This window comes from Gymnodraco acuticeps, unplaced genomic scaffold (genome assembly GCF_902827175.1).
Source record: "Gymnodraco acuticeps unplaced genomic scaffold, fGymAcu1.1, whole genome shotgun sequence".
NCBI lineage: Eukaryota > Metazoa > Chordata > Actinopteri > Perciformes > Bathydraconidae > Gymnodraco > Gymnodraco acuticeps.
The window spans coordinates 1,927,207-2,071,385 of NW_022990558.1; the positions used below are offsets into that span (position 1 = coordinate 1,927,207).

General features: G+C 41.8%; 3 protein-coding genes and 2 non-coding genes across 16 annotated transcripts; 3 read left to right on the forward strand and 2 right to left on the reverse strand.

Annotated features, from left to right (window-relative positions):
• The first annotated feature begins 19,154 nt into the window (after positions 1–19,154).
• trnam-cau lies at positions 19,155–19,226 on the forward strand. The gene has a single exon. It is a non-coding gene; the product is annotated as a tRNA-Met (tRNA).
• Positions 19,227–19,956: 730 nt separating this feature from the next.
• Positions 19,957–21,596, reverse strand: mrpl58 (mitochondrial ribosomal protein L58). Its single transcript, XM_034227548.1, has 6 exons — positions 21,184–21,596; positions 20,996–21,020; positions 20,851–20,910; positions 20,641–20,723; positions 20,229–20,398; positions 19,957–20,139 (listed from the first exon to the last, which is right to left on the reverse strand). Exons 1-6 carry the CDS (start codon positions 21,346–21,348, stop codon positions 20,055–20,057), a joined length of 588 nt encoding a protein of 195 aa, XP_034083439.1. The 5' UTR covers positions 21,349–21,596; the 3' UTR covers positions 19,957–20,054.
• trnaq-cug lies at positions 21,566–21,637 on the reverse strand. The gene has a single exon. It is a non-coding gene; the product is annotated as a tRNA-Gln (tRNA).
• A 442-nt stretch (positions 21,638–22,079) lies between these two features.
• On the forward strand, positions 22,080–34,695 carry daglb (diacylglycerol lipase, beta). Its single transcript, XM_034227547.1, has 15 exons — positions 22,080–23,057; positions 23,155–23,306; positions 23,797–23,971; positions 24,819–25,086; positions 26,431–26,553; positions 26,669–26,796; positions 27,626–27,752; positions 27,877–27,960; positions 28,694–28,771; positions 29,827–29,907; positions 30,089–30,216; positions 30,585–30,653; positions 31,240–31,312; positions 31,398–31,651; positions 33,587–34,695. Exons 1-15 carry the CDS (start codon positions 22,963–22,965, stop codon positions 33,780–33,782), a joined length of 2,031 nt encoding a protein of 676 aa, XP_034083438.1. The 5' UTR covers positions 22,080–22,962; the 3' UTR covers positions 33,783–34,695.
• A 772-nt stretch (positions 34,696–35,467) lies between these two features.
• spag9b (sperm associated antigen 9b) lies at positions 35,468–84,587 on the forward strand. Of its 12 annotated transcripts, none has more exons than XM_034227489.1 (30): positions 35,470–36,250; positions 44,889–45,009; positions 47,627–47,697; positions 50,583–50,677; positions 57,323–57,470; positions 61,210–61,597; positions 61,702–61,795; positions 62,797–62,921; positions 63,403–63,460; positions 68,096–68,248; positions 68,334–68,391; positions 68,659–68,792; positions 69,818–69,874; positions 69,998–70,000; positions 71,869–72,048; positions 72,917–73,046; positions 73,153–73,242; positions 74,120–74,281; positions 75,298–75,469; positions 75,604–75,813; positions 78,003–78,162; positions 78,827–78,955; positions 80,055–80,135; positions 80,232–80,299; positions 80,382–80,530; positions 81,133–81,304; positions 81,400–81,513; positions 81,939–82,109; positions 82,714–82,845; positions 82,934–84,587. In XM_034227489.1, exons 1-30 carry the CDS (start codon positions 35,951–35,953, stop codon positions 83,050–83,052), a joined length of 4,044 nt encoding a protein of 1,347 aa, XP_034083380.1. In that variant the 5' UTR covers positions 35,470–35,950; the 3' UTR covers positions 83,053–84,587. The 12 variants fall into 12 exon arrangements, with proteins under 12 accessions (XP_034083387.1, XP_034083380.1, XP_034083377.1 ...); XM_034227486.1 differs by having other exon boundaries at positions 35,471–36,250; positions 81,936–82,109; XM_034227492.1 differs by having other exon boundaries at positions 35,471–36,250; positions 71,875–72,048; positions 81,936–82,109.
• The last annotated feature ends 59,592 nt before the right edge of the window (positions 84,588–144,179 follow it).

Consider the following 144,179-nt stretch of genomic DNA (forward strand, 5'->3'; position numbering starts at 1 on the left):
ATATGAAAATTGTGAGATTCGCTACAACACCGTAGCCATGGCAACAGATCCCTCGACGTAAAACACGATATTGCTATATCTCCTAAGAAAATGATCAAAGAGTGCTCAAACTTCCCATGTGTGCTAACGGTCTAGCCCTGAAGACATCTACGTGTCAGATTTGAGATTTTGCCAAATGCCGTTGCCAGGGCAACGCATCCCTCGCCATAAAACATGTCGCTGTAACTCCAATGGACACGGTCCGATCCTCCCCCAAACTTCACTTGTATATCATCGATCCATGCCTCAACAGCTCTACGTCAAATCTGAGGTCTATGGATACGCATCCCTCGCCCTGCACAGTACTACAAAGTTACCTCTGGACCTTACAATTTGCACAGATTTCGAATACGACACCCTCTGTCCGTGGACCCTCAGATCGGACAAGGAAAAACTTCCAAATAAACCCCACATTTGATGGGGGAAAAATTGAAGAAACCTTGGGGAGAAAAACAGAGGAGGGATCCCTCTCCCAGGACAGACAGACGTGCAATGGATGTCGTGTGTAAATTGGAAAAAATAATACATTTACAACATAGGTAGGCCAAACGCTAAAAAAACATGTGTCTATTTAGAAAAATATGAAGATCGATCCAGGTGGATGTCAACAATCCTCTGGCTTCCATCAAATAAGTAGTTGTCACAAGTTAGACACTTCTATTATTGTTTGTTTGGTGGCTCATCTAAACTCTCCTGTCATTTCAGATCCTGCCTTCCTCCAGACCCTTGTAATCAGCTCTGGTCTCCCCAGCCCTTCCCCTCACCTGTTACTCATTCCCTCATCACTCCACAGTATTTATACCACCTCACTATCACTGGTCCTTTGCCAGATTGTCTTGTCATTTCCGCCAAGCTCTCCAGTGAGTGTTGTTCTCTAGCCTAGATTTTTGTCCTGCCCGGTTTTTGATCCCTGCCTGCCTGTTTACGGATCTCGAGTTCCTGCCTGCTCCCTGTCTGGTTTTGGTTGCCTGTCTGACGGATTTCCTGGTTTTGACCTTGCCTGTCCCTGACCTGAATAAACTGAACATTGCAATACACTGGTTGTATCTGAGTCGTGCTATTGGGTCCTGATCTGTACCTGTGATCGTGACAGTAGTAAGGTGAGCATCAGGTAGGACCACAGCAACAGGGACAGCCACGATTCAGGATGAAGGTGAACTGCCAAGTGATAGACACAAACAAAATCCAAGGGTGCTGGGTTAGTATCATACACATCTGGGACATTAGGCAGCCCTAACTATAAGCTTTATCAAAAAGGAAGATCTTAAGCACACTCATAAAAATGGACAGCGTGTCTAGCGCCCGAACACAAACTGGAAGCCGATTCCACAGAAGAGGAGATTGATAGCTAAATGCTCTGGCTCCCATTATACCTTCAGAGACTCTGGGAACAACCAATAACCCTGCATTCATGGTACACATGGCCTTAGTGGGACAGTAGGGTTGTAGCTGTTTAAGATAGGATGCTGCCTGCCCGTTAAAGGTCACCTATTATACAAAATCCACTTTTTCCTGTCTTTTATACATCAACATGTGTCCCCCTCTGTGTAAAGAGATTCTGAACGTTTCAGGAAAAAAGATTCTCACACTTTTTGTCCTGATCCATTTATATAAAAATCTGTCTGAAAATGAGCTGATCAGATGAGCTGATCAGATTTTGGCCACTTTATGATCTCAGAACGATTTTTTTGGCTTGTTTAACCATTAGCCAATAACCAACCACGGTAAAAACTAGTCACAGAGATCTGCTATTTTAAAGTAATATTATACATATTGATCCTAAATATAGTCTATATTACAGTTTTTTCCCGTTGCTAACACACACAAATATCACATAAAGCATAATTATTTAAACTCACACTCAAAGAGCAAAACCTCTAAATCTCCAAAACTCTAAACACATTTTCAGCTCTGTGCCCAATTTGCAATTCAACTCGGCACTATTTGAAAAACACTGCACACGGTTCTATGTAAGACACAGAAATCTGACATATTCACTTGTTTGGCATTTGCAAAACACTGCCATTAAAAATGCTACACACATGAACCAATAAACAAATGCACGTGCCAAATTAACATAAACACGGAAGTGCTTTATTGTTGACTCATCAATCAGGATGTAAGCACTAGAACAAGGCCCCACATAATACCTTTTTACAACAACAATGGATATATGGATAGCAGCAAGAGGACTAGGTATGGCAAGCCGATTGAGCTTTTATTCATTTCTGGAGGATATCAAAATATCAATTCTTACTAGTAAGAATTCGAATTCTTGATATCAAAAATGCAATACTAGTAACAATGTTTATTTCTGATATCAAAAATAGAATTTTAACTAGATAGAATGCAAATTCTTGATATCAGAAATTCAATTGTAACTAGTTGTAATGTGTATTCTTGATATCAGAAATGCGATTTTAACTAGGTAGATTTGCATCGTTTTTCTCATTCATTTCAATGGGAGTTGGAATTTGAACTAGTTCAATTGCCAATTTCTGATATCAGTAATTAAATTGTTGATATCAGAAATACATTGAACTATTTCAAAATCCTTTTTTGATATCAGGAATTCAATTGTAACAACATAATTGAATTATAACTAGTAACAATTTAATTCCTGATATCAAAAAAGGATTTTGAAATAGTTCAATGTATTTCTGATATCAACAATTTAATTACTGATATCAGAAATTGGCATTTGAACTAGTTCAATAAGCTTTTTTCTTATTCAAAATAAGACCTTAACCTAAAGTACTCTTTAATGTTTAAATTAAGCCTTATTAGTTTGTCTGTTTTGCACATCCTCCTATTAATATCTAATAATAAAATAATACAATTCAATAACGTGCTTGACCATCAGGTGTCCCTTTCTATCAGCTCTGCACGGTTATGGCTTAAATACAGCCTATCTACCAATTGGATGAAATATAAAAGTCAGCCGAATTAGTGTTGATACTGCAAGGAGACGTATTGTGTGAAAAGAAATGTAAGATGTTGTTTAATTGCTTATATATTTATGATCCACGTCACATCTTCAGTTTTGGCGGCAGTTCTCCTGTTTGTCCAGAAGTCTTCTCAGCACGGCTCTATAAATAGAGAATTACGGCAGATATGTCATACTTAATGCAGCCCAACCGTGTATTACAATGCCGTTATGTGATGACTTTCAAAGAGTAAAGCAAGCACACTCGGAATAAAGTATTATTGTATTTTTAAAAAACGTTTTCAGATTTCACATCACATAAACACCAAATCCCAGCATGCATTGCGGATAACCATCCAATCATCGAGCTGAGGATCTTGCCTACGTCTGTTTCCGGTTTCGTTTAATGACCGATGTATTTTGTTATACACACATTCCTTCACATTTACATTTGAATGTGCATTAAAGTATTTTGTGAGGCCTTCTAACATGTTTTTAAATATAACTACGGTTGTAGTTGAATAGTTTGTAAATTAACATGAACCGAAGCTGTTGCTTGGCAACTCAATCGCACAACGTCACGTCCGTTAATTCCACATCCACACGCACGGATTAACATCGATTTAATACATTAATGTAGCCTTTGTTTCTGCTAAAAGAGGTGTCGACCAGCTGGGGCAACAAGAAAATCACTGCAATCGAGTGTGACTATTACAAAATAAATCATTACGTCGGGGTAGCATTTGCTTGGTATTTCCGGTTATTTCTCCACTGGTTAACATGGGTTAACAATACCGTGTAGCTGTCACGTTTGAAGGGGACGAAATCGTGACATCTTCACGTCTCCCAGCATGGTAAATCGTCACATGTTCACGTCTTGCCGTGATACCGGGTTGTTTTTTCCATGACTAAAACGAGACGATGACGAGACGGCACCGACGGCAGTAAACAATAACTGTAACGAAATCATCATGCAATATCGTTGACGAAAAGTGACGAGACGAAAATGTAGTTCACTAAATAAAAACTATGCCAAAATCTCTCTTTACTTTTGTTGACGAAAAATGAGGAGACGAAATATTATCAAAGATAACGTTACATTTCTGATAGTCAGTTTTTCTCCCAGCAGTTCCACTTCCGGTGCTGCGGCAGGTGGTGCGCGCGGCGGTAGATTTGAATTACACCGGGCAGCGGCAAAATATGAACTGTCAGGAAGACTCTGGTCTAACTCGTGGTCTGACTAACCTTATTCAACAGAAAATAAAATGGCAACAACAGGGCTTGGGAGCAGTGGTCGCACTCGCGTTAACCAAATACCCCCCCGTCAGCGCGAGAGAGTGATAAATTGTGCACTCGACGGGTAATCAGTGGCGTTTTCTCCCGGAGGTCAAGGGAAGCCAGGCTTCCCCTGTTTTTTCGGATTGTAGTTATAATTTAAATAAATAAATAAAAACACTTTGTTTTGTTTCGATAATTCTCCTTTGCTGTGTGTTGCTGCCGGCCAGTTTTAATACTGTAACTGTCATCACCGCCGTTAGAAATTATCAAGAAAATGAAGCATTATGGAGGGTGGAGATTTGGCGTACTTAATCAAACATAACTTTACTAAACTTCCGCTACAGCAGCAACTAAAAATTAAATCAGATGACAGGCCAATGCCCGCACTCGAGCTGTGTACACAGAGGAAAAAGGGAGAGAATCGGACGTTCAATGAGGACAATTATGTCCGCACGGAGTGGCTAACTGGAAGCGCTAAACTTCAGCGTCTATTTTGCTGACCATGTCTTCTTTTTGACAAGGATTCGTGCTCCCTGAACAATCCTTGGGCAACTTCAGGATTCATCGACCTTGCCAACCTGTCACGGGCAATTGAGAGGCACGGTAAATCCAAAAATCATATAGATTGTGTGATTGTCTGCATACATTAATAAGTAAAATGCTTAAATTAATAAGGAGAGAGTTTCAGCTGGAGAGTGCGTGCGGACCTTTCAGTTAGATAACAGGCGTGTGCAAGTCCTGCATCTGTGTGATACAAATGTGTGTAAAATGATACCGGGCGCTGTAATCACTCATCTGGTTACGTTATTGACCACCCCCCCGACCCAAAAAATGGGCTTCCCCTACATTTTCCCCCACGCCACGCTACTTCGGGTAATAATGGATTATGACGGAAATGTTACGATCCTGTCCGTCAAAATGACTGACAACGAAAAAGTCTAAAGCCACCACTGCTTGGGAGCAGTGGCGGCGCCAGAGATTTTCTCTAGGGGATGCTGTGGGGTAGCTTGACGTTTCATAGAGGGTGCTCACACATTTAGGGTTTCCCATTAATGCACCAGCGCTACAGTTGAATTTTCTACTGCAACACTCCCCACGCGCGCACACACACAGTGCACCCGCGACTGTTACAATGAAGGCTCGATAATCAGCTCACGGCATATAGGCAGGGGCAGGGGCGGACTGGCCATCTGTAGAATCTGGAGAACCACAGAACGGCCGGTCGTCAAGCGGCGTTGACGGCCGGCACTTTAAAAAATAAAAGGTTTAACGTCATCATTTAAATTGCGCTGACAGCCGACAGAGGGCGACAGCGGCCGCTAATGCAGTTGTGTGGTTTTTATGTCAAATAATCACACACGAAGAAGAAAAAAGACCGGCCACACGAAGAGAAGGGATTAGACGCCACGGCAGACAGGGAGAATGAAAAAACATGGTTAAAAATCAAAGAAAACGAAAAGAAAAAGGTGGGGCCGAGAAGGCAAGAGAAAAAAAGATGAAGTCACTCGCAGGTGAAGCATATAAATGTGGCAAATTGACAGACCTTTTTGGCAGCAGCGCTGCGACAAGCACTATCAGCAGCAGCAGCTTAGAACAAGTGCAAGATGATGAAGAGAATGATGAGGGCGCGAGTTCAGATATACAGCCAGCCTCCTGCGTTCATGATGAGGGACAGAGTTGAGCTGCTGGAAGAACCATCTCAACTGGCACGTATACAAATGCAGGGCAAGAGCAAGAGGTGGGTGAGAATTATCCCTTGAACTCAGTGGCGTTTTCTCCTGGAGGCCAAGGGATGCCAGGCTTCCCCTGTTTTTTTGTATTGTAGTTATAATATTAATAAATACATAAAAACACTTCGTTTAGTTTCGGTAATTATTCTGCCGGCCAATCTCTCCCCCATTCTCATTGAGTATTTTACAAAGAGTGAAACAGCGCCCCTCTAGATGTTATGGTGAAACAGTAGATTGCACTCTCTGTTGCGAGAGGAGGCCAGCCGAAATTGGCTTCCCTTGGTGAAAAAAAATGGAGGGATTGACCAATCAGATGAGGCTCACGTCATGCCTCACAATCCAACCAAATCGTATCAACTTCAGTTCGTACTGTAACTGTCATCACTGCCCTTAAAAAGTAGCAAGCAACTGAAGCAAGTGCAATTATGGAGGGTGGAGTATTTCATCAAAAATAATTTTACTAAACTTCCGCTACAGCAGCAACTAAAAATGAAATCTGATGACAGGCCAATGCCCAAACTGGAGCTGTGTACTGAGATGAAAAAAGGAGCGAATCGGACGTAAAACTTTAAATAATAAACAGCGGATTTCTAACATTTGACATTTCATGTGGCCGGACTGGGTCAGTTTCCAGGGCTGAATTTGAGTCCCAGTCCGCCCCTGGGCAGGGGTAAAGTGCTATTTTTACAAGTGGGGAGCGGACCTCACCTCCTCTAGGAGGGTCCTCACCTCCTCTAGGGGGGTCCGGGGGCTAGCTCCCCCGGGAAGATTTTTTGTTACATATTTAAGTTAAAAGCATCAATCTGGTGCACTTTGAGAGCAACATTAAGAGATCTATGGATACATCTCAACACCCATACGAAACAGAACTGTCAACAGATTTTCTATTTCTTTATAGATATTTTACAAATCACTCCCCTTTTAAAACAAACCGTTTGAGACCCACTGAGATAACTAGACTAAAGTAAAGTTAACTATCTAAACACTGAGAGAGTCCTTTACTTCACCTGAGTTGAGGTTACCTGAGACTCTCCGTCTGACAGGAGAGAGTTCTCCCTCCACCTTGTTGTTGAAAAAGCTCCTTATATCCATTAGCTTGGCTAGCGAGCACCAGATGCTAACCACAACGATCTCCGGTAGATACCCACTGGTGCGCGAGGAGAGCTCGCTCGCGCACGCACGCACACAAAATGGCTCGTGCCACACACACACACACACACACACACACACACAGAGCAGGGCTTGAATGAAACACAGAGACCCAGAAGTAAGCTACTTGTACTCACGAGGCCTATTATGTGCAGAATCCCTCTCGCTTTCAGTTGGTTTTGATTGAGTGTCCACACGTGGTCGTTTAAGGACTAAAAAACGATCAATTTTTCACTTTGCTGTTAGCAAATCATTTGGCGCTCTAGCTAACAGGAAGTCAATCAAGTGTCACAAAGTAATTTAGCCTATGGGTAGGTCAAAAATCGAATGGGTGCTGACCATTGGCCTAATCATATCACTTGTGTTGGCTTTATGTTTTTGGTCAAAAATGTGTTTGTTTCACATATGCATTGATGTAATCATTAATATTTCTAATTTAATTTAATAAAAATAATAATAATAATTTTCGAAAAAAAAAAAAAACACATATTTCTTGGGGGTGCTTAGGGGGTGCTTTGGCAATCCTGGGGGGTGCTTCAGCACCCCCTAGCTCCCCCTGGCGCCGCCCCTGCTTGGGAGAAAGAAACTATGTGATATTTGGGCCCATTTTCGCTACAATGAGGCGGAGAAAAAAAGCGAATGCATTGTTTTATCAGAAGGGAAGCAATGTGGCCATAACACAGGTAAAAACACCACAAACCTGAGCAGATACTCTCTGCAAAGCTGCATTCTTAATCATTCAACCTGTGTTTTTCATCAAATAAGGACAAGATATAATCTTATTGTGAAATACGTTTGACTAAAATGACAAATTATTGTTTTTGGCTAGACTAGTTTGACTGAAATGTTCTATATCATCTGATGACTAAAAAAGACTCAACAGTTTTGATTGACAATAAGTAGACTAAAATAATTAGTTTTCTTTGACTAAAATAAGACTAAAATGCTCAGACTTTTAGTCGACTAAAATAAGACTAAATAAAAACAGGATGAAGGTGACTAAATATGACTAAAAATAAAAAGGAAATTTAACACAGGACTAAGACTAAATAAAAAAATAGCTGACGAAATTAACACTACAAGCACCTGCAAAGGCAACATGCTAACGAAGTAGCTAAAGACCCCCGAACCCAGAGTGCCGAACAATATAATTTTCACCGGTAACTAAAGCAGAGATGGACAGGCTTATAGCCGCCTTTATCACCCTCTTTCCGAGATATACTGAGCAAAATACAGATAGCAGGAGACAGACAACAGCCATGGTCAGATAGGAAAACATTCAGGAGCTATCTGGATCAGTATTACACTGAAGAGAACGTTTGAAAGTTTAGAGTTTGTGTCTACCACTGCTGACATTTAAAGAGCAAAAAAGACAGACTTGTGTTATGTCTTCCTTATTGCAATAATAATTGTTATAAGTGTGCACATGTAGGCCTACGTTTTAAGTTTTGGCTATAGGCTGTTGCTGAGTAACGCAAAAGTAATGTAACGAGTTTATGTAGAGAGTAAAGAAGTAAAGTAATACATTACTTTTTTTGAGTAACGAACCCATCACTGATAATAGGGGACCTTTAAGGGATTTGTAGGCGAGACGTTGTGTGTGTGTGTGTGTGTGTGTGTGTGTGTGTGTGTGTGTGTGTGTGTGTGTGTGTGTGTGTGTGTGTGTGTGTGTGTGTGTGTGTGTGTGTGTGTGTGTGTGTGTGTCCTTTAAGTTAGAAGCAGCGAAACAGCAGGTTGCAGAGAAAACCATTAAAGATGTACATCCCATAGTTAAGTGTATCCGAGTGTTTTCTGTTAGATACCCAAAGTACAAATAGTCCAAACGCTAGTAAACATCATGTGTCTATTCAGGAGAAGAGGAAGATCAATCCAGGTGGATGTCAACAATCCTCTGGCTGCCATCAAAGGAGTAAGGTGAGCGTCAGGCAGGACCACAGCAACAGGGACAGCCTCGACTCAAGATGCAGGCGACGCTTCAATGCTGACATTCTGCAGAGAAACAGAAATTCCAGGGAAGCTGGGTTAGCCAAGGAAGGAGGACTTTTAATACAGATCATTCATTTCAGATGGTTTGACAATGAAACTAAAAAGGGCACGAAAAGGGCAACCAAGAACAAATCTGCATATTCTATTATAAGCTGTGTTGAGTGGAGCAAGATCTGATTTATGTGCATTTTGGTAGACAACATCACAATAGTCCATAATCTGAAGAATAAGTTGAGAAGCAATTCTCTTACGGACTCTGAGCGTAAAACAATTGCGAGAGCAGTGTAAGACAACGATTCCGTAATTTACTTTTTGTAATACATGATCTAATTGTAATTTAAATGAAAGTTCAGAGTCTAGCCATACACCAAGATATTTAAAGCTTTTAACTTTATGCAGAGAAGTGCCATCCTTACATTTTATTACAACATTAGCTTTAGAATAATATTGATGTACACTATTTCGTTTCATTATAATAAACAACATGCATTAAACATTTCACCCTGCTAATACAGTTAGAGAATGACACCTTCATTTAATGTGAGGGCGTGTGACAAAGGTAACTCTGTGGGCTGATGGCTTCCGGCCTTGCATATGTGCACATTTGTATACAATTTATACTATTTATTGATGTAGTGTTTATTGTATTTTATTTTGAAATGTGTTCCCCTTTCCCCATGTCTGTTGCCGTTGATTGTGTGCACCTGGTGCCCTGTGTTGTCTCCTCCCCCCTCACCTGTGTCCTGTTGGGTTGTGCATTTAGGCTCTGGGGTTTTCTGTTTGGGAGAGTGTGTGTGAGATCCTGGTGGCTGCAGGCTGTGCTCAGGGAAACAACAGCAGGATTGAGGCTGTGTGTCATTGTGTTGATCATTTAATAAATGCCCACACCGGGTTACAGGGGCGGACTGGCCATTGGGAATACTGAGAGTTTTCCCGGTGGGCTGGTGCCGTGCGTGGGCCGGAGGGCCAACAAATATATTTGGGACGTTCTGCCTCTGCCTCCTTGCTTGGTCGGGCCGCTCAATTGTCGGCCTCACAGGGCGTCACAGGTGTTTGCATTTGTTGTTGTTTGTTAGGAGCAAAGAGGAGAGGAGGAGGAGGAGGAGGAGGAGGAGGAGGAGGAGGAGGAGGAGGAGGAGGAGGAGGAGGAGGGAAATTAAGAGTGACCTCTCACAAAGAAAAGGTCAAAATCAAGTTATCCAATATTATTTCTAGATTTCAAAGTTTTGTTCATCTGTTCACATGTTATTTGAAGGTTTTAACTTTGATTCTCTTTTGTTTTTAGAGAGAGGAGGAGAGGAGAGGAGGAGAGAGGAGAGGAGAGGAGAGGAGAGGAGGTGGGAGGGTAAGAATAAACAAGACCTCACTAAAAAAGGTAAACACCAAATGATCTAATACAATTATAAGATTTAACGATGTAAACATGATCTGTTGTCATATTATTCCAAGAATGTAACTAATGTTTCATTTTGTTTTTAGAGAGGAGAAGAAAGGAGGAGAGGAGGTGGAAAGAGAGGAGAGGAGGTGGAAGGAGAGGAGAGGAGGTGGAAGGAGAGGAGGAGGAGGTGGAAGGAGAGGAGAGGAGGTGGGAGGACATCATTAAGTGTGACTTCTCGTGCTAAAAGGGTAACAAACTCATTATCTAATGTTATTACTAGATTTCTTGAAGTTCAGTTCACCGGTTTACATCTTTTTGTTTTAAATGTTTAACTATTAATTACCTTTTTGATAGTGAAGAAAAGGTGGGAGGAGAGGAGAGGAGAGGAGGAGAGGAGAGGAGAGGAGAGGAGAGGAGAGGAGAGGAGAGGAGAGGAGAGGAGAGGAGAGGAGAGGAGAGGAGAGGAGAGGAGAGGAGGGAGGAGAGGAGAGAGGAGAGGAGGTGGAAGGAGAGGAGGTGGGAGGACAGGAGAGGAGGTGGGAAGGAGAGGAGAGGAGGCGGAAGGAGAGGAAGGAGGTGGGAGGAGAGGAGAGGAGGTGGGAGGAGAGGAGAGGAGGAGAGGAGGTGGAAGGAGAGGAGGGGAGGAGAGGAGGAGAGGAGGGAAGGAGAGGAGAGGAGGTGGGAGGAGAGGAGGAGAGGAGGTGGGAGGAGAGGAGAGGAGGAGAGGAGGTGGAAGGAGAGGAGAGGAGGTGGGAGGAGAGGAGGTGGAAGGAGAGGAGAGGAGGTGGGAGGAGAGGAGGAGAGGAGGTGGGAGGAGAGGAGGTGGAAGGAGAGGAGAGGAGGTGGGAGGAGAGGAGGAGAGGAGGTGGAAGGAGAGGAGAGGAGGTGGAAGGGAGAAATGAAGCGTGGCCTCTCAAATGTAAAAGGTAAATATCAATGTATTTAATCAGAAAGGATGTACATAATAATAACTCATCTGTTTAATCTTACTCTCTGAAGATTTGAACATTATGATGTTATTATGACAGAATGAAGGAGAGGAGAAGAAAGGATTAAAGAACAGAGAGGTGAAGAGACGAGGAAAGAGAAAGTGTTTTTCAGAAAAAGTCCAAACTAGAGGAGATGTCTCCGTTTGGTTTCTAAGATTGATGCACATTTGATCATATTGTTTTACTATGAGGTTTAGAGAAGTCTATTTTACACAATGCTCACGATGAAAACCTTTCACTGATTTCCAAATGCTTCAGTGATTGAATATGAATGAAGGTTAATGATAACAATACAATATTATTAATGATAAAAAGTACAATGTTGGCTTCCAAAATGTAGTGGAGTAGAAGTATAAAGTAGCATAACATGGTTCTATTCAAGTAAAGAACCCCAAAGTCGTACTTAAGTACACTACTTGAGTAAATGTACTTCAATACATGACACCGTCTGGTACTTGTTCCCTAACTCATATCAGCAGGAAGTGTCACACAGGAGGTAAACATTACCTCCATGGTCAAGAACCAAAAGCTCATGTCTCCCTCTAGTGGCTGCACACGGATCTGAACGAAAAGATAAGAAGGTACGATTTGGATGAGTTTCAAACATCCCACTAATATTAGACATAGAGACCTATTTCCATTATTATAAATTAAGCAACACATCAGTTTGGAGTAGTAGTAGTAGTAGTAGTAGTAGTCATCTAGCTCAGTGTTTATTAACTGCAACATTCAAATGAAGAACACGCAGAAAGTTTATTTTGAAGGGTTTCTCTTTACACGAAGATGCAGTGGGGAGTTCAAGTGGCTTTTTACATGGGGCCCTATTTTTACATGTGTCACCTATTTGATTTTTGAGTATAATTACACTGACAGGATACTGCAGAAAGAATATATATTTTAAATGTTATCACTTACTCTTTCTGTATCTCAAACTGTACCAATGGAGGAAACATGGAGGATGCCAAGATGCTGTCAATATACGAACACTTGGGCATTAAGGTGAGTTAATTTACCCAGATACATTTCTAATATACTATTTTAAATGATCTAAGACAGGGTTTTGCCATAAGTGGATCATTTATTCGTGACATGGTCGCATTTCTCATACTTTTCCAACTTTGCACGTGTGCACATCAACACAATATTCAGCTCTTATCTGTCACAAGACTCTGATTCAAATGTAGTTTTAGGAGCATTATTATTTTTATGTCGTACTTACATGCTGGATATTTAGTTTGAGCTGGCCTCACGAGAGCTCTGCGCGAGACTTGAGGGTTCCATGGTTGCTATGCAGGCTCTCCATGTTTATGCTCTTAGTTTGAAAAAACACAAACTTGCTGACGGTCAGAAACTCAACACTTCTGCTCTCACTCGACAATTTCTCTGAAAACCCAAAAAAACCTGAGACTTTTTGCTTCCGGACCTCTCCCTAAACCCTACTGTCAAAACTTACAGGACGTTTTCGGGTTAGATGTGACACATTTATTCACTTGTTCACCCATGTTGTTTTCAATGCATTTTATCATTGACGCTCTCCAAACCCCTCAAAAATCACCGATATAACTGACAATATTACCAATTTATTATATTTTCAGTGATAATAAATCATATTAGGGTGAAATAATCCTGTTGAGACCAAATACTGACTACCCGTTTCACCTATTGAAAAAGTTAGCATGCTAACATATCCTTTTTTTTTTTTACTTTGTAGCCTAGTGCTACATAGGCTACCATAGTGAAACCATAAAGTGAAACAAGCAGTGACAACATTATTATATCCTTTTTATTTAAAAATGAAACTTAAACTAACACATATTTGGGTCATTAATGAGTATTTTACACACAACTAGTTAAAAGTTCAGTTGGCAGCGTGTTTTGATCAATACACAGCAGAGTAAGTGGAACTTCAAAAAAAGAGATTTATATTTGAAAAATGTTGTCAATCAGCAGGAGAGCTTAAATTAACATACTGTTGGAGACCTTGTGGCATAATTGTACCTCTGTAAAAGTTATATAGGCCCGCTTTATGTAAACTCACTGTCAAAAAGCTTCCAGACATAGCAGTACAAACTAGGATTAGAAATAACATTTTGTGAACAAAAAGTTATATTTTAATAAATCCATCATTGTTGAGACAAAAGTTGGTGCATTCTTGAGTCCTTTTTCCGGCCTAAAGCATTGATATGTCTCACAGTTATGCCTTGTACCAGCGAAATATGGCCACATTTGTAAGACAATAAGAAAGGTTGAACGAAATGTATTCATTCTGGACTTTGCTATTATTTCATACTGCAAACAATCATGCTCGTGATTAGTTTTCGTGCATGTTTTTACGTTTTGGCTTTGCAATATTGGTCCTTTGTGGAAGTCATCATGGTATAACACTCCATGGTATATTAACCTGATGTGATGTGATTATTACATTCAGTTGGTCCGAGCACTCAAGTGGACATCTGTCCTCCTCCCAAACCCCAGCCTGCCCAGCAGCCACCCCCCATCTTTCACAGGATCCCAGCAGCACTTGGTCCCTCACCTGGCTCCGCTTCATCCAGTCCACTGACATCCACGGTAAGAAGGGCGAACACTTTCCAGAAGCTAAACATCACAAAATGTACCCAATGACTATATGGATGTATTGTCCTTGACAAAAGTAAAGGCAAGACATTTTTTTAAAGGTTTGCACATTACAGCCATGGCTGTTTCTTGCAAGTTTCCTTTTTCTTTTGCTCATATTGCAGTAAAATGTGTGTTTACTTTATGCAGCGTTTGTTGAACAATGTATTATTGTATTGTCCTCCTTTGAATTCAGTGATGAGAGAGTGATTATTGTGTAACCCTCGCTGGTGTGTCGTCATGACGTGGAGCAGTGGTCTGATTGTTGTTTTTATTTCTACCTTCAGATGGACCGGCGCTACAAGTGGACAGCTGTTCTCCTGCCAGACCCCAGTGGACCCCGCCTCATCCTGCGCAGGACCCCAGCCCCGCCCTCCCAGAGCAGCCCCTCACCTGGCTCCCTAGGTACAGCTGCCTCTGGATCTAACACTTCTTCTTGCTCCCCCTTCAGGGCCGTCTGCAGCTCCTCCCCCGGCTCCTCCCCCGGCCCCCCAGCTTTCCCCGCCCCTGAGCCGAAGTGGAAGAAGAACCTGAGGCTTCTGATGAAGAGGAGGGACCAGGCTGGCAGTGGCAGCATCAGGAGAGGCGCTGAAGCTGCAGGTAAGTCTGACCCTGGCTCCTTCTCTCGCTCCTCCTCTCGCTCTTCCTCGAGCTCCTCCTCTTCCTCCTCCTCTAGCTCTTCCTCCTCCTCTAGCTCCTCCTCCTCTTCCTCCTCCTCTTCCTCCACCCCTACCTCCTCCCCTACCTCCTCCTCTCGCTCTTCTTCTTGCTCTTGCTTCTCTTGCTCCTCCTCCCCTGTCCTCTCCTGCAGACCCCCCCCACCTGTTCCCGAGGAGGGCTGGTCTCTGGTGCCGTGTGCTCATCCCACCAGGATCGTCTTCCGGGGGCCGCAGCGGTCTGGCTCCTCCCCCCGACCTCAGCCTCTGCCGGTGAGGAGGGTCCTGGAGCAGCAGTGGAGGAAGAGCGTCCGGCTCCTGGTGAAGAAGAGGAGCCAGGTGGGCAGCAGGTGGCGCAAGAGAGGAGCCGAGGCTACAGGTAACGAAGCTAAGCGCTTCTGTCCTTCCACTTAATTTCAGCAGGTTTTTATTTTATTGAATTGGGCTAACTTGAGTTACATTTGTTAGAACTGAAATGCCTTGATTTGTTGTGAATTTGTTGTATTTGAATTGTATGTATTTAAATTTAATTGAACTACATTTATCTAAATGTGAACTATACAAATGTATTCATTTGACTTAAAGCGCCTTTAAATGTGAACAGGTAAGTCTTTTTCTATGTAACTGAGCTAAATTCAGTCAAAATTATTTGAATCAAATTGCTATGAACTTAATTCAAACTATTTAAATGTTTTTGAATTCATATTTTTGTAATTGCTATTTTTCTCATGTAATTGCTTTAAATTTAATTGGATTTATTGAAATGGCTTTGAAATGTATTTAAATTAAAGTGGACCTATCATGCTATATTTGAAACATATATTGTAGGGCCATACCTATATAAAACATGTCTGTGAAGTTTTTTTTTCAAAATACCAAACAGACCCTGCATTTTAGCCATGCCTCGTTTCGCTCTATTTGCTCTTTTCCAGCCCTGTTTTTGCAGGGGCTGATTCTGTGACGTAGCTTTAATGCAAACGAGCTGCAGCTGACCACGCCCCCCTGCAGGAGAGGGGAGCGTGCTCTGATCAGCTGCTGGGCCCAGAAGAGGGGGAGTAAAAGAGAGGCTCAGCCCTCCGTGTTTTATTCTTATATGATTATATAGTCATTATTCATTTGTTTTAAAGCTCTAAATAACAAAGAAGACCTTTGACCGGCACTTTTCTAATTTTGTCCAGAAGATTTCAACTTTAACGGACATGTTGACTGGCGAAAAAAAATCTAACAAACTCTGCTGCACGGTTCCCTCGTCCCTTGGAAGAGGCGGAGAGGTGGGTGTTTTTCATCTGCTGGTGGACTAACCGGAGAGCAGCAGGAGCAAACGCTTGCCTCGGGGAGGTAGAAAAAGAGCCAAAGCGTCCACAGCGGAGAATAAACAGAAGGGCAACCATGGCAACCATGCGTGGGAAGTCTTCTTCGCTGCTTTTGTGGCAGACTACAGCGCCACTTACAGGCCTGGCATATGTACTACAGCGTCTCCAGCGCTTTCGAGCAGCAATGGCCGGCCGTGGCCCAACCCCACATTCTCCTGATAGGTGGAGAGTTGCCCATATAGGCGGAGCACCCCTTTTCTGACGTCAGAAAAATTCAAATCTGTATCAAATCCGTTGCAGCCCCGTTTTTAGAGATTTGGGTACGGAAGAAAAGAGAGAGGGTTGTGTTTTCTGACACTTGGTGAGTTCCCTGACACACCGGGGACACATATTCATGTATGAAAGACGTACAAAAGTGCATTTTGCATGATAGGTCCCCTTTAATTTAACTACATTTATCTGAATTTGAATTTTTCATATCGACTAATTTCAGTCAATTTGACTTAAATTACATTTAAATTTGAATGGGTAAGTATTTGTCTCATTAAATTGAGTAAAATGTATCTGAATGAAATAGCTTTAAACTAAATGTAAAAGATTAGAATGTATTATTTGCACCGCTTTGACTGAAAGAGTCTTGAATGTGAACGGTCAGTATTGGACTGAAGGAAATGAAAGTGTATCAGATGTAAAGACCTGCTCCATGACTCAGGCAGGGTGTCTGCACAGGGTGGGGCGGAGGGGGGGGGCAGTGTGAACCTCCAGCGTGTTACGACCCCCCAGTGAAGCCCCCCTGTGCAGAGAAGGAAAAGGATGGAGACACACCATATCATGGGGGTCCATACGTCTGTCGACGCCCACCCCAACCAAGAAGAGTCTGCAGAGACAGGGGCCTCAGAGCAGGGGCCTCAGAGCAGGGGCCTCAGAGCAGGGCCGTGTGAACCCTTTCATTATTAAAGGTAAATATCATTTGAACATTTTCAATAAGCTGTACTTGTTTTTAACCAGTGTTTGCATTTGTTGTTGTTTTTCAGAGAGGAGGAGGAGGAGGCACAATGAAGTGTTGCCTCTCAAAAAAGGTATAAATCCCATTATTTAATAGTTTTACCACATTTCATCAAATTCTGTATATCTGTATGGATTTTAAGTTTTTAACTATTACTTACTTATCTGGATTGTCTTTTGTTTTTAGAGAGGGAGAGGGGAGGGGGGGACAACATTAAGCATGACCTCATGCAAAAAGGTAAAAAAACAAATGATCTAATATTGTTGCTAGATTTCAAAGTTCAGTTCATCTGTTCACATGGGTTTGAAGGTTTTAACTTTGATTCCCTTTTGTTTTTGGAGAGGAGGGGAGGAGAGGAGAGGAGAGGAGAGGAGAGGAGGATGGTGGGAGGAGAGGAGAGGAGAGGAGAGGAGAGGAGAGGAGAGGAGAGGAGAGGAGGTGGGAGGAGAGGAGAGGAGGTGGAAGGAGAGGAGGTGGGAGGAGAGGAGGTGGAAGGAGAGGAGAGGAGGTGGGAGGAGAGGAGGTGGGAGGCGGAGGAGTGGAAGGAGAGGAGAGGAGGTGGGAGGAGAGGATGGTGGAAGGAGGAGGAGAGGAAGGTGGGAGGAGAGGAGGAGAGGAGGTGGAAGGAGAGGAGGTGGGAGGAGAGGAGGTGGAAGGAGAGGAGAGGAGGTGGAAGGAGAGGAGGTGGAAGGAGAGGAGGTGGGAGGAGAGGAGGTGGAAGGAGAGGAGAGGAGGTGGGAGGAGAGGAGAGGAGGTGGGAGGGAGAAATGAAGCGTGGCCTCTCAAATGTAAAAGGTAAATATCAATGTATTTAATCAGAAAGGATGTACATAATAATAACTCATCTGTTTAATCTTACTCTCTGAAGATTTGAACATTATGATGTTATTATGACAGAATGAAGGAGAGGAGAAGAAAGGATTAAAGAACAGAGAGGTGAAGAGACGAGGAAAGAGAAAGTGTTTTTCAGAAAAAGTCCAAACTAGAGGAGATGTCTCCGTTTGGTTTCTAAGATTGATGTTTGCAGTTGATTTTGTATTTTGGGAAATCAAAAAGCACATTTGATCATATTGTTTTACTATGAGGTTTAGAGAAGTCTATTTTACACAATGCTCACGATGAAAACCTTTCACTGATTTCCAAATGCTTCAGTTCAATGATTGCATTTGAATGAAGGTTAATGATAACAGTACAACAAAAAAACATATTTTGGAAAAAAGGGTGACAGTATTTTCTTATTATTCTTATAAGTTCTGGGTCCCATGAAGGACCAGCTCGGTGATATCCTTTACTGTACTGAACACAGGCCTGTTTCTATCAAACATGTTCATATTTGTAAACGTATATCATTTAGGTAATGCAGTCTGTTTATCTCCGTCTAAATACAGAGTGTAGTTGATATCATCCTAAACTGTTAGAATAGCATTCCATCTTTTCTCTTTGGTGAAAAACATTTGACTAAAATCCACACTGCTTTGAACAACTTTTTTCACACATCTGAAAATGCCACAAGGCTTTTCCACCAAATCCTCTGACAGCTCACAGAGATCCATTAATAAATCAACTTATGCTATGAAATAAAACAAATAAATACATATGTAAATGTAACTTGTAATCACATTTAACAAAATGTATTATATGACATTGCACTCAAAGGAGTACTACAACTGTAACTGTAGTGCATGTAAACTCAGTAGATATAACACACTGCTGCCACAGGGGGGCGATATTACAATGAAACACTTCCTAAAAACTAAACCATGCCTTGTAGCGTAATTACTCAAAGGGCTGCAACTAAATACGGGAAATAGGGAATAGGGATTAATTTTACGATTATTTCGCTATTAAGATGTTGGTCTATGAATTGTCAGAAAGTACACGATTAAAGAATCAATGCATGTAAGGCTACTTGATTTTTTTATAATGTTTATGAAATGTCCAAGGCATGTATTTAAATATCTTGTTTTGCAGTTCCAAACCAAAATACTTTCACTAAATAGAAATATCGTCACAAGAATACATACATTAAAGAAATGTGATACTATATATTGTGAGTATTTATAGTTATGATTGTATAATAGGTGCTGTGTAAGCAGAGTGGCGCAGCGGAAGCGTGCTGGGCCCATAACCCAGAGGTCGATGGATCGAAACCATCCTCTGCTAGCTTTTTCGTAGATTGTGAACAATGTATACTGCATACCGCTACCCAGTGTAGATTCTAACCATTTTTCGTCCCAACAACAAAAGAGGATTGCTGGCTAATCTAAAAAAACCTCTATTCCAGAAAATCTATCACACATCTGAAATAGTGTATCAGTTGAAAAGTCCCAGTTACAAACTTAATTTCTGAGTTCGGCGTCACAAGGTCTACGGGAATACATTCGACGTTCGTTTGAAGGTAGCCTTTCTGTGTATGTAAGTGGTAATGTAAAGAAAACAATAAAACGAAATAAAAAGCACAGGAAGGAACTGAACGTCTATACATGCACTGCCACAAGATGGCACCATTGGACCACAATAAAGTCAACTACCAGCTCTGAATTATCAGAGGGATAATGATTATCTGAAGGAAATAGCAAACAAACGAGGTATAGCTATATAACCACATGTAGGATAGCATGACTTCAACCTGTGGATCCAATCAGTACCAAATTATGGACAATATCCTGGCCAACCTTACAGACTTAACAAGAGTAAAAAAAACAGCTATCAATATAATGTGTGCTATATGTCTGTGCCTTTAAATTGTATGTTTTTCCCAAGATGTTTGGTTGAAATAATATAAAAACATTAAGAAATGTAAATGTAAAACAGAGACACAAAGTCTAATCATTTATTTCAAAGTGTTGTTTGTGTTCTAGTCTTACTCTGCCCAGGAACTACACAAATCGGGGACATTAATTCTTCATTCATTTAATACGAAAAATGTAGCAACCTTATTGTATTACAAGACATATCATTATTTACAATAGCGAGGTAGAAATATAACAGTTAGTCAAAATCCACTCGTCTGCTCTTCTTGGTAGCTGATTGGATCTTCTTCTCTTTGAGTCGCTCCTTGTCCCGTCTCGCTAACCTGCACAACATATTTTACATTGAATACATACACTACACACTGATAAGCAAAGTGGATCAACATTGATTTCCCCTACTGCTGGGTAATACCTGGCTGCCCTGAGAGCTACGTCCTCTGCTGTTGGTTCATGTGGCTTCTCGCTGGCCTCAGCTATGATGGCAGAAATCTTCTGTATGCAATCAGAGAGGTTTCTGTTCTGACTCCTGCTCAGCTCTGAGTTCACCAGCAGCTCCCCAGCCTTATTGATGCGGTTTTTGTTCTGTACCACGACGCAGAAAATGTGTTCAGTTGGTTTAGGGTGAAATCAGAGTTTCAGAGGTCATTCAAATATTATTGTTCTGTTTTTGGTTGATAATGTAATGATCCCTTGGGATAAAATACTTCCACTTAGGTATAAATGTAATATGCAGAACATGTGGTTTATTTGTGAACTACAGTAATAGAACAGATTGCAAAACTGTCAAATTGCGATCAACAACTCCACAGCCTTTTAAAACAAACCGTTTCAAAGATTTTCCGTCGAACATCCTCTGGGATCCAGTCTGCTGTTAGCACATGGAATCGGACCTCAGCCTTTGTGCTGACTGTGGATTGAGATTTGAACACACAAAGGAATATACTGTGAATGATAGGAAAGATTCAAGGCCTTGTACTAAGTGGCTGGAGTCACTTGTCATATATATTTTAATAATTAAGTAGAACTTTGAGTACCTTTATTTACATTCTGACCACCAGGCCCACTGCTTCTGCTGTAGGATACTTTCAGGCGGTCTGAGAAGAAATATATTGTTGAAAAATACAAAAAGAAAAAAACACTTTCTTATTCTGCTGAGTGAAAATATATTAGTATATTTACCCACTGGAATATGCACTTGGGAATCCTGCCAAAGTAAACATAAAATAAATGTATTGCTTTGGTGTACATTCAGGACACAATTACAGTGAACTATTAAAGACTTCATAAGGCTATCATGCAGTAGCCTACATGAACAGATTCATGAATTGGGAGGTCATTCCTCATACTTACAGTGTTATTAAACTAACCTCTGTGGTGTCTGCTCCTCGAGTCCCGTAAGCAACACGCAAATGTAAAGTGTTGTTGATGTCTCTTAATACGACATCCCTCAGTTTTATATGTTGTGGAATCCTGTTAACTGCTGTACTACGACAGAGAAAATAACAACAACGTCGTACTATGTGCGCCGCCATGTTGGACTGACTTCATAACAGCAAGTGAACTGGTATTCGTCAATGTAGCCATGCATGTACTTGGATGAGCTAGCTGCTGCTAAAGTGCAGTTTTATATGTAGGTACTGCATGCTGCCGAGTAGAAAACTATATGTATAGATTTATAAAACTAGAAACACACAGTAGTTTCCATCACCTTTGAGGAGTATGTTCATAACAGTAAATAATCATAAAGTTAGGTTCTACCGAGATTTGAACTCGGATCGCTGGATTCAGAGTCCAGAGTGCTAACCATTACACCATAGAACCACATGAGACCGATTTTCACAGCTGTAACTAAAAATACTGGTATTTATTAATTACTAATTACTAATTGTACAAAAACATATACGTAAGTAGACTATTTTTGAGCGATACCTTGAGGACAGTTGTTTGAGGCAAACTAGTCAGTGTATGTTAATCACAGTATTTAGAATAAAAAGCTTAAGTGCAAAGCTAATGTGAAAAGACTGTTACTGGTACCGTCATTATTAGAACTATCACGATATTTTCGGTGTTCTGCTATTCAGTTATTAGTTATTAGGAAAACATTTTTTACTTGGAATATTTTCATTCATTGATATGATGAATTGGAAATGGGGGACCCTGATGTAAACAAGACGAAAGTCTTTCTCTGGTCTGCATCCCCTTGACAATTGTATGTTTTGAGCTGTACTGTACTGTACCCAATATACAAGCTGTTAATACACTTTTCAATCATTCAATCAATCAATCAACACCTATAGCTGACAAATGTCAAACGTTTACAGTTCTGGTTCTGACTGCTTTAGGGAGATATATGAAATATGCCGAGCTGTCGAAATCAATTTAGTAACTTGGAAAAAAAACAAAAAAGTGTTCTACCACATCGGTCAAAAAGTGTCTCTCCTGCTTTAAATATTGAGAGGAAAAAATCCCGGAACTATTGTGCGGCGAACTCTGTTGCAATAGGGTAACACCAGCGGACGGACATGGCTTGTATTCCTTTTTCAAAACAAACCATCTTTCTATATTTAGATGCGTTTTACTTACCGTTATGTGGTTAGTTGCGAACGTTAGTTATAAGGCATTATCTTGATATATAACTTGCTAAATAATGGTAGTGGTTGCCATTCGGGATTAACGCTAGCTATCATTTTCTAGTAATAGCTTTAGATAGAGTATTTTTAGCTAATGCACGATAGCTAACGTCACGCAACGATAACGATCCTACTAGCTGTCGGTAACCGCATTAGTAGCATTATCTAATGTCATTCGGCTATATGTTGTAAGGTTGCCAAACACAGCACAGTATCCGACGTCAACATTTTACAGTGGACGACGTTAATTTAGGATACAATTGTTAACGTTAGCGGACATCTGCTCAAATACTCATCTTAACGTTAGCTTGTAGCGAGCGTTTGACGGATATCTCTCCCTTTGGCTGGTTAAGCAACATGGGAAAGTGACGTTATGATGTGACAACAAAGGGCAACGCTTGATGATCAGCGTGTGTCATGCATGACTTGGATTGCTCAAGAGATTCATACCCACATAAAGAGTGGTGAGAAGGTCAGTTAACATCACAGGGATATTTAGCCTTGTATAGCTGCAAAATGCCTGGAATGGTGGTGTTTGGTCGGCGGTGGGGGATCGCCAGCGATGACCTGGTTTTCCCCGGATCCTTTGAGCTGTTCGTCCGTGTACTTTGGTAAGTTGTCTCCTCCTGACGTCTAAGTAGTCAGACATAATAATAACATGCATTGACCCTGAATATCTGTCATTCTCTGCTGCTATTCTCTCCTTAGGTGGATTGGCACCATGATCCTGTTCACCTATCACAAGGGTAACTTTGATTGTAACGGTGGAGGAGTTCTCCACACCTTTCTGGTTGGACTCATGGTTGTGCTGGCGCTCATCATCCTGTCACTTTGTGCTACTGTTTATGTCAGTGCCCAAGGTAAATCAATTTGTGTTTATTTTCCTCCTTAAAATTAAACGAGCGTTACCTATATAGATCAGAAACTAGATCCACATTATTGTAGTGGCAGACATCACAGGAACTCAATGCTTTCACATCGTTTTGCATTCAGTAGGATGTTATTTTTTTCCGGCACACAGTTTCTGGGCTACACAACGAAAAGTATAGGAATCAGATGGGAAAGAATGTAAAAGTGTCATTCCTTTTAGTCCACACATAAGTGCCATCATTGATATTAAACTGATATAGACTTGCAAAAGGCGTAACTGTCAGAAAGTACAACTGTTGAAATAGCGGAAGGAGCCACCTCTGCCTCCTGTTGAAACCTTAATGGGACAGATGATTGGTTTACTGTCACCCTTTGCAACATCACAATCTCTCTGTGTTGCAGATCAGTACAAGTGACATGTTCAAAGTCCAGATACATCTCCTTTTGTTGACAACACAGATATCTATGATTGTTCCCCAGGTACCATTACAAACCCTGGCCCACGGCGCTCCATCCCTGCTCTGATTTACCTGCGAGCGATCCTGTACATCCCTGAGCTGGTGTGGGCCTGTCTGGGAGCCATGTGGGTGTCTGAAGACAGCAAAGGCTGCGATCCAGCCACAGTGGGGGCTGTCATCTCAGCAGTGATAGCCAGGTAGGTGGTTTAGGGTTACGATTTCAAAGAGTCATTGTTTTATAGTTCGCAGAGGGGTTTTGATTCAGCCTCTTTCAGGGTTCTTTAAACTTGATAAAGCGGTGATTTGTCCTCATATTAAAAACCAACGAAACAAACTTTGAAAACAATATAAAAGTACAATACAAATGGCATTCGTGCCCCACAGTAAAAAACATTTGCCTGTTCGGTGCCCAAATCCCCACTCCACCTGTCTGCAATAAATACCGCTATCACCCCACCCAAATCAGCTGAAGATATCTTCAAAACAAAAGCATCAAACTACATATGTAACATATATAATGACACTAAATAATGATGCAATTGCTCTATACAAAACAGCAAGAACATAAATGGTAATAATACAAAACAATTATTATCTCAAACAGTATTTTATTTGAACCTTTATGATTTAGAATATGCTTAACTCAGAATATACTCCTTGAACATGTTCAACATAATCTGGTGTTTCATCTTTTAATATTTCAAATAAAACCTGTTTTTTCCTTGCACCTCACACCAGACATGGAGCGGGTTGGAGCTAGCTAGACTTTAAATAATCGGGGGGGGAGTGTGTGGTAGAGAAACCCCCAATGGGAACTTTGGTATTTGATCCTTTGCACACCATTTTTGAATAGTAGGAAAAAGTTACAACATACATTGACGGCTGTGTGTACATTTATTATGTTACCTTAATTTTTCTCCGCCACATTTAAAGTTGCAAAATAGATGTGATGATAAGGGATTTGGTTAAGGTATCTTGAAAGTGCTTGAAATGTTCTTACCTATACTTTAATAAGCTGTATGAACTTTATTTCCTGTGTCACAGCTGGATCATCCTGCTGTTCACCGGGTTGGGCGTTGTGTTTGTGTTTGACCCGCTGGGAAACCCCCGTCCTCAGCACTCTGCCATGGAGCCTCTGGGAGTCAGAGACCAGCAGAGCACCGAGGGCACGCAGTTCCTGTCCACCGCTCGCTCCCTGGCCGTCAAGGTGTGGGAGAGCCGGCTGAGGCTGCTCTGCTGCTGCCTGCCACAGGACGAGAGCCACCGGGCGGCCTTCTCCAGCATCGCACAGCTCGTCGGGGGGTTCTTCTCCGTAAGACACAGCTTCTCCCTCTTGTCTGTCCTTGTCCTTGTTCTTGTCTTCAAATCTGGGTTCACATGTACAAACATATTGAGTGTACTCTAAGAGAGATCCTAACTTAGTCCAACAGGAGTGGCTTAGGAGTGATTGAGGAAATTCTCACAGCAACTCTGAGGGAAGAAAGGACAAACTCTTGTATCTTAGTGAGGAGGTGTGGCTGACCCCTTTGCTAGGTATGAACACATTATTTTATAAAACGGATTGATTCATAAAAAAAAGCCCTATTAGTGATTGGAATAGAATGAAAACTGAAATTGATAGGCGTATTTATAGAATTTGGTTTCTTTTTTAGAAATTATTTTGAATACGTCATGGCCATACTGAAAAAGTATAAAATCTGTTTTTCTTTAGGAACACAGTAACTTATTAAAATGCTGACATTTATATCTTTCCTGTGTTTGTGACCAATCTATAGCTAGCTGCATTGGTCGGCATGCACATCTCCCATAAACCAGCAAACAAGTCCTTTCTCTTCAGCCTCTTCAAAGCCCTCCTCCCTAGTCCTAATAGTTCTTAACCTTAGGATCTCTCTTAAGATGCTTTGTGAATACCTTAACCAGGATGTTGTCTTAACTCAAAGGGAAAATCCTTAGAAAACCTGGTATTATTAAATGTCATTTGTTATACGCTTTTATCCAAAGCAACTTACATACATTCCGTACTGTGGGCAATCCCCACAGGAGCAATTTGGGGTGAAGTGTCTCAGGGACACAGCGACATGCTGACTGCAGTGGGACTCGAACTTGCTATCCCCTGATTTGAAGTCCAGCACACTACGCACTGAGCCACAGCCTCCCTCCCTAATACTAATCATTTTCTTAACATATAATAATTTGGAGCAACTCTTTTTACTAGGAGCTTTATGAATGTGGCCCCTGTAAGTTAGAGGGTTTGAGGCAAACTGCATCAAGTCTGATGACATATTAGAACACCTCAAGAAAGACTACAGCTGGCTATGATACACTTGTGTGTGTGTGTGTGTGTGTGTGTGTGTGTGTGTGTGTGTGTGTGTGTGTGTGTGTGTGTGTGTGTGTGTGTGTGTGTGTGTGTGTGTGTGTGTGTGTGGTGTGTGTGTGTGTGTGTGTGTGTGTGTGTGTGTGTGTGTGTGTGTGTGTGTGTGTGTGTGTGTGTGTGTGTGTGTGTGTGTGTGTGTGTGTGTGTGTGTGTGTGTGTGTGTGTGTGTGTGTGTGTGTGTGTGTGTGTGTGTGTGTGTGTGTGTGTGTGTGTGTGTGTGTGTGTGTGTGTGTGTGTGTGTGTGTGTGTGTGTGTGTGTGTGTGTGTGTGTGTGTGTGGTAGGACACAGACCTGGTCCCCAGTGACATCGCAGCTGGTCTGGCTCTGCTGCACCAGGAGCAGGATAAGATGGAGCAGAGCAGAGACCCAGACATCATGGTGGATCACAGCCCCTCGTCTCCCATCGTAAGTCTGACCCTCGTGTAGTCACAGCAGCACAAGGAGCAGGACACACTACTTGTTTCAGTCATGCAAGTCTTTTAAAATAATGTTCTTATTGACGATCGTTTATTCTTCATAGGGAGAAGATTTGGAGACAGAGCTGGAGAAAGCAGCTCACTGTATGCAGTTTGCTGCAGCTGCCTATGGCTGGCCCATGTACATTTACTCCAATCCCCTCACCGGGCCCTGCAAACTCAGTGGAGACTGGTAAGATTGAGACTTTACTTATCGGAGTCAGTGGGACCTGTCAGAGAAGTCACACGGGTAGCCAGGTTAGGTTAAAGGACAAGTGTGTAGCTGTCAGGCCTTCAGACTCAGTGTGTGTGTTCCTCTCTGGGCTACTGTACTCACATGCTGGTGCAAAAGGAAGAAGTAGATTCAAAGGAATGATTGTAATGCTGTGTTCACATGGCTTCAGGCAGACAGAAGACAGACAACACTTCCTGCCAGCACAGAAAGAAAACATCCAATCAGTGTGATGCTATGGCAAGACAGCAGAACACGTGTTAATATCATTTGCCATGGTGATGTTTCATTGTTTAAAAATAATGGATATATCAAAGAAAATGTGATTACTCTTTATAGCATATAGCTTCTTGTAATATCATGGAAGGATTCCAAGCACTGATCTTTGGGGTATTGCACACAAATGAAAAAGCTTCCTGTTCCCCCTTGTTTTTCCCTCAGCTTAGTGGGCTACCTAACTTCAGGTTGTAAATTCCATTGCAGAGTACGGCGGGAAGTTTAAATATTTAACATTTTGAACGACAGTCTTATCTATATTTAACGATGCTGGTATTCTATGACTGCCTCACCTCATTGCTGCTTTCCTTCATTAAAGCAGAAGCTATACATCAATGAAAATATAGTTCTAAAGTCCTTTCACTATTCTGATTATAGAGAAAAAAGATGAACTGAAATCTAAAGCCCAATATTCTCCTAGGTGTAGACATCTAGATTTCAGAGTCAGAGAAAAAAGCTATATTGTTTGACCACATTGAGATTAAAAGTGTGATGTGTGTGTGTGTGTTATCAGCTGTAGAAGCCGTGAGGCTGAGTATGACATCGTTGGAGGAGACCACCTCGGCTGCCACTTCTCCTCCATCCTGCAGAGCACAGGTCTACAGTACAGAGACTTCATCTACGTCAGCTTCCACAACCAGGTACAGATCTCACATGTTCCCCTGTCAGACATACTCCTGTGTGTTCATAGTTTCCCTCAGATGGATTGTTTTAGGTCATCAACAGTCTCGCGATGTAACGTCATCTGAATCGTCTTTGTTGCAGATCTATGAGATCCCGTTTTATGTAGCCCTGGATCACAAGAGAGAGGCTGTTCTGGTGGCTGTCAGAGGAACTCTGTCTCTGAAGGTGAGTTTGGACTCCCTAACCCTACATATGTTGGTCAATTATAGACAAAGAAAAATCATTATTGGTTCAGCTGCTTGCTAATATATTAGATTGTTATTTCTCCCGGTTCATTCTTGTGTTTCCTGTTACACACATAGTGTTGGTCCTGGTTGGTTTTCATTTTCTCCTTTTCAATTTATTATTTAAAATGTGCAAATAATATAATCTACTACATTAAATATGACATGACCCTAACCCTAACCCAATGAACTAGTTTCTGTCCATGTGTGCACATGAATAAAGTTGTGCGATTTTGGTTTTGTTTTTTACCCTCCCATTTCCCGTTACTGTACAGAATGACTTCCCCATTTGTACCCCCGATGGTGTTGTAGGTGATAGAGGAGTGTTAAAGGCCACAGCTACATATAGGTGATAGTTGGTCTATTTTTGATGGCATGTAATAGTTCCTCTAAAAAATAAAACCCGATGACACACTTGTATGAGAGTGTTAACACATGTCTACACACCTTCACATTGGAAGTCAGAGACAGAATTATTGTGATGATTTGGTTGGGGAATATTATAGTCTCTCTGCTTGTGTTCGTCCACAAGACTTAAACATTCATTCTTAATCAAGCTTTAAATCAACCTTCAAACATTTCATTCCTTTCCCAGAGTCTTCAACATTGAATGATGCCTTTAACATGGGGTCTGAGACCAATATCTTGCTCATTTCACTCCGTCTGTCCTGCAGGATGTGCTGACAGACCTGTCTGCTGAATGTGAGAACCTGCCTATAGAGGGAGTGCTGGGATCCTGCTACGCTCACAAGGTGAACGACATTTAAACACGCCACCTTTCAAAAGCTTTTAATGTGTTTTAAACACAAACTGACAGAGTTGAGATTACCCACTTTTAGTACTGTTCTGATAATAGATTTTAAATGAAAAATAAATTAAGAAATGATAATTGGTTTTAGCAGTACATCCTCTGTTCCCTTTAATTATGAGCGAGAATATTTTTAAAGTATTGGGCACTATTGTTGAAAGCAAACTGAGATGCAACGCTATCACCAATGCTAGGTTTGCCAAGGCTCAACCACGTGCTTTAGGGAAACTTAGAAGCCTTAATGTGGACAGAACTGTGCTAGCATTATTTATAAGAACTCCATCCAGGGTATAAATGCAGACTAAAAGGGACCTCAAGATCTTTGTCCCACACAGTATTCAGCATTTAGCTCTGATGTTAAACTTGCACTTGGGTCTTCATTGATTTCCCAAATGATGCTAGTATGCTGTAGTATAATACGTTGTCATGTTATTACTGTTATTTTGATATAATTGTATGCTCTTTTTGAAAATCGAATTCTCCTAAAAGCACTAAAGGTTTCAAGGGACGGGTGGCGCAGTGGTCTGTGCATCTGATCATCAGATCAAGGGGGGTGCTGGGGAACTCCAGTTTGAAACCCGCTCCTGCCGCCACTGCGTCAGGCCGTTGTGTCCTTGGGCAAGACACTTCACCCGGATTTGCTCCTGTGGGTATTGTCCACAGTACATGTATGATACTAATGTGTACATGTAAAAGCGCCTCGATGACTTTGAGGCGTGAAGATGGACGGTGTGGCGCAGTGCGCTGTGCAATGATCATCAGATCAAGGGGTCAAACCCGCCGCTGCTGCGTCTGTAAAGCCGTTGTGTCCTTGGGCAAGACACTTCACCTGAACTTGCTCCTGTGGGTATTGTCCACAGTGGTGACCATTGCATGATGACCATAATGTGTATTTGTAAAGCGCTTTGAGCATCTGGAAAAGCGCTATAATAAATGTAAGGAACTATTATTATTATGTATTCAGTTCAGTAGAGATGAATGCTGCTGTGTTCCCTGCAGGGCATGTGTCAAGCGGCAGGCTACATCTACAAGAAGCTGGTCAACGATGGCATCCTAAACCAGGCTTTCTCCATAGCACCGGTAAGAAGGAGATTTCAGTTTGGGAACTACATTTCAGCCACAGAATGCATCATTACTTTCCCTTCTGCCAATCGTATCTGGAGGGAATGAGATTTCATTTTTAGGAAAAACAGCATTGATTTCTACACAGCTCTCCATTCCATTTATTGTAATCCTATAAGTGTTTCCTTTCTCCTTGTAGGAGTACAAGCTGGTCATCACAGGTCACAGTCTGGGTGCTGGCACAGCGTCTCTGCTGGCTATCCTCTTGCGCAATTCCTTCCCCACCCTGCAGTGCTACTCATTCTCTCCACCAGGGGGCCTGCTGAGGTAAGGAAAACTATTCAGTAACCATGGCAGCAACAGTTTGGCAAACAGATGACAGCCCATAAAACTGGGATGGTCCCCTGGCTTTGAAGGGTTACTCAATTCTAAGTCATTAGTTACATATTTCTTATAAAAGGAGATTATGATGTCTTTTTTTCCCTTGACGTGTATTATATAGATAAAAGAATGATCACATGATTGATGTGAAAAGTTTTAACTTTTAAACTATCAGTGAAGTTTCAGTCCTTGTTGTTTGACTTTGGTTGTATTGGTCTGACTTAGATATGGCTGTTTGTCACATAGAGAACACTCAGTTGTTAAAAATGTTACTAATGTAATGCGTTTTCTGTTCTGTGTTTCTATGTATGCAGCAAAGCCTTAGCTGATTACTCCAAGGACTTTGTGGTGTCCGTTGTGCTGGGAAAGGATCTGGTTCCCAGGTAACTAATGGCTATTATTTACTTCTTAGCCTTAAGAACATATTGTTTAATCAAAGTTTCAATTTATAACATATAACACATATATTTTGATACTGGTTAGATCGTTGTAGCTGTTTGGTTTAGACATTATTTCCAGTGGATCCCTGAAGATAAATATATGTTTGTGTGTCAGCAGCACTGGAGACACTTGTTTTCCAAAAGCCAATGTGAAAGTGTGGTGATGACTATTATAGAGCACTGTGTCACAGAGTGGCTCTGCCCTGTTGTTAGAGGCACAGAGCAACTTACACGCTACTTATTTAAAATAAATGTTCTATGTTTGTCTGTTCTTCTGGACCATTCTCAGAAACGCCTGGATGGAATACATTTTATTTTGGCACAAAATCCACTTGTACATAACGATAAAGTGATTAGATAGATCTTGTCAAAAGTCAATATCTCTTTGGCCATAACAACAAACACATTCTCAGCCATAACTCAATCATTGATGTGATCATTGAGGCATAAGGCGGTAGTTCTAGTTGTTGATACTGTTTGTCCTTTGTAATATTCCCATTCTTTTTTAATCATTGTTCTTTTTGTACAGATTGAGCCTTCCCAATATGGAGGATCTGAAGAGAAAGATTCTTAAAGTAGTTTCAAACTGCAATAAGCCCAAGGTAAGAACCATTCAAAGCCATGAATTGAGTGTTAAATGTCTCGTAGGTCAGGTCAGTCTTTTAACATCTTTTCTGTGTGTTTCAGTACCGCATCCTGCTGCAGGGGTGTTGGTACGAGGTCTTCGGAGGAGACCCTGATGACTTCCCCACTGAGATGGACAACAGGAGGGAGGAGGAGCTTAGCCAGCCTCTGTTGGGGGAGGAGTCACTGATGTTTCGCCACTCATCATCCTATCAGAGCCTGGCGTCGGACGAGTCCCCTGCTCATACTGCTACCCACTTACCTCTCTTCCTGCCTGGACGCATTCTGCGCATCACAGAAGATGGGCCGTCACGGAGGTTTGTCTACAAGTATTTGTAATCTCTGACTTCCCCAGATCTAACGCAGAGTGGTGCAGGGATGACGTCTTTGTGTAGGCCAACCCCTAAAGTTAGCATCAAACTGGTTCCCTTTAGAAGGAGCGCATAGGATTTTGGAATGACGTTGAAAATAAGTTCTGTGGCAAACACACATTTATGATCGTCAGGCGCTTTGTTCAGATAGATGATCTTTACAATTTAACGCAACTTTTATGGTGACAAGTTAGGTTTTAAACAAACTGCATTGACTACAATTAACTTCATGTCACAACCACTGTCACAAAGGCAGAATTGAGCTGTTTCTTGGAAATCGCCCCTTTTTAAGTCATGTTTAACTTTAATAACGACTGGGGGTACTGAGGAATATCGTAGAACAAACTGTTAAGATCTCTTAGGTTTGTGTAAAGCAGTGTGTTATTCAACAGATTTTAGTTTTTGCAGGAGCAAAACCATCATTTTTAAGATAACAAAATGGCTTGTTGGAGCTCCTGCTCCCCCCCCCCCCCCTCCCTATGAGCCCACTGTGCTCTGATTGGTCAGCTCGCCCACTCTGTTCTGATGAGTCCACCACCGTTACAGCGGAACATCAGTGATTATGTGTGTTACGTTCCCTACTGGGCTAGGGGAACCAACACAACCAGAGTGGATTGGTAATAACTATAAGTGGCTGACATCGTCGTGGATTCATCTTCTTATTACAGACACATGCATTTCCTAACATTCGGTCTATATGCTGTCAAATGTATTATCTCTTCGATTTACACACGGCATCTATTGCACGTCTGTCCGTCCTGGGAGAGGGATCCCTCCTCTGTTGCTCTCCCTGAGGTTTCTCCCATGTTCCCCTCAAACTGTGGGTTATCTCTGGAAGTTTTTCCTTGTACGATGTGAGGGTCTAAGGACAGAGGGTCTGAGGACAGAGGGTCTGAGGACAGAGGGTCTAAGGACAGAGGGTCTGAGGACAGAGGGTCTGAGGACAGAGGGTGTCGTTTTTTCTCATACTGATATTCTGAACAATCTGTGCTGTTGTATTTGCTGTAAAGTGTCTCTACTGTAGGCTAATTTTATTATATGTACAGCACTTTGGCTCCACCAAAAATCGTTTATAAATGTCCTATATAAATAAAACTTGATTTGATTTGATTTATTATAACCCAGTGTAAAACATAATGGCAGACAAACAGCCTGAAACAAACAAAAGGGCCAAGCTTAACTATAGAACAAACAAAGGAGGACTTCAAAAGGGATTGGATGACGTCAATCCAATCACCTCTTCGGATGTTGCGAGGGCGGGACGTCGAGGAAACCTGACAGCTCATTTGCATACACACACACATGCACAACAGAATTAATAGCACCAGGAAAACAGCAGCCGTAACAATGTGTTACAATGGCGTTTGTTAGCAACCAGAAAATGACACCAGTAATGACAAACAGAGGAGAATGCTGCGTGGGGTCTGGGTGCCGTGTTGGCGTGACGTTGCGGGGCTCGCTGCTCCGCCCTTTGAGGCTCGAGGAGCGGACAGTGTGAGGTGGATTACTGGTGTCGTTTCCTGGTTGCTGCGTGGGGTCAGCGAGACAGCGAGACAGCGAGACACTGCGGAACTCAGCCTGAGCACACACACACACACACTCACAGCTACACACACTCCTTTTTAACTGCATTCATTTTTCTTCTGCTGACTCTGCATATTTCAGTTCTTAAAAATAAGTTGATGCTAATGAATTGTTTATGTATTTTAGCAACTTTGCTGGCGCTCAAATGGACAATACAACCACTCTATATCAACATATTGCACTACCTCACCACCAGATTTGTATCAGTGTTGGGTGGAACGTTGCCCAAGACTCTTTGCAATGCAAATTGTGAGATGGATTTGCCTCTAAAATTCTTGTTTCTCTCTTTTCCCTCAGATCCTGTTTTTCCCAGGTCCGGTACCGCGCAGACTGGTCCAATGAAATGTCATTCAGGAGTGTTTTGATCAGTCCCAGGATGCTGGCAGATCACATGCCCGACGCCATGCTCCGAGCACTCACCAGTCTGACCAGGGACCGGCCCTTCTCCCTCTGCCCGTCGTCTTCAAACAACACCAATCACAACACTGTCTGAAACGTGTCAAAGAGACTGAGCTCCCAGACTTTACAGTACTTTAAGCACACTTCAGTTTTTTACGTTTTCCTCCATGCTTCAAATACTTTCTTGCTATTCAATTGCATCTTGTCTTCAGGTTTAATCCTGAAGACCCTTTTCTCTAAAATACATTTGAAAAATTGATTGTAATGGTAACGGAATACTTAAACCATCGAGATGTACCTGCTGTGAGCTTCATGAATGAACAAGTACCTTGCTAAATTGCACTTTTAATGATTTATTTCCATTTGTTTTATTTCAAATCCCTGAGTTACTGCGCGAGCTACTTTATGCCATGATCTTTGAATGTGCGTTGTGTACCATATTTGCCAGTGCTGCAGTTTTAATGTAATGTCTGTTCTACATTTGATGTTTTTGTTCATGGTAGACACAGGCCCCCATGGCCACTGTAAGTGTCACATGCTGTCTTCCTGATCTTTGGAGAGCAGTCTGATCCAGGATGTGAAGATACAAGGGTGTCTTATACCCTGGACTAAAGCATTACCTCCTCATTGTATAGTAACTGTGCTTGGTATGTGTTGTGTTTAATGTCTCGAAACATCAGGGTGATCAGTGCCTATGCATCACAGAAAAATAAGTCAACAGAATTGCTTTACAAAAAAAAAGACAGAGGTGAGTGTTTACAATAAGTTCTGTTCTGCGTTCACTATAATGCAGTTTCAATAGTGCATGATGTACGGCAGAACATATTTAATGCAACAGGTAGAGCGATTGTACATTACTTGAGAACCTGTTTACTTGCTGTGAATACTTCATATTTTTTTCACGTAATATATAATAAAGTTGAATCAACTGATGCTTGCATAACAATTTCATATTCACAGTAAATTGAATTGGAATTCTTGATATAAATTAAAACACTTGTAAAGCACACTGCATCCTTTAATTTTTGTGTACACTAGAAAAGGTGAAATACAATCATGTACTATTCTCAGCACTGGCAACTGTTGTTGAACTGAAAGCAAGTCAGCCATATGAGTCAGTGAGAGTGGGTGTAATTCATTCTGAAATGTCTCCAATGATTAACACTAACAATTAGCTTCAGTTTTGACTATCCTTCATCAGCTCTCTTTAGCATGTGACGTAAGGCGACGTCCCGTCAACAACTCATGACCTCTTCAAGTGATGCTCGGAAATTCCCATTTCTGAACTGGGACGCGGTCAATTGCAGTGCTGACCGAATGTAAAGTATCAAAGTTAGCTCAACATATTTCTACTTTTGTCTTTAAATGTATGTAAGAAAAAAAAATGGCACAGCTACATAACTAGGCTCCTATGTAAGCCCTGCAACTTTAAAATAAAAGGGGAATGTCCAGTCATCCAGGGAAATTAATTTGTGTTTGAAATAAATCTGACAAAAGGGGAACATTACATTATTAAGAAAACATCACCTGATGTTATCCTTACCTCAGTAAATAAACATATAGTAACAAATAAGCCGTTTAGATGTTATAATCAGGGTTGGATAAGGTTTGTTCTCCGCCCCTTAGACGTCACACAATATCAACTATATAACAGGACACATGAAATTATTATTGTATCTTCAACAACAATGTCTACAATCTGGTAGTGTACATGTATGTCTTGCCACTTACTACGTTGTATTATTGTAGTTGTTCAACACTTTTACAACATTGGAGTGCTTTTGCTGTTTTTGGTGCACTTTTGGTTTTGGCGTTTTGCCAAATTGGACATCCAGATTAGTGTTTATCTGGTCAAAACGGAGACAAATTAGAATCTGACATTGTATTTGCAGTGGGCATATTTATTAATTTCATATGTCGCTTAAATTCGTCCATCTCAATTTTTCCGACAGCACTTGAAGGCAGCATCAGGAGCTCATCTGTTGGACAGGGAAACTAATCAGGAGCCAAGTGAAGACTTTTCAGTGGCGCTGCTAGCTCCCAGGCTAGCAAGCTATCAGAGTCAGCCGTCCAGTCGAATAAGGAGGAGTACAGACTTTGTTTCTAAAGTACAGTGTCTCTTCTGTACAGTACACAACACTCAAACTATGTTTTAGAAACACCGTTTTGTTGCGCTAAAGTAGCAAGGCAGACAGCCTCTGGCCAGCTGAAGCTTGCGGCTAGCTCATTAACGTTAGCTGGGAAAGAAGTGGAGGCAAGAAAATGGAGCTGGACGACGTAGTCCTGTATCAGGATGACTCGGGAAACTCCACCATGATGTCCGAGCGTGTCTCAGGTCTGGCCAGTTCAATATACCGAGAGTTTGAACGGCTTATCGAGAGATACGGGGAGGATGTAGTGAAGGAGCTGATGCCGCTGGTGGTCGCCGTGCTGGAGAACTTGGACTCGGTGTTCGCTGTCAACCAGGAGCAAGAAGTGGAGCTGGAGCTGCTGAAGGAGGACAACGAGCAGCTCGTCACCCAGTACGAGCGAGAGAAGGCGCTGAGAAAACACACAGAGGAGGTGGGTTTCACCAAAACACTGCCCAACTACTTTATAACCAGGATTACAGATGAAAGGCTCGTATTATGCTACAACAAGATTACAAACCCAATTTATAAATCTGGCAATTCACTGTCGCGGTGTTTATCAACTATATATATCCCATTAATCACAAATAAGTACTCTATGAAATATAAACGCTCATTTTCTGTTTGACATACCCACACACTTCATTTCTCAAAGGAGAACTACACTTCCTCACGTGGTTGCTGAGACTAACTGGGGCATTTAATGTAGGACAATTGAGGGAATAGAAACTTCAAACTTTTCTAAATAATTACAGTTTAATGGTGTAAATGCATTTCCTGAACGGCGGGTCCATCCAGTTATAAAGACCGCCATGTATGTGATCCAGATCTTACAATTGAAGCGCAAACATGACATGTGAAGCACACACTGTACTTTAGCTGCACGTCCATGCCTCTATGGACACCCTATGAGGAGGATACCGTGTCACACTTGGGATTGCAGTCAATGCGCGCCAGATTGAAAGCATCCACATGGATTCAAGTCAAGCCTCAGATATGCAAACTAGTTAGTGATATGCTTGCAGGATGGTTGCAATGAACGCACATGTATTACAAGCTATTGCCACGCTGTACATTACTCCACCTCTACAGTGCAGTCTCATTTTGGACGGTGACACATTCACGTCGACACTAGCACACTGGGTCTGATTTTAAGATGTGTGTGTTTTCATTATAAGTCAATGGTGTTTTTAGTTCTACTGGAAGAAGAAGGCATGCTTAATAAATCCCTGAGGGAACTTCAGGGAAGATTAATTTCTCACTCTGTTGTTAACCTACAGTTACAGCTAAAACACATGCATACATGCACAAGTAGAACGGAGACACACTAGGCCTGAAATACACACATGCACAAAGTATGCGTTGATGGAGAGGTGTCTAGCCCCTACTGACCTTCACTGCACTGTATGAACGTGTTGGTGATACTGTATAAACACAGCTATTGTTCCACAGTGGGCGTCTAGAGTTAAATGTTGAATGCACAGACTTTAAAGTTAAGTTAAGTACGACAGGCACACATAACTCTCAGCTTTGCTCCTGTACACACATCAGTGGGTACCGTTTGTGATGAGTTATTTTCTCAACTAAAGTTACAGGCTGCCCCCAGTCAGTGTGCTTTAGGATGATACAGGTGATGGTGAGATTGGTTGCAAGACAAATAGGATGCAAATGCGCCACTTTAAGTGTGCACATGTTTTTGCCACTCCTTAATGTTTCCAGAGTCGTTGACATTTGACTTAACAGCTAAATGTTGAATGACAAGCGCAACAGGTCACAGAGCGGTGTGTGTGAATAATTGATGTCATGTCGTAGCATGTTGCGAAAGCTTTCAGATGGACCGGTGCACATGAGATGTTCCATTGGTATGTTATGGGGCTTGCATTGCTCTTGCTTCCTCTCCCTGCTGTGTGTGAAATACCCATAGACTGTATACCTCGTCTCCTACACAACTAGCTCTTCCTCTGCCAGGCCGCCTGCGCCCTCATGGCTGTGTTCTGTGGTATTCTTATGCTGGCATGATGTCATAGGTTGCAACTGTACACCCTCTCTAAAGCAGAGATCAGCTCCTGAACAACTCATATAGGAACTTGAATGAACAATTACATTTCAGGATGTGGCATTAATGTGTGTTGCTACCGATCAGGACTGCTCGCTTATGGCAGGAATCATAGTCACTGTCATTATCGGTCAATCTTGAGATCATTTTGTAAATGTTTCAAGTGAAATGCATCTGGTGGGCTCTGACTGTGCTCTTGTACACAATCAAGTCATGAACACATGGGCTGTATACATATGAATGGTGATGACATGATAAAACAGCCACACCCACAAAGCATGGTAAATATGGCTGTTACCCATAGCTGTTACCTACAAATGAAGATAAGGAAAAGATCTGGTCAACAAATAAATAAACAATGTTAGAAGATATGACCAGGCGTTTGATGCTCAGGGTAAGGGGAATGTTTGCTTTTGTTGTAATAATGCTTTACATAGCTATTTCATTGGAGTAAAACTTTTACAAAGACATTTTTCGCAAAGCTTGTGTATGTAAAATGAGAGACGAATGATGAATAACTTTTTCGTTTTACAGCTATGTGGTGATGCGTTCAGCAATATATGTAGGCTACATTTGTATTCATGATAGAAGTTAGTGAAAAAATAACAATGCAAATCAAATAAATATGCTTTGCTGTCGTATTCAGTCAATCTCAAGAGTGCATCATTCCAAAGAAGTTACAGTTCTCACTGTCTGGGCAAAATGAAACCAATGCACCTTTCTAAGCTTTCCATACTTTGCAGTTCATATTCAGGTTCTTTTATTGAGTTTGTGTACACAGCGATTGGTTGAAAAGTTAAACAGACACGTACGCCCTCCACATCCCCCTCATCTATAATCCGTCGGTTACAAATAACTGTGACTAAGTTGCATTGTACGTGGGTAAACTGACACAATAGTATACATTCATGAAACTCACACTGTTTATATGCAAAATGTCCTCACACCAAAGCCACTACCTACTCAATGGAGTGAATAGCTGGGCACAGCTCGGTTCCTAAGCTGCTCATTTGGGTGACAAGACGCTCATTAATCCCGCCAAACAAACACATTGTACGAGCCAAGTTTGGCTTTTAGCTGCACCGAGCCCAGAGGAATACCCCTCTTAGTCGCTCGTCTCGGCAGAGCAGAGGAAAAGGCAAGGCAGGAAGTTCTTGGGGGAAAACAGCCCTTCCCTCAGTTCTTTTGTCCACTCAGGGTTGTCTGCTGACCTTCCATCAGTTCGGTCCGTAATGAAATCTCTCACTAACTACTGATTTACATTCCAATGCAAATGTGTACAGGCATTCGTGGTTTCCTAGAGGATACATCTTACTGACTTTGGTTATACGATCAACATGATTACTCTTTGACTTCGCAAAGCATGCATTTACACAGATAACTTTGTCGATTTTGTGTGCATCAATCTGGTGCACTATGAGAGCAAAATTAGGAGGGTAGATCTATGAAAAACGTTGTGCTCATGTAAACAATGTTGTGCTCTAGAAATGATAAACACATTGGTTGTGAACATTTGAATGGTGAGGACATGGCAACACTTTCAGACCCACAAAACATGGCAAACAGGGTTAATACTCAAATCAAAAAACCACTGGTTGGAGAATAGGGATTCATACAAGAGGATGAATCTTACTGACTTCCCTGATCCGTCCTTGAGTTATATCCAGCGCTAATAAGCGAATGTAACAAAGATGGACCTTGTTTTAACATCAACATTTTAGCATCGTCCTTTTGCAATGTATCCTCATAGTTTTGATTGAGTGATGAGTTGCCTTTCGAGTCCTTGTAATAAGTACTTTGTTACGTAACACAACCACTTGTTACGGTTTAGAAAATATCGCCTTAGTTACTTGAAGTATCGAACACGCGTAACAAATAGATCCGCATTGCTTCTGGACCCAGCTATCCACCGCAGCCTCCTTCCTTCATGGACTTTGCGGCTCTTTATACTATGTATAATCTCATGGCTAACAATTACATGGGTTCCATACCAATTGATTACGTGGGGTATTTACGTATGACTTTTCGTAGGTATAACTACAAACAGTGTATGCCAACTGCATTCATTATGTGCATGTTGTTATGTTAGCATATAGCATATAGCAACACTGTGCCTAAGTCACACAAAGCTGCCGGCATGTCTGTAGAATACTTCTTTTTCTAATTCAACTGCATCCGTCAGTGGGTCTATCAGCAGCTGCGTGTGTCTGGAGAATATGCCCAGCCTATGGCTATGCACATATTCTAAGTCACTTGATTGGCTCAAGCTTTCATTTACCACAAAGGGCTGCATGTGTTGTTACCTCAATATTATTAACTGTGTGATTATGATGTAATGATCCTATTTGAAACAGTTCATTAGTGCTTCAGTTCATTTCATCTGATGGCCAAGACAACACACAGCCACAAACACTGAGAGGACTTGATTCCACTCAATGCTAATTGAGTGCCAATACAGTGGAGCCCTGTCTGTGTGGGTCTGCACGCACTTGTGCCGGAGCCACATGTGTTGTGTGTGTGTTGTTGGCACTCGGCGACAAAGAGAGCATTATACAAGCAGCGTAGGGGAAGAGTGCACGCTAAAGCGCTGGAACACTCATTCTCTGGAGCGCTGTCATATGCACAAGCCTTCTTCCTGGGTCATATGATGAGCAGCAGTTTAAGAGAGGAAGATGTTGGGAGTTCTAAATGATTGATAGAATAGAAGTGTATCGTCTGCATGTGTCATCCACACAGTAGGCTACTCTCAACAGTGATAGTTTGTGTAAATCCAACGAGGAGAAACCTGTTCTCCTCGAATTCAGCAGTTTATAATGATCACAAATGAAGGCTTGTAACCGTTTAGCTACCCTTCGTGTTGTTACGTGCAATCCCACATGAAGGGGCACACCCCACTATGAAACCTACCGTCTGTAGTCTAGCCCAGTGCTATGTTAATGCTCTTAGTAGATTTACATGTGAAATAGTAGATTACTACACACACTTCAGAACTTAAGATGTTCCCTTGGTGTTCCAGACATTACATGACATGTCACTTGTTAGACGCTTTTATCCAAAGCGACTAACATTCTCAACACTGTGGGCAATCCCCACGGGAGCACTTGAAGTGGACACAACGACATGCTGACTGCAGTGGGGTTTGAACCCTGATCCCAACACCAACGCTCAACCCGCTGCACCACACGCCTCCCAGACCCAACTGGGCCCTGTAGGTCTCTTTCCCTCAAGCCCCACAGTACATCCTCACCCCTTGTGGAAGAGAGAAAGAAGGTCACTACTTATAGAATAAGGACATTCTATTTCCAGGTAATTCATTGCAAATAAAGTTCTCTACACTGAAAGAGCTTTGAGAAGCAAACGGCAGAGAAAAACATCTTAGCCCGTCAATGACTGAATTGTGTTTTTTTTATTAATAAAAAAAAAGGCTCGAGGTTCAGAGAGTTCACAAGAGCATCTAGAAACACCTTTGTTTTGCACCTCCACTCTCAATGTGCTGTGCGTGTAAAGAAGAGGCTGTTTGTAATGGGGAGCTCAGGTGATCCTCAGATGATATCCATCCTTCCCGCCCAGAGCCCGACCACAGGGCCCCTCCTCCACAGCACCCACATCACAAGACTGGACAGTCTTTTTCTGTCACCAAACACCTGACTCAGCAATCAGCTGAGGCATCAATAGAAGGAACAAAACCAACCTTCTACAAAAGCAACAACAAGAGAATCATTCTTATTCTTCGATGTGTTGGTTATAAAGTGTTTCAGGAGCGAGTCATTAACCCGATAATTGGTTAGAAATGTTAACTTCTGGTTCTCTCGTCTCAAGTCAATGACATTTTGAACGGGCGTTTGGTTAGATCCCTGAAGTAGCGTCTGTTGTTAACACAAGCTTAAGAGATGGTTATTCTACAAAATCAAATACTTCAGTTACTCATGAAGTTTAAAGCTTTTATGGCTTTAAAAAAGTCAATGGATATATGAGACTGAAATGAGACATTCCTCCTTTAGTAGTCACAACAAAAGGAGTTGATCTGTGGGATAATTGTAATGATGAGCTGAAATACTGTGCAACTTTATCTAAACTAAAACGCTTATTTAGAAACCAAATCCTGAATGGTTATGAGCAGGACCTGTGCATTTCTTGTTGTTGTAAAAGTTATTTATTTTTGGTTGTTTTGTACAAACAATTATTTGTTCAAAACAATGAATCCAATATCACGGATGCTGATGACCTAATCTTTTATTTTCATGAACAATGTACTCTAGAGGGGGTCGGACCAGAACAATGTACTCTAGAGGGGGTCGGACCAGAACAATGTGTACGCTTCTTCTTGCCCCTTTTGAACACGACAGAAACTATTTGAGAATTATATTTGTATTTGTTTATACCTTGAACGTTTTTTGTTTTGCTTCTCTTTGTTATAATAATAATAATAATTAGTAGCAATGTGAAATAATGCGATCATGCCGTTAAAAAGCTAACCTAACGGTAGCTTTTGAATTCTGGCAAATGCATTTAAACTTTAAAAATCACAAAACTGGTGTTCATTTTAAATGATTATCGTTGAAGAGAACTTGACGGCATAATTCATGTTTTTTCTTCTTCCAAAAGAGCTTGTTTTATTGCAATAATTACAATACAACAAAATCAGATTTTCCTGCACAAGGGCGATGATAACTTCTGGGCCGGCGTACAAAACAATGTCATCAATTCATATTTCATTTCAATGTTAAAGAGGAAATATTCTGCTTGTTTTCAGGTTTTTATATTTGTGACACGTCTCCATGCTTTAATGTTCAAAAAGCTCTTTCTTTTTCTCATACTGCCTGTGCTGCAGCACCTCTTTTCACCCTCTGTCTGAAACCAGAGCCCAGTCTGCTCTGATTGGTTAACGCTTACCCCCAGTTTCCACCGGGTCCGTCTGCGCCGCGGCGGTCGTAAGGATCGCGGCCACTCTAGTCAATGGGTGCTATTCCACCACACGCGCCGTGTTACGGCTCAGTCACGGCCCAGAAGCGGCTCGGCGCAGCGCTTCTCTAAAATTAGGATGAATCCTATTTTTGCCGCGGCGCAGCCGTAACATAAGGTCGGGCAGGCAGCCCCCCCTCGCAGGAAGTGGAAAGGTGAGCATCCGGGCCAGGCCCATCCCCCACATATACTAATTTAGCAGACCCCCCTCCTTCATCACAACACCTCCACTACGATACGCACAATGGACGGCGAGGTTTTCATCATGGAAGTGGAAAAACACACTATTTTATATGATGTAACCAATGCTTACTACAAGGACAACATCAGAAAGGACAAGGCCTGGTTTTTAGTCGCTGCAGTTTGTGGAGTGGAAGGTAACTACATAATAATGTTTTAAAGTTAATTAATACTTGTAGGTATAGTACAGAGCCATTCAATAAACACAATTTAAACAGACACACAAATAAAACATTTAACTACGTAGCCTACTTACTTTCTTGTAGAAGTACAAATGTCCAGGATGCCCGAATCAATAACAAAACTGCGAGCCTGCACGCACGACGCTACGCTTCTGAAACGCTTCTGGGACGCGTCCGGTGGCTTATGGCGCTAGAGGAGGTCGGACCAAAACCGCGGCGCAGACGGACCCAGTGGAAACTGGGGGTTAGAGATGCCCCAGCCCTTTTATCACGTACCATTTTTGGGGGCGCGAGTGTTGCATAGTGATGTTACACAAGTAAACAAAGAAGTCCAATGGAGGAGTTTCAGCAGGGGCGGTGGTGTGTGGGAGAGGAACTCTCTGGAGGGAAACTGTTTTCGGGTTATCTGCTTTAACTTTGTTCTAGTTTTCTAAAATCTTGTCAGAGCTCATCAAAACTTCATCCAGATTAATCCATTCACAAACAAAGTGTAAATTGCCATCAGGGATTAACGGTTTACTCACATAATTAGTTTTATGAAATCTTCTTAGAGGACCGGTTGGGAAGCTGGATCGAAGTAATACGTATAGAAACGTTGTGTTCCTGATGATTTATCTTGCATGTTGGTGTTTCTGCACCCAATGATCTCTGTGATCCACTTTCTCATGAAATAAAAACGGTCATAGTCCCTGATCCCCCCGGAGAAGGACTGAGGTTACTAACAGCTGCTGTGAAGATTGGAAAACAACCATGACACTGAAATCAACTGTTACTAACTCGCCCAGTAAACTGTGCCTGTACACACACAAAAACACACACAAAGGCTGTTAGATGTGTTTGAGAAGCCGGCGCTGTGCACCTGTTGCTCTGAGAGGTTAGATGACATTCACAATGCAAAGAAGACGGATACGGTTGTTCCCAATGTTCCACTGGTGTCAACACTGTGAGCATGAGAAGGTCTGAATCAAGCACGAGATTTAAAATCAATGAATCAAGCTTATTTTATATTGAACTTTATACACAATATGTAAAACAAAAAATGGACCACCACTTGAGACTTGTGGTGTCCTGGGAAGCTGTTCTACAATTGTGGGCCGTAATTATAAAAAGACACATTACCTAGGGCATTTGTTTTACATTAAGCATTATAAAAAGCAAACGGCCCTGAGGGATATACAGAGTTCATGGGTTAAAAGCAAATCTGATAAATAGCTAGGAACAAGACCATTAAAAGCTTAATAAATCAAATAAAATGGGTGTGATTGGTGTGAAATGGTGCTCTATCTGGTCCTCGTTAATAGTCTTTCAACTAACCCTAGGTTCTAAACTTGGTACATGGTTTGAAATGAGTTTTTCAAGTTTTAAACCCAGTTTCTCTCTTTGAGCTTCAGAACCTTTAATCAGGAGCCCCAACTCTATTTCCTGCACACTGAAAGTGTCTAATGTAATAGACGGTGATGATTAAAAGGTCATTCATGTCTCAGCAGGCATGTGTGATATTCCTGTCACTGCCAGAAACCAATCATCTGACCATTACTGAACCAGGAGTTCACAGTACTCATTAGAATGTCAGGGCTTTGATAATAATTCCTTTTTGGTTCTTTCCCTGTATGTTCTGTGTTTATCTGCAGAGGTACATCGTCTTAGAAGACTCCCAGGACGGCGAGAAGAAAGATCTGCAGAGTCGACTGGTGATGCTGGAGGCACACTCCCGTCAGCTGGAGCGCAAAACTAAAAACTATGCCGATCAGAGTAAGTTCACACACACAGGTTTTACTGTTCTGCCTCTATTCTAGGGTAGACACACACACACACACACACACACACACACACACACACACGACCCTGTGAGCAGCATTGACATTTTGCAGGTCTTGTGACTGTGTGTTAGCCTGATGTGCCAGAGGGCAGATGGACTCCCATGTCCCAGCTAATTAAGGTAACTAACACAGGTTAACATGACTAGCCTGCCAACTGCCATGTCTGCTAAATGAGCTGTAATATAATAATCAGCACGTATAAAGAAAGGCTCAGTTTGAAGTACAGGAAGAGTCAAGGCTGTTAACCTGCTTGTTTTTCATCTAGAAAACCCTTCTTTTTCCTATCGTTCCATGATTTTGGATAATGATTATGGATAATGATTTGCCTAAATCACTCATGTAAACAGTGAGTGATCTAATGCTTTTTTCTGAGATATTAAAATATATTCAAGTACAAGTCTTCCCTTAAGTCTTAAGGACTGTTTTTAGATCATGAAAATAAAGCCCTCATGATGAGTGCATGACTGCACTGTTGACAGTGTGTGTGACCGCTTGTTAGTTTCAGCGCAGGGCCGTAAAATACGCCTCATTCATGCCGAGGGAACACTAGTGTGGGTTTGATGTCAGTGGATCACTCAAACATACTCTAAATACAATATTAACCAAAGGAAACTATGATGAATTCAACTAAATAATACAAATGAAAGATAGACACACCTCTGGGCATTTGTTTAGAGGTACTAGACGGGAAACTAGAAAAAGTCAACAGAAAAATTGTTGGCAATTTTCTGGTATAATCAATACATTATTTCAGTCATTTATCGACTGAAAATATTGTAAACATTAAAAAATGCTTAACATTTCATACACCTAGCTATTATCGATTTAAAGAAGGTAAAATAAAAAAAGGGAACATTAGCACATTATTTAATAATGACAGTAATGATGTATACACTCTAGCTCAGTAGAATGTATTAGGTACCGAATTGTTGTTCTCTTATTGCTAAATTGTATCAAAGGAAATTTGAAAACAAACAAAACTTGGATAAACGACAACAAACACTCAAAATTATTATCGCTTTATTTACTTTTTGTATTTGATATACTTATTTCACTTTGACATGAATGAGAACATAATGTGGGGCTTTCCTTAGCATCACTTCCATTTACTCACACCTCTGTATTTAACCAGGTTATTTCTGCTCCACTCCTAGTTCCTCTTTCTGTTTACATCCCTCTATGCAGCTGCTCACTGCGGAACTGTTCTTCATTGATTACGTAGGTGTTTTTTCTATATCAAGTACATGAGCCTTGTTAAACACCTGAACAAAAGGATATTTCCGACATGTGCTGCAAAGCATGAAGCATGACAGGTCGTGCAAATAAGTTGTGACAGCTCACAGCCGGCTCTTCATGGCCACTTGTACAGAGGGTAAGGGACTTTGAAGTGCCACTGTCAGCTTTTTGTTAGAGGGCATTTGACATCTGGCAATGCAGGAAGACTGTGTGGCTGTTGTGACTACAAACTGATCTCACCTTAAGGCCACAGATGGATTACCACTGAGGGTGATTGTTACTATTAAGATAAGTGTGTCTATTGTTAATTACCTTTATTGCACTTTAGTTTAAATTGTAAACAGGAAATGTGTAGTTTAATAAAAAACAACTATTCACCAATATTTCCAGTGATTACCTTAAGGTTACTTTGAATGTTATTATTTCAAACTGGGGCTGCACATTCATCTAAACTTAAAGAGGCTATATTATGCAAAATGCATGGCTCATATTTGTATGTTGTGCTTCTACTGTGACATGTTTACATGCTTTAATGTTTAAAAAGGTCTTTATTTTTGATTGGTCGTCCGTTATGAGATGTGTGGGAAATGTTTCCGCACATGATACGCCCCTTGGCATACCACGTACAATGTGTTGGAGCGTTAGCCAATAGAGTGTTTCATAGGGCCTCTTTAAGTAGTAATGGCAATATAGGCTATTCATTAGTGTAATATTCAAATTGCAGGAGGCGCAATATGTGTTGCAAGCTAAATATGTGTACATTTTATTCTAAATTAAGGAATTACTTTTGCAACAGAGAATTGCTGGCCCTACAAATCGTATTCTATGGACTTCTGAAAGATATCTTTGTTTAATGCCCTCCAATATTGTGAATCAATTGTAATATCAGTCGAAATAGGTGAAATTAGTTTTTTATCTTGAAACCCTACTACAAACCATATCCATTAATATAAAACTTTTGACACCATTGAAATCAAAACCCAAGGAGCTGCTAGGTCATTTTAAGATTGAAAGTCCCTGCTTCAGAGGGCTGAGATAACCTGTCTCCTTGTGGTTCAGAGGGGCTTGTTGATGCGTGGTGGCCCTCCTCTGGCTATGAGAGGTTATTGCACTCTAGCACCGAACGGTACCCCAGAATCCAATGAAAGACATTGTGTATACTTGGTTTCCCACTGGACACATTTAGTCAGTGTGGCAGTTTGATCCATACTTGTTATTTATTGAACTATTGCTGTTGTTATTAAGATCTTTGTTGTTAACTTATGGTGTTTTTCATGATATGCACTTTAAGTACATTTCTTTTTTCCATGCAGTTATCAGATGTGACGAGAGAGAAGCAGACCTCAAGAAGGAGTACAACACGCTTCATCAGAGACACACTGAGGTATGTCTGCCTGGGATAATGACGTGTGTTTGGTTATGTCACATATGTCACCCAGATACACACAGTGTTGTATCTGTATTTCACATAACTAATGATACACGGTGCAGAGAAAAGGTCGCAATTTGGAGCCTCCACCTAATTAATGACATCACTGTTTAATAGTGAACACAAGATCATTTTACAAACAGCTTGAGTCTAATATTGATGTCAAACTTCAGGAACAACATAAAAACATCAATAAAATATCACTTGTCAATATAAAAGTGAATGTGTATATATGAAAAAGCAGTAGATAAATGATCTTTCAGGCATTTTTTTCGAAGCATTATATAGAGGGAATAATTCAGTTTATATACAAATTAGCTTCTCAAAAACACATCAAAAAGAAGAAATTAATTATTGAATTATTCCACATCAATACATTCCAATATCAGTGTAATTATATGCACCTCTGGTTCAACAAAAAGTTGTGAAAATTAAAAGAAAAGATGATTAAAACATGAAGTATCCAAACATGAATAATGTTTTTGTTGAGTCATTAATCAGCCTAGTTCTCTTAATAAATGATGCATCGCTAACAGATGCTCTAAAACAGGGGGGTCAAACTCAATTTCATCGCGGGCCACATTGGAATTATGGTGGCACTCAAAGGGCCGGTTGTAACTTTAAGACTATATAGATATTTAATATATATAACATTACATTATTGCCTCTGCATTGGATTATTATCAGATAGGGTAATAACTTCATAATTAGCTACGTCTGAAAGCAGAAGTCTACGGCAAATTAATTGCAAGTCTCTTCAGTGAGAATGTCACAAAATGATTTAAAAAGAAAAGCAACATTTTGAAAAAAAAGCAAAGTTTTGAAAAAAAAAATCGAATTCTAAGAAAAAAAAGCATATTTTGTAGAAAAAAAAGTCAAATTCGAGATGCATTGTGGGACATGTAGTTTATGGGCAACGTGCTTCTGTAAATCGGCATGTAACCGTATAATAAACATATTATATTCTTTGCAAGCTCTTGTGGGCAGTGGCGACTGGTTATTAGGGGCACAGCCCCACCTAGTGTCAGCAGAAAGTATTACAAATAATGATTACAAAAAAATGCAAAAAATATATTAAATATATTTTAAGATCATGTTTAATCATCTGATTCGTCTGTACATTGTTGTAAAACAATTGTCTGTGTTCTTCTAATTAGTGTCTACACAGTGTGTGCCTATTGAGCTGTTAAGAGCCATGTGGGACAAAACCCGATCCTGCCCCTCCCTCTCTCTGTCTAAGTGAACGGTGACTGTAAAAACTACACTGCGCATGCTCAGAATATTTTCCTATTTAATGTGTGTGGCAAAAAAATAATGACCATAGGGGCATAGAGCTGCCATCCCCACCATACGTCATCTCACATCATTCAGAGCTGATTGGCTGTAAGTACGTGTGCCGCGAAAAGTGTGGTGTGTGAAGAGGAGACGAGAGAGCTGCAGTGACGCATCCTAAAACCCGGAAGTAAGCTGCGCATGGCTTCCCTCCACAAAAAAGCAATGAGGTTTCTCCATAGGATTTTAGAAAATAGCTCAAAATAAGATCTGTGGGAAACAAACCTGTTAGATAAATACACGTTTTGTTCAGCCGGATAATATCCACATGTCTACCCTACTTTTATAATTTTATAATCATAAATCTATTGATTAGATTAGATTTATGATAGACTTTTGAAACTACAAGAACATAAGGAGGACTTTTACAAAAAAGTTATGGAGATTTTTGTCCAGAAGGATAGCATGGACTTCATCTTCAAGTCAAGGTAAGACTGGGAAAATGGGATCTTACTAAGAGAGAACAATTCAATATTTAAATGATAAAATTAATTTTTTTTGGGTATCCTTCTGTTGAACTGTCTGTTTAAAATTAATTGAAGCATCAGACAAAAAAACCTTTTGAAAATAATATTATATTTTGATTTATGTCTGTAAACCTGAAGAGTCAGTGCCAGTGCCTCACCAGCCATGAACCTCACTGCAGAAGCTTATAGACATCTAAGTTTTTTGTGCCCCACCACTTTTGTACATATAAAAACGCCACTGCTTGTGGGCCATAGAAAATGAAGTCACGGGCCGGATTTGGCCCCCGGGCCTGGAGTTTGACACCCCTGCTCTAAAACCTCTCAGCCAACTGCTGATCTGAATAATGCTGAATAGAAAAGGTGAAGGTCCGATAAAAGCTGTCACCTGCATGCTGCAAATCTACATCCTGTCACAGCTGAGTCTGGAGACGTATTCTTCATGTGTGAGTGACCATGAATGTTTCAAATGGTATAATCACGTATGCTGTAGTTTGGTAGCAAGCAACAGTCATTTCATCATCCTCGTTTTGCACAGGTTTTTGGGATTTTAATATAGCATAACACATGTTAACATTTAAAAATAAACGGCACACAACCTGTGCTGCTCTTACTTTGAAATGCAGAAACCACGGCCATCGCATATGTCTGAAAACTCTGTGTATGTTTGGTGCAAAACATAGAGTTAAAATCCATAAATGCTTTTTTGATCCCCAAACATAACTTGATTCACAAAGTTATGAAAGATATCAACAAATGTTTTTCATTTACTTAAATAAATGTAAGTAAATCAATTGAATGTATCCACAGATTTGTTTTAATTTGCAGATCAATTTTATATGTGCAAAGTAATTTCAGAGTTTACAAATCTTATTTTGCATATGTGGAACAAATGCAACATATACATACAATACATATATATACATATAATTATTATTGACACTTTAAACAATTTGAGTTACAATATTGCCATATTGAGACGAAACTACCTCCAAATGAAATTGAAGCTTATTCCACGACTCTGTTTTGCCATATCCCTTCCAGATGATCCACAGCTACATGGAGCACCTGGAGCGAACGAAACACCAGCATGCAGTCGCACATGAGCCCTCAGATACAGGGACATCAGCCAGAACACGGTGAGACAACCTCACCATACTCATTACATACTGTTAGTTCCTTCTTAAAGAGGCCTTATTATGCTTTTTCGATATTCCCCTTTCCTGTAGTGCGTTATACAGGGTTCCGGCGGGGTCTTAAAAAGTCTTACATTTGATAATCTGGTTATATAAAGGTTTTCATTCGTGTTAATGGTCTGCAAAGGCTACATCCCAAAGTTTCCACCAGAGGAAGTTTCTCTCCCACCCTGCGAGATTACTTCCATTACATAATGACATCACTGTAATACTCAAACTTCAATTGGCTAGTGCTCCAACACATTGTACGTGATACGTACCGTTAAGGGATGGAAAATCTCTTAGCAGTTGACCAATCACAACAGAGCTGGCCAGCTAACCAATCAGAGCAGCTCTGGTTTCAGACAGAGGGTGAGAAGAGGTGCTCCAGCACAGGCAGAATGAGAAAAAGAAAGTGATTTTTGAATATTAAAGCATGGAGACATGTCACAGCAGAGGCACAACATACATATATGAACCTGAAAATGGGCACAATACAATAAATGAGAACATTTGATTTTAAGACTTGACAAGGTGTGTTTTATGTCCATTCAATTGCTTTGGACAGTAACCCTGTTTTGGAACAGACTTTATGGAAGATAGACCTTCATTATAAACTTCTGAAATAAATGAAACTGGAGTTGAGTGGGACAGCTAGAGCAGTGAGTCTCAAACCTTTTTCAATCATGTACCCCCTTTGAAAGAAAATGCAGCCAAGTACCCCCTGATCAGCGCAAAAACTATTTGTTAGGGGAAACATGCCTATATAAAGAGGTACAGCACAGCGCTGCACCATCAGTGTCTGATTTATTAAAACAACAACCTTGTAACTGAGAAACACTTAAATGCTACATTTCAAACGTTTACAATCCATCACTAAATTCATGGCAAACCAATTTTAACATCAATAACACTAAGACGACATTAGTTACATTGAACTGATCTTTTTAATAAGTTGTACTTACAATGTAGTGAGAAACATGGGCTTGTGCTTCACTGAGGACCTTAGTCATGCTGACAGGGAGGCAAACTGCAGTTATTACACTTTGCGGTTTGAAATATGTGTAACTCTGTTAATATAAAACCCACACTGCTCAAACTTCCTTACGTTTCCTAAAATTGGTATATTTGTAATATATATTGGATTCACTCAGTGTGGCAGGAAACACTACCACTTCGTCAGAACCTTCTAATAAATACAGAGGCAGCTTTGTACAAAATATAGGACAATCTTTCTTTTAACCACCAGTTCATTGGTAAGAGGAGAGAACAAGAGGAAGCGAGTCCACGGGGCACCAGAAACCCCCACTAGACTGTGGAGTCCACTTTTAAATACACTTCAGCAGGGCTAGTTTTACTAGCGTTTAACGCGGCACACCACACCAAGAACACGGCATGCAAACACCCTCTGCCGGAGGCACACAACTAGGCTAATTATGAACACACACAGCACACACACACTGCAATGACCCAACCAACAATTTAGGGCGAGAGCTCCAATTCGTCGTAGCCTCTCCCCTTCTGCTCTCCTTCCATACACTGTAAAATACTTCTAAAATCTGACATACAACAATATAAAATAATATACGTAACTCGCCAGTTGGCGAGACCCTCCCCCGGGGTCTACGCTTGGGACGCCATCCAACTCCCCGGGGATCAGCTTCGCTGGACGACGTGAACTGAGTCACAGCTGGTGTCCGTGTTGCTTTGGCACCGCCGTGCGTAAGGAAGGATCGCGGCTCGCACTCACTAAAACCCCGGCCCTGACTATCTATAGGAGGTAACAGGCCTCCCGATCCTGACACTCGAACGTCTCTCCTGTCTGGCTGTCTTCGTCGCCGGCAGCTCTATCCGCTGCGAACGACACCCTCCCACCCAAAAGAGTGCTGAGTCACATGTAGCGTTCTCCAACCCCCATTCACAGTTCTCCACTGCCTTTTCTCTCTCAGCTGTCAGTCCCCCAGCTGTGAGTCCCTCTGCTGATTAACACACCTGTTTCAGTTCAGTTAATCAGTGCCCATGCAGGCGCATTCACATCAAACATTTATCAATTTATTTATTTTTTTCATTACAAAAATAAATCTCAAGTACCCCCTGCAGTACTCCAACGTACCCCTAGGGGTCCGCGTACCCCCATTTGAGAACCACTGAACTAGAGGATGCTGTGGATCAGAGCTGTCAGTCATCTCCAGTAATCCTACGATGGCCTGATGAGCTCTGTGGCTGATTGCTCACTTGTGGAGCAGATTATGCCTACTGCCGATGCAGGTCAGCAGACCCACCATCAGTTATTATGAACATATCAATTTAAAAAAAGGCTATTTGTAATTAGTATTTTGTGTGGATATACTGGTTCAGCCCTTTGTGTCAGCAAGTATTCACTCCGTTTCTGTTTACACATTGGTCTCCCACCCTAGCCATCGGATGGTTTGTTGATGATTCTTCAATGTACTGCCACCAAATCTGACCTATATTCACATCCACCTTTTTTTCACATATGCACGAATTGCAATACGTTTGGTCATTGATTGACTTTCCCTCTTGCACCATCATCAGGTCAACATATATAAAGTAATACCAGCCAAACTAAAGACACTAGGTCGACTAATGGACTAATGACTTTGCATTTAGTGCCGAACAGTAAATACTAGCATAAACCATAATACCTGCTAATCATAGTGGTGCAGTGACGAGTCCTAAATCCCGAAAGTGAGTTAGCATTTTACCACTACCGGTTCCCTCGTCTCAGAGCCAATGGGATCTCTCAATAGGATTTTGGAAAATATCTGGAAATAAGGTCTGTGGTCGACACACATTTAAGAGACGGATCACGTTTTGTTCTACGACATTAAATCCATCAGCAGTGACCCCACTGGTGATTTCTGAAGAGTTTACGTGTCTGAAAAACGATGGTTGTTACCAAGTGGCTGAATAGGACTACAGAAGTTGTCGAGGTCATTACGCCGAACACGTAAATACTCCTAAGTTTGTTTGCCCTGTTCTGCTTGAAAGCAAGTTCCTGCCTCCTGCAGACTGTTCAAAGAAACGCTTCAACTTGTTCCATTTAGAATCTGTATGTTTGAATATGGATCTGAAGTCGGCGTGACGTTGAAGCAGCGACCCTGCTGTAGCTCCTTTATAGCATAACGTTAGCATTTTGCTTCTGGCAATTAGATTTATGATTATAAAATGATAAAAGTAGGGTAGACATGTGGATATTATCCGGCTGAACAAAACGTGCATTCATCTAACAGGTTTGTTTTCCACAGACCTTATTTGGAGCTATTTTCCAAAACCCTGTGGAGAAATCCCGTTGCTCTTTCTGTCGAGGGAACCAGCAGCTTACTTCCAGGGAAATACGTCATCCCTGCACCGCTCTATTAACATGTAAACGTTGGAGTTTAGTTCAAGCACAGCCCCACAGAGCTGTGAGCAGACAGAAAAGAGTACAATAATAGTGTTGTATGATAACCATTTAACTTATAAAGCTACTGATATAAATAGTTGCAAACTTTCTTTCATTGTGCCATTTCTGTTAGTTTGTACTCATAAGATTCCCTGTAATTTACTGCTTTAATTCTTCTTTAAAACATAAAACAGAGGTGTGAATAGTGGTTAACACTGTAGTGTGTATTTAGAGAGCCCCCATTAAATCCTCCAGTTGACACACACACACACACACACACTCAATTTTAGATCAGACTCCCTGTTTGGCAGCCAATAAGCTGCAGCCTGATAAGAGGCATACGAAACAAGCTGCCTCAGCACCCAAAAGAGAGAGTTAGACAGGGAGGGAGGGAGGGGTGGGGGGTGCCACAGAGTTGAGGGTGGGACAGCGTCAGAGTGTTCCAGACTGCACAGCGGCAGCTGTGTCGTATCTCAGCAGAGGATAGGAAGAGGGAAGGAGGAAGGAGACCCTGCTAGAGGAGGACAGTGGAGGATAGGAGCTGCTGCTGCCTGCCTCTCCCTGCTCTCTGTGGATGATTTACTCTGCGCTGTGTGTTCCTGCTCTCACTGCTGCTGAAACCTCAAGGATTACTGTTGTTGTGACTGCTGCTCACAGTTGTGCTGCAGTGTACGGAGCCAACAGCTCTGCTGCAAACTCCCAGCCAGAAGGATACAGCATATTTGACCTCCACTGTAGATGTACTCAGTGGCCAATGTCCAACCTCCCAGGCTGAATTTGGTGCTTCAGTGACCCACCTCATTTGCCATCATCGTCTGAACCTCCTGGTCCCTGTTGAGGCACTGGGCCATGATCTGGGGGGGCCATGAGCCCCGGGCGTATGCTGCTGTTTGTTTTTGGCTTTGTAGGCGGAGCGGTGGTTATCAACTCTGCTGTGCTGGTGTCCCTGTCAGTGCTGCTGCTGGTTCACTACTCTGTCTCTACCGGCGGCTTACCTGCCCTGCCTTCTTTACCCTCCTTACCCAGAGTCAGCAGGTACAACCTCTATGTGTGTATCTTATCTTTATATGCTTAATGAATGTATCTTCTCTGTCGTCTCTGTAAACTGTCAGTTTGTAGCCACCCCTGCCATGTGGTTGGGTTATAACTGACGGCATGAGACTGCACTCTAAAAGTAGCCATATCTGAAAGACTATATCGCTATATCTAATTCGCTAGAGTTTATAACTGGTAATGATTATTCTCATAAGTAAATTAGCATCTTTTTCAAGATAAAATGGTAGTGGATGATTTTCTTTTTCATCCCGGTTGAAATAACAAAAGGCCACATTGGTCACCACCAGTGGCCTGCATGTGACCTCTTGCTCTCAATATGGTGGCGTGTCCATTGTTTTTGGACCTCTTTTCAATGGCAGCCTTTGTTCTGCTCCACTGTACAATATTCACTTGATACCAAGCCGCTGGAGTGAGAATAACTGCTGGTGTTTACCTGGTGTGATGCAGTGGAGGGTACTCAATAATGCATTAAGTAAATATAGAGTATTATTGGACTCTCAGTGCTCAGAGTTGTTGTGATTAGAGTATCATCCCCTCCATGCAAGAGTGTGCTGTAGTGATACGTTTTATTATAAGAGATGGAGATGGTAACAGATACAGTATGTGTTCATGCTGATATATCTCTCTGCTGACATCCTTTAATAACACTCATGCTGCTACAAATCCCATCATAGAGACAGATACAACTGGATTCATGTTATTGCCTGAGCTAATAGATGGGAGGTAGTGGAGTTTATGAGCAGCTTTATTTCTATTCCAATCACTTCAGTGCCAAACTGTCCCAGTCTTTGAAGCAACACTTCTCTGTGAAGTCTCCACTCTGACTCGTCACACAATTAATATTGTTTTGTCCGAGTCATTACATGAAACATGCTGACATTTTAACTACTTGCCCGTTTATTTAAGCAAAAGAAAATAAGTGTTACTTCAAGCTCTTAAAGTAGCGTTGGCAACTTTATTTATCACTTCACCCAGCACTTTTCTACCAAGGGTCACTTTCTCTGCAGGAATCTCATCACAACATGAAGAGAGAGGGTGACAACATTCTAATGAGAAACTGTCCAACCGGCTTTATATATTATAAAATATATCTCATATCAGGCACTTCTTATTGCACAATATAAATCACTTCATACGTGTAATGTTCTTGCACCCTGCTGCTGTTGGGACTGCTTTTCTTGGTTAAGGTCTCCCTAACTCTTCTTTATGGTACACTTTGGTCTAAACAGAAATATGTCTACTGTTTTTGGATAGATTGCAACAGAATTAAGCAAAACATCCATTGTACACAGAGGATGAATCCTAAGGACATTTCTAACACTTTGCAAGATCAAGTGGCTTGTGCAGATATTCATGGTTCCCAAACGATGTATCGTACTGCATTTGTAATCCTGTCTATTCCACTAGCGATGTCATTACGTTGGCATTTGTGATTTTAGGAAAGAACTTCTGACCACTATTTTTGTGGATTGCTTGGACATTTGTTATATACACTCTTGAGGATCAAATGCTATAACTTTTGCGAACTCCTAACTTTTCGATTTCAGTCTATTTTAACAGTCAACATTTTGTATTTGTCCACTATATGGATTGAGGATTAGCAAATATATTTTCAGGTACAATTTTGGTTTCCTACAATTATGAAAACTATATCAAACAAGTTCCTTTATATTGTATCAAGGATGCTGTTATTCCCAAATATGATAGGGTTTTTACAATGATCAAGCAGCCTTTGTCCAATTACGTTGGTTTATGACTAAATCCCAGCCAAATTCATTGTGTACTTCACCCATCAGTTGCTGCTATACTTTGTGATTAGTGCTTATTAGCTAAATGTAACATCCTTACAAGCTAAATAAGATGGTTACCATTATGAGCTTGTTAGCATGGTGACATTAGCATTCAGCACTGCTCTTCCAAGTATAGCCTCATAGAGATGCATAAGAGGCTAAGTAAGCGCTTTGAGCACCAGGAAAAGCGCTTTATAAATGTAATGTATTATTATTATTAAGTCCTGTTTTCTTTTTATTCTAATAATGTGAGAAAGACATCACCAACCGGCCAGTCTTTCAGACATTTGTATATTCCTTTCTTTCGAAATTGCGGTGTTACATTTTGATCAATCCTTCTATTGTCTTTATATCCAGAAAGGAGCGTCCCATCTCCATGGGCATATTCCAACTTCCCGTAACTGATGGTGTGACCCCTGAGCTCCACAAGGAACCCGTTGAAACCCCTTCAGAACCATGGAGATTCAACAACCTTAGCCATCCATGCTCTAACACCAGTCTCCAGGTATGACGTACACACACACACACACACACACACACACACACACAGGGATTTATTTGACCGGTTTCAAAGTGTTAGTTACTGTCAGATGTTGGCTCATACAGCTTCCCACGGATGGGACTAGTGACATCATCCCCAGTTCATTTAAATAAGGTTGTGGAAACCAAAATGCAAGCCCTCAATGCCAAAGAGAGAGTACATTTCTATGGAGGGAGAAAGGATTGTTGAGTGTGTCCAGAATGTTTAGCAGCCGCTTGTGTGTGTAACGGGGTGGCTTGAAGCCCAGCAAGCAGAGGAAGTGGTACCATTCTGGGGCCTGTCTTTAACCTCAGGGGAGGGTGGAGAGGACAGAGTGTCTTCACATTGTTGCTGTTGGAGACCATGTTGCAGGCAAGGCCATCATGAATATTAATGACTGCCTAATAGGTATTCATTGGCTGTTATTACACTAGTAGTATAGGGTCAGAGATAAATTGTAAGTTTAGAGTTCAGGACTTGTTTTATAACAGGCATCAGAAGTGGTTGATAATTACTCTTATCAGCACCTAAACCTAAATCCAGTACAATTGAGGTGTAGCAGCACATCTTTCTCCCACAACTGCAACACACACAAACACACCACCAGGTACTCTGGTTAACATATACAGCAGTACCTTTGGAAAATGCCACAAAGATTTACAGTTAATAATCCATTCCCTCTCATTCAGACCCGGTGCCAGAACAAATCTAAAGGGAGGGCATATGATTTTCATGGGAGGTCACACAAAACCATCACGTGCTGCGGGCCTGCGGCACAATATATATCAAACAGCAAGGCCAACAGCATTGCGCAAAGACGCACACTTATCACAAATACATACACAAATAAAGGGCAACATAGAAACCACTTTTGAAACATTGTGTGCGTGGCAGCACACACACTGGTAAATCACGAGCAAGGCACACTGGTTAAGGATGGCAGCTTCCTCATCGTTGCACTCGGAGAGAAATAGTAGAGACGGAGACGATGAACTGTTTAGCCCGCCTTGGGCATGGTTTATTTTCCTATGCACTGCAGGTGCATCCTTTCGCTCAGCCGAGCTAACCTAGAACATTATTTTGGCCAACTCTGCATCTTTGTACTGCAGCGTATACTCAAACAGCGATAGGAAGAGCCCACTGCCTGACTCGGACATGCTGTGGAGTGAATCGTGGTCACCTCTGAGTGGGAGTTGGTTGACAGCTAAAAAAGCTAAATATCAACGACAGCTGACACGTAATAACGGCTCCGTGCCAGCTGATCTGCACCAAAGTTCATTTCCTTATTTGTTTCTTTGCGTATCTGTCTCTCTCTCCACGAACTCTCACATGAAATGTGTTCTTTTGATGCGGCATGCCTTAGCAGTCCTTTATCAGTCTGTAATGCGTGTTTCCAGTCGCAAAAACCTTTGACAGTAAAAGCCGCATCAGATGAAGACGTATTTACTTTAAACTGTCCACAGGGGAAACAAAAGGCTGCGTCTGCTTTAAACGAATCTTCAAGCCATGGTCTGTTGTACCATGCAGCGGCACAAGTGCGCTTCTTTCCTGAAAACAATCTCCCTGATAACGATCCAGTTTCACCTGGTTGGGTTTATTAACCCCAAGATCATCTGGGGCTGTTGGTCTTTGAGCGGTTGCTGGCCCAATAGTACCTGTTGATGTTCTGAAAGGTAGCGTCTGCAGTGGAGGCACCGGCACGGAGGAGGAAGAGGAGCTGCGGGTGTGGTACAGGGTGTGGCAATGCAGGTGGTGGTGGTAGGGGCACAAGGAGCTGTGCCTCGGAGGACAGCGTTGGTGGCGGCCGCCTTGATGAGTCAAGGCTTGGGCTCGCTAACTCAGCCCCGGGGTTTGCTGAGGTCAAGCTTGTGACATTAAGCCGTGCTGCTGCAACGGCAGGTGCAGGGTCGCCAGCAGCCATACTGGCCAACCCTCCCGATTTTCGCGGGAGACTCCCGATTTCATTGCCCTCTCCCGGTTTCCTCCCGGGGTCATATTTCTCCCGATTAGAAGCCATTATCCGCAGAGGAGGCTGCTCAGTGCAGCTGTAGTAACAATAGAGTAAAAGCAGCATGCAGACATGAAATGAAATACTGCCATAAGTCTGCAGTGAGATGAACTGGACACAAGAAAAGGGATAAACTAATGTAGAGAATCTATCTCATTCAATATCTGCTTGTGTTATTAAAGTCTGCTCAAGGTGACCGAGGGATCTGCTGCCTTGTTGTTGTCCTGATTGATTAATTTCCCTCATGCCCTGTTCTATTTGTAGCACTCAAGCCAATGGCATTAACAGATCAAAACAATACAGGGTTAGAAATTCTGCGTGCCACATAGAGCTGCTGAGAGCTGCTGAAACCTCAGTGATTATTAGGTACTGTACATCAAGGTCATTTTCATTCATACAGCATTTGCCAACCTAGTCACTTTGTGTAGCTATAAATATATGGCTCGAAACACTGTTCGCTCGTGTAGTTCAGTTTAATCAAATCAAATCAAATCCTGCAACGTCCTGTTATTTCTGTATGTTTGTACATTACATATCACCTTTTTTCACATGAAGTCATTTTGTGGAATTAATGTTGAAAAATATTAATGACCCAGGTGTTTTAATATCCCTCATTTTGAGGAACAGTTCTCCCCAATCAAAGAGGAAGGTGAAAGTTCAAAGGAGACATTTCCCAGTCAGGATGCTGAAAAGGACCAGGTAGACCTGTGTGTGACTCAGAGAAACTCTAACCCTGGCGTCTACCAAACATATCAAGTTTAGTCATTAACACAATTGGCTTTGGTGTGATTAAATACAATGATGCTAACATACTGGCTTCACTTCATATGTCATTGACACTGCATGATGCTGACCTGTTCCCTTATTTATTTTTAGCCGGTCTCAACATTTAAAAGCAATATATTTTTAGTTTTGGTATTTTCTGTTAATTGGTAACATTAAAATGATTGCTATCCATTAAGGTAAACCACTAGCGTATTGGGAGAGTTGATGACACTGAGCCATGGCTTATCTGAGATTGATCAGTAGCCATTACTTATACTCACTGAGCATTTGGATCCATATCTTAAGGCTGTTTTCACACTCAACCACAGTTTGGTTTCTGGTTGTTCATTGCCAGAAACGATATGATTTGTCAAACATAGAATGTCCTGGTTGCATGTGGTGGTTTGGTTAGTGATTGGTTTGTGTTCAGCTGCATGTCAAGGTGCACTGGTGCACACTGTTGGTTGTAACATCTACTACTCTTGGCTTGATTTTATTTAAATAGAAGGAATGTAGATGTACGTGCTATTGTAGTTCCTCAAATGTTGAAGAATCATAACTCGTGGTTCACTTACCAGCTTTTTTCATAGCTTATGATTACATTATCTCTGTCTTCATGTGGCCGAAGTATGCCTCTGGTAAAAAGTTAGTTAGTAGACCATGAGTTAAAAAAATGTTGTCAAGCTAATGTTTTCAAAATCAATGTCAACTTTGATGCTCGTTATTCAAAGTGTTTATCTATTTAAATCAAGTTTGGAAATGCAGTGAGTTTTGAACATATTTTCACCTTGATCCCACTTTTGTTTTATTGTGTTCGGATCAATATGTTATGCAAAGTAGCTGCATTTATTGCCATAGCCATGAAGAAAATAGATGTACCTTTTTGATTTGAATGATATCCCCTCACTCTCTTCTTCTCCACTCCTCCTCTCCCTCCTCTTCTATCTTAAGGATGAATTGGCCGGTTCCAGCTCCAAGTCCGGTACTCCAACTAACCAGGGAAGGGTCTCCAAAACGGGAACTACTTTACAAAGTGAAGGGTCCCAGGGTGGTGCCTCTAAATCAAACACATCTTCACACAGTGCTAACTCTCAGTCAACCACACAACAGTCTCCTCAGGACGGAGTGTCTACCGGAATGAGTCCATTGACATCTGGATCACCCCTGTCCCCTGCTGCTTCCAATGTTTCCATGGAGTCAGAGGAAGTTTCTAACGGGCTCAACAAGAACCTGGACAGGAGCAGAGGAAAACCAGAGAGCAGTAAGAACATTGCAGCCGTGCAGGAAGGACAGCAGGGTCAGCCTGGACATGACGCCTCTACACCCCTCAAAGCTGATGGTACGTACTGCAGTAAAAAAGTAACACTTTAACATTAAGCTCCCCTCAGTTTGAGAGTACTGGCTACTCATCCCGCTGTGTTGTATCCCTGCTGGTTGTATTAGATGGAGCGGAGAATGTGGAGAAATCTGAGGTGCAGGCCATCATAGAGTCCACTCCAGAGCTGGACATGGGCCTCGAAGGCTGCATAGGAACGAGGTACAGGACTTATTATTGGATGTTGTATCATCATTACCCTAAAGTTAGAAAGATTTCAACCCTTTTCCCTCACTGGGGATTTATTTTTATTTGTTTTAATTGTCTCTACGTTAATGCATATAGCATACATTTTGGGAACATGTTTTTTGTTTTTGTCAACTAATAGAATTATTTAAATAAACCGGCATTACATTTAAATTAAGAAAAAAATAATATTGGGTGGTTTTCATCGGAACTGAAGTTGGTTAAAACAATGTGACTTAGTTAAAGTGAAAAATATTAAAACTATAATTTAATGTACGTTTTTGATGCAGACATTTTGTCTCTAATGACATTAGTGCACAACGGTTAAATGATGTTACTGGCATAGGTCTATATATTATTTTTCCTCAACAAATTCAAGTAGACAACCAATGTCTCCCATTTTAAACATGCCGAAGACATCCCCTATGACTGCCGTATAAATGTATTTTAATAGTTTTTGGAAAGCAATGGATCTCTGTCACAGAAAAATAAATACAGTACATCAATATAGTGAAATACAAATCATTTCGGTCATTAAATGGTATATGTTAATAAACAGTAAAACATAGATTCACAATGCACAAAGTGTTAAAAATACTGGTCAAAGGAAAAGTTATGTTATATCAATGTTTATTTCCTCACAAAAACGATGACTTTTTGCCGTGACAAAGACAAGGCCATCATGAAATATTGTTAACGAGACAAAACTGTGGTTTAAAATATAAAAACTTGAATACAATATCTCTTTAATCAACTAACAACAAAACACGGTTAGGTTGACTCAATATAATTAACTAACAATGTAATACAGGACTTTAAAGAAAATATAAACAGCTGACTAACACGAATACAGATGTATAAGACTGGCGTTATTATGCAAAAGAAATCTTGCGACACGATGCCTCTTTCACTTTTATAATCATTATTTTCTCTCTTTCTTGTTTCATATTTCCTCCCCTTCTCATCTGTACATCCAGCACACCAACTAAAGGTGGGATAGAGAATCTGGCATTTGACCGTAACACAGACTCTCTGTTTGAGGAGCTGTCATCTGCAGGGAACGACATGATAGCAGACATGGATGAAGGAGCCGACATGCTGGGTAAGAAGCCTCCTGACTGGATGTTATCATTTCATCATCTCCTTTACTCATCATTTCATCACTTCATTTCTCAATTGTCTTTCCTTGGCTGTCGGGCTTCATCCTCATTACAGATGAGTTTTCTGGTGTGTTTTAAAGGAATTCCCCAAATATTTCTTTACCAGCTTCTTATACTAAATGTATGTCCTTGAGTCGGTTTTAGTTACCTTGTGGCATAGAGGTGCAGAATTGTGAATAGTGTTACAGTGTTGTGTTGGGCAGTAACTATAGTATAGTTTAATAGTTTCAGTTTCAATGAGAACTTGTTTAAAAATCTCTTACTTTGCTGCATCATCTTTTCCATGACTTTCAGACTACACCTTTCTGGGTAAGACTGAGAGAATCCTAGTTTGTAGGGTAGACACAAGGATCAATTATTTCCTGATGGAACAAATTACTAAATAAAACACTGTGTATTCACATTATGGCTGATCATTTTCAGGTATGGGTCGGGAAGTGGAACATCTTATCCATGAGAACACCCAGCTGCTGGAGACCAAGTTAGTACTTATTATCAACTCTATCTTCCACAAGTGTTTATGTAAGCAGCCAGAGAGAAAAATACAAGCATTTAATGAAAAAATGACTTTTAATGTCAAAGTATCTATATCACGATTGCAGATAATGCTACATTAGTACGTCATGTTAAGTTACATGCCAAATAAATCCATTATTTTTGCCTTTTTTTTTTACAAAATGCTTGTTGTTATTGTTTCTTCTTCATGCATAAGATTCCAGACGGTTATTCTGACAAATCAATTTCAGGCTTCTACAGATGCATCCACAGTGTGGATACAAAAAAAGCAAAAGCTGTTTATTGCCATTCAATCTACTATGACCCAACTGCAGTGTTTGTAACCGAAGTTTGCAAGAAGTGCTGCTATCTTTTCTCTTAACAAACATACTTCATTCTAAATATTAATTTAGATAACTAGAGAATGCAATTCCTGAAAAAATTGCTAGTGGGAATGCTTTATGCTGAAAAGCTGACGCTAAACTGCTATGCTGAAATGTAATGTGTAAGAAGAAAGTGAAGAATTTAGATTGAAATGATACATGAACACTGGGGGCTTGAATGTGTGATGAGAGAAGAAAAGAAAGTAAAAGGCTTGGAAAAGCAGCAGAATATTTGAACTGCAAACTTCTGAACTAAATTGATGGCGAATGATCTGTCGCCATGGCAACGGCATTTGATGATACCCCATAATATGCTTAGATGCGTTGATGGCTGCATCGTTACCAAACCTGTGAAGTTTTGGGCCGTTTGGAGCATTTTCACTGAAGTTATGAGAAAACCGTGTTTCATGGCGAGCATTGTGTTGCCATGGCAACGGCATTTGAAGAAATCTCAAAACTGTCCCGTAGATGTCTTCACGGCTGGACTGTTAGCACATATGTGAAGTTTGAGCACTTTTTGAACATTTTCATAGGAGTTATACATTACATTAGGACAGGGGTGGGGAAACTTTTTCCTCTCAAGGGCCATTTCATTTTTTTCAACATCCTCCGAGGGCCGTACAAATTATTGACCTCTGCTAAAAATACTAAAATCACAGCCCATTCATTTGGCCTTTCTTTCATGCTGTACAAAGAAAAAGCAACCTCTTAATCCAGATATTTTACCATGACTCGCGCATGCATGCACGTACACGGTGTGGCATGACCACCAAAACAGAAAGATTTGGACACAAGATGTGTGCAAATGTATTTATTTAGTTTCCTATCATGTGAACATGATTTAAGTGGGGGGGGGGGGACCTAACCTCCTCTAGGGGGGTCCGGGGGCATGCTCCCCCGGGAAGATTTGTTTTTTTAAATGTTGAAGTTAAAAGCATCAATCTGGTGCACTTTGAGAGCAACATTAGGAGATCTATGGATACATCTCTCAACACCCAGATGAAACAGAACTGTAAGCAGATTTCTTTTTCGTTATGGATATTTTAAAAATCACTCTCCTTTCAAACTGTATTCTTGTGTATTAATAACAACTTTTTTTACTGTCATATAGTATTTTATACCCGTTTACTTTATTCTCTTATTTGTTTTATAACTATAATGATTATAAAGATGTGCCTCTACCTCACTGGTTGGAGAAAAAGCTTATTATATTTGTTAGCATAGCTAGCTAACCAGATGCTAATAACAACACAGTTATTGACTGTATGATCAGTATGACAGATGAACAGATCGCCACTGGGCTTTCAACTAAAGACACAGCCACGCTAAAACTGCAGCATGAGTACGGCTCCTTATGGGTACTGCAATTTTTGGAAGTGACGGAGAGACGATCTGGGGCCTCATTTATAAAGCCGTGCATAGGATTCACGTGGGAAGGTTGCTTACGTAGTAGAACTCCAAAAAATAGGTACAGAAATGTTCCGACATTTTCCGATTCACCAAACATTGCGTACCGGCGAGGAAAGTGCGTACAGCACTTCCTACGCCGGTTTCCCTTTATAAATCACAATCGACTCGAAATGCGGTGCCGCTTTTGCGGGCTTCACGTAACGCCCATATTTGCTTATAAATAGTCAAAGAAACGCCCATTCATTCATTCTGACTGACTTTATGAAGAAGATCGCAGGAAATGACGACAGAACAGCTAAAAAAGACATCTCACACCGTGTCAGATTTTGGTTATTTTGGGGAGGTGGAGATAAATCATATTGTTTGGTGGATGCCGTTTGAACCAGAGTAGCAGCATGGAGGTCGGATCGTAACCAAAATAAATAAATAAGTGGTCCGAAAAAGGTTCATGACAAAATAAATACACATAGCCTAGCCTTCCTCAGGCAGTGTGTTTGTACCGGGGACAGGAGACCCCCCCCTTGATGAGAAACTGTAAGAAGTGATCGGGGAATCGCTCCGGAGTGGAGTCATGACGACTGGATCTGAATTATGTTTTTGTATTTGGTGGTTTGTGTTCCAGCTGTCGATCAGCTGTGCTCAGTGTCTCCACTGCAGCCTGTGCGTCTCAACCCCCCCCCCCCCTCCCCCCGCAGCAACTCTATATCCACCAGTTAGAGGAAATACAACTAATGTGTTGTGTTATATTAGCTGTAAAATTGACCACATATGGTGTTCTTAGTTTCCATACCTCCTGTGTTTTACGAGAGACTTATCAAGTCTAGGCAAACGGCTAAAACCATGCTCGTATCTACAACCTATAGAAATGCAACACGGCGTCAGTTTAGACGTAATTCTGTCCTCCTGCTTACCGCATCATTTATGAGAAAACATTTCATAACATTAACACAACATATTCAAGGTGGTTTTAAATAACATATTTATTTATTTATTTATTTATTTCTCCAAGTTATGTGTTTGTGTGCACTGAGGAGTCTCAAACAGGCGTTTGTTCAATCATTTTAAGATTGGCTTTAATCAATGTTTGAAAATGAATTCTTCATATATGATAAATGAGAGGTAACATTTTATTTATGGTATTATTTCCACATATTTCTCTCCATTCTTCCTTCTGCCAACGGTGTCGCAGTTTCTCGTCTCTCCCGTTGTTGTGCTTAGTGCGTACGCATGGGTTAGAGTTTGCGTGGAGGACCGCACGTTTTCCCGTCAAGTTAGTATTTAATAAAACGCAAACATTGCGTAGAAACTTGCGTACGCCATTTTTTTAGCGTATATCCCTTTATAAATAAGGCCCCTAGTGCTCTCCGTCAGAACTGCACCCCTATCAGACGAGACATGACACGTTCGTGTTGTGTTCAAGGACCCTGAAAAAAACAGGCACTCACTTGTTTAATTTTTTTGCGGTCTAGATTTCTTAAATGTTTTTATTTTTTGCGTGTGTTTATAAATTACCTCGAGGGCCGTACCAAATGGTCTCGCAGGCCGTATACGGCCCGGGGGCCGGAGGTTCCCCACCCCTGCATTAGGAGGTTACATTACTCTCTCTCTTCTCTTGATCGCCCTCTCTCTTCTCTCTCTCTTCTCTCTCTCTTCGGCATATGATGACACCCCATAGTTGACGTAGAGCTGTTGAGGGCAGGACCATGAACCTTTATCTGAAGTCTGCTGCTCTGAGCATGTCAGTTGGAGCGATGACATCATCGTGTCCCATGACACAGGTGTTTATAGTTGAACTAATGAGGTGTCCAGAGATCACAGGTTTCCATTGTTCTGAATGAGAGATAAACCTCTTACATGTGAACGTTTTGTGGAAGAACCGTAACAGATATCTGTGAAATTTCAAAACGTGAAGCATGGAAGTTGAGTATCTGAAGTGTAATGTTTGTGTACTTTTGGGTTAATAATGTGGCCTTTTTGGCAGTTTAACTAAAGGTGTGCGGCTGCTGCTGTGAGGAAATATCTGCCTGAAATTACAATGGGGTTTAATGGAGACATGTTGAACGTTTTTGTCACTTCATGCCCTCAAGAGGCACTTTGTTTAATTATTTTTTGCTTAATTATTTGTCATTTTTCCAGCTACGAGATGTTTTCCTACGTTTGTCATGATAAATTATGTCTCAGGAATGTAGGGTTTGGGAATTATGGCAGTTTTAAAAAGAAATATGAAGGGGAATTTCAAGATTTCCTACCCTCTAGCTGTGACATCACGCACTCTAGTTAAAATCTGAACAAAACCTTTTTACCAAGGTCTGAACAATGTTTAATATCTCTAAAAGTAAGAATCAGATTGTTTTACACGAATAATGTCAGAAAGATGTGTAACATTTTAAAGTTGGAATGAGGTTTCTGAGTGAAAGTATGAATGAACAGTTAGCAGTTGAAGTCGCATGAAGATTTGTTGAAGTCTGAAGATTTCCTCCATTGACTTCAATGTTAAAAATGTGATGTATTATGGGATATATCTCTGGAATTATGAAAGTTATGAATGAGAAAAGCAATAGCCATTGATTCCCGACTGAGCTGAACGTTTTGATGTTTGAACGGAGTTCAATGCGGGAGGAGAAGAGGTGCAAAATTCCGGCGGAATAATAATAAACCTTTTGTCCGTAGAATAACATTTAGTGGGAATGCTGTATCAGCATTCCCACTAAATTATGCAAACTCATTCATGAACACATGCAAACAAAATCTGCTCTGTAGCATAGTTGAAAAACAGGACAGTGCTGCCACCTTGTGGGTAATGTATGTTGATATGTGTTTGTTTACAGAAATGCTCTGAACGTGGTGAAAAATGACCTCATAGCACAGATGGAGGATCTGACCTGTGAGAAGGAGGTTCTGCGGGTGGAGCTGGAGGCCGTCACTCAGGCCAAGACCAAACTGGAGGACAAGAACAAAGAATTAGAAGAGGAAATCAAGAAGTAAGTACCAGCCCGTCGGTCTACATACCACATTTTAGCATAAAAGTGGCTGCTGAAGAGTTATTTCTTGTGTACTTACTTGCAGGATTCGGGCAGAGCTTGAGGAGTCCAAACAGAAGGTCAAGAACGACAATGAGGAGGACGTAAGCTCTTGATATATTTTGTGATGGATTGATAACAGCAGTAGAGGTTCTTTGGGAATTCTACACAAACCTTGAAACTGATTTAATTAGTAAAATGTACCTTTTCACTTAATACCTTTTCCACAGCTTTTAGTGTTGCCCCTTAAAAAGCTTCATAAGAATTTGGATTGATCATGCGAGAATAAATAAAAGGTCAATGTGCCAATATTTATAATCTGTATATATATTGAATAGTGGTTGAATGGTCTCCTGCTCATGCTTTCTCAGCAGAGCGATGTGCCTACAGCCCAGAGGAAGCGCTTCACCAGGGTGGAGATGGCCAGGGTCCTGATGGAGAGGAACCAGTACAAGGAGAGGCTGATGGAGCTGCAGGAGGCGGTCAGGTGGACCGAGATGATCCGGTAAAACCATATGAAGTACTGTAGAGCTGGAAAAATGGAAGAATCAATCAATTTGTGAAATGAAATAGTAGTTATTTTCTGCATTTGTGCTCTATATGCTATACAATTTGATATAATTGACTCATGCATGATCACAAATGTGTTGTTGTTTCTACATCAATACTGTAGGTCACTTTATCAGTGTGTAAAGTAAATGTAACTTCTTCCATTTAGCTGATATTTATTAAATAATTACATATGTGGTATACTGCCTACTACTAAATGATATTCATATCATTATGACGTTCAAGCGTGTAGTTATGCAACATCTGTATGCTGAAGATGGCCAGTAATTGTAGTAATAGTAAGGTGCTGGTAAGTTCTTTTTTTAATATTTAAATGAAAAGATCTTTCATGTTAAGTTGTCATCTAGTTCCTGCTTTAGATTCAGAGTTTTAGGGCAATAAACCTAAAAATGTGGTCTAAATGTAATTGGTAGTTTATGATTACTCTATTGTTCAGCTGATTTCAGGAGATCACCAACAGAAGTTGGTTTATGCAGTAGAAGACTGTTCATATGTTTTGGTATTTAATGAACAGTGTAAAGAAATAGGCTACAAATCCCTTTTTAACAAAACCAATCTGTGTCCAATTGTAAGCAGTACAGATGCCAGCATGCATAAAACACAACATTAACCAGACAAAGGGAACATTTGAGTTTTGTTACCAGAAAATGGCACCAAAATTCCTAATCCCTTATATAAAGTGATGACATTGACTTTAGTCCTGATTGGACATTATGTGACTCATTTGTTGAAATGACTAAAACAGAGCTATGATATTTGATCATGATGGACTGTTGCAATTAAATCAAATTCATCATTTTCTTTGCCTATCTGAGCGTTAATCCACACACACTCTACAAAGGGGACATTCAAAGAGATACTACAAAAACAAAACACGCTGAATATGAAGTAGAAATAAGGGAACTGATGTAACACCCAGTCTAAAGCATTCAGTTTGATGAATTCAACTCTCTCTCTCAGGGCTTCAAAGGACAACCCCGCTCTTCCAGAGAAGAAGAAATCCAGCCTCTGGCAGTTGTAAGATCCTCTTTTCTTCTCACTTCAGCTCTCAAACACCAACCACAGCGTGACTACAGTAATATTTCTCTGTTTAATTTTGATTTTCTTTTGTATTCCATGTTGTATGGTTGTTTTCTCCAGGATGTAGGTACATCTTTGACATGTTCATTGACTGGTGTTCTGTTTTCATCTTGACAACAAAGTCTTAACAGAGGAGAGCCAGGAAGGAAACGGCAGCTCTGATATCAGATCTGAGCCACTTTACTTTGTCTTTTTCTCTTTATTAAATTAAAGAAAGTTGTAAATATCAATCCTGACGGAAGCTTTTGAGAGCTCTGAGGTTGGAAGAATGCACTTGTTTGTTCTTAGAAGAACTACATCTGAAAAACTGCATTTCTGTGATCTTATCCCGGCTCTCCTCTGTTGAGTTTCATAAGGAATGAGTTTGGATTGGTTGCTTTTGAAAGGGGATGTTATTTGGGGCAGGTTTTTGGTGACAGGATAAGGGCAGGGGTGTGTTTTAAAGAGAAGCATTATCTGACAAATCCACCGTCTGTCCTGCCCTGTTTCTGTGTGTCCCTCTATATCCTGCTGATGTTGTGTCTGTGTGCAGGGGGTGAGTTGGGAAGGTTGCTACAGAGATGGGGCGGGGGGGGAGAATATAGGACCATGGGTGGAGTAAAGTTAAAAATGAAGTGAACAGATGAGAGCAGCGCTAGGTGACTGACTGGCATCATGAGAGCCCCGCTCCTTTTCCGGTGAAATGAAAGAGTCTGCGCCAAGCAGGAACAAGTATTTCCATCATGCCTAAAAGCTGCTGTGTCGTGTATTGCACGTCAGACAACAGAACATATCCAAAATAGATTTTCTTTACTTTAACTTCAGTCAGTCAATACCTGTACGTCCGAAAGGAACGCAGACATTTAAAAAGGCAAAATAATGTGACATAATGACGGGGGAAAAAAGTGACTAATGTCAAACAGTGGTGGCACACCTACATAATCAAAGCTACTTATAGATGTTAGGATATGACACCTCCTGCCATTGAGTGGGATCATTAGTCCTCATGTCCACCTATTGCTTTTCATTTTACAAAATATATCAGCGACTATCATCGATCTTCAATATAATCATGTAAAAGTTTGCCTGACTAGCGCAACACATTGTATGTGATAGGTTGAGGGGCGAGACATCTCTAAGTGGTTGACCAATCAGAGCAGACTGGGCTCTGGTTTTAGACAGAGGGTGAAAAGAGGTGCTGCAGCACAGGCAGTATGAGAAAAAGAAAGAGCTTTTTGAACAATAAAGAATGGAGACATGTCACAGTAGTAGAGGCACAAAAAACTAATATGCAACTCTAAATTAGCATAATAGGGCCCTTTTAATAAAATGGATTGTATTTTATTAATTTGTTTCTCTCTCTGCTTTGCAAAGAACTTGTATTTACTGCCAGTGAAATGACAGCAGATATTTTCACCCAAAAAGGGGCGGGGTCATGAAGTACCTAGATTGGTCGCTCTCATGTACACGCTAATAAAGATTGACTCATCATAGACTTTATCTTATTTAAGAAGCTACAGGATTATAGTATTTGGTATTATTTGAAACATTGGAGGTGTATTTAAGTGTCAGATATAGTGATAAGTATTGTATGCTGTCATTGTACAGTTAGGGGTGTTTTTATCCAGTTTTGCTCTGTGTTGTTGACTAACGTCCTCATCGGTGCACAATATTAACCCCGCGCTCCAGCATTCTGGGATGAAAGCTGCTCTGGTGCTTTGCTGTTTAGGACAAAGGTCAATGGGGAAGTGCATATCAATGTGTGATTGCTCCCTGTGTGAAAGCTTGCATTGTGTGTTGGCATGGGGAAACGGAACCTTTTTGTGTGTACCTTTTAAATGTTGAACCTTACTTCTGCCACTGGAGCTACCGCTTGTGTCCACCCCTCTATACGTTTGTCTGTGTGCTTTTTCTCCCCGTTCCCTCCTACTTCCCCACCCTTACACTTGCAGTTTCAGCCGTTTGTTCAGCTCATCGGGCCCAGCGGCCAAGAGGCCGGCGTCCGAGTCCCCGGTGAACGTCAAGTACAACGCACCCACCTCCCAGATTCAGCCGTCAGTGAAGAAGAGGAGCACCACCTTGCAGCAGCTCCCCAGTGACAAGAGCAAAGCCTTTGATTTCCTCAATGAGGAGTAAGTCGCTCACAGGAAATGAGATGAAAACATGATGGGATGCTGTTACCTGTGTATGCTGAGGCACTAGTGACTCAAAACCCTTTTTTCATCACTCATACAGATATGATTTACCCAGAGAAATTAAAAGTGAAATTGCTTGTAGTTCTTTCAACTAATCCACCATCAAGCCAAAATGAATCCAAGATTTTGCAGCTGGAGTTTTATTAGCTCCGATTTCCCTAATATTGCCCACACTAAGAAATGGATTGCTTAAATTGGCTCCATTAACAATCAAAACTGAACATCAAATATTTTGCGTTCCTCTCTAGAGATCTCTCTATATTGGATGTACCAAGTCCTTCCTAACACTTATGCTTCCGCAGTTTAGTGTGGGGATTTGTCCTGATCCTGAAAGTTGAGTGATTCCCCTGTAAAAAACGTGCTAAACATAGTGACCTCAATGTAAATCCTTCATAATATGCTACAAAATGTTTTAATCCAATTGTTCTACTTGTCCCTGTTTCTTTAAATTATGAAAGCATTGGTGGAAGAAGTATTCAGAGGATTCATTTGAGTAAAAGTACCAATACAGTAATGTTAAAATACTCCATTACAAGTGAAAGTATTGCATTCAAAATCTTACTTTAGCAAAAGTACAAAAGTATTTATTTCTTTGCAATTTGTTATTTAAAAGATGGTGGAGAACATTTCACCAGTTACGATCAAACAGGCTTGCAGTTAGAGGAAGTTATAGATTTGCAATAAGGAAGCAGTTTGAATTATAACCCTCGAAAGTACAAAAGTATAATAAGTAACATGTTGTTAAAGTATAAAAAGTAAAAGTAGGAAAGCCATGTGTGTCAGTGAGCTGTTTCCCTGTCCGCAGAGTGGCAGCGGACAACGTGGTGTCCCGGCGGGAGCAGAAGCGGGCTCAGTACCAGCAGGTGAAGGCTCACGTCCAGAAGGAGGACGGCAGAGTGCAGGCCTACGGCTGGAGTCTGCCCAAGAAGTACAAAGTAAGGAGAACTACAGAATGTCTGGTCCTCTTCAGGTCATAGTAGAACTGCTGTGATGTGAGCTACAACAGAACAAAAACTATAACGCATGTTTGTCTTTCTCCAGGCGAACGGTGGTCAGGTGGAGAGTAAGATGAAGAATCTCCCTGTTCCTGTCTTCCTCAGACCAGTGGATGAGAAAGATGCTTCTATGAAGGTATGTCCTTCAGCTTTTTAATGTAATATAACTGCATCAACCTTTTTTGTTTGATCCGCAGTATTAAAGGGACAGTTCAGCTCAAATTCAGAAATGCATATTTTCTTACCCCTTGTGCTTTAAATTGATCTAGATAATTGTGGGTGTGTCTTCAAAACTCGGGAACTCAAACCATATAGATGTCTGCCTTCTCTCAGATACATTGTAACATTTGAAAACATCAGTCATTTCAACTTTACAACAGTAATGTCTTTATTCAGAACCAATATCCTCATCACTCAATATAATCCACAGATCTTGTTGAAGGCAGTTGAATACAGGAACTGTTTTCTCTCACGGCACAGAAGTAAGCTTGCACCGACTAAAGGACGAGATGTTTATGCTATATGTATTCAATGTTGGCATCCTCCTCGCATGAGCTGAACAGATTAGTTCAGGAGAGCTTACATGAATACTGCTCACAGAAAGTCTTTGGATTATCTTGAGTAAAAGTGTCATGGTTCTGAAAAGAGACATTGTTGTAGAGTGTTTCAATTTGTATGTGTATAAGTGCGGTCTAGTTCCATCATATGGGAGAGAAGGCAGCTGTCTCCGATGTGTTATTGAGTGAACTATCCCTTCTTAGACAGGAAAAATATTGTTAATCATAATGTTGATATGTTGTGACTGAAACCGCTGAAAGCCCGTTATTCTCCAGATACTGCTGAAAGCCGTTCTTGTAACTGCATTACAAGCAATTATTTTTTTTATTTTTTTTTATTAGCTGTGACTCAAACTTAATATCTGAAAGCTCTCAAAAGATATGCAATACAGTAAACCTGTGTGATAACGATGCATGTGTCATGGTATTCACTGTATCTATGTGTCCGTGCTCCAGCTGTGGTGTGCTGCCGGTGTGAACCTCTCCGGAGGTAAAACCAGAGACGGAGGCTCCATCGTAGGAGCCAGCGTTTTCTACAGCGACATGCCTGGACCAGAGAGCCCTAAAAGGAGGATAGGGTCTCAGAGCAGCCTGGATAAACTGGACCAAGAACTCATGGTAAAACACACAGACACACAGGTTTCAGTGACGATGACAATCATGTAAAGCAAGGGTGTCCAAACTACGGTCCGGGGGACAAATGCAGCCCGCAGCCCATTTGAAACAGCCCTCAGCTAATTCAAAGTATAATGGAGTATGGCCCACAAATGAAACTTGTGCTGGTCATATATTGTACTTAAATATATATGTACAAATATATTACACAGTATGCATGTGTTAATAAGCCCACTTTTTTTTACAAAAACAAAACCCCTGGAGAGCTGTGATGTAGGCTTTTGTGTTTCTTAAAGGTCCCATGTCATGCTTTTCCGGTTATTACCCGTCCCCTTGTGTGTTATGAAGGTTTTTATGCATGTAAACGGTCAAAACCCTCAAAGTACACCCTGTAGCGAGTAAAACTCTAACACAGAAAATACCTCCCCAAAACGCCTCGTTGGAGATACGTCACTGTCCATTTGATTCTTCCGGGTACGCATGATGTCATCCGTACCCGGAACGAAATGGACCAATCCGTGGAGCCGTTACGTTACGTCCGCGTAGCCGATACGTTAAGTCCCCGCTGATTGGTCCAAATTGACCAATCCACGGACTTCCTCACACACACACTCAGTGCAGGCAGCTCTGCTGATTTCTCCTCCCTGGCTGCAGGCTGATAACAGACAGTTGGGATCGCAGCGAAATTCTCTCTGCAGACCCATTCTCTCTGCAGACCCATTCTCTCTGCAGACCCATTCTCTCTGCAGACCCATTCTCTCTGCAGACCCATTCTCTCTGCAGACCCATTCTCACAGCGTTTATCAACCTTTTTCTTACTCAATAACAAGCCACACTTATTGTTTTTACTTCGGCTGTGACTTTGTGTGTGCTCAGCTGTGTTTCACTGTGTATCGCTAAACAAGGAAATCACACCTCCACGGAGCTCAGCGCAATTCACAACGTCCCGACTGGTGAAAAAAGTTTGGTTACCCCTGATGTAAAGGATTACAAATCACACTTTTTGTTTTGTTCTGCAGGATCAGCAGAAGGAGTTGCGGCAGCACGATGAGATGTCGTCGCTGGTCTGGATCTGTACCAGCACGGAGTCCTCCACCAAAGTCGTTGTCATTGATGCCAACCAGGCCGGAAACATCCTGGAGAGCTTCTTCGTGTGTGACTCCCACGTCCTCTGCATCGCCAGCGTTCCAGGTCAGTGGGTGGATTAATGTGCATCTGATTGCTGAAGAAAAGGATAAACTGTGTGCAAATGATACACAAATAAACTGCACCAAATACAAGGATGCCCATCTTTAAACCATTATTATGTGTGTATCTTTATTAAGGTGCGAGAGAGACAGACTACCCAGCCGGTGAGGAAGTAGTTCCAAACTCTGAGACAGAACCAGTGGCAAACGTCTGCTCACAATCAACAGAGAGCAACTCAACTGGGGGAGAAGACGTGCTCGGAGGCATCACTGTGGTGGGCTGTGAGGTGGAGGGGGCAACAGCTGTTCCTCAGAGAGCAGGCAGTCCAGGAGAGGACGGAGAGACCGGTCAGAGACATTTACTCTTACATCCCTTTCCTGCATGCACATCTCGGTGATCAGAGCCAGCTTCGGAGATGTACTTTTAAAATAATAATAAGGAAAGAAACAACATTTTAAAGAAGAAAAAACATTTCCACTCCTTACCCCTCCATAGTTAAAACTTTATTATTCTTTATGTACTTTATAAATTAAACTGTCAAATATTCTACAACAATATGTATATTATATTTATTGTACTATCTACAAAATCGACACATTTAAACATACATATTAATTAAATAATAACCCGCAATTAACATGAATGCAGCTTGTTTTTCCAAGATATTGTGCTGAGAGGAGAGAAATGTAATAAACTAGAAAATGCATTTCCTGCTGAAAATGCGTGTGAATGCTGTAAACTGAACGTTTGTTGCAGAAAAAGCTGAATATGTTATTAGCTGAATGGTAGCTGCTTTTAGCTACAGAGACCAAGTCAGTGTGTTGCTGAACTTAGCGGAGAAATGCAGAAAAATGAAAGATTTGAATCAAAATTGTTACAGCTCAAATGCATTGCAATGACTTTGTTGAAAACTTGAAAGTGAAATATTAAATTGGAAGAGTAGGAAAAATAGTGAAGAAGCTTAATATTTAAAAGAAAAGGTTTTAAAAAAGATATAAACAACAAAATGTATAACCTCAATGTCCTGAAATAGCTGAATAATGTAATAGTTGAATGGTTTCTGTAGCTGAAAGTAGGCTGAAGGAGTTGGATATAAAATGTAAGTAGTAGTGAATGAATGTGTATTAAGAAGACAAAGGACAGGAAAAATGCTTTGAAAAGCAGCAGAATATTTTAACTGCAAACTTACGTCACCAATAATGTATAAAATGTGGACCATGTTGAAGTCAGTATGAAGTCTCCATCAGACAGAACAGAATAGGCTCAGACAGTCTGTTTCTTTCTGTGCTGAGCGCCTAATCATAACACCTGTGTGTGAGCCCAGAGATCAAAGGTGTCCATGGTGATGACGTTATCAAACATCTATGTGCAGGGATCAGAGGTTTCCATGGTGATGTGCAGTGATCTGTGAGAGGAGAGCCTTTCCATTTATCTGAATAAGAGATAAACCTTTTACATTTGAACGTTTTGTTGAAGAACTGTAACAGCTTTCGGTAAAATGTCAACGCGTGAAGCATGTCAGGACCGTGAGGAGTCTCTGCTTTTTGTGCACTTTCGGGTCAATAATGTGGCATTTTTGGCAGATTTACTAAAGGTGTGCAGCTGCTGCTGTGAGGAAAGATCAGGCTCAATTTAAAATGGGCCTTAATAATGGAAACATGTTGGAAGTGTTTGCACCTTCATGTCCTCAAGAGGCATGTTGTTTAATTTTTTTGCTTGATTTTTATTTTATTTATTAGAGGTTTTTTTCATGAACAATTTTGTCCCAGGAGTGTAGGGTTTGGGAGTTATGTGGGCGAATTTCAAGCGGTCCTCCACTCTGTTTTGAGATCAAAGCACTCTAGACTTAACGAGCTGCTCAATACACACTAATGTTAAAATCTGAAGAAAGCCTCTCTACCAAGCTCCAAACTAAGTTCAATATCTCAAAAAGTGTAGAAGATGTGAAAAATCTGAAGAACAAGTGTTATAGCTGAATGTCTTGTGATCATTTTAAAGTTGGAATGAAGTCTCTAGCTGAAAGTATGTGGAAGGAGTAGCATTTGGCACAAGGTGTAGGTAATAGAGGATTTGAAGGTTCCTCCCATTGAGTTCCATGTTAAAAAAATTGTTTAAAAAGCTGAATATTTCAAAAAGTATAAAATATTTTGAAAAAGTTGAAAGTTTCCCATCATGTGCTGAAAAGGCTGAATATGTTTGAATGGTTTCTGTAGTTGAAAGTATTGTGAAGTTATTGAGAGCCAAACTATTTGGTGAAATAAGAAGAAGGAGAAGAAGACGCGAGAATAAAGAAAAGAAGAACTATAGTGGAATGCTGTAAACAGCACTTGCACTAATTAACGTAGTTCTGAGAGGCTGTAAAGCATCCAAAGTTGAATTAATTAGCCCGGACGATTGTAAAGTCCTCACTGTTTCAAAACATTTTCCTGTTTCATTTTCTACCTCTCTGGTGTAGTAATAAGGCGACAATGACACCATAAATATTACTCCGATATTTGATTCCGTCATCTTTACTGAGAGATGCTCCTCTCTACAGAATCCAGAGCAGCAGAGGAAGCCACCGAGGCGACGGAGGCCAGTGCAGGACCTGCGGACCAGACAGCCAGCCTGCGGGGGGGGGCGTACACAGAACACGTGTTCACCGACCCTCTGGGAGTCCAGCACACAGCAGAGGCTCCAGCCAACTACACTCAGAGGTAATGTAGAGGTACACTCAGAGGTACACAATGTTACCATTCAGTCTGTCAAATAAAACCATTTTATCAGTATAACCTTAAACAAACTTACTAAGCAACAACATCCAATTAAAAACACTATATAACTATAAAATACTATGTAACAGAAGCAGATATACATCCAGTGCCACCAATAAACTGACGCCCTTTTTATTGATTGTGTAGAGTGGGGGAGTGATGACGTTTGTCTGGCTGTATTATATACTACAACAAGCTTTGTTTTCCATTGTAGTTTTTGGAATATTACAGAAAATAAAATCTGTGGCAAATACACTTTTATTATACTTACACTTTTTGTTCAGCAGGATAACCTCCACATATTACCACTGCCTATAATTGTTAAAGCATAAGTGCAATTGCAAGAAATACAAAGCTAACATTAGGCTATAAACACACTACATCAATATTGCATAACACATATTTAAAGAAACATTGACTTTGAGAGTGCTAATTCTAACTCATTCCCAAATGTAAAGACTCATTCCTGCATCACTCTATAGTGGCGACAGTTGGAGAATTACTCACAACTAGATGTGTAGCCGCTACACATTTGGCACATGCACCTAAATGTTAAAATAATGTAATCACAACCTCTCTAACTCTCAATGCTGTCTGTGATGATCAGGGAGAGTGATCTGCTGAAGGACGGCGTCAGTTCAAACCCCAACGCGGAGGAGCAGGACCTGATGAGAGAGGAGGCTCAGAAGATGAGCAGCGTTCTGCCCACTATGTGGCTTGGGGCTCAGAATGGATGGTGAGTGTTACAGTTCAGCTGCCCATCACAATTATTCATTTGTGTAACGGTTCACAGAAGTCCCGGTTCGGTTCGCACCTCGGTTTGGGGGTCACGGTTCGGTACGGGTTCGGTACAACGAGGAAAAGCAAAAAAAAGTCCCAAATGCATAATTTGTTTGCTGTTATTTATTTGTAACAGTAGTGCAAGTTTTGGTATGAGAATAAGGAACTCTAACATTTTGAATCATTAACTGTATTACAGTTAAAAACAAACCACAAACAGTAACACACACACACTCAGATGGCCATATTATTTATAATGGCTGATGTCAAACAAAAAGGTTAAATAAGCTGTACAACTAAAAAGAATGTCTTGAACATATTAAAATAAGTAATAAGAAAATAAAATCTGTACCTTTAGGAGCAATGTCTAACATGTGTAATTAACTTGTGAGTGTGTGAGGCCATTATGCCTAAATAAAGCTTTACTCTATTTTCAAGTTGTTCTTCAAAAAGATGAGTTTGTCTACGTTGTCAGTAGTGAGGGCAGATCTGTTGGCGGTAACTATGTCACCTGCCGTCGAGAAAACCCTCTCGCTGCGGACTGAGTCAGACTCGGATGTGATTGAGCATGTTTGACGTGTTACCACTAGCATACCGCACCGCTGTCGAACAACGCCGACACACCGTCCTCGTCCGATCCACAACTCGCACCCCATCATTGCTGTAGTCCACAGGGAACCCGAAATGTTCCCACACAGCTGATTTAAAAGAAGCAGGTGGGTTCTAGCTCCTGTGTGTTGTGTGAACTCGCCATAGCTAACTTTTCTTCTTCATGTATTGTGTTCGTTTTGTTGTGTTTTGTTCTTGTTCTTCATTTGTTATTTACGGGCGGCTGGCTTTTAGGCGCAATACCGCCCCCTGGATTATATATAGTGTAATACTGCCCTGAGTGACAGACTTTTTTCCCACTCGTAAAAAAAAGGCGTATTCGCCGTGAGACTGCATGTGCCGAACCGTGACGTCCGAACCGTGACGGTACGGGACGAATACGGATACCGTTACACCCTATTACGTCCATAATTCCAGAAATCTGAAGAAAGCCTTTGTGATTGTAGTGTTTACGTCCACTCCTCTGTGGCTCAGTGGAAGAAGTGTCTCCATTCTATAAAGCTGAAGGACTCTGTGCTCGGCATAGTGTGAGTACATTGAAATGAAAGATACACACATATGACATTTCACTCTCATGTAGCAACTGTTTACAAATAGTGACCGCTGTTTCTTCTCTCTCTCAGGCATGTGAAAGGGCGTGTACTGGTGGGTCTCTCTGATGGCACCTTAGCCATCTTCCACAGAGGAGTAGGTAAGGGAACACACACTACTTTGAAATAAACAAGTAATATCAACTCTGTAAATATAACCATGGCTTCCTTGGTGTGTGGCAGATGGGCAGTGGGATCTGACCAACTACCATCTGTTGGACCTGGGGAGACCCCACCACTCCATCCGCTGCATGACTGTAGTGCATGACAAGGTGTGGTGCGGCTACAGGAACAAGATCCATGTAGTGCAGCCCCAAGCCATGAAGATAGAGGTACAATTACACCTATCCCTCACTCATTTATTCCTAGATTATTTTTGGTCAGTTGTTTCCGCTTTTGTGTTCATGAGTTAAAACGGGAAGACATTTTTTGAAGGACAATCTTTCAAATGTTCTTGAAAGCTTCGTCATCTGTGACGGAAGGAAACAAATATATTGAGAGTAAAATATGAGAAAATAAAGATTTGGCAGGATAACTAATGGTGCACTTCAGCCTCTTGTGGCTGAAATGTTTATTACAACAACAATGACCTAGACAAATAAGTGACAATCTTAACGTAAAAAAATACCTGACAAAGTTTTGTTTTTTCCCAACCTGGTTCACAGATGAACAGTTTTCAAGCAGTTCAAAACATGTCATTCAGGCAAAAGCTTTTATGTTTTGAAATAATACACACAGGAGAAAAATGTTTTTACACCATATTTAGTTTTCTCCCTTTTTAGGGCTTTGATTTGTAGCCTACCACTAAAAACTAAATATGATCTACAACTTCTCTTTTCACACATCAATAGTGCCTTGTAATTTCCTTACTTTTGGCCTTGAGTCATGAAATCCTTCTTTCAGTCTTTATGTGGATATTTGTTGTCCCTTTCAGAAATCGTTTGACGCCCACCCCCATAAGGACAGCCAGGTGCGTCAGCTGGCCTGGGACGGGGACGGGATCTGGGTGTCCATTAGACTGGACTCCACCCTCAGGCTGTTCCACGCCCACACCTTCCAGCACCTGCAGGACGTGGACATCGAGCCCTACGTCAGCAAGATGCTGGGTCAGTGCACTCTTTAGAACAACAACACTTCCTCCATAAAACACAAAGGACCTGTCAATCAGCTCAAATGTTGTGTTGTTTTTTTTCTTTCTCAGGCACGGGGAAACTAGGCTTCTCATTCGTGAGGATTACAGCTCTCATGGTGTCCTCTAACCGTTTGTGGATCGGAACTGGAAACGGAGTCATCATCTCCATCCCTCTGACTGACAGTGAGTTCAGGAATTAGAACGACATCTTATTTATTTATTTAGTTAAAAAATGAAGATGTATTTATACTCTGCTGCCTTTGCAGTGTGTTTGCAGTCCCTCATTCACACTATAACTCCACATCCGGTACACTTAATGTCTTGTTGGGGTTCTAGTATCAGCTAGTCTGGTTATTAACAATTATTAATAGTATTTAATTCTAATACAATATGATAACTGGCACTGCAGTTAATTAGGTGCATTAGGTAAAACTAACATTTAACTTAATTAATAATGATCAAAATAATAATTATATTTATATATTTTATGTATCGATAACTGAGTATAACAAGTTGTTGAGTTTTCTGACATTAAAGGACCGTGTAGTAACTTTAACTTTATATCCTTAACACATTTAGTTTGGCTCTTAATGACCTTCCATTAGCAGGCAACAAGGCGACCAAGGCAGCAGGGAACCAGCCAGGCAGTGTGGTGTACAGCGACGACAGCGGAGACAAAGTGACGGCCGGGACCTTTGTTCCGTACTGCTCCATGGCTCAGGCCCAGCTCTGTTTCCATGGTCACAGAGACGCTGTCAAGTTCTTCACCGCGGTCCCAGGTAAACACTCCAGCCTCTTCACTTTTTCTGATCAAATGAGTCTGTTCTACGACTATTCAACCAACTCATGTATTTATTCTGCATATTCCCATATGTACTTTCATCAAGCATTCAGGTCCTACCAAAACTATCATTTGTTGGGATATTCAATCTTTTTAGTAAAACAAAATACATTAGATAGATGGATAGATACTTTATTGATCCCAAATTGGGAAATTATTTATTAATAGATATTACAAAAATGGTTACTTAATACTAGTAGGTATGTTACATTCCACTCTGCATTGGTGTCTACGACAGCTGCATCATTGTTTAACCCTAAAAAGTACAACAAAAAATAATCTTGATCTTTGGCTTCAACTGCCAAAAGGGGTCCTTCAATTTGAGGTAATCCGTCTGGAAAAGCACTTTGGTGTTTAAGACTTTGTGGGAACCCTTGAAACTGTTTAATAGTCCGACTTGGTTTGTCATACTATTGAATTCAGATGAAAAACGAGAGAGTCAGTGAGCTGAGATCTCTTTGAACAGAGCAGAAGGTAAGCACCAGATAAACACAATCTGGACTGAGTGGTGATATTTACAGTGTGTGTCTCCGTGCTCTCAGGTCATGCAGATCCATCTGCTTCCTGCGGGGGGGAGGCAGCGGGGGAGAAGACGACAGATGCCGCGGCTCAGGAAGGAACCAAGTCCATGTTGGTGATGAGCGGGGGAGAGGGCTACATCGACTTCAGGATGGGTGAGTGTGCTACATGGAGAGGATAAAACCCCTGATGTCATCACAGGAGATTTAGAGACAAATGTCCTGTCTCTCTGTTCGTCTTCAGGTGATGAGGATGTTGAGGGGGAGGAGGGGGAGCAGCCGCCCATGAAGCTGCACCCCTCCCAGGCTAAAGCCGAGCGCAGCCACCTCATCGTGTGGCAGATCCTAAACAACGAAGACTGACCCCTGAAGCCTGATTTGCCTTTTAACCCAAACTCGCTGCCATGGAGGCGTTCAGGGGGACGACCCCCCCCCCTCTTCTGACACGAGTTTAATCAGCACTTTTTCTTCCTGAACAATAAGAGTCAAACAAGCAGAGACTGCTCTGAGAGCTGCTCCGTGAACACATTCACGCAAACTGCATGTTATTGTTATAACCATGATTTATTTTTCTTTTAATCTAATATTTTATAAACTTGAATCTGTAATAATGCCTCTCTGCCTCTTCTAATATTATTTGAGGTAAAGCTGTATATTGTATTGGATACAGAACTTTTTGTTTTTTATTTGCTCCTCAAATTCAACATTTCCCCCCCGCCTTACATGTTCAGGTTCCCTTCCCTGTGTTCAGTCTGTGTGCTCATGCTGGACCCGGCATGATGCTAAATCACTGGGTCAAACGTTACAATAATCACATGGAGAAAATCATTAGAGATTCTTCATGAATATTATCATCATATTTTATGTTCATTTGAATCCTTTGAGAACTTGGCTTTTGATTGTATGCAAGACAAAGTGGATTGATTGCCAGGTGTTTCTAGGTCAGGATTTGTTTTAGTCGGCAACACATGAGCTTTATGTATCTATTTGAGCAGAACTTGGCCTTGTGTTTATCCTAATATTCAAGATGTTATAGTGGTGGACCCATTTCAATCCAACATTACATTCCAGTCACAGAGCAAAGCCTCAGATATTCTGAAAAGTCAACCAGCAAAGTTTTGTTACAGAGGGTTTCCCAAACTCTCGTCAGGCCATCTCAATGAACAAATGCTCCATCTCTGTTTAGTATTGTCATGTAGCAGCTGCATGGCTATATGGGCCTACTATCTGAATAACTATCAGATGGAATGTATTGCATGCCTCCCTCAGGATGAGTTGCAATAACCTTGGAGTTCCTCTGATTTAGTATAAGCTCAACATTTTATATATTCAATCATTTAGTTTATGACAAAATACATGTTTTTCATGCTATTTACTGTAACAATAATGATCCGCTAAACTACGACGGCTAACATTACCATTGTCAGAGTAGGCATGTTAGCATGCTGACATTAGCATTTAGCTCAAAGCACCACTGTGCCTAAGCACAGCTTCACATAGCTGCTAGCATATCTTTACAGATTTGAAGGACGAGCCACAGGAATGATTTTGTAGGAAATGTTATTCTTAGCTCTGTGACTCGAGTGTAATGATGATATATCCGAGGTACTAACTGGAGGCTCAGTAACTAACTGAGTGTGGTTGCAATGCTTACACATTTGTAGACTTCAGACTTGTATTTAATCCCGTATTACATGAGGATGCTGTCGGTCCTCTGCTCTGTTTAACCACCAGCTCCAGCTAGTAGACACTTTAATAATATTCCTTAGGCATCAAGAGTGGAAAGGACTAGGTAACCAAGCTTTTCAAGTGTGATAAAGTATTTATTTTTTCTTGAAAGAATGTTGCGCTTGCTACCAAAGGAAATTAAAGATGGATAGTTTGCTGAAACAGTCTAACATTGAGCAGTTTGAGTCTGCCTCCATGTAGATAACATTTTATAACAGGAATCCTGGTGAATAGATATATTTTTAGACTTTCATATGGGGAAATATTTTCAGGGTGTGAACAACCAGAATGTGCTGGATCTGATACAAGCAGCCACACTAAGGATTACATAACCCGCCTTCTAATCCTTATTTCCACATTTAGAGATCAGCATTTAGATTTATTTAGTTTGTTGGCGCTGCTCTGCCCCCTTTTGTGCAACTATATGTTAATCTGACATTCTAAGCAAGATCCTAAACTGATGATTTATCTCTCCTAATGATTTATTTTCTTCTAGACTGTCCTCTCTCTTGAGTACAGTGCACAAAATGTTCACTTGGTTGTCATGAAACTGTATTTCTGGCCTCTGTACCAGTACACTGCACTGGTGTGTGTGTGTGTGTGTGTGTGTGTGTGTGTGTGTGTGTGTGTGTGTGTGTGTGTGTGTGTGTGTGTGTGTGTGTGTGTGTGTGTGTGGTGTGTGTGTGTGTGTGTGTGTGTGTGTGTGTGTGTGTGTGTGTGTGTGTGTGTGTGTGTGTGTGTGTGTGTGTGTGTGTGTGTGTGTGGTGTGTGTGTGTGTGTGTGTGTGTGTGTGTGTGTGTGTGTGTGTGTGTGTGTGTGTTGTGTGTGTGTGTGTGTGTGTGTGTGGTGTGTGTGTGTGTGATGTGTGTGTGTGTGTGTGTGTGTGTGTGTGTGTGTGTGTGTGTGTGTGTGTGTGTGTGTGTGTGTGTGTGTGTGTGTGTGTGTGTGTGTGTGTGTGTGTGTGTGTGTGTGTGTTGCAGTTTAGCCATTTCAGTATTTATTTACAATGATTGAGCCTTTGCAATTCCGAATGTATCTTTGTACATTGAATATGAATATATATTATGATCTATGTATAAAACATTGAAACGGCTTGGATGCTGTTGAAATGAATTTGTTTCCTACGGGGTAACCCTACTCAGCTATGCACTATGTCTGTGAGGGGCTTTGCTTCAGGCCTGTTTTGTATGTTTTAAGTAAAAACCCTGCAGCCTGTCCACAGAAACAATCAGCTTTCAACTAATGCAGGAAATAAACTGGTCCATGAGCGAGAAGCTTCATCCCACCTCGGCATGATGGATCAGGTCGGCCATCCCTCTCCTGCTAGTGTCGCTAACATGGAGGAGATTAATGTTAGCAGGACGCTCAATCTTCTACAGCATATCTAGCCTTATTTTTAACAGTCAATAAAAGCAATTTTTGTGGGCATATTTTGTCAGCTTGTAATGTTTTTGTTTTTTTTAAAGGGGCCTATTATGCTTGTGGGGCTTTCCTGTAGTGTTATATAGGACTTCGGGCATGGTGTTCCCTCCAGAGAGAGTTTCTAGTCTTCTTAAGATTTCGAGCTAAAGTTTGAATGCAGCACCATAGTAACCCATGCAAATAAATAAGCAATCTCTGAACAACCAAAAGCAAAAACATTCATAAAACTAAAGTCACCTATTATGCAAAATCCACTTTTTCATCCCTTCTGTGTAAAGACATTCTGAAAGTTTTAGGAAAAAAGGCCCCATCTCTTTTTGTCCTGATCCATTTATATACAAACCTGTCTGAAAATGAGCTGATCAGATTTTGGAGACTTTGTGATGTCACAATGTTTTTTGGGTTGTGCAACCATTAGCCAATAACCCCCCCCCCACCTTATCACCTGAACTCCTCCTAGCAGCTCATTAGCATTTAAAGCCACCGACACTGAAGCACTGAGGAAACAGAGGGATACTACAATGCATGATCTCTTTGGTATTTCAGCCAAACTCTTCAGAGGGGGCACTTCAGGTACACTGGGGGTGTTTCTCAATGTCAAGGAAGGATGCTCCAGAGCCACTATTTCAAGGATGCTACGTCATCGAGTCCCGCCGAAGGACTGTTCCAATGTCCAGGCTCCTTGGAATTCTACCGAGCCCGGCGTACTTCGTAGCGAGACATTTCGAGGCTGCACATATGTATCCTCCGCTGTCTTAAAATCCCCTCAATGCTTTGCACACTGACCAACATTTGTGCCGGAGACTTTAAGGCGGGGCCTCTCATATGACGCACACCTGCACACTTGCTAGCCTATTCCACTCTTCGTTTTCCGAATGCCAGGAAGGATTCTTGCCTCGCTTCTGAAGGAAGTGATTCGGAAGACATATCCTACCAAGCAAGCGTCCTCGACATTGAGAAACACCCAATGTCTTTTCCATACAAACAACTTTACTGACAAATGTCAGTAAAGTCAAGCCATTAAAAATACACAACCAACTTTCTCTAGAAAAACTCTAATTATGAATTATTGTTTCTCCAAAGAAGTTAATGTTTTATATAGAACATTTATATTTTAAAACCTAAAGAAAGAACATTTGATCAAATAGTCTGTATCTCTAATAAAAAATTGTCATTCTAAACAGGAACTCATGGTCACATCCACTTTAAGAACCTACTCACATTTCCTAACCAACACACGGTGGCGTTGTTCCGCCACTCTGTACAACTGTTTTCCAGTGACTTTATTGGAAGGGCAGAGGCACTCCTCCCCTGCCTGTGATTGGTCTAGCACTGTTCTATTCGAGGCCTTGGTTTCAGCGCTGAATGAGGCTGAACTGGTGCTTAGCAGACTGAGGGACAGAGAGGCTGTAATCTGTTCCCAGGCTCAGCACACACCTGGCTGTCATGGATCACAGGCAGAGAGGAGCAGGTTAAGAGCTCCACAGAACAGCATGTCACCTAGGAACAACAAACATGGCTTCATACTTCCTGTTTTACTGACCTGATGATAAACATTAGTTGTAATATTGAAAGGTTAAGACTTCAACAAGTACTTTCTGTTACACTGCTATATCTAATGTAAGCCAAACTTTTTAAAGAGGATATTTGCACGTTTGGCCACCCGCTCTAAAGAAACGGGCTGTGATTTCACATCTACTACTGACTGCATAGTGTACGATGGAAATGAACAGTCTTTAGTCATAAAAAGAAAGAAGAAGCTATTTAAAAACAGCACAAAGAATAATTTGACATAACCGCAGAAATTAAAAGCTGGTCAAAATATGGGGTGCCCATGACGTAACCACTTCACATTCTGTTGATAATAGGTGTTCATTTCTTGCATGTTTTAAAGGGGGCCTTATTATGCTACTGTTCATGTTAATATTTGTATTTTGTGCCTCTACTGTGACATGTTTCCATGCTTTGATAAACTGCTTAGAGATGTCCCGCCCCTTAGCAGATAAGTCCAATCTAAGTCCAATATCATTGCAGATCTGCTGTAAGATAGTTAGCTAACCTAGTAATATCGGAAGGAGTCATGCGATCATATTGTCAAAACAATCCAATAAAAAGTATACTTCAGGTAACTTTCAGTTTTTGGCCAACTTTATAATCCCCCAACGGCAACGACATCTGGTTCCAGCTGTGTGCATCACTTTTTAGTGTCCCCATTTTGCTTCTGTAGTGCTTTTATTAAACCGACACATGTTTTGTCAAGTTGGTGAAGATGTTTCTTCATTTGCATGTGTTTGTGACATTTGTGTTTTTATATTTGAATCCATTTTTAAAGTGCAGCACGTTTCTCCTCAAATAAATGTTATGAACCTTTGTGTTTGCACCTGTCGGCCACTGTACGTTTACATGCACAATAACTATTCACTACAGGAAAGGGAAAACCCCAAAAGGCACCATAGGGCCTCATTGAACTAAAATCTGGCCTTGTCATTGAAATTGCAACTTTAAGATGTATTTAAACTCAGCATCCATATTGCAAACATTATAAAATCTAGGGTTGCTACTGGTGGCCATGGTTTCTGAATTTTCCACCTCACATAATTAATAACTCCATCAAATTCTGTTTATTGAAGGTTAGGACCATGGAATATATTCCTGCGTAGTATCATGTTACAGTCTGCTCTGCCGTTATGTAAGGTAGCCAGATGGTAGCTGCAGGGTTGTGTGTGTGTGGGGGGGAGTTAACCAGGTCCCACCCCAACCATAACCTTGTGTTCCTGTCGTGGCAACTGCTGCCCAGGATGTTTGATCTTGTATAATTCACAACAGGTCATACGGGTGTAATGAGGCAGAGGCTGACTTTGCATAATACCATATTTTTTACCAGCAGAAGGCAAACGCAGAAATCGAAATGGAATAGAAATCTGCTGAGGTGTATCTGTCCAGCATGACTCGGAACAACACACCTCTGGAGTGTGTGTTTACGCGGCCTGTGTGTGTGTGTCTCATGGCTCTCGTCTGCTCTGTCATCTCAGCTGGCACGACACAGTCTTCCCCAGTGCAGGATAAACACACATCTGGAGTCCCCTCACACACTCACACACACCGTCTATTTCTGTCCCCTCATCTTCTCTTATCCCACCCCTCTTTGTCATCCCTTCTTTTTTCCTAACATGATATAAGGACTCCCTTCTCTTTATTTGACAGTCAACTCTGACACCTAAAGGCTTTTTCTTTCTCGCTTTGTGTTTGTGACTCTTAGATCTCCTAGAACTGAGATGATAGTGTGTGTGAAGCTTTTAGGAAAACTCCAGCATCAGCACACTACTTTATGTTTGCCTTCATTAACCTCTAATATCAAACAAATTATTCAAAAATGATATCTGAGTGCAAATTCTCTCCACTTCCTGTCACCCTGACACTATGATCTGCTCATTAGGGCGACACACACAGTTGTGCAAATACATAAAGTGATACTGATCATATAAAACACATTTTTATTTTAGCCGCCAAGAGCCCGAGTCCAAGACAAACGAGAGAACCTCCCCCATTATGTTGGTAATATTTAAAATATAGTATTTCCATCCTTTTTATTTAAGTGTTCATTTTGCTAATGTTAGACCACATACATTATAGCAAAAATATCGATGAATACCTGTACAACAATGAATTGTCAACACTATTTCACTTTGAACAACTAGTCACATACATCTGGCACTTTCAAAAATGCATATTATTTTCTGATGACAACATTTTTTTAAGTTTGAAGTTTTGGGCTTATGTATTGGATTGCTTCCTTGTTGAGGACTTGATAGGAATATTACACGTTTGCCTCTATATGTCTTTAGATTTGTTTCTGTTTGGTATGACTTTTTGGTTTGGATAATTTCCTCATATAACCCAACTTCTAAATACCCTTAGCATCACTTTAAAACCAGTGTGTAAGATTATTATTTGGATATAAATCAAAGAATGTAATAAAAATGCATTGGGTAGTCATTTACTGAATCAACAGTAATGTCACACTGGGGAAACACAGGAGAAAAGAGGACTTCATACCTATCCTCACTTACCGGTACCTCTTTGCCACAGAGGCAGTTCCAGGGAGAGTTTGAAGCCGGAGCACAAATGAAACCAGTTTTTGTGTTTCCACTGCAGAGGATCCGGCTTAGGGCCCAAAATGTATGTTCAATTTGAATCCCAACACCTTTAGCCGCCAGGACAAAGAGCTAAGAGCATTCAACATTTCTTGGGGTGGTGGACGAAGAGAAAGTTGTTAAAGAAGTTATACTTGCAAATGAAAGAGGACATGTTATGTTCATTTTCAGTTTATTTTGATTGTGTGTCTCTACTGTGACATGTCTCCATGCTTTAATGTTCAAAAAGCTCTTTTTTGTTCTCATACTACCTGTGCTGCAGCACCTCTTTTCACCCTCTGTCTGAAGCCAGAGCCCTGTCTGCTTTGATTGGTTAGCTGGCCGGCTCTAGTGTGATTGGTCAACCGCTTAGAGATGTCCCGCCCCTCAGTCACATACAATGTTTTGGAGCGATAGTCCAATAGAAGCGTGAGTGTTACATAGTGATGTCACTATGTTACAGAAGTAAGCAAAGGGGGACTAGGGGAACAACAGGAGGCCTCTTAAATAAGTATAAAAGTAAAATGAGATCAGCTCCGATACAGTTTACCATGTTGTAATGTGAGAAAAATGTGCCCTGGTGTTTCTAGGAAAAGCAACGTTAACAGGACCTGGAGCACCTTTCGGACTTTAACCAAGAAAAAGCAAACGGATTCTTAGGAAGTTTAACCAACTTGGAACACACACTAGCCAGTTTGGAAGAAGACCGTTACTCATCTTCCATCAAGTGGCAAAGCAGTATAGGTATGATGACCACCAGGCAAAGACTATGTGTTGTCAACCATGGACCAATATTTGGGGATGAACTGCTAAGTGGCCATCTTAACCCCCTGCTGCCTGCACAGAGGAGGTGATGGGGACTATCTGTGTGTCTTTGGGGGAGGGGGGGGCGGTCCTCCTTCTGTCTTCTGATCCCCTGACTGGTGCCATGCACACTGTCAGGATGAATGAGTCTTAACATTTGCTCCATTCACTGCCCTCACTGCTGCTCTTCTGCCAGCCCGTCTGCCCATCTCTCTCTCAATCATCCTCTTCTTCCTTCTTTCAAAAAGTAAAAAAGATGTAGCTTAACATTGTGAGGCCTGTAGATGATTTGGGATTGGTTTTGTGTTAACGTCATGTGAAGCGAGCTGATACGTTGAACAGACAGGAACAAAGGTGGGAGAGAAAAAGAGGTGTATTTTAGGAAGCAAAGCCAGAGGGGGAGATGAGTCACTCAAACACACTGCACTCACTGGGGTCACACACACACATACACACACCTCGTGCATCTGCCCATGTCCCTTTCATAAGCAAACTGGAGCGTCTCCCACTCTTGTCCTCCATTTTCAGCCATATTAAACCGTGAATATCACCTCAGGGACAATTTTTGGCTTTGAGTTATGTAAACACACTCAGAGGGCAGGCACAATCATCCCTCTATGTTCCTCTTTATATCTCTGTCTGACAGCAGCATCACGTCACATGTCTGTCCTCTCGAGGAAGCCGTCAAGGTGTGGCGATAGATGTTCTGAACACGGCGGGTCCTCGGGCGGGCGCTAATGTAACCGCTCGTTTGAACCATAGACTGGTTTGAACCCTGGATGCCGTCACTGTGATGAGCTGTTCCATGACCCGTCCAATCACAGATACACACAGACCGGTCAGAGGCAGCTTAGCGATCCGCAGAGTGCCCTTCATTACGCCTGAACATGAAACAGTTACTGTTCTGGGTGAAAAAGTCAAATCTGCACTGCTCTGTTTGGTATTCAGTGCCTTCAAGGCCTCTCTGAGGAAGGTATGGGGTGTTTATGCGCTGTGCATTCACACTGAGGTGTGTATGTGGCCTGTAGGGAGCACTACTGTGTCGGAAGTTGGAATAAAAGAGACAAAAACAAGTTCTGCAGAGCCTGTAGATACACTTCTCTAAGCCAAATACTGTGTGCGTGTGAGCGCCTGCCTGGCCATTTGCCCTCTATCCTCCAGCCCACCACTTCAACTTCCTGTGACCTTGTTGAGTCTCCTTCAGTGGGTCAGAGAATGTTGTGGTAGATATTGGATCAATCAGCCAGGTGATCTATATAGTACAGTTGTGACGGCTGTCGCCTTGCCTTCTGCATTAACCGGCCTGTGAGCATTCTGTGTGTGTGTATATATATGTGTGTGTGTATATGACTGCCTTTAGGTACTATGGTTACCGCGTTGGTGTGACGTTGTTTAGTTCCTCCCACCGGAAGAGGTCTGGACGACGCTTGATGACGCTACTTAACCCTTGTGTTATGTTCACATTTCGCACCCTTTGGTAATGTTCGGGTCAAATTGACCCGGGACATATTTCAGGGTTTAAAAAAAATACAGAACTAAATTCAACATGCACAATTCCTTATATATATTGTCTTTAACTCATTCCCCAACAATATAAATGAAATATATGATTAGTTTTAGAAAATACTCTTTGCTAGATCAAATGTAACAATGGAAGTGTCCATCGTTTTTTGTGATAAAAATGTAATTTAAAAAAAAATACACTGTAATAAAAATTAGGTTTACATTTTGCTCATGCTTTTCTAGGACTAATGTAAATGAAACATTTTTTCATTAATGTTTATTATTTTGAATCTGTCATATAATAATCAAAGCCCTGAAGGAAATAAAGCAATTTAGCAGCAATTGGAACACAAGAACCACTCAGCCAAAAGTATTTGGCTGTGAAATATAGAGGGAATGAAACATCCATATAAATGACATAGAACAGATATAAACACAAAGCAAATAAAAACAATTAACAGTCACTATTCATAAAATACAGTATATCCGAAAACTATATTGATGAAGTGACGCTGCAGAACATCATGTGAGTCAATGGGCAAGTCCGTTTAGGAAACACATGATGGACAGAACTTCTTCGTGTGTATAGCACAGATGTACTTGTTGCAGTTGCTGCATGTAGTCTGTGTCTTGGAGTCCTTTGAGGGTCCACAGACCTCACAGCTGTCTGTGGGGGTCTTCCAGAAGCTGACTGTGGGGGTCTTCTTGCGGCTGGCTGTGAGTCAAGTTCATCTTCCAAATTGCTGTCAAATTCTGAGTTTACCTCCACATTATCCTCATCTTCAGAAATGTCTTCTTGTTCCACTTCACCGTGTTCCTCTAATACATTCCACTCACTCATCCATTATTAGCTCCAAAGGCTCTTTGAGCAGAATATCTTTTGGCCATTTTGCTGGTAGATAATTGTAGTTCTGCACTACACTGTTACTACACTGAGGTTATGTCTCTGTTTAGTCCCTCCTCCAGCATGCAGGTGCGAGGGGGACAGTGCGAGAAAATGTAAAATGTTTATACATTTCTGGAAGATCTAAAATGTTTATAATGTTCTAGGATAGTTTTGTGTACACACTACAAAGGGTAAAGATCAAGGGAAAACAGGATCAAACAGCTTATATGCATACAATTGTTTGTGTCTGTCTGTCTGTCTGTCTGTCTGTCTGTCTGTCTGTCTGTCTGTCTGTCTGTCTGTCTGTCTGTCTGTCTGTCTGTCTGTCTGTCTGTCTGTCTGTCTGTCTGTCTGTCTGTCTGTCTGTCTGTCTGTCTTGGTATTGTATCCGGGTCAGATAGACCCGAACCTCTTATGAAGGACATAAATGCGGGTGGGCCCCCAGGAAGTGCGCCGGAGTCTGATGAGAATATTCGTTGTGGCCAAATGGCGGTACTACACTTCCTTTAGGTTGCTGGGCCCGGAAACACTTTTTCCCATTGACTTACATTGGGAAAGAGTGGTCTGTAACTCGTTGGATAATTTTTTTTAAACTAAATAAACTACCCAGTATGAACACTTGTATAGCCCTTATTAAAAACATTCGTTCCTCAAGTTGTAAAAATGTGCTAATAACGTTATTCTGAGAGTTATTTCCCTCTGCATTATGAACGCGCATCTAACCCACGGGACCGCGCTGCCCGGCACGTTCATGTTACGTGTTGAGTACTACATGAGTTTCTCTTTACCCATGGATGCACAATAACAACGGACCATATCGCCTTACTGCCATCCCACGGAGCTGTAAGAATGGATATATTGCACATGTTTGCTGTAATTCATCATTTGTAAAATATTATACTACATGGGCTGTATGATGTAAATATTGTACCGTAAATGTTGTATTAAATAAAGTTAATATTACCGACGTTAGATTAACGTCCCTGTAGCTTATTATTGCACTAAGAAGCTTATTGCACTGTATATATAATATATATACAGTTCAATCATTCTTTCATGCTAAATGAAGCTCTGTTGGATATCACTAGATCCTGTTACAGCGTAATATAAGTACATAACGATTGACGTGTACATTGGCATAATTACTAGCTAGCCGCTAGCTGCTAACTGCCGCCTCGTTAATATCAAATCCATCATAATAACAAGCCATTACCATGCTGTCATGAAGGCGCGGTGCTGTTACGTGTACGCAAATTGACGTGCTTGATGTGAACGAGCATTTTGGTTAAAGTTGCGCATGCTCTATGAGTGCACATACGGGTACTTCTCAGGCATAACGGGTAATCTGTGTCGTTTCACTCTCTCAAAAGTTGGGCCATTTTATCATCATGCGCCAATGAGCAACTCTCATAGGAATGAATGAGGCCCTGCCTCCCACGCTGTATCCAGTTCTTATTATACATCCATGGTCTCCATCAGACTCAGCAGCTGATCTGATCTCTCTCTCGGGTCCGGTTACACTTCACTCGCGTTTATGTCCATATCGATCAGATCCAGCTCTCCTGATCGGCCTTTATAGAGAGCACCGATCAAACTATTAAGAGTGAATATCGGCCGATAATGACCGGCGGGGCTCCCCCCCCCCCCCGTTAACAGTTCACTGTCTAGCACTGGCTTCGTAGTGCACTGATCGATTAGGCTAAGCTAACCTGTAGCTGCTCCCTCCACACGCACAACAACTTCATACAGACATAAATAAAGCAGCTGTATTCGCCATACAGGAAACACACATTTAAAACGGTTTTGCCTGCAGTTTTTGTGTATACAAGCATTCATCAATGGTTTGGAAAGTGGCGCTGTACCTTAATAATATAAAGGCTTGTATTTGCGTGCATTTCCTGTTCGGAAAGTGGCGCTGTACTGAGAGTGGAGGGTGTCCTGAGATTAGCGCCTTCAGGCAGGCTCCATGGAGCTGTCAGCTCCGGACTGCGCAAAATGCGTACATGAAGCGCTACGTCATGAACGCAAGAAATCTACCCTCGTGGGGGCGCGCTCATGTGATTGGCTTAGAATTGAGGAGACATCTGATTGGCTATAGATAGAAATAATTACAAGTACGAATCGGCTGACCGTCAGGGGAGTCTCAAAAAACCCACACACGAATGCACAGCGATCCGTGCACAGAAAGCTGTTTGTGTTTGCAGGTTCAGATGTTTTAAACGGAAAACAAATATGTGAGGATCAAAAACACATATGTAAAACTTTTTTCTGTATTTGGATTTTATTTACATGTATATGAAACGGAATACATTTGTGTGTGCATTGTAAAACACAAGTGTGGATCCGGAAATACAAGTGTGAATCCTTTTGCGGATCATGAAATACAAGTGTGAATTTTTCTGTGCGCATGTGTGTATTATGAGACTGTTCTGAGCCCATATGGATGAGCTGCAGAGGTCGGATGGCACATGCAGGTAGACCAGCCAGGAGGGAGTTGCAGTAGTCTTGAGATGACGAGAGCCTGGACCAGCAGCTGCGTCGCTTTCTGGGTCAGGAGGGGACGTATCCTCCTGATGTTGTAAACAAAGAGTGTATCTGCAGCAGCGGGTTGTAGCAGCAATGTTTGCAGTGAAGAACAGTTTATCTAGTCTCACACCCAGATTCCTTGCAGTCTGAGTCAGGGAAACAACAGAGGTGCTGATGTTGATTGTCAGGTCAAGAGTGGGACAATCTTTTCCCCGAAGGAAAAGCAGTTCAGTCTTGTCAAGGTTGAGCTTGAGGTGGTAAGCAGACATCCACTGAGAGATGTCAGCTAGACAAGCAGAGATGCGTGCAACGACCTGGGTCTCTGAGCGGGGAAAGGAATTAATTAATTAATTGGGTGTCGTCAGCGTAGCAATGGTATGAAAAACCATGCGGGCTAATGACTGATCCGAGCAAGTTTGTGTACAGGGAGAAGAGGAGGGGACCAAGAACAGAGCCCTGAGGGACCCCTGTAGTTAATTGACAAGGGTCGGACTCGGACCCTCTCCAAGTTACCCTGTAGGTACGTCTTTGAGGTATGAGGTGATGAGGGAAAGTGCAGAGCCTGAAACTCCAAGTTCTGGGAGAGTGAAGGAGGATCTGATGATTCACCGTGTTGAATGCAGCAGACAGGTCCAAAAGGATGATGACAGAGGAGAGGGATGCTGCTTTGGCAGTGTGCAGTTCCTCAGAGACAGCAAGGAGAGCAGTTTCTGTTGAGTGACCTGCCTTGAAACCAAACTGGTGCGGATCCAGAAGGTTGTTCTGATGGAGATAACAGGAGAGTTGTTTAAAGCCAGCGCATTCAAGTGTTTTAGACAGGAACGGGAGGAGAGAGACAGGCCTGTAGTTTATAACATCAGACGGGTTGAGAGTGGGTTTCTTTAGGAGAGAGTTTACTCTTGCCTCCTTGAGACTGTTTGGAAAGTGACCAGATGTTAGAGAAGTGTTGATGAAATGGGTGAGAAGCGGTAGAATATCAGGAGCAATAGTCTGAAGGAGCTTTGAGGAGATAGGGTCCAGAGGACAGGTGCGGGCAGAGGTAATGAGGGTAAGAACCTCACTTGGAGAGAGAGGGGGAAAGGAGGTTAGTGTGTGGGTGAACGGTGAGACTGGTGACCCAGTGGTGAGTAACGGTGAGTCGGAAAAAGAAGAGCGAATATCATCAACCTTTTTTTCAAAGTAGTTAACGAAGTCGCTTGGAAGAAGGGAGGAGGGAGAAGGGGCTCTGGGGGGGTTTGAGGAGGGTGGAGAAGATAGATAATTGTTTTTGGGGATTGGAATATGAAGAATGGATCTTATCTTGAAAGAAAGTGCTTTTTACCTCAGAGATCGAAGAAGAGAAAGAGGAGAGGAGAGCTTTCATTTCAAACCTTTATTTAACCAGATTGGTCCCTTGAGATCATAGAGAAGGGAGACCTGCAGCAAATAGCTTGATACTATTGGTTAGGAGGTCGTCAGGGTGTTTGGATTTCCACCATTTCCGCTCAGCTGACATCAATTAAAATGGACTACTTCCAAACCTACATGTGACCTGCAGGCCTGTGTACTTTGTCAAACAGAAGTTGTATTTATTTTTGTAATTACCCTGTAGATACTAATGGAGTGTTTCCACTACAGCACGGAGCCCTGTTTAAGAGGGCTGTGACGTCAGCGGTAGTGGCAGCGCTAGGGGGTGGCTACTTGGGCTCAAGCCCCGGATGTTTTCTGAAAAGCCCCGGATGTTTCACTTAAAAAATAAAAAAAATTACATTTTTTTTTTTTTTTAAACGTCTCGGGAGTAATGTGCAGTACCGGAGTCCACCAGAGAGGCATCCGCTGCGGGACATCAGCCTGCGTACTGCGTAGCCTGCCCTGAAGTAGGAGTGATCCTTCCTAGTGCCTGACGAGTTTTAAGCTAATAGCCTATACAGTTATGGATATTAGAAAGTTATTGTCATTGAAGCAGGCGCCACAAGCTGCAGCAGCAGCAGTATCAGCAGCTGACAACAATGTCATCACCAGCAGTGAAGAAATGGATAATGTTTCAGGTTTGTGAATCTAATGGTGATATCTGCACTCTGGCTGACTGAGTAAGAAGTGAAAAAGAGTGATATGTGACGTTAATGTTATAGCTAGTAAACATGGAGTAACCACACTAAGTATACCCTTATGTTAGTATGTATACAGAACATGACTAAAAATTATCCTAAAATGTAACGTTAACCCTCAGTCTACTTTTAAGACACTAAAATAACGTATTCCATTTTTTATTTTGTTTTCGCACGTGGAATTATACCGGCTCTCGTTTCAGTACACATAACAACGGATCTGACAGGCAACCCTCTGAATCAGACTCCGATTGGCTGTGACTGCATCCACTCAGTGTCCGATTCAGAAACGTGACTCTTACACATTTTTTATGTCACAAACAAAGATGGTGGATGAGAATAGATCTATAAAACGATAAGCAATGCGCCAGAATCAAGGTGAGACTATCCGCATCCTTTAAAACTCTACGCACATTCGTTTCACCTTAACCCTCTGGAGTCTAAGGGTATTTTCTCGATTTTTAGATGTTTTCTTAAATCACCTTTTAAATGTATTTCTTCTAACATGGCACCCATGTGTTACATATCAAAATGTTCAGGACAATCTCTAGTATTGCTATATATGCAAATTACTCACCTTAGAGCACTGTTTGATGAGATAAGTAGCTCAAAAGCTTAACATTTGACATCCGATTTTCGGAAAATCTTCAAAACTCTTGTGAAAACACAAATTTACTCATTGATTGAAAAGTTTATTAACAGCTTGTATATTGGGTACTCATGTGATCGAATTGTTTTGGTGTTTTAGATTTGGTTACCAAAGTCTTAGGATTACAAAAGTAGTGAAATATTTGAATTACACTGTATATAAATGTGTAAGTAAACGACTATTTGAGTGAGTTAAGGCATTCGTTTGCTTCATTAAAGGGTGTTAATGAGTGTTCTCCAGTGCCCCCGGACCCCCCGATAGGAGGCGACGACCCCCGTAAAGGATGTTCGGTCCACCCCCCCCTAGTCGATCACAGTTTAACAGATCACACGTCTCCAAAACAAACACAAACAAGCGCAGACAGAATACCTTCTCATCCTTTCCAAACATCCTACAATTAAACTACATTAACAAAGGTCAAAGGTAACAGTTAAAATACTGTCAATGTTACAAAAACAATCTATTACACTAGCGCAGGGGTGGCCAACCAGTCAGAGGTTAAGAGCCACATTTTTTCCATGTTATTGCAAAGAGCCACATCAAACACACAGTCACTGATACCGCTTGTTTCAGTTTTTTGTTTTCTGGAGACAAGATTTCAACCACGTCACTGATGCATTTTTGTGGCATTGGGATATATTTTTTAAATCCTCTGGAGCAGAGAGAGGAGCTGTGGATTATTGTTATTGATTAATGCATCAGTGTTTCTTAGGGTCAACAACACTAAACCCACAACTTAAGATGAAAGCGTTTAGTTTATTTAATAAAAGAGCACATGTTCAATGTGAAAAGTGACAGTAGTTATAGATTATTTGCAATTTGGTGGTATATATATATATATTTTTTTTTTTATTATATATATAACACCTTGAATTCCAGGGGGGGCGCGGGGCTCCGTTGGCGGGCAGCGCCCCTCCAAGACAATGGTAGGGGAAACACTGGATAGTGTTTAATCAACGATAGGTTTTTCCCCCCTCAAAGGTGATTGGTTCACTGCATTGCAGGTATTATTGTGATTGGCTCTTGGGCCACATCAAAATTAGACGCGCTGTCATCCTCTCATACTGACACCTGACACCACACATACACACGTAGGGAGAGCCGGGACGAAAGTAACACGGGACGAAAGTAACGGAGCTATTTTATCCGAGCCCGAACAACTTTGACCAGCCAAATTACGTCAGAATTATCAGTATTCAATACTTAACAGACCTACTAAATATCAGGTTTAACTGTCAGTGTTGTCACGATACCAACATTTTGGTTTCGATACCAAGTCAAGAATTGCGATTCCGATTCTTTTTCTTAAAAAAAGGGAAACAGTCTTAAATGTAATTATTGTGCTTTATTTCACACCAGAACCAGAACCATAACACAAACTTTTAAACAATGAGAACAATAAATAAAATAAATGACAAGAATTCGTATTAAATAAAATTAATACATTTCTCACAGACAGGCCTCATGGTGCCCGTAGGCTTGCCCTCACTGTCAGAGATATAGCTCAAATACATCGCTTCTGGCGTCTTTTTTCTCAACAAGCCGAGGCGCAGCAGCAGTTGCACTCCCACTTGCAGCCATGCTTCTGGTTTTCTCACATGCTCTGGCAGCTAGCGCGTGCACGAGAGAGGGGAGGGACTTAGAGCGTGCTTGAGAGGGGAGGGACTTCGAGCGTGCTTGAGAAGGGAGGGGCTGCAGGCACGGCTGCAGTGCAGGGAGTGGAAGCAGAGCGCTGAAAACACACGGCTCTTATTAAAACGGCGCTTTCTCACCGGAGTACTTTTCCCCGTCATTCTTAAAGTACCGATACTAATGAAACGGAGGAATCGTAACGTTTTTAACGGCAGGGTATCGCGGTATACCTTTCAAGTATCGGTACACCATGCAACACTAGTCAGGAGTCAGTGTCTCTCCCCCAAACTCACACATATAAAATTCGATATGAACTGAAGAGCCGCATGAAACTAGGCAAAGAGCCGCATGCGGCTCGAGAGCCGCGGGTTGGCCACCCCTGCACTAGCGGGTCCTAATTCACAGTTTTTCTGGCCCCATAAAATCGGGGTTCTAGGGCCAGGAACAACCACGCTGTGACGTCACTCTCGACTGCTGCTTGGTCAGAGAGAATCGTCGCAATATATATATATATATATATATATATATATATACTGTATAGCGAAGCTTGCAGCATTTTTATAAACAGCATTTTTGTTAACAGAGAGGATCAACAAAAATGGCAAAGAAAAGCACACCGTGGTCCGCCGAGGAAGTTACGACGTTCCTACACTTTATTGCAGATGACAAGATCCAGCGGGAGCTCGACGGGACAACTCGCAATATGAAAGTATTTCAGGAGGTCTCTACACTGATGTGCGGAAGCGGTTACTCGAGGACTGTCTTGCAGTGTAGGGAAAAACTGAAAAAGATGAAGAGTGAGTATCACGTCGTGAAGGACAACAACAACACGAGTGGTGCCAATAGGAAAAACTGGAAGTGGTTTGACCTAATGGACACCATTTACGGCCATAGACCGGCTAGCGTTGGGAGGGAGGGAGGTCTGGACTCAGCAATGGCGTTACTGGAGGCTCTGCATGGTAAGTTGTTGCTAACACTCTGTTATTTGCTTGAAAGCGTTGTGTCCCTATCTGTTCTAAAGCTCACTTCTAACAAAGAAGTCTATTTTATCCTTACATTTATGTTCGACAACCCATGCTTGTATGGAGCACCGAAGGCTAGCTAGCTATGCAGATAGCATTAGCTAGAGCTATTGTTTGCTAACACCATGCCATTGTGACTGCGTTACTATAGATACTACCCCTATTCCTAAACTGTAATGGAGATGTGCCATAAAGTGAGCCAGTCCTAACGAAGTGAGCCAGTCCTAACGAGCGAGGCCGTGTAGTGGAAACGCGCCATAAATGAGCTCTGTGAAATCAGCAATAGTGTAACAGTAACAGTTCTTTTTCCAATCCAGTCTCAAGTTCAACAAAAATGCTATTTTGTGCTAAACATTTTCTGGATCTGGAGGATAAATCTTGTGGTACCAGATAAAGACATTAGAAAGGTTGTTTGAAATAAGTCTCTATCTTCCATGTACTGTAGTCCAATGTAGAACTGTGTTGGAAACCTGATGCTCTTTAGATTGGCTGGCTGGAGGGAGCTAGCACATACCTGACTCTGTAAATAATTAAGTGTAGGATGTCTAGGATGGTGAGATTATCCACGTGGAGTTCAGCTCCAGAACGTTCACTTGTATGTTTGCCTGCTGAGTCACACTGATGCCTTACTTAACTGTTTGCAGAGGGCTGCTGACTGTAAGCCTCTTATTACATTACATTACATGTTACATGTTAGACGCTTTTATCCAAAGCGACTTACATACTCAACACTGTGGGCAATCCCCACAGGAGCAATTTGGGGTGAAGTGTCTCAGGGACACAACGACAAGCTGACTGCAGTGGGGTTTGAACCTGTGCTCCCCTGATCCGAACACCAACGCACAACCCACTGCACAACACGCCTCCCGCCTCTTATGAGCATGTGCTGCTCCGACTCCTGTGCACTATACTGCCAAGTGTGTCAGGGACTGATTTAATGTTTCCCACACAGTAGCATTAAGTAACTCTACAGAGCCTAAATACATACACAGCAACATTCTTTTTACTTCCTTATTGCTATTTAGGGAATCAGGAGGCTATATATGTTGGTTTTGGAAACTTCAAAATATGGACATGGGTTTTTATTTATCTTTATTGACATGAATGAATTAAGTGAATAACACATTACGTTTCATGTTAGTTCTTGACTTACTAAGGAAGATAATTAGCTATTACTCATTACATCCTAAAACAGAACTAAAAAACTAGTAAAATAAATAGTACTCGGAGAGTCAATGGTGCAAGGCCAATGGTGCATTCACTTCCTCCTTGGATGTTCTGATTCCCAGAGTTTTATTTCCGAACTCGACATATTCATGAGCTTTAAGTTGCAGCAATTGTAATTTGGATTGATTTGTTGTATTGCTCAGGGCGTTTGAATAACACATTGATAGCACGTTCCGAGGTGTTGTTCTGATTAAGGAACCGCTCACATGAAATTGCATAGCACAAATGCCCTTATCTCTCAAGGTAAACGCAATTTAAATATAATTTGAGTACCCGCCCATTATTCAGATCCCAAATTGAATTTGTTTTCCGTGACCCCTTCACTCTTTCATGTAGTTTCATGAAATCCGGCCCAGTAGCTTATGGGTCAGACAGACAAACCAAGCCAAAAACATAGGATCCTTGGCAGAGGTAATAATTATGAGGGAAAAGTAGTAGAAACATTTAGAGATACAGCTTTATGAACAGATTGCAATGTCTGGTGTATGTCCACAAACCAGAGAACACACGTAAAGACTGACTGAAATGTTCATAACTCTTCACATTCATTTGCTTTGGGCGGCAATAAATCAGTCTGAAGGAACTTGGCTTGTAGACCGATGGGTCGCCAGTTAAAGTCCAGATTAAACCAAATATACAGATTGTGGACTGGTAGCTCCTTGAGCAAGGCGAACCCTGGCAGCCTCTTCACTCTGTCATCTCTCCATAAAATAAGTGCGTTGATGACTGACAATAAAACAGCTATGCCTCACTCTGTTAGAGGAGAACTTAGTGAAAGTTGTTATGTATTACTTTTATTCCATAATAACTTGTAATAACCTTCTTGAAAGTTATGGCTATTTTAATCCATCACAAATAGAGTGTCTACAGCCAGGAGCCAATGCTTTTCTCAACTATGACCCACATAAACACACTGAACTCAGCATTCTGAACTATGCAATCACTGGCCCAGAGTTGAGAAAGTGTGCTATTGACCCAAGAGAGGGTCTTAATCACATTATTTATGTAAACTGCTGGAATGGAGAGCTCTTCTGATGGTTAAAGATACCGTCTGAGCCAAAGTGTGATTTTTGAATCCCATTCACAGCCTCCAGGTCCTGACTCTGAAGCTGAAGAAACGGGAGCCGCTGGCCTCAGGTTCACCGTGACCCAGATCTGTCTGCATGGTGCCTGGACAGGGCTGGAGAAGAGATGGACAGTTGACATTAGAGACTGTGTCAAAAGAGAGGAAGTGGAGTTCAAATTCAGCTTAAGTCTCCTATGTAGTACTGTCTGGGCTGAGCAAGCATACTGTATATGAGCAATGTTAATGACTTCTTTCTTTTAAAAAGTAATCAGTTCAGTTAGTATTTTTTCAGCATGTATTTACTTTCTTAAACTCTCATAGATGAATATACCAGTTTCCTCTCCCGAAAACGATCAGGAAGCCAGCTGTGGAGAACTTTTCCACCTGGAGGTTTGTAGGAGAGAGAACACAACTAAACCAGCTCAGTGAAAAAGGACAAAAAGGCACAAGTCAAGGCATGGGTTAAATCCTTATCATTATATAGAAGGCATTCTTTTAAAGTTATTGCTAAGTGGTGAAAGCAGCTGCTGAAATGAAAGAAAGACTTCATTGACCAAAAGTCTTACCTTTCATAACAGAAAACAGTGAACATAAATGGTCTTATTTAGACATTAAAAAAACTACAATTCCACATGGTTATATTGCTGACCAACCTCTCTTCAGTGTATACTAATCATGCCATGCGGCAGGTTTACTTGTATGTCGAGGAAATGGTTGTATAGAGACAGAAAATACTAATGTACTGTATATATCAGTATTTTCCAGGTCTACCATACTGTTGCAGCCCTTACGGCACATAACAGCATGGTTTGTTTACTCGTTAATCTAAAAGGTGTGTTCTCTTGGTAAACTCAAGGTTTCCGTCTTACGTTAGATATTCAAATGGTGAGCACTATTGCAAGGTTTCACACAGTATGCACAAATGAGTTCTGTGCATTGTGTTACGACGCCCTCCACCCCACTAGGGGTCTCTGTGTTTGCTGTGTGCTTGCTGGCTCTCTTTGTTTTACAGGTGATCCATAGTGTCAGCCTGATGAGCAGCTAGGGATAACACATCCAATGTAGGGTCTCACTATTTCTTTGAACACAGCTACCTTTTTTCTTGATGCACATTGTTACACACCCATACAGGCCTGCATTACTGATGTTCATGTTTGTCTTAGGTTGTTAGGTTTGGTTATTTTATAAATCAATACGTCTTTCGCTACGCTTAAACCCGTCTTGTCTCCCTTCTTTGTTGCAGCATACGAGCCTGGTTGTAACAAATGGGAGATCGTCCACATTTATTTGACACAGTTTGAGAGCTAACTTTGCTCATTGGAAGTGATTTGATGGGCTGAGGCTGATTACAGGAATCAGATCAGCGGTACATTCAGGTGCATCTAGTTTTTTGAATGAGGTGTGCAATATGGTTATTTGGAGACATGGACGAGTAAGGTGAGTAGGCTATTGGATTTTTCTTTTGGTTAATGTAAGCAGCTGTGTTTTCAGTCGCCAAGACGGTTATGCTGAGTTCTGGTGGTCCTGTTTGTGAATCCTTCCTAATCTTTTAAATGTACAAGTGTAACCGTCTCAATCCATCAATTCCTTATTACCCAGACTATGCTGTACACCCTCAATGCGTGCTGCGTCCTTGTTTAGGCATATAATCAATTCTGAACGAGTTAACACTTTAAAATAATAAGGATAGGGCACTTCAGTTCAAACACTGCACAGTTGTTACCAAAGTCTGACTCATGCATGTGCAACCATTAGGCAGCTGGTCCGTCCCTCCCATTCTGACAATATGCAATCTGCAGGCCACTGGTCTGGATCCATGCTTCATTTGCATGAGAAGTGCACGATGGCTGAGATTGTTGCTGTGACAACGCAGAGGAGACATATGGGTTTTTCAGAGAATCCTCGGGGTGTCAGGATAGGTGGAAGCTCTCACTGTGTGTGTGTGTGTGTGAGAGACTGAGAGAAATGACTTGGTGTTTTTATTCAGCCGAGCTTCCTGACGCACATTGTTTGTGTGTCAACCCCCCCCCACTCCCACCTTAACGATCTCTATTTGCAAACAGCCGCCAAGGAATTTATGAAGGATGCTTAAATCTGAAACAAAAGAAGAGGACGGCTGTGAAAAAAATGAAATGTCTGTGCACAGAAACGTGGTCGGGATGTTTGAGTGGGAGGGAGAGAGGCCCACTCTTCATTTTTGAAAGACTTTTTAAATGACTGAAGCGATGTTGTTCGCTGCACAAAAGAAAGAATATACTATACACATCTAAAATAGCACTGTCATTGCTTGCCTCATGTTTTTCTGCCTTAACACAATCTTCATCATTAAATTGTCTTTTTTACCACTGCACAAACACATGCGAGCTGCTGTTGTTGTTTTTCAAAGTCCACTGAGGGCAGAAACAATGAGGGGACTGTGTTTGTTGTGAGCAGGAACACGTGCCACCCTCAGACTTGGAGAGCAGCTGGCAGCGCCATCAAACATTCATGAGAGAGATGGAAAGACTGCGACAGACAGTGTGGACCCAGGGATACACAACGAAAGAGACGGAGAGTGTGAGCTCACAAAGGTGGGACTTATCTGCATTAACTCTGAGCTGCTGTTGTTTTTACAGGAGATTGTTTGTGTGTGCGAGGAGAGCTGCCATCGAGTTCCTGTCACCAGTGATGCTTCTGTTCTAACCAGTCTGCAACAGCTGGTCACTGATGTGTTTAATGCAGGCCACCTATACATCAATCAATCAATTACTAAATCAAAATACTTTATTAATCCCAGGGGGAAATTTGGTTCATGAGAGTTGCACTATATTAAAATACAGTAAATAAATATTTATGTAGATGTAAGGGGAAGTAAAAATGTGCAATTGAAGTCTTTGTAGCTACTTGGACACAGCGTCTGAGGCACAGGAACGAGGCAGGACGTCCTTCACAGCTCAGAGGCCCTCTGAAGACTCATGATGAAGATTCATGCTCATGGTGAAGACATGATGAAGACTCAGACTCATGTTGAAGACGGGTGAGGCTCTCGATGTAATCCTTGTCAGCCCAAACAGTCCGGAAGCCACCAAAGGAAGCGTTGGAAATGTTTTTGATGGAAACGTTACCCAAACAGTCCATAATCTGTCTATGGAGACATTCAAACCATAATGTGCAGCCATGTTTTCATAAAGCACACTTCAGATATTCGGTTTGACCCCCTAGCTAACGGCGTTAGCTCATCCGTCTTGCGCTAACACCGTTAGCTCGTCCATTTCCATTAGCCAGCGATCTCACGTTGCCCATGACAAGAGGGGATGACACTGCTTGTGTCAACTTTTCTCCCTAAATCTGGATCCAGCTCTCCTTCTTTGTCTCTTCAGTTTACTTACCCGCTGTGTCCTTCTCCAGATTTTAGTGCCAACTGGCTTTAGCGCGATTCTCCCTGGTATAAGGGGCATTCTACCGAATTAGTACAAAGTGCGGTCACACAACAAGAAAAACTATTTCACAAAACAATTAAGTATTCAGACATAGATATTTATTAAGAATATGTTATGGTCTATTTAAACACAAGGCATTCAATTAGATAGTGATAAGATTAATATATACAAAAACATCATGTATAGGGTACTTTCTATTGGGAAGTAGCTGTCCCCAACCCTGACATCTTAAATTTCAATTTCTGTAAATAACACATAAAACATTTTATTTAATTTTTTTCAATGGTGTGTTTACAGTAGAAGATCTTTATGATTACATTCAAACATAAGTTGGAATATTTAGATTTATTGTGGGTTTAATTTTTTAATACAAAAACTATACTCAAAAAATCATGTCCCCAGTTTTCATGTCACTACCGAAACACAAGGGATTTTAGTCCAATGGCTGAGCCTGGTTTTTAGCCACACCCCTGCATTTTTGACTGGGCAGTGACACCGCATCCCTGTCCCTCATGGTTGAATGGCAAGTAGCTATATATCCCATACTTTTGATATAAATCTGTTCCAATATCTGAAAATCGGCATGTAACCTTAAGAATTGTCACTACCGAACACATATTATCTTCAATTAAGTAAACTTTTTCGGGGTTTTATGCAAAGTATTAGGTTTTTATGTGTGTAAACCTCAAAAACGTGTATGCTAGCCATGTACTTGCTAGCATTCTTTAGTTATGCTCAAACTTAGCTAGAATCGTCACTACCAAAACAGTCACTATGGTTACGTTTCGGTAATCGACATGATCGTTTTGGTAGTGACAACATGGAATGGTAAGCAGGTAAATCCCATAGTTTTGAAATAAATGTGTTTTAAAGTCTGAAAATCAGTGTGTTACTTTAAAGGTCGCTTAGTATACTATTGTTAGGCATATATTATAGGTCTCAGATATATAAAAAACATGTCTGTGTTCTAAGTATTTTGCTCAAAATACCAAACAGATCATGCATTCTAGCCTCATCCCCCTCTATTTCAGCCTGTTACTAAAGTGCTGATTCTGGGTCAGTAGCTTCAAACATTCACACTTCAACATAAGGCATGTTATGAGTTAAGATTAAGCAATAAGGTTGAGGGAATATGACACAACCTTATACAACCAAAATACTGTGGTCACTACCGAAACACTGGATGTTTTGTAAAAAATGTAGTATATTGAGTTATCAACTAAAATGATATGATACCGTTTGGTTTAATATATGTTGAATTTCAACAATCAACTCTGGAATCAATATGATCAGTATTGTGCATTTTACAAAGAAAAATTGCATTATGATTTTTATGAATTGAACTTTGATTACAAATTAAATTGCATTGATTTAATTGTGAAAACCCTCAAGAAATATTTGTTAAAATACTATTTAGAGAAAGGAAGGTAAAACAATCTTAAAGGTGACATGTCATGCTTTTCCGGTTATTACCCGTCCCCTTGTGTGTTATGAAGGTTTTTATGCATGTAAATGGTGTGCAGAGTCAAAACCCTCAAAGTACACCATGTAGCGAGTAAAACTCTAACACAGAAAATACCTCCCCAAAACGCCTCGTTGGAGATACGTCACTGTCCATTTGATTCTTCCGGGTACATCATGTCATGTCGTCCCCGGAACAAAATGGACCAATCCGTGGAGCCGTTACGTTACGTCCGCGGAGCCGTTACGTGAAGTCCGTGGATTGGTCCAAATTGACCAATCCACGGACTTCCTCACACACTCCAGGGATTTCTCCTCCCTGGCTGCAGGCTGATAACAGACAGTTGGGATCGCGGCAAAATTCTCTCTGCAGACCCATTCTCACAGCGTTTATCAACCTTTTTCTTACTCAATATCAAGCCACACTTATTGTTTTTACTTCGGCTGTGACTTTGTGTGTGCTCAGCTGTGTTTCGCTGTGTATCGCTAAACAAGGAAATCACACCTCCACGGAGCTCAGCGCGATTCACAACGTCCCGCTGGTCCCGACCAATCGGAGCACACTGGGTTCACAGGGAGGGGGGGGGGCAAGAGCTGCAACGAGCCGTTTAGTGGAGAGAGTGAATACTGCTGAATACACATACTATACAGAGATGCTATATGCGAAACCAATGTGAGTTTGGAACATTGAACAATGTAAATATATTCTAGTATACCTCAACAATGGAATTATGATCAGTGGAAATGGCCATGACATGTGACCTTTAACAGGTTAATATAATACTTTTTTACTACAGTGTATTTAATTTGTTTCTGTAGTGACCATTTTTGGTGGAGGAAGAACATTCCAATACAGTCTGAAAACACGATATAAAAATGTACAGTTCTTTTTACTAGATATGGTACAAAATATATATGGACAAAGTCTTGGGGAAAAAAAACATACAACATTTCAAAACATTTCCAACCTGACTGCACCAGTAATGGGGTTGCTTTGCTACAGCGGCACAAATGCACAACAACATAAAATCAACGTTAAAATAACAAATGTCTCTCTAAAATAATTTTTAGAGAGGACACAGTTTAATAGGTAACTAATAAAACGTATCAACAGAAAATTAAGGTAGAACAACTTGAAAATAGTACAAATCTAGCAGGAGCAACTTCAACAGGCTGGCCCATGTCACTATTCCATTAAAAGTTTAGTAAACCCGCACAAATTGTTAGGAACCTTGACTCAATAGTTTAGAGCAGTGGTTCCCAAACGGTGTGCCGCGGCACACTGGTGTGCCGTGGGATTTTGTGACAACCATACGTTGTTATTATTGCAATATACAACTACACAAAAATAATAATTTTTTTATTTACTATATCAGTACTTTGTAGGTTTATATGTACGTAATCTGTGCGACTTGCGCGTCCACATCTCCACGTGCTGCATAAACATGGCTGAGTCAGCGATAACTCTCGAGGGGTGGAGGTATGCCCATTATTTTGAGTTCGTCCGAAGAATAGACAGGATTGTGACGGTGAGGTGCAAACTGTGTCCAGGCCAGAAGCTGTTATCCACTGCTGTAAACACCACGTCAAACACCTGCAAAGAACACATGCTAAGGTGAAGCTACCGCACACGCTATTTGTTGTTTGTTTATATCACGTAGTCTGTTCTTCTTCTCTGTCTTCCGGTTGTTGCCTGTTTTGAATAACAAATACACACTACCGCCGCCTGCTGGTAAGGAAAGTTATTGCCACTCACGCATGCGCAGTTCGTACGTTCACATGTATCTCACTAATTTGTAAGTCGGCAAAAATATTTACAATAGCACATGTTTCAATGCTGATTGCTGAAATGTTACATTTATAATTTGTAGTTCAGGACCATGGACAATGCAGCTTCCTTGCATTGACAGTTCTCTGTGCTGAATTTCTGCTGAGTTTCCTTTGCCTCATTTTTAATTTTGTGACCTGTCTGGTTTAAATGAGTGTGTTGCTGCTTTGATGAAGCCTAATTTGATAAAGTTTCAAATTAATTTCTGAAATATTTCGTTAATAAATATTTCACGAGTAATATAGTTGTCTTTGTCACATTTTATTTGGCATTAGTAAATAATTATGTACATTTACAGATATTTTACATGATATGAGTGATAACACGTGTTATAAGGGCTATTTTGCACAATAGGTGTGCCTTGAGATTTTTACTTGTCCTTTGGTGTGCCTTGGGCACAAAAAGTTTGGGAACTACTGGTTTAGAGGACTCAAATGCACAACCCAGAGACAAAAAAGATTTGAAGAAAATAATCTTTACTTGAAAAAATAAAATCACTCTTTCATCTTAAGCGATGGCTTGGATCTGGCTTCTTGGAACAACGAACAAGACGAACCGACAACTAACAAGGGGAGACAGGACAATATATATATGAGGTAAGTGGGCACAGGTAGAAACAATCGGGGGCAGACACTGACGATGGCGGGAAAAAGAACCAAGGCAGGAAGTAAAAGGACCTGGAATGAGACAAGGTGAGTCCAAAATAAAACAGGAAGTGGAACATAAACTAACATGACAATCACAAACATGACATAAATTAACGGGACACTACAGCAGTGGTTCCCAAACCACAGACTACGTGATATAAACAAACAAATAGCGTGTGCGGTAGCTTCACCTTAGCATGTGTTCTTTGCAGGTGTGTGTTGAGGTTTGACGTGGTGTTTCCAGCAGTGGATGACAGCTTCTGGCCTGGACACAGTTTGCACCTCACCGTCACATTCCTGTCTATTCTTCGGACGAACTCAAAATAATGGGCATACCTCCACCCCTCGAGAGTTATCGCTGACTCAGCCATGTTTATGCAGCACTGCACGTGGAGATGTGGACGCGCAAGTCCTGCAGATTACGTACATATAAACCTACAAAGTACTGATATAGTAAATTAAAAAAGTATTATTTTTGTGTAGTTGTATATTGCAATAATAACAACGTATGGTTGTCACGCGGCACACCGTTTGGGAACCACTGCACTACAGTACCCCCCCTTCTCGGGCCGACTCCAGACGGGCCAGGCTGCTCAGGGTGACGATCATAGAAGTCACTGATGACTGTCTTGTCCACAACGAAAGTCGAGGAGACCCAGCAACGCTCCTCAGTGCCGTAACCCTCCCAATCGACCAAGAATTATCGTCCTCTGCCCCGTTTGCGGACCGCCAGAAGTTTCCTGACTGTGTACACCGGGCCGCCTTCAATGATCCGGGGTGGTGGAGGGGGCTTGGAGGCGGGAACCAGAGTGCTCTCTTGAACTGGCTTGAGTTTGCTCACATGAGACGTGGGATGGACCCTCAAAGATCTGGGGAGTTTGAGGCGCACAGAGACAGGGTTAATGACTCTTGAAATTGGGAAAGGACCCACAAACCTCGGTGCCAACTTCTTGGAGTGAACGTGTAGGGGTAGATCCTTGGTGGAGAGCCAGACTTTCTGGCCCGGCCTGTAGAGGGGGGCTGCACGCCGGAGACGATCCGCCGCTGACTTCATCAGGACCGAGCTCCGGAGTAGTGCCTGCCGAGCACCGGCCCAGTGCCTGCCGAGCACCGGCCCAGTGCCTGCCGAGCACCGGCCCAGTGCCTGCCGAGCACCGGCCCAAACCCGCCGACAGCGTCGGACCATGGCGTGCGCGGATGGAACCTTGACTTCTTCCTCATTAGCAGGGAAGAGAGGAGGCTGGTACCCGTTAGCACACTGGAAAGGGGAAAGACCCGTGGCAGCCGAGGGGAGAGTGTTGTGGGCGTACTCTACCCAGGTAAGGTGATCGCTCCAAGTGGTCTGCTTCTGGGACACGAGGCACCTGAGGCATGTTTCGAGGTCTTGGTTCAGGCGCTCTGTCTGACCGTTGGACTGCGGGTGATAGCCAGAAGATAAGTTGACTGTGGCGCCGAGGAGCTGGCAAAACTCCTTCCAGAAGTTGGAAATGAACTGTGGTCCTCTGTCGGAAACTATGTCACTGGGGAAACCATGGATTCTGAACACGTGAGTTAACATGACCTCTGCCGTCTTCTTGGCAGGGGGAAGTTTGAGCAGAGGAATGCAATGTGCCATCTTTGAGAAACGGTCTACCACCGTCAGGACGGTAGTGTTACCTTTGGAGGGCGGTAGTCCAGTCCCAAAGTCCATGGAGATGTGTGACCATGGTCGCTGAGGCACTGGGAGGGGCTGAAGCAGACCCATCTGTGCCTGGGACGAGGTCCTATTCCGGGCACACACTGGACAGGCCGCCACGTACTCCGAGACCTCTTTTTTCATGGCCGGCTACCAGAACCGCTACTTTATGGCAAACATTGTTCGTCGGACGCCCGGATGGCATGTGAACTTGGACGTGTGAGCCCAGTCGATTACCTGAGAGCGTAAAGACACAGGGACAAACGGTTGCCTGGACACTCGCTAGGTGCCGGGCTCACAACATTCGCCTGCTTCACATCTGTTTCTATCTGCCATGTTACCGACCAACGACACAGTTCAGTGGAAGGATTGATACTGGTTCCTTGGCATTATGTTCAGGCTCAAAGAGACAAGACAGTGCGTCTGGCTTACGGTTTTGTGTACCGGGCCGAAAAGACAATGTAAAGTTAAATCTGCTGAAGAACAGAGTCCACCGGGCCTGACGTGAATTTAATCGCTTGGCTTTCCTAACATATTCTAAATTCTTGTGGTCAGTCCAAACAATAAACGGTTGCTCCGCCCCTTCTAGCCAGTGTCTCCACTCCTCCAATGCTGCTTTGACAGCTAGTAACTCCTTGTTCCCCACATCATAATTTCTTTCAGCTGAGGTCAACTTACGCGATAGATAGGCACAGGGGTGCATCCTGTTATCCTCGGAGGACCTCTGGGACAACACAGTCCCTATGCCCTCGTTGGATGCGTCAACCTCAACCACAACCTGTCTCTGGGGGTTCGGAACAGTAAGTACAGGTGCCGTGGTGAATCTTTTCTTGAGGCACTGGAAGGCGGACTTGTAATGCAGGTCACACTGGACTAGGAAGGTTCTGCAGTTTCCAGATTCACCTGAATATTTCTCTGGCGATGCCAACCACAGTGGGACAGGAGAGAAACTGATCTCGGCCTGATTAGCAGCAGGATTGGCATCAGGTGGCGTAGCAGGAATCGGAGCTGTAGAAGTTGCCTCTAGATGAGTGAGGACTCTGTGGAGCTGTGCTGCCAGATGGTTCACCTGTGACGTGACAGAGGTTTGGCAATCCTCCTGGCGTTCTGAAAGGTCTTTCACTCCATGGCTAATGGTTTTTTGCTGCTCCTGGTGCTGATGGATGATGTTTCCCTTTGCGGACAGGGCGGTCTAGAGCGTCTTGGGGTTGGCTGAGTCCATACTGGTCGGTTCGTTCTGTTAGGAACCTTGACTCAATAGTTTAGAGGACTCAAATGCACAACCCAGAGACAAAAAAGGTTTGAAGAAAATAATCTTTACTTGAAAAAACAAAATCACTCTTTCAGAGGATATAACAAAATGTCAAAAGTAAAGCGCTCACATGGAGGAAAAAGGCAAAACACTGAGTCTCTTTAAGCAATGGCTTGGATCTGGCATCTTGGAACAATGAACAAGACGAACCGACAACTAACAAGGGGAGACAGGGCAATATATACATGAGGTAAGTGGGCACAGGTGAAAACAATCAGGGGCGGGGCAGACACTGACGATGGCGGGAAAAAGAACCAAGGCAGGAAGTAAAGGGACCTGGAATGAGACAAGGTGAGTACAAAATAAAACAGGAAGTGGAACATAAACTAAACTAACATGAACATGACAATCACAAACATGACACAACTTAACATAATTGACGGGACACTACACAAATGTCTGTTGATTTGGATAATCATACCTCAGAATCCAAGTAAGAGCACATTGTATGTGTTTGTGAGTCAGAAAGCTCATGTATTTTAGTGGTAGAAAGCTGAGACTAAGAATGAAATAACAATATACAATGTTGAAACTCCCATTGTATATGCTCAGGATTTATTCCAATTTAAGGGAATAACAAAGAAACATGTTGGGTTGGAGGAATCACAGCTGACTGACTTGATACCAGCCCAAAAAAGGGCTGTGAAAACAGTGAATTCCTCTGAAGAAATGTGAGAAAAAAACAATTTCTCTTTGTTTTTGATCGACAGAGTCTTATGAATAGTTTTGAACGTGTGATCAAGGATAGATGTAACAAGCACAAAGGAACCTGGAAGAAACTGGTTTCTTTGTGTGGGTTTCACAGCCGTACACTGATGAACTGATAAATACACCCCATGCTGTGATAATAAACTAGAAAGTTCTCTCTCTGTGCTAATGCACAAGGATGTCTGGCTGACTTCTTTATCCTCAGCATGACATGGTAAAAGTGTCATAACTTAAGTCAGATCAACTATCCTGCAAGCCTGTTAGCAGTGTTACCATGCCTTTATATTTTCCCTTTCTATAATAACATATTAGCATTAACAAGGTTTTCATTTTGAAAATCGCAACATAAAGGCACAGTGTGTAGCATTTAGGGGGATATATTATCAAACCGTGAATATAACATATATATCTATGTTTTAATTTGAGTATCATCTACTGAAACTAAGAATCAGTGTGTTTTTGTAAGCTGAGAATGAGGGAGCAGGTCCTCCTACATACACTGAACAAAAATATAAATGCAACACTTTTGTTTTTGCTCCCATTTTTCATGAGATGAACTCAAAGATCTATAACATTTTCTATATACACAAAATAACCATTTCTCTCAAATATTGTTCACAAATCTGAAAAAATCTGTGATAGTGAGCACTTCTCCTTTGCCGAGATAATCCATCCCACCTCACAGGTGTGGCATATCAAGATGCTGATTAGACAGCATGATTATTGCACAGGTGTGCCTTAGGCTGTCCACAATAAAAGGCCACTCTGAAACGTGCAGTTTTGCTTTATTGGGGGGGGTCCGAAAACCAGTCAGTATCTGGTGTGACCACCATTTGCCTCACGCAGTGCAACACATCTCCTTCGCATAGAGTTGATCAGGTTGTTGATTGTGGCCTGTGGAATGTTGGTCCACTCCTCTTCAATGGCTGTGCGAAGTTGCTGGATATTGGCAGGAACTGGAACACGCTGTCGTATACGCCGATCCAGAGCATCCCAAACATGCTCAATGGGTGACATGTCCGGTGAGTATGCTGGCCATGCAAGAACTGGGATGTTTTCAGCCTCCAGGAATTGTGTACAGATCCTTGGAACATGGGGCCGTGCATTATCATGCTGCAACATGAGGTGATGGTCATGGATGAATGGCACAACAATGGGCCTCAGGATCTCGTCACGGTATCTCTGTGCATTCACAATGCCATCAATAAAATGCACCTGTGTTCGTCGTCCATAACATACGCCTGCCCATACCATAACCCCACCACCACCATGGACCACTCGATTCACAACATTGACATCAGAAAACCGCTCACCCACACGACGCCACACACGCTGTCTGCCATCTGCCCTGAACAGTGAAAACCGGGATTCATCCGTGAAGAGAACACCTCTCCAACGTGCCAGACGCCATCGAATGTGAGCATTTGCCCACTCAAGTCAGTTACGACGACGAACCGGAGTCAGGTTGAGACCCCGATGAGGACGACGAGCATGCAGATGAGCTTCCCTGAGACGGTTTCTGACAGTTTGTGCAGAAATTCTTTGGTTATGCAAACCGATTGTTGCAGCAGCTGTCCGAGTGGCTGGTCTCAGACGATCTTGGAGGTGAACATGCTGGATGTGGAGGTACTGGGCTGGTGTGGTTACACGTGGTCTGCGGTTGTGTGGCCGGTTGGATGTACTGCCAAATTCTCTGAAACGCCTTTGGAGACGGCTTATGGTAGAGAAATGAACATTCAATTCACGGGCAACAGCTCTGGTGGACATTCCTGCTGTCAGCATGCCAATTGCACGCTCCCTCAAAACTTGCGACATCTGTGGCATTGTGCTGTGTGATCAAACTGAACATTTTAGAGTGGCCTTTTATTGTGGCCAGCCTAAGGCACACCTGTGCAATAATCATGCTGTCTAATCAGCATCTTGACATGCCACACCTGTGAGGTGGGATGGATTATCTCGGCAAAGGAGAAGTGCTCACTATCACAGATTTTTTCAGATTTGTGAACAATATTTGAGAGAAATGGTTATTTTGTGTATATAGAAAATGTTTTAGATCTTTGAGTTCATCTCATGAAAAATGGGAGCAAAAACAAAAGTGTTGCATTTATATTTTTGTTCAGTGTATGTCGTACGGCCATGTGTTCACAGTAGCACAGAATGAACAATCCAAACCAGGCTCTAGAGAGGGCCTTTCAAATGTTTATGTTACCTGCAGACTACTCTAGTTCTCTGAAATGCTTGTAAAAGAGTGGCAATGCCAGCTGCAGCCAGAATTTCATTACTTCTAAAGCAGTGTTATGGTATGGCCTCTGAGTGAGGAAAACGTCCTGAAAGATACCAAGGTGTTGGTAAACTGTAGCTTCTTACAGCAGTAAGGGAGGGGTGAGCGAGGTGATATTCAGTTGGTTGCAATCTGCAACCACAATGCTAGAGAGTGCCAAATCCTGCACACTGTCTTTAATGCTAACACTTTGTAAGTTGTATTATCTTATTGGTAAACAAGCATTATTTGCTATAAGCTTATTGCTTAACAAGCATTAGTAGCCATTAGCTTATTGCAAAACTAGCATTAGTTGCTAAACCAAACCCTTTACACTGTATAACATGTTACCTCATTGTAACCCCCAAAGAAGAATCGTCTCTTGTCTCCAAACATTATTTTAATGGGTGGATGAATGATCCCAAATTATTACAAGGCTTTGTGAAATACTACGTAAGTTCAGAATGGTCGATAACATCACTTATTTTCAACCTGGGGGTTTGCCAAACCTTCATTGTAGGTTGCGAGGTCTTCTTTATGTGTTCTCTTTGCATATTTATCAGCAAACTTAAGATTGAATGTAAAATAGTTTCAAAAGCAGTGGCGAGCCGTGACTTGTATACCTAGGCCCTCTGACCCCCCCTTCCCTCGAAAAAAAAGAAGAGTTATTACGTCACAACGTATACTTCAGCGGAATATCAAAACCGCGGCCCGGGGTGCAAAACCCATCAATGACAGCGACCCTCGACCACACAAAACAACACCATTTATATAAACACCTATCATGACAGGGCACCCACAGCCAAGTAACAATTACAAATGAATTAAGTCGGCACGGCGGCCCGCATTGAAAATGACTTAGGCCTACCTTTGATGATCAAATCACTGAAACACAAAGTCCATCCTCCTGTCCTTTTGGATGAAGCACTTGCGGGTCATTCAGCTGATCCTTTGCCACTCCAGTTTATCATTGTAACTCAATCTTGAAAATGACTCGGTTAATAATTTCGCAACGATGTCATCACTATCACTGAAGTGAGCCATCATGAACGAACTTATGCTAATCATAAATCTATCGATCATAAATCTATTGATTAGATTTATGATTAGAAAATAATAAAAGTAGGGTAGACATGTGGATATTATCCGGCTGAACAAAACGTGCATTTATCTAACAGGTTCGTTTTCCACAGACCTTATTTCGAGCTATTTTCCAAAATCCTATGGAGAAATCTCATTGCTTTCTGTCGAGGGAATCCGAGCGAAGCTTACTTCCGGGTTTTAGTACGCGTCACTGCACCACTTGCATAGAGTGGGCAGAACTTGTCATAAAGTCCGCGAAAATAAAGCCCGCCCATTTAGAGGGAAGATATGATTGGTCAATTGTACTGTCATTTGACATTACTCTCTCATTGAGTTACTATAGCGGGCCCTCTGTGAATGTAGAGAGGGACCAACAAGCTCTCCCGTCTTCACAGTAACGGAGCGTCCACACAGCAGCGTGCGTTGACGCTTGGAGGTGGGCGTATCTGAAGCTTGGGGATTTTTTGCGAGCAACACGACCAACAACCAATCACATGAATCTCCCGCCCCCGACATACAAAGCAATAGCAATGTTAAAACGAAGTAAACTGGATATAAAATCCCCAAACAGGCGAAAACCTACCAGTTTCACCCACTGTCTCTGCCTCCTCCCTCCATGCCTCGCTCCTCCGGTTTGTATCCCGGTAGATGAACAGAGACTGATCATACAGCACCGGGTGATTCACTACCGCTAGAATGAATTTCCCCTAAATTTTTTTGAATATGAGGAAATGACCTGCGTAGTCTCTCCCAGCATACACACGGTTTGATTGGCTATGCGATTGTACTGGCAGATTTGAATAAACGGGATTTCATTGGCTGACGCCTCCGTCGAGGCGTCAAAAGTTGAACATTGCTCAACTTTTGACGCCAGCTACGCCAGCAACGCTCCACGTCGCTTCCCAAAATGCATTTCGGCTAAAAGTGACGTCACCCCATTCAAAGTGAATGGGCAGAAGCGTTGGAAGCTTCAACGCACGCCGCTGTGTGGACGGGCCGTAACTCGCAGAGACGGCATTTAACCCTTCACATTCTAACAGAAACTGAACAGGCAGATTTGAAGGATTTATTTCTTTGGAAATATTATTTTAAATACAATTAAATCAAGTTATGTTGGTAAAACTAATGAAAAATGTAACAACAACAAAATATAAAAAATAATATTTTTAAAAAAATGTTTTTTTTTTTAATGTTTTCAAATATTATTTTTTAGAATATCTTAGGCCCTCACAGAGGGCCTAGAGGGCCCTGACGGCTCGCCACTGTTCAAAAGAAATGTCCCTTTTAAGAGCTTGGAACACATTGTAAACGTGAGGTTGTAAGATGAAACTCTTCAGAGCAGGGTAACAGCAACCTTGCAGTATTTCTCACGTGCTCTGTACAGTATTTCTCTCTCCCTCTCTCACATAGCTGCCGCCTTTCCTCACATAAATGTGTTTCTTTTGTCTTAATCTTGTCGATGGCACAGACGAAAAAGGTCACAAGGTCACAATAAACACACTCTATTTTTGGCTGTGGTTTGCTGGCCAGAATAAGACTTTTACCCTTGGACCCACACGCCCAAAGAAGGGGGATTGAGGTCAGCTTTTGTGTGTGTGTGTTTATGTGTGTGTGCTTGTCAACAGCAGAAGAACATCTTAGAAAGTTAGGGCGATTAGCCGCGTTAGTGTCTGTGCTAATACTGGCCCATATCTGCCATTGATCCTCATCAGCCCATATGTTCTCTGAAAGGGCAGCAGCTACCAGGTTAAAGCTGTGTGTATTTACAGTAATGCACAGCTATTTACAGGGTGGATGCTACTGTATCTGGCCAGCCATGTATGGCACAGTACAGTTATAGGCCGACCACTAATGCTGGTCCTTGTTTGGCTGAGCAGCATATGCACTGTACTCCTATACCTGTATGTGTTCCAAGGTGATGATCATAATGACAAATGTTCCTAAAAATCAGCTGTGACTGGGAACAGGGAGAAGCACAGCCTGTGTTTTTACAAAAATAAATTGTGTGTGTGTGTATGAGCAGTGCTTTGAATGTTAGTCCAGATGGTCAAGGAAGGCCTAGTTGAGCCCTCTCTGTTCTTGCTGCCCGTGAAGCTGAGAGGCTCTCTGCCTCCATCTGCTCGTGCTCAGTGGAGGCTCCACCATGCTGCTGTCGCCAGGCAGTTATTAGCTGGCTGGGTGTCAGGGAGGACAGTAATTAAGAGATGAGATGGACTTGTGTTGTCCTCAGGGGCGGACTGGGACTAAAAATCAGCCCGGGCATCTCGACCGGCCCACTTCGGTACCACTAGTAAATTGTCAACGGGGGAGGGGGGGTGCTAGTGACTTAGTCCCGAATGTCCCGATGGCCAGTCCGCCACTGGTTGTCCTCCAGGAGTCGGCAGACTGCTGCAGCATCTCGAATCCCCCCACCCTCTTTGACTGAGGGGACTCGCCTCGCCTCCAACAACCGTTCTGTTTATACAGGTCAAAGAAAACAGGGCGAAACTGACACACTGCGTTACAGTGTACTCACATTCCCGCGGTGTCAGTCTTTCACAATAAAACACATTAAAGGTTGGGTAGGTAAGTTTGAGAAACCGGCTCGAGATACACTTTTTGTTATATTCCATGGAATGCTCTTAACATCCCAATAGCAATGAATATCTTAAGTGCTTTGACAAAAAAATCCATAAAAAAATGTGGTAGTAGGCCTACTGTAAAAAGCACGACCAATCATTTTAGCCGGCCCGGCTAAAGTAACTAGATGGCCTACAGCAGTGGTTCCCAAACGGTGTGCCGCGGCACACTGGTGTGCCGTGAGGCAAGTCCGGGTGTGCCGTGGGATTTTGTGACAACCATACGTTATTATTGCAATATACAACTACACAAAAATAATTATTTTTTAATTTACTATATCAGTACTTTGTAGGTTTATATGTACGTAATCTGCGCGACTTGTGCGTCCACATCTCCACGTGCAGTGCTGCATAAACATGGCTGAGTCAGCGATAATTTTCGAGGGGTGGAGGTATGCCCATTATTATTACAGGAATGTGACGGTGAGGTGCAAACTGTATCCAGGCCAGAAGCTGTTATCCACTGCTGTAAACACCATGTCAAACCTCAACAAACACCTGCAAAGAACACATGCTAAGGTGAAGCTACCGCACAGCTATTTGTTGTTTGTTTATTATCACGTAGTCTGTTCTTCTTCTCTGTCTTCCGGTTGTTGCCTGTTTTGAATGACAAATACACACTACCGCCGCCTGCTGGTAAGGAAAGTTATTGCCACTCACGCATGCGCAGTTCGTACGTGCTCGGCGAGTAAAGTAACGAGTTACTTTATGTAGATAGTAACGAAGTAGTTGAATATATTACTCTTTTTAAAGTAATATGTAATATATTAAAAACATTTAGTAACGACCCCATCTCTGGAGTTGGCATTCTCTACTCTGATTTACATGAAGAACAACAGGAGGTCACGGCTCTCTGTTGAACAGGACTTGCGAGTGGCCCTCTCCTCAGTGCCACCAAGGATTACAAAATTCTGCGCGCCCCGACAGGCACATGTATCTCACTAATTTGTAAGTCGGCAAAATATTTACAATAGCACATGTTTCAATGCTGATTGCTGAAATGTTACATTTATAATTTGTAGTTCAGGACCATGGACAATGCAGCTTCCTTGCATTGACAGTTCTCTGTGCTGAATTTCTGCTGAGTTTCCTTTGCCTCATTTTTAATGTTGTGACCTGTCTGGTTTAAATGAGTGTGTTGCTGCTTTGATGAAGCCTAATTTGATAAAGTTTCAAATTAATTTCTGAAATATTTCGTTAATAAATATTTCATGAGTAATATAGTTGTCTTTGTCACATTTTATTTGGCATTAGTAAATAATTATGCACATTTACAGATATTTTACATGATATGAGTGATAACACGTGTTATAAGGGCTATTTTGCACAATAGGTGTGCCTTGAGATTTGTACTTGTCCTTTGGTGTGCCTTGGGCACAAAAAGTTTGGGAACCACTGGCCTACAGTACCTGCCTGTCAGCCTTCCATCTGTGCACAAACTTATCTCGTGCCCTCATTGGTCATGTGCGCGTTTGTTTGTGTTAGAGGAGGAAGTGAACTTCTGAAAGGAAGTGGCAGATTTTTTACGGCTGTGTATTTTCAAAATCTAGCGCACTCGAGCTGGTTTCTCCAAAATTACCTACCCCACCTTTAAAGAATAGGGTTTTTCAAAAATTCCTATCTATTTTTTTTAACTGCGATCAATCGATTTAATTACTTAATTGTGTAAATCACCATTATATTCTGTGAATAATCAAGATTAAAGGTGGGGTAGGTAAGTTTCAGAAACCGGCTCGAGTGCACTAAAATTTGAAAGTACACAGCCGAAAAGAATCCGCCCCTTCCTTCAGACTTTCTTACAGAGCACCTCCTCCAACACACATGAACGCGCACATGACGTCAGCAGACTGGTGAAATTGGCCGCCTGTTGCTGGTGAGTCATTGAAGTACTGCTGCAATGCACGCCCAATGACGGCACGCCCAATGATGGCACGCCCAATGAGGGCACGAGATACATTTGTGCGTGCACGAGATGGAAGGCTGACAGACAGGGCGGCAATCCATTGGTCGTGCTTTTTACAGTATAACGGGTTCCACAGATGAATTTGTTTTATGGATTTTTTGTCAAAGCACTTAAGATATTCATTGCTATCGGGATGTTAAGAGCATTCCATGGAATATAACAAAAAGTGTATCTCGAGCCGGTTTCTGAAACTTACCTGCCCCACCTTTAAGTTTAAAAATAATAGTATTTACTTGTATATTAACAGATTTGGTGTTGTAATAAGGAAATGCATGACAAAGTGGTGTACTAAAATAAGAGTGTTTTGTAGAGCCGGTGAATGGGAGTCGGAGGCGGTGTGTTCAGTATGGGACTCCACACTTTATTAACACAAAACATTCAGACAGGTAAGACATTAGCTTGTTGCTGTATGTAAAGCTAGCATGAATGAACAACAACCCCGGTGCCCTCACACACAAACACACGGTGAATTATGTCCTATCACGTGGCACCACACAAGCCCCCCCAGAATTCACATGTACACAAAATCAGCGTGGTGGGGAGGAACGACACGCCGACCCCTACGACTCCTGCGCACGGGAGTCGGAAAAGCGACGTCCGCCTGTGCGGCCCCCGGAAGAGTTGGGACCGGAACCGTAGGCCCCGATTCCGAGACAAGGGTCCAGGCCGGGGGGCGGCCCCGTCGCGGAGGTCGAGCCAGCACCACCGGCTGGTCTAAGTCCAGGTGAGCAGCCTTCACCCGGTCCACCGAGATGTGCTCGGCCTTACCACCCAGGTCGACCACAAGGTGTTTGTCTCCGTGCTCCAGAACCCGGAAAGGCCCATCGTAAGGGGGCTGTAGGGGTCCCCTGTGCGCGTCGTGCCGGATAAACAGATGCCCCGCCGAGCGGAGCTCCACGGGAACCCGGGACACCTGAGTACCGTGCCGAGCAGTGGGGATCGGAGCAAAGGCCTCAGCGGCGTCCTGCAGGAAAGCCGGCTGGGCCGTCGCCGACCAGGGAGCCGATGCGTTGGGGAGGAAATCCCCCGGAACCCTCAGCGGCTGACCGTACACCAACTCCGCCGTGGAGCACTGCAGATCCTCCTTAGGCGCGGTCCTCAGGCCCAGCATCACCCAAGGCAGCTTGTCGACCCAATTACCGTCCGTAAGGCCGGCCTTGAGGGCCGCCTTCATGGAGCGATGGAACCGCTCACAGAGGCCGTTAGCCTGAGGGTGGTAAGCGGTAGTCCTGTACAGCTTAACCCCCAAACCACTCGCCACGGCGTTCCAGAGCTCGGACGTGAACTGTGAGCCTCTGTCCCAGGAAATGTCTGACGGGGTGCCAAAACGACACACCCACGTCGCAATGAAAGCTCGGGCAATGTCTGCGGCTGATGTTGACACGAGAGGAACCGCCTCCGGCCAACGGGTCGTCCTGTCCACCATGGTGAGGAGGTAGGAAAAACCTTGAGAGGATGGCAATGGACCAACCAGGTCGATGTTGACGTGGTCAAACCTCCTCTCAGGCACCAGGAAACGCTCCAAAGGGGCCTTCGTGTGGCGGTGCATCTTAGCGCGCTGACAAGCCACGCACTCACCGCTGTGATTCCCCTCTGTATAGAGTGCTGCTATCATATTGCGAACACTATCTGTCCGTACAGTGGTGACGACTATCCACTATCTCCAACTACCTTGCAAATCTCAGCAAAATTCAGTTCCAATTCAGCCAAATGTGCCGCTATACCTAGTTAGGGTTCTTACTGATGTCCAGTGGTCTCCAGTCAGAGCAAAACAATTAGCTTGTGCCGATTCCACTGACTTCACTGTCATGCAATTCATGGTAAACATATTATGGAGGGGAAGTATGAGTCAAACCTGGGGAAAGCGTAAACATTGACAGCCCAACTTTTTGTAGGATTGTTTTGGCAAGTATGGCCTTTAGTTGAGTGACAGTTTTAAAAGAGGGAAATAGAGGGTATGAGGACTGCAGGTGGGATTCACACCTGTGTCCGCCCACTTCTTTCCCACTTTACATAATGGCAGTGATTTCTTCAAAGCACGTTCCATGCAAAAATTGATTTACAAAAGTTCCCCTCAGAACACATTTTGAAGACTTTTACTCAAACCATGTCTCCTATAGTCCGACACGGACAGAAAATCTCATCAATTCATGTTTCACCTTAGTCAAAGTCACAGTGGAGAAAGAAGAACTGCTGCTGAATACAGAAGCAGATATCAACCATTGTAAAGAACTGCAGCACAAAAGCAGGTAATCTCCTATCAGATAAGACAGGGGCTCCTCTCTGTTAAGTCTCCCAACAATCACTGAAGCCTGTGAATTCAGAACCAAAGATAACATTTGCAAGTGCAACCTTCTGCATGTGCGTGTCACCCCCTTTTGATTTGACCCCGTCGCTGCTTCAGCTCATGGGCAGATCAGATACTTGTTTACGATGCACAGCTGCTGTGCTTCTGGCTGTCTTTTAGTTAGGGCTTCTCTCATATCTTTGACCTTTCCTAATTTGAGCCGCCTCATTATGAGGGAACCCTGTCCACATTCCAGCAGCTGTGACGGTTGCTTTTGGTGTGACGACACCTAATCCCTATGTATGTGTGTGCGCACAAGCTCGCTAATGGACCGGTGTAAGAGGCTCAGAACGTCACTAGGCTGCAATGCTAAGTGGAAAAAAAGCCCACCCCCTTCCCCCACAAACACACTTGCAGGGAGAGAAAAACAAGTGATCGAGAACATGATGGTGGTATGGGTGCCTAAACTAGTGGCTGCTGGTTCAAGCATCACTTTATTGCCAATTAAATTAGCCCAATATTTCAAATGTTACAAGGCCATTAAATGGTTGTTTGTTTTGTCGTGAGTTGTTTTTTAAACTCTAATGCTTCAGCTGCGGCAAACTGCACCCGCCAGTGGGCATATCCAAAATAATAATTACTTTGCATTCTGAACTTCTCATATTTGTATCAGGTTTTAGACATGGATGTGTAAAGAGAACTGAATACTTAACATGGTCATTCTTAGTTGCTTAACTCTTGAGAGCAAAAATACCTGTATATCTGGGGTCATGGAGCATGTCCACTTGCGTATTCCTTAAGCCCCGCCTTCAATCGGCAGAGTCACGGTCTAATAGACCTAATGATATAAATAATAGCTATTCAAGTAATAAGACTGAAGATGATTTACCTAAGAAAATATGTTGATTTGCAGACTTCCCCAATTTCAGTCAATAAACTAGATTTCTCTTAATTATTGGAATATTACTGAGACACACATCCACTTCAGTGGGTGGGATTATTTTCTGGGTATCATGAATGTCTGTGCAAAACTGTGAAGCAATCAATCCAATTGTTGTTGACAGATCTGGCCAGAGAATGATACCAATTATTTTGCAAAACAAATGCAACTTGTGCTTGTCAAGATTATACATTTTATATTAAATTATCATTTATTTATTTTATTGATATTTGTGCAGATTGACATAAAGCCAGCCCAGACATTTCTTTGTTTTAACCACATGTTTAGTCATTTTAACTGATAAAAGATGAATGCGTAACAATTTGTTAACCTGTTGAATATCTCTGTGGTGTTCTTTTGCAGATGGCAGCTTTATTATTATATCTTTCCATGGCTTATATAGATTCCTTTTGGCTGTGATTCTTGAAACATTGACATGCTAGAAGTCTAATTGAGGCTTATGTGTAGGTGGGAATAGCGATGGGTCATTATATATTAACCTCCCTCAGCTGCATACTCTGCACATGTAGGAGTGTATGAAATAAAGTGGGAGATAGTGCTGGTGGGATTGTGTGTACTTCCATATATCTCTTACATAACTTGTGACTTAATATTAACACAATCATTACTTCCTGTTGGTCTCTGCTAGTCCGAAACTGTGTATCCACCCGGGCTTTGAATACAGATTTGAGAAGGATTACTTCAACACCCAGATCACCCCCATATATACCCTTCTCATCCTCCCATTACACATTATCCCCCCCCACTTTAATCCCAAATCCCCCTGAGGTCAATCAAACAAGTTCCTGGTCACAAAGTTATGATGCCGGGACTCTTCCCACCGGGTGAGGGTTACACTGGCTGACAGCGAGGAGACCTGTCTCTGGTGGGGACCACACACACACACACACACACACACACACACACACACACACACACACACACACACACACACACACACACACACACACACACACACACACACACACACACACACACACACACACACACACACACACACACACACACACACACACACACACACACACACACACACACACACACACACACACATTGTTATTGTTATACTGCGTACATTTAACTTATCCCTCTCCAGTGTTGCTCAGAACCGCTCTTCGATTGTTGACTCCATGGTGTATAAAGAGAAATGGATCCAGCGTTGGAGGCAGGGCCCCATTTATCTCTATGAGAGTTTTGATTAAGTCCCGCCTCCCAACTGCAGCGTCACGTCCGGTCTTGGCTTGATCCAAATCTTCTGGATTTGGCTTTAAGCATATTTTACAGCTCTAAGACCCTAATGATTTAAATACTGGCTATTGAAATCTTCATCCTGGCTAGTTCAATTACATAAAAAAAAAAGAAATCCACTGATTTACAGATGTCTCTTTCTCAATGCAAGTCACTGGGAGAAAGCCTCTTTGGGCCCAAAGGCCATTACTGATTGACATAGAAGGTACACCACTACGGAAATGTGCATCAATGCCCGGTGCACTTCCTGAGGGCTTGGTTGACTCATTTTTGGGGTTCAAATTTAGCCAGTGAATAACCGAGGACATGACTTCCTTTTTGAAGTGGCGTGAAATTGAAATCCGATTAGCAACTTAAGAAGCGAGACTGGGGCTGAGAAATATATTTCATTATCAGACACTTTTATCCAAAGCGACTTCCAATAAGTGCACTAAACCATAAGGATGCAAACTCCGAACAGCTCGACACCTGCAGATGTATTCGGTTCAAGTAAGCCAAACCATTGTAAGTGATGGTGCATTAGCTTCAAATGGGCTCAACCTTGTCATTACTAAAATGTTTTAGTTTAATGGCTAAGGTCCAGGCGGGTGGATTCAGTCGGAAGATGTGTAGACTTTCAGCTGTCTTGATATCAACGGGAATCCCGTTCCACCCAACCCTTACTTAACCAAATTGTTTCTCAAGTACCCATTTCACAAGCTAATTTGAGCTAATAAAAGCGAAATTGTCGTTAGCAGATGGTTTCCAAGATGCATCTAGACCAATGTTCCGCCTCTTTTTCTCGCCACCTGGACCTTTTACCTTCATTCAACCAAAGCCTGCTTTTTTTTATCTTCAATTTGCTACATTTGCATTTTTTTGTGTAAATGTGGGCAATTGATTTGGTTGTTAAGTTACAATAATGGCCAATACTACTCAGACTACTAACAGGAAACAGAACACTTCTAACACAAAATGATTGTTTTGTTGCCTTCAGAATCTGTGTGTGAATGCTACTGTATGTTTATAGAGATCAGTGCAAGGCAAGCTTTACCATTTATTAGCAGTAAGAATTGTATTGTGAGAAATGTAGTTGTTGGGGATACAGGTGACACCTTGGAGTGTGTTGTGTTATATCATTGCAAACTATACATGGGGGAATTATTCTAGATGTCATATTTTCCCCTGTATTAATGTTGTTTTTCGAGCAAGTCACTTTAATAAAAGCTCAGTTTTATTTACTGTCAGCTGCTGCCCTGCTGACTGTCCTGTTAGTCAAAAGGTTGCAGCTGGCAGGCATGCAATACATGCTAGTCACTTGTTAGGTTGATTGCATTGCATAACACTTTACTTTCCCAAATAAAAGCTCATTTTATTTTTGGGCAAGAGACGAGGGAATTGGAACTGAATTGAATGGTTAAAATCCTAGGCTAAACGAAGTGGGTTGTTCCTACGATGGTGTAACCAAATTGAAGAATAGTATTGCTTAAAAGGAAGCAGTGATGATCATTTAAAAAACGCTCCTCCTTAGACTTTATTCATGGTTAAGATTATTTTTTGTAGCTCGAAACTGTTTACTTATCTGACTGCAAAACACTCTTAGAGAAGCATTACTTTGGACAGTTGGAAAGACAACTGCCATAAAATCTCTGAGGCAGAAGATAAGCAGATTTGTGTGTCTGTTGCTGACATACAGAGAAATCTCTTTGAAGAAGTCATCCTTCATATTTCTATCAGGAGTAAAAATGTCTTCAAACTGCTCATCCAATTACAGCGTGGCCTTCCCAGACAGGCTGGGGGAAACCGAATATTGCCATTTCATTATACACTCGTCCGTTCAGGGCCTTGTCACACTTGTGAATCACCTTGTTGCTCCTTTTTTTCTTCTGTAGACCAGAGGCCTGTACTACGAAGCAGGATTTTCGCTTAAGATAGAGATAAGATAAGACTTTATTCATCCCGAAGGAAATTGTTGTGCCAGAGTAACAAAATACAATAAACACAATAAACACACCTGCAAAACTGTACACTAAAAGTGCAGCAAAAAGAGCAATTAAACATCCACAGACAACATGAAACGTAGAAACATAGAAACATAGATGGTCACACAATCAATGCAATCATTATTAGCAGTATTTAGTAGTTAGTAGTGCAAAAAATAAAACGTAGTGGCAGTTACGCAATTGCACGTTATCATAGCATTATTAATAATAATAATATAATATAATATTGCACATAGTTATATATATAGCAGCGAGTGTATTGCAATGATGTTAATTATATTGATATGTATATTACACATAGTGTTGGTGTGGAAGTTCTCAGTGCCCTTTACTTAGGGGTGAAGAGTTAAAGAGTTTGATGGCCACTGGGAGGAAAGACCTCCTGTGGCGCTGTGTGGTGGTTATCGGTGATCTCAGTCTATGGCTGAAAGTGCTCCTGTAGGAAACCAGTGTGGCATGCAGGGGGTGAGCCCCGTTGTCCAGAATGCTGAGAAGTTTCCTCAGCATTCTCCCCTCCGACACCACTGCCAACGACTCCTGATCCACTCCCAGGACAGAGCCTGCTCTCCTGATGAGCTTGTTGAGTCTGTTGGCATCAGCTGTCTTCACCCCGCTGCCCCAACACACTACAGCAAAGAAGATCACACTGGAGACCACCGAGTCATAAAACATCTGCAACATAGTGCTGCAGACATGAGTCTAGGACCTGAGTCTCCTGAGGAAAATACAGGTGACTCTGGCCTTTCTTATATAGGGCCTCAGTGTTTTTACTCCAGTCCAGTTTATTGTCTATGTGGACACCCAGGAACTTGTAGCTGTCCACAATGTCCACATCCATGCCCACGATGGTAATTGGGCTTGGGGCGGTACTCCGCTTCCTGAAGTCAACCACTAGCTCCTTAGTTTTTGGTTCTGACCGCACCACTCCACAAAACTGTCCACCACACTCCTGTACTCAGCGGCTAACTTCAGGGAAAACTCGGGGTTTCCGGTCCTACGACGCTGGTTCTCTTTTTAGCGGGCTAGATCTCCATGGTAACTTATGCTGAGCGGCTAACCAGGGGCCTATACTACGAATCAAGATTTTCGTTTAGCAAGCTAACTTCTGGGATTTCCGGTCCTACGAAGCTGGTTCACTTTTTAGCGGGCTAGATAACTTGTGCTGAACGGATAGCCTGCGCCGGAGCAGGATAGGTTCCAGGATAAGAGATCAACTGTGCGGAGTTCTTCTTCTTCTTTGCTTTAATGGCGGATCGCTTCCACTTGGAGCATATTGCCACTGTACTGTTGATTTATTTAATGTATAAACTGCCCATATTGTTCATGTAGAACAGTGTTCACGTAAGCCTGCACATTGATTTTATTTTTCATTGAATGTAACCGTTTCAATAAGGATACATCTATTACAGGTTGAGGTAGAAACCGTGGTGGAACAGCTGATAACAACAGTGTGCAGAGTTTAAAGCAATCAAGTCACATTACAGGATAAAGGAAATACAGTTTAAACTGATGTTGCAGTTCAAATCACCGACTGTGTGAACGTGAAAATTAATAGAATATCACCTCCCGTCTTCAGAGCAATCTGACTAATATAACTTTAGCGTTAAGAAATCTTACTTAAATATCTGCCACAACATAAGTAACCGGATCAGAGTAACATTCGCCTACGTACAGTCCACGGCACTGTGAGTGCAGACGTCGATGTGGCTCATTATCATTCATATCACATCATAATGTATCATATATTTCCTTATCTGAGTCAGCTGAGCCGTATCTGGCCGTGCAACACTCACAGTGTCACATACTGTATGCAGAAGTATTATTTTAAGCAACACATTAAGTTGATGAAACACTCGAGTCAAATGTAATGAAAGTCAGATGGTGTTTTAGACGGGGCAGTGATATCATAAACCTGTTAATATGCACTCAAACACTCTTTCTTTAACCAGCTGTATTCACCTTGCAGGTGCAGCTATGTGGCTTTTATCCTGGATAAAGTGTTTAAGTCATGGATGTTTAAAGTTTAACTTCTTCATATTTGACTAATATTATAGTTCACTTTTCATTCAGGAAGTATGACGCTGCGCTGTCAGTACGCTTCTCCATGTTTGTGATTGGTCGAATGCTCCAAATACCACCCCTTTCATGTGAACGCGCACCTAACTAGATAGGACACGGCTGGCTTGAGCGATCCACTTGATAACCCGCGTCGTAGTACAGTTTAGCGAGAGCGCGTATATTTTGGATTAGGCCAACCGGCTAACTCAAACATATCCAGGTTAGGTTGAACCAGCTTCGTAGTACAGGCCTCAGTTCAACAGACGCCTGTCAGCCTCAATCACACTGTTTGTAAGCTTTGGGGCGACACAGAGCCTCCCTCACAGCCTACAGGGAGATCAGTGTTGTTTTGCTCATCAAACCATAAGCCAGCAGATATTTATTTCTAGTATTTGGAAGGTGGCAATGGAAGACTGACCTAACTGGAAAGTACATTTTGTCACTTCTAGTATTGTGTTATATAACTCCAACTTCCAACAACAAACCTCTGACATCTTTGGTTGGACAGCTTGGTCCGATGATAAAGGATATGATGACAAAGCAGTTCTATGATGTGGAAAGTGTGATATATGCGCAATGTTCGCAATATTAAACAAAACTCACCTCACGTTGTACCTTTACAGTTGGACTCCTGCTTCTTTTCTCTTATCCTCCTCTTTGTTCATGATATTTTTAGTAGGCTACAGATGGATCATAATGTGATAACTTAAATGGAAACCAAGTCACCAGAGGCTACCTTTAGCATCTTAAATGCATATAATCACCCAGCTAAACTTCTCCCTAACACTGAAAAATATTTCAGAGGATGTTTACTATACCCAAGCATTCACCGCTGAATTTGTTAAATGTGGAGATTTAATAGAATTTGATATGATGGGTAATGACTTGTTTTTGTATACCGACCGCAATGTTACCAAAAAGTAATGGGATTGTCCCATTGGACTTCAATATATTGCAGTAAATTAAAACCCTTTCTGCCCCATCTGTGAGGCTGATAACTAGTGATATGCACTTACTCACAAAATAACATAGGTAGCTGACGAGTGAGTTTGAGAGAGAAGTGAAACCCTTCCTCACCGTCTCACCTCCACACACTGTGATGTAACCACCAAAAGATACAAATGCATCTGTTTATCGTATGCAAGGTGGCCCTCTCTCCCATGTATCGACCTGTCATCTCACTCAAGGCATTACTCAGGTGTTCAGTTGAATTCAGGTGAGGAAAGGGGGCGGAGCCTGGCGAACAAAGGGAGTGGGCATTGTTTGCTGGACGAACTTTTGTTAAGTAGGAGCCAGATGGAGAAGAAGCCTGGGTAGATGTGAAATGTTTAGCTCTAAGTGATGGTGACACCTCAGGCTGCTAAAGGAACATTTAAACCAAAGGAGTCTGAGGGCAAAAGTGTACAATTTCTACAGATATATTTTGTGTTTGTGCTGGACACAAAATACATTTTCTTTGAGATACCAGTCAAAGGCTTTTAGTTTGGTTAGGAAATGTATTATTTAGAGGACACCATTTCATTATCAGCCCCTCTCTTTGCCTGGTTTAAGAACCACAGTCATGAATCTTTTTAGTGGTAACTAGGTTTAAATATATAAGCTGATTGAACTGAACACATTGCTAACGAAAAACAAATGTCGTCACCACCTCCAATCCTAACGTCTGAAAGTGTCAGGGGAGTTTCCAGTAAGTGTTTGATGACCCTACAGTTTGAAGCATGCGAAACAAGAAGAATGAATTAGGGTTAGAATGAGCAGCTGTCATTCGTTTTGGTTACCTTGGTTTTGTATCAGCATCTCTCGGAAGGGAAAGAATAAATAATAATCATAATAAAACTCCAACATGTTTTATTTAGTGGCTTTTCTTTTTCTTGTAGACCTCTTCTCCTTTTATTTTCTGATGTTTATGAGCTAATTGGTTTTTACAACAGTTCCTGTAAATATACAACACTGTTCCATCAAATAAACGCATCTAGTCTAGACACCAGTATTCTAGAGCCTTTACATCTGTAGGACAACATTAAATGTGTGTCTATTACATATTTGCCGGGGATAATTTGTGCACAGCACGTTCTACCAACATAATTGCATATAGTCAGTGAGGTCAGCAGGTCAAGATCAATGCTGACTCACAGTTTTATCCACTTCCACTTACTGCTCCTTGGTTACTTTGGACACTTAATATAGCGTACACTCCACTAGAATACGCAAATGGAGTAAATAGGGAGAGGGTGTAATGGCAATATTAGGGAGTAACAGATTACATGTAACAGGATCACGCATTTAGGATTTTAAAAAAGTAGCTGTTTTCCCTTACAGTTACATTGAAAAAACATAATCTGATTACTGGTACAATTAAAAAAAACAAAAAAACAATGGGGATTACTAGCAGGATTACAATGTTACAATACCATTTTAAAATAAAGAAAACTATATTTTGAAGCACATAAAAAAACGTTTCTTCGTGTGAAGCCATAGTTCATCATCCATGCCTCTGTATCAGAGAAAGCTTTTGCTGGGTGGAGATTGGAATATGTAAGCGTGCTGTCTGAATCATTCATTTATACTACTTTCATTCCAATGTTTTTTTAAATGGGCCATATTATGCTTTTTGGGGTTTTCCCTATCCTGTAGCGTAGTGTGTAAAATAGGTTTGTGTCCATGTAAATAGTCTGCAAAGGCTAAAATCACTTGTAACTACAGTAGATGGACACCTGATTTTTCAAACAAAATACTGGGTTTACTTTAATTCGTAAAAAATACGTTATCCAAAAATACCGCAAAGTATTAAGGTTACATTATATTGTGATACTTAAATTGGGTTACTGATTACTTTGTTTTGCTGGTAACTAGTAATTGTGATGGCATCCATTTTTAAAGGGAACCCTCCAAACCCTGAGAAAGGGCTGGATTGAAACTGGGCCCTGAACTTTGAATTGTCTTTGACAGCGTTTTTCAAACCTTGGACACAAACTAATTTCTGCATGTGCTTTATTGAGTCTATGACATTTTAATCTGAGTTTATAAGTGGGTGGTTACCCGCAAACGGCATACGCTCAACAAAAAACAACAAACTTCTGCACAAGCATATCCTAACGTGCACTGCACTAGCTAATTGATTAAGCTAAAGGGCTAATGAGCGACATGTCTAGCTGTTCATGCTGTTAAATTGCAGAAGCTCTTTCATAGGGACAGCGTTATATTGCATTATAATGAAACGTATTGATGTAAGACTGGGCTGATTATTATTTAAAAACGCATGTTTTCAAAGTAATGTCCTGTCCCCTGCTACACGTGTGATGTTCTTCAGGCCAGCAGCCCGCATTCAGCTGATCAAAGCTTCATTTTCTTTTGACTGAGTGTGTCTGTAGAATAATAGATCAAATATATGGAGTGGAAATGTGAAAATCCCTCAGCTAATGTGCCCTCTAAAGTTCTGTAGTTTCCCCAAAAGAGAAAAAAAAACTTTATTTCAAACTTTGTATGTGGGTTATTTACATGAGTTGAAGGTTTGGGGCTAACGTGAACAGAACATTCTAACTGGGACATGAGTGCGATGTGGGGAAGGAATCAGGAACACGCTGTAGGGAAATGACAAAGAGCAGTGTCACTGTGACTTAACCGAGGAAGTGACAGAGGCAGGAGACTATTTCAGAATTGTTGGCACCATTGCCGTTATGCAAGCATGTGCATGTGGAAGAAGAACACATGATCTGATTCTATGTGTTTGACTATGACCATGGTGCACAGGCCTGTCTGGACCTTCACACAGAATAATCATTGACACTGCTAAACGTCAACTCTGACAATCAACGTAGAAGATGGCCTTTCATACTTACTCTCATTCTCCCTCTGAATATTTCCATTTGCTGCAAGAAAGGAATTATTTTTATTATCCAATCTTCCTCTACCTACCTGACATGCGAACGACAGAAGGGGGATAAGCCTCCGAGCTTTTAGATGTTTTTTTTTAGCCATGATGCATTCACGTGCCAGGAGACTTGGAATGAGAAAACACAGCAACTCTAAAATGCTAATGGATCCTCAAACAATCCGGGAGGACAGTGAACATTGCCACCTGCTATTACAGTTTGCACACAGGTACCATATGGTCATAGACATAACGTCATGAAGCCAATGTGCCAAATAAAGTAAGGGCTTTAGCAGGGAGCTGCTTTCTGGCTGTGTCTCTACAACAGCTGGCCGCCTCATTCACATCTCTGAGTGGAGGCCGCTGCCACCATCTCTATTAGAGCTGTGGACGTGCGGATTAAAGATATTCTCAGTTGGCTTGTCCTCATCGGGCCAATCGTCATTGTAATCCACTTCCTGTCGGTGTGTAGGCTGTGCCAGATGAGCCAGATGTAGCTTGTGTGCTTACATATCCGCCTGATACAGCGCATCATGTGTTACCCATCAAGTCAAGCAAGTGTTGCAGGGATGGAATGTAATGAAGTACATTGACTTAAGTACTGTACTATTTTAATGAACACATTTTGAGTATTAAGTAATTTCATTCATTGCTACTTTATGCTTCTAGTCCATTTCTTTTAACCAATATTACACTTTTTTACCACACTAATATTTGTCTGACAACTTTATTAACTGGTTACTAATTCTGATTATTAGATAATGCAAATCTGTCATATCATGCAGGTTAAGATATCCAGCAGCAGTGTGAAAAGTTTGATATAAATTGATATTAACATTTACCAGCTGTGATAGCTGGTGAAAATAGATCAATAATCATAACACAGTCATTTAATATATGTATGATTCTGAAATAGGCCACTAACATAACCAGTACTGTTAATTTTGGTGCTTGGTATTTTTTGATGTCAATTTGTTTGTACTTTTAGTAAAATGACATATTCTGCAAACGTTCAGATGCATATTAGTATTTATTGTCTCTACTGTGACACGTCTCCATGCTTTAATGTTCAAAAAGCTCTTTATCTTTCTCATACTGCCTGTGCTGCAGCACCTCTTTTCACCCTCTGTCTGAAACCAGAGCCAAAGTCTGCTCTGATTGATTAGCTGGCCGGCTCTGTTGTCATTGGTCAACCACTCAGAAATCTACAATGGAAGCGCAGGTAGTGATGTTGTTGCGTTACAGAAGTAAACAAAGGAGCCCAATGGAGGTGTTTCAGGCAGGGGGGGAGTGTGTGGGAGAGAAACTCCCTCTGGAGTAAACACAGGGATTTTAGTCTTTGCAGACCATTTACATGCACTAAAACCTATATTATACATTACAGGAAAGGGAAAACTCCAGAACGGATAATGGGGGTAGTAAGTTCCCTAAGTAAGATTTTTGAATGAAGGACTTGTACTTGCTTACTTAAGTATAATATATCAGTATATCTTACACCACTGGTTCCTCATGGGTACAATTTAATTTCAACATTTACCTCAGCACTTGCTACGCTTTCCTCCTCTGGAGATGGACATCAGCTATCATTCCTCCCAGGCTGTCTCGTATTGATCAGGCTCTGCTCTGTTGGCCTGTTGTCCTGCACACATGATAATGCAACATCTCACTGCCCTCTGCTCATAACCTCTATAACTCCTGAAGACTGGAGAGATGAAGTTCCAACTCTCAATGATTAATCAATTTCAATTACCCCCCATGTGATCAATCATATTCTCATTAATGTCTGAAGCGTCGCCCACAGCTGTACGGGGCCGGTTAACTCTCAGGCTTCCAACTTGAACAGCTTTATTGCTCGAGTCCTTGTAAAATATATTGTATGGTCTTGTAAGAAGCTCAAGCGGCTGGTTAAGGGGGATTCTGCTCTGTGATTGCATGTCAGCGGGCAGTTGGTGGTATCTTCAGCTGTAACTCAAGACATCATTGGCAAGAACACTCTCATGCTGATCACCAGGATTAGCTATCTTCATCATGCATGGTCTGAAGATTTGTTGTCCTTTCATGAAGGCCTTTCAAATGATACCTTTCCTCAGTGGGATAACAGAGGTTACAATTAGTCCCAGCCTTTTATCTGGCTTAGTTGAATACTTGATTATGAATTGTCAATGTGGACATTTCAGAGGTTGTTAATTCTCGCTAACTGCAAAGGAGAACAGACCATTGTCATATCAATCTGTAGAAAAAGTCCACTAAATGTATTGTCAGCTATGGACAACAAACATAAGTTATGGTATGCTTTTTGAATATTCATTTTTATATTTGTGGAGAGCACGATGGATTAATGATACTTAAACTGAAACAATGTATTGGCTCTGGCAGTGTTACATTTTGGTTAATATAAAAGAAAATGTGAACAGACTTGGACAGTAGAGAACTTCGATCAGTACTGCCGCCATTTTAAGTTAAGTTGCTGTCACAGCAGTTCCAGCCGTTGGTATGCAGTAGAGCGGACTATTACTTCTTAGACGAAGCAATATGATCATTTTCAAATTAGCAAAACATTTTTTAAACCAATATTGAGTGTGATGTTAGTTTATTTAGTTTTTATTGGGTTGTAAGCGGGATAATGTTTCATTTCAAGATCCTAATCACCCTGTCGGTGTTCCTATTTTTATTAATGACCCACTGCACATTATCCATTACAAATTACACAACATGCTTGGGTTGAAAAAACACAATCCCATGTTCTTTAGCTAGTCAGGTTTTCTGGTTCACTCTCTCTGTCAGTGATCTGTTTGACTTCTGACATGAAGGCAGAAATACTGTTAGCTCATCTCTCATGTAACTAGAGCCTGATTTACAGATTAGCTCAGCTGTTTTACTCTCTCTCAGAATTGTATTTGACTTTTGCCCCTGACCGCAGATGATCAGCTCTGAGTAGCCATCAGCGTGCTTAGAGGTCAGGTCAGGCTTTCCCATTTCCCTAAATGCTATCATGAAACCATAAACAGAGCAACATCACTTTAAAGAGGAAGGATAAAACAGCCTAACCAGTTGCCCTTCTCAACCTGACCCATATTGCTGCTTGGTTCGGACCTCTTTACACACCGGGTACCCCATGCATCAAACTATGACAATGGTAAACACGTAGGTTAACGTTGTCGTTCTTGTTAAAATTAGTATTTGTTACTTAAGTAAATATATCAACCTAAGTTACGTTGACTTTTTTATGTAACGCACATACATGACTTAAAATAACTCGACATTGACATTGCTTTAACACAAAAAGCTGTTCTTCTGGGGGAAAGTCCTGTCTTTGTTTAACCATCCATAGCCTATAATACACGAGCAGAATTCTGAAACATTTGCTCTGAGAGCCTCATATTGCTGCAAAGGGTACATCGGAAAGCCTGATGCATCTCATACATACATTGAGGGGTGCCTTGTGCTGTCCATCAGTACTAGCGGCCATTTGCAGAGAAAAAATGTACTATTTACGCATGGGAATAAGTCAGTGCTAAAGGGTCATGGAGAAGAGCTGTAGGTCAAAGAGAACTAGGCTATCCTGTGTGTCACTGTTCAAAGGTCAACTGATTCTGCTTGTTCTAATAACAGGAAATTAACAGGGATCATAGGGAGAGGTTGTTTTCTGCAACCCACAATGTGAGTATTGCATGCATGGGTAATGTAATGTGTCATATTTAAAAGATACTTCCAGTGTATTACAACTTACCTATTTCTGCTGCTTTACATCTTGGGTCTCATTTGGGCAATAGAACAAGAAAGTTGATCTGTAAACTGGGATATATGCTAACAATGGACGGCTTTATAGTTGTATTGTTAAGTCATTCTAAATAAGTCTGGCTAACAAGAGGCTTTGTTTACACCCTGTGTTTCTTGTCACAACGCTCTCGGATATTAGCAACTGACTGAGGCACCTCAGGTTTCTTTTATTTTTCCCCAGCTAATGCTAATTGGTTTGTTCTTTGGGAGATTGGGAGACCGTGAGGTATGCTGTATAAATTGTAAAGCCCCCTGAGGCAAATTTACAGTTTGGGATTTCAGGCTGTATGAATAAAACGTAATTGAAATGAAAGATGAGACTAGCAAACCTGCTAGAAGATCCATTTAAAATGTCACCATGTTGTATACATACAGAATGCATACTTACAAAGAAGGAAGCCCCCTTTCCTCCTTACGACAGACAGTCTCACAGTGCAATCAATATTGTTTCTGATATGCATGTCTCGTGCACCCTCGCAGAGGAGAGAGATCTCTGTGGTGTCCTGCTAATCAATGGGCAGATGGCTCCTCTGAATTCTCTGCATCATATTTGATTAGTTTTGGAAATGTTGTCTGATTGCAAAGTGGGCTGTTGCACCTCGCCGCCGCTCTGTGTATGTGTTATTGCTCAGACGAGAGTCCCTTTGCCTATGATTGAACCCTTGAAGCAAGGTCTTCATCCTTCTAAGAAACCTGTGTGTGTGTGTGTGTGTGTGTGTGTGTGTGTGTGTGTGTGTGTGTGTGTGTGTGTGTGTGTGTGTGTGTGTGTGTGTGTGTGTGTGTGTGTGTGTGTGTGTGTGTGTGTGTGTGTGTGTGTGTGTGTGTGTGTGTGTGTGTGTGTGTGTGTGTGTGTGCAGGAGGAAAGAGAGCATGTCTGTGTGTGAATAAGTGGAGAGGGGGTTGTAGAGGCAGCGGTTAAGCTGTGTCTGCATGTGTATGACGTCCCTCCTTATCTACCAGGGGAGAGGGGAGGAAAGGGCGAGGAGGAAATGGGGAGGGGGGGCTGTGGGGGTGCGCAACAGAACATTGGTATTTTGGCAGTCGGTCCTGCCATCTGCGATGAAGGAAGCTTTTGAAACGAAAGTGCAGGTGACCTGTGGCTGTGAATGCTGCAAGTCGCTAAGAGCTAACTAAGCTAATCAGATGACTACGGCTAACGGTTAAACAACTTACAACTGTCTCCAGTCAACATAACCCCGGTAGGTTTGTTCACCTAAGACAACCAATCACAAGCAAATGTGTGTGAGCAGAAGACTGTACAGTAAACACATCTGAGAAAAAAAAACGAATTTACTAAAAACTAAATGAGAATTAAAAAGCCAGATGCTAAATCTAAATGAAGTTCGGGAGACTTGTGTTGAAACACAGACAGGAAAACATAGGAACTCAAAGTTACTGTACTTGACCTTGAGTGCCCCTCGCACACACACACGCACGCACACATACATACACACACAGTCATTAAGACTTCTGTATTGCGCAGGGACTGCAGTGAAGGCTATTACACTGCATGCTTCTGTCTCTCAATAATGCATGATCAATTAGACAACTCTGAAATAGAGTGAAACTGAGCACAGGATGGAAACTAAAGAGGGACTCAGTAGGTAGTCACAGTCTCATACAGAGCAGGGACTGCATACACACACAAAGACAAGCACACGCTCTCACACACTTTAGAGTGTGGTGTATGCTCGGATATGCACACTGTCTTATTTTCTGGATGACTGAGTTTTGTCATTTGCTCTTAGTGAAACTGGAGAGAGGACTTGAGAAGTCAAATAAACTTATTGCAGCACTTTCTGCATTCTGCACAAGCTGCTTCAACGATATTGTGTGTATTAACAAAAAAAGTGACACTGCAGTACACCACAGAAATGAATAAAAACGTCCCACAGGAAAACACAACCAAAGCCTAAACTAATTCACAATCTTCCATCTTTTTTTGGTGTTGTTTTTTCTTTAGTCCTTAAAACCAGAAACCTGAGGCAGATTTGTTGCATCTTAAAAGGCCCACAACTGTCCTGTTTTTGTTCACACAAACTGCTCTTATCAACCAACTGTACTGTAGTGTATACCTACAACAGTTTTCAGCAAAACAATCTTTGATATATACACTGTATCTCTCCTCCAAACTGTAAACCAAGAAAGTTAGCAACCTGTTGGTAGCAAAGTGTAGCATTTGCAGCCAAGGAACCAGTTAAAGAGTGGTGCAGCTGACATATATGTGTAGGTCAACCCTGAAGTTAGCATTGCAAGGGCTCCCTCTACAAAAAGCAATGGGCTTTTCCATTGTATTTTGAAATATTTCCGAAAATAAGAAGATGTTTATGATAATTTCACGCTTTGTACAGCAGATTACAAACCACACAGACCACACATGCCCCCCATTTATAATGGTTGAGACCTAAACGTATGCTGTTGATAACTAGCTAACGTGATACGATAAACAAACTTCACCACGGCACCATGACCACTGCTAGGATAAAAGCAGACTCCTATTTGGCATGATGACGTTCAGTAGTCTAATTTATGTTTTGTTAGCAACTGCCTTTTTTAAGACACAAAAAGCTTCAGATATTCATGAGTGGGATATTTAATTATATTTAATTATGTATGTATAACAAATCCTTAAAATCTCTTAAGCTTGCATTAACCACAGACCTTATTTCAGACATCTAACCAGACGATTTTTTTTAACAATTTTTTTTTTTCTTGTGTGTCAGTCATCCACACCAATCAGAAGTGCTGTGCTCCACATGTACCAGCCATTGTTAATCAATCAGAAGTAGCCCATGATAGAAGGTGATAGACAGATTGATCCAATCACCTGCCAAGAGCTTCTGAAAGTGCCTGCCCTTTCCAAATGGCTTCCAATGGAGCTTTAGATGGTTTGGTGAAACAAACCATCTGGGTCAGGTTACAGGGTGTCCGCGGGGTCTTAAAAAGTATTAAAAGATGATAGATCAATTTAGCGAAAATTAAGGCTATTAAAAAGTATTACACGGCATTTTCCAAGGTATTACGAAGGTCCACAGCAACGACAACATGAAACACCCTTTAATTTACTGAAACAACATGTCGGGAAACCCCCTCAAGGTGGCCCCATGCATAGCGTGCCATAAAATGCTGCTTCTTATTTTAAGTTTAGTTGCCTTGCTCCGCTCTGTGGGGGGGGGGGGGGGGGGGGGGGGGGGGGGTGTTATCTGCTGGTGGACTACCTGAGAGTTATACAGCAGGAGAACACGCCGTCCACCGCGGAGAATAAACAGAAGGGCAACAATGACAACCATGCTCCGGGGTCTTCTTCGCTGCTTTTGGTGTATTTTGTGGCGGCAGCAGCGCCACTTACAGGCCTGGCATATGTACTACAGCGTTTCCAGCATTTCCAGCAGTCTAGTGTGAACGGACAAGTTAATGAATCGAATGCGTGTGAACGGAAGACTTTTTTGCGTTTGCGTTTTACTGTATGCGTCCTCGTGGGGCCGGGGTCTAAGCCAAACTATATCCGGTCACAGAGATCTGCTATTTTAAAGTAAGGTCAACACATATCGACCCTAAATATAGTCTATATTAAGAATGAGAAAAGTCTTAACATATATATCGTTTTTTTGTAAACATATGACAAATGTGTGAAGGTTATGACGTCAGAGCATCGTCCTATGTGCCGGGCTTAGCCCCGGACAGCCCCAGCCCAATTTAACCCCTGGGTATTTGTGAGGGAGCTCCTATATGGCATTACCCCGCTGAAGCTCACCAAAGTTTAATATATTTCATAGTTCAAAGTTTTGTCAATTGTTTTGTTTATTGGTCAAATACTGGTTTCTAATGGTTTCTGATGAGTTTTACTGGAATGAAAGAGCACAGAGTACAGAAGCAACAAAGCCGCATACTGCATTAAACCTGACCTTCACAGAGAGGTTGAAATTCATGTGGAGAGGAGGCTTCAGTAGTCTGTCTGCACTCTGTTTAGTTGTGCTATCTTACAATCAATATAGTCAATGTGAGGTAAAGTGTGTCGCCAATGTAACCGGTTAGAACTCGAAGTTGCGATGAGGTCTTAATATGTATGGAAAGGGTCTTTAAAAATGTCTTAAAAGGTATTAAATTTGACTTCAGGATTCCTGCATATACCCTGGGTTAGTAATGCTCCATCACATGTTTCTATTACAGGGTGAATCTTAAACTGAAGCTTGACTTTAAAGCAACCCAACGGAAGTTTCATGTAACTTTAGTTCTTTCACTCGTAGCTCGGGCTGCGGGGGTGCTAGAGACGGGAGCATGTTGATACGACCTTCCTAGCCAGAGTTATGGCTGCATTTTACAATAAACCTCCATTGGGTCGCTTAAAAACAAATATCGCAAATCGCAATCGCAATATTTGTCAGAAAAATCGCAATTAGATTTTTTCCCAAAATCGTGCAGCCCTAAAGGCACAGAAGTGCTAAAATACTTTTCTGGGTAAAGGACTCATTATTGCACCACTCTATTTCCTACAGAAGATTGTTAAGTGTAATAAACATAGGAACATTTGTTTTAAAGTTTTATAACTTCTATTTCAAGCAACATTTATTATGCATTATTTCAAGATAGGGGCCCTACTTAAAGGTGGGGTATGTAATTTATTTCAGAAACACTTTTTGTTATATTCCATGGAATGCTCTTATCATCCCGATAGCAATGAATATATTAAATGCTTTGACAATATAAAAAAAATTCATCTGTGGAAGCCATCGCGCTGTAAAAAGCACGACCAATCATTTTAGCCGGCCCGGCTAAAATAACTGGATGGCCTACCTGCCTGTCAGCCTTCCATCTGTGCACAAACGTGTCTCGTTCGTGTGTGTTGGAGGAGGGGCTCTGTAAGGAAGTCTGAAGGAAGAGGCAGATTTTTTTCCGGTTGTGTACTTTCAAATTCTAGCACACTCCAGCTGGTTTCTCCATAATTACATACCCCACCTTTAAGTGTTGGAAATGGGAAACATTTCTAATTTTGGTCTTAAGCAACATGTACGTTTGTTTTGCTTCCCTAGTATCGGTGCTAAATCTAAGTCAAAGCCCGCTGACTTCACTTCCATGTATGATGGCAAACACAAATGTCCAAATATTTACATGATCTGATCTTACCACCTAACTTTTATCAAAAAAAAGATTTTACTATAAAACATCACGTCAGGCAACAGAGAGTTAATGCAGGGAGTCAGAGAAAGAAAGACAGAGAGGGAGGGAGAGGGGGCTTCACCCATGAATAGGGAGCATTCAGCCCTGCTCTGTCCCCGTCCCCACAGAGACCAGGCCGGGGCTGGAGTTTCACCCCGGTCTGGCCTGGTGAAATACAAACCTCTCTCATCACAACCTCCGACTCCCACTCGAAACACATTATTGATTCCTCTCTTCGACCCCTCCATATTTTATTATTGCAAAAGTGAAAATGTATAACAGGAAAGTTCATATCAGCATAACTGAACAATACAGCACTGTGTCAACTCAGCTCCACTCCTCTGAAGAGGACAACTCCTCCTGAAATCATTCACAGCACTAGTGGCTGCACACAATTATGGTCATGTGCTCAGCCTGTCCTGTGCCAATAATGAATACATGGATACACAAACACAAGATGGGGTTCTGAATTTAGAATTTGATAACA

Bases quoted from the DNA above. Each gene is read 5' to 3' on its own strand.
- mrpl58 (XM_034227548.1), bottom strand. From the start codon at position 21,348: ATGGCGGCGCACATAGTACGACGTTGTTGTTATTTTCTCTGTCGTAGT. The intron at 20,399-20,640 runs GTTTGTTTTAAA...GTCGTGGTACAG, and splicing joins GACGGAAAATCTTTGAAACG to AACAAAAACCGCATCAATAA. The intron at 20,140-20,228 runs GTATTACCCAGC...TATGTTGTGCAG, and splicing joins GTAGCTCTCAGGGCAGCCAG to GTTAGCGAGACGGGACAAGG.
- daglb (XM_034227547.1), top strand. From the start codon at position 22,963: ATGCCTGGAATGGTGGTGTTTGGTCGGCGGTGGGGGATCGCCAGCGAT. The intron at 23,058-23,154 runs GTAAGTTGTCTC...TTCTCTCCTTAG, and splicing joins CTGTTCGTCCGTGTACTTTG to GTGGATTGGCACCATGATCC. The intron at 31,313-31,397 runs GTAAGAACCATT...TGTGTGTTTCAG, and splicing joins CAAACTGCAATAAGCCCAAG to TACCGCATCCTGCTGCAGGG.
- spag9b (XM_034227486.1), top strand. From the start codon at position 35,951: ATGGAGCTGGACGACGTAGTCCTGTATCAGGATGACTCGGGAAACTCC. The intron at 62,922-63,402 runs GTAAGAAGCCTC...GATCATTTTCAG, and splicing joins TGAAGGAGCCGACATGCTGG to GTATGGGTCGGGAAGTGGAA. The intron at 78,163-78,826 runs GTAATGTAGAGG...TGTGATGATCAG, and splicing joins CCAGCCAACTACACTCAGAG to GGAGAGTGATCTGCTGAAGG.